The 144179-nt window shown below is 40.3% G+C and overlaps 2 long non-coding RNA genes across 2 annotated transcripts; both read right to left on the bottom strand.

The window, feature by feature from the left end:
- Positions 1-25650: 25650 nt before the first annotated feature.
- LOC138756202 (uncharacterized) lies at positions 25651-45484 on the bottom strand. Its single transcript, XR_011352853.1, has 2 exons — positions 45277-45484; positions 25651-25906 (listed from the first exon to the last, which is right to left on the bottom strand). It is a non-coding gene; the product is annotated as an uncharacterized lncRNA (long non-coding RNA).
- Positions 45485-70191: 24707 nt separating this feature from the next.
- LOC138756201 (uncharacterized) lies at positions 70192-116134 on the bottom strand. Its single transcript, XR_011352852.1, has 3 exons — positions 116000-116134; positions 74114-74228; positions 70192-72417 (listed from the first exon to the last, which is right to left on the bottom strand). It is a non-coding gene; the product is annotated as an uncharacterized lncRNA (long non-coding RNA).
- Positions 116135-144179: the final 28045 nt, after the last annotated feature.

The raw sequence follows: 144179 nt of genomic DNA, 5'->3' as shown, positions 1-144179 counted from the left end.
AATGTTCCAGAATACAAATGTTTTAGATGTGATAGAACAGGAGGTAAAAAAAAAATGGGGAGGAGTTGCTCTGCTTGTTATGGAGGACATTACTGCCGTGAGGTGGCAGGATGGTTTCGAGGGATCGTCCAGTGAGGCTGTTTGGGTGGAAATGAGGGGTGGAGGAGGCATGAGGGCACTAATAGGAGTGTATTATAGACCACCAAATGGGCCAAGAAAATTAGAAGAACAAATTTGTAAGGAGATAGCATATATGTGTAATAAACATAAGGTAGTGATCATGGGAGATTTTAACTTTCCTCACATTGATTGGGATACCCATACAGTAAGAGGGCTGGATGGGCTAGAGTTTGTCAAATGTGTACAAGATAGTTTTCTTAATCAATATGTAGAGGAACCGACTCAGAACGGTGTAATACTGGATCTCCTGTTAGGGAACGAGATAGGTCAGGTGTTTGAGGTTAATGTTGGAGAATAAATTAGGTCTAGTGATCACAACTCTTAGTCTTAGAGTAGTTTTAGGGAAGAGCAAAGAAGGGCCTGAAGTTGAGGTTCTGGATTGGAGAAAAGCAAATTTCGAAGGAATAAGAATGGATTTGGGGAGTATTGAGTGGGACATGACTTTTTCAGGAAAGGAAGTAAATGAAAAATGGAGAATATTCAAAGAAGAAATTTTGAGAGTACAGAGTAGATATGTCACAGAGAGGATCAAAGGAAAGGCTGGAAGTCATAGGGAGGCTTGGTTTTCGAGGAATATTAGAAATTTGGTTAGGAGAAAGAGGGAGGTGTACAAGAGGTATAAAGAGCAGGGAGCTGAGAAATTGAAAGAGGACTACAAGGAGTGTAGAAAAAATCTTAAGAAAGAAATTAGAAAGACCAAAAAGAGGCACGAAGAAGCTTTGGCAGTCAGAGTAAGAATAAATCCAATGGGTTTCTATAGGTACATTAAAATTAAAAGATTAGTGAGGGATAGAATTGGACCCCTTGTAGATAGGGAGGGTAGGCTGAGTGAGAAGTCAGAGGAGATGGGGGAAATTTTAAATGATTTCTTTTCGTCGGTATTCACTAGGGAAAAAAAATATTGTACCAGTTGAAGTAATGAAAAATAGTGAGAGGTCATGAATCATATAAGGATAACTGAGGAGGTAGTGATGGCAGTGTTAAAAAAGATAAAGGTAGACCAATCTCCGGGTCCGGACAAAGTATTCCCAAGGACACTCGGGGAGACTAGTGTACAGATAGTGGGGCCATTAACAGAGATATTTAGGATGTCACTGGTCATGGGGGTAGTGCCAGAGGATTGGAGGGTGGCTCATGTTGTTCCGCTATTTAAGAAAGGGTCCAAATGTAAGCCTGGAAATTATCGACCTGTGAGTCTGATGTCTGTGGTGGGTAGGTTGATGGAAAGTGTTCTGAGGGATGGCATTTACAAATATTTGGAAGAACAGGGATTGATAGGTAGTAGTCAGCATGGTTTTGTCAGGGGTAGATCATGCTTAACCAAACTTATAGAGTTTTTTGAGGGGGTTACAAAAAGAATTGATGAAGGGAAGGCTGTGGATGTTGTCTATTTAGTAAAGCTTTTGACAAAGTTCCCCACAGGAGGTTAGGAAAAAAGGTGGAGGCATTAAGTATAAATAAGGAGGTAGTGAAATGGATTCAGAAATGGTTAGATGGGAGGTGTCAGAGAGTAGTGGTAGAAAATTGTTTGTCAAATTGGAGGCCGGTGACTAGTGGAGTTCCTCAGGGATCGGTCCTGGGTCCACTATTGTTTGTTATATGTATTAACGATCTGGAAGAAGGGGTGGTGAATTGGATAAGTAAGTTTGCAGATGATACAAAGATTGGTGGTATTGTGGACAGTGAAGAAGATTACCATAGCTTAAAAAGAGATATAGGAAACCTCGAGGAGTGGGCTGAGAAATGGCTGATGGAATTTAATATGGATTTGTGAAGTGTTGCATTTTGGAAAGGCAAATCTAAAAAGGTCATATACATTGAATGGTAGACAATTGAGGAGTGCAGAGCAACAAAGGGATTTAGGAGTAATGGTAAATAGTACCCTCAAAGTTGATACTCAGATAGGTAGAGTGGTGAAGAAGGCATTTGGAATGTTGGCCTTCATAAATCGGAGTATTGAATTCAAGTTGGGATGTTATGATGAAATTGTACAAAGCATTGGTGAGGCCAAATTTGGAATTCTGTGTGCAGTTTTGGTCACCAAATTATAGGAAGGATATAAACAAAATAGAGAGAGAGTGCAGAGAAGGTTCACGAGAATGTTGACAGGATGTCGGTGTTTGAGTTACAGAGAAAGGTTGAGCAGCCTGGAGCTTTTTTCTCTGGAGCATAGAAGATTGAGGGGGGATTTGATGGAGGTGTTCAAGATTTTAAAAGGGACCGAGAGAGTCAATGTGGATAGGCTTTTTCAGTTAAGAGTGGGGGATATTCAAACCAGAGACCATGGTTTGAGATTGAAGGGGAAAAATTATAAGGGGAACATGAGGGGAAATTTCTTCAAGCAAAGGGTGATTGGGATGTGGAATAGGCTTCTGGCGGAGGTGGTTGAAGCAGGGACGTTATTTACATTTAAGGAAAGACTGGATAATTACATGAAGGGGAGAGGATTGGAGGGGTATGGACCAGGTGCTGGTCAGTGGGACTAGGAGGGTGGGGATTTGTTCCGGCATGGACTAGTAGGGCCAAATTGGCCTGTTCTGTGCTGTATATGGTTATATGGTTATATGGCTATATTATATGGGAAAAAAACATAAAGATAGCCAGTTAGAAGGATTGAAATGTGTCTATTTCAATGCTAGGTGTATTAGGAATAAAGAGGATGAACTTAGAGCATGGATCAGTATGTGAAACTATGATTTTGTTGCTGTTACTGAAACTTGGGCTGAAGGAAAGGCAGGATTAGCTGATGTGTCTATTGGGGTTTAGGTGTTTTAAAAAGAATAGGATGGGAAGTAGGAAAGGGGACATGGTGGTGAGTAGCATTACTGGTCAGGAATAGTATCACAGCAATAGAAAGGGAATACACTGCAGAGGGAGTGTCCACTGAGTCAGCGTGGGTGGAAGTCAGAGAAAGGGAGGGAGCTATCACTACACTGGGAGTAGTCTATAGGCCCCAAAATAGCCGTGGGTTTCCAAGGAGCAGATAAGCAGGCAGATTTTAGAATGGTGGAGGAAATACAGGATTGTGGTTATGGATGATTTCAACTTCCTTAATATTGACTGGCACTGGTATAGATGGGGCTGAACTTGTCAGGTGTGTTCCTGACACAGTATGTGGATCAGCAAGTGAGAAGAGAGGCCATATTGGTTCTGGGTAATAAACCTGTTCAGGTGTCAAACTTCTCGGTGGGGGAGCATTTTGATGAGAGTGACTACAACTCCCTTTGTTTTAACAGGTATGGAAAAGTATAAAATAGTCAAAATGGGAAATTGCTTAACTGGGGAAAAGGCTAATTATGAAGGGATGAAGCAGGAACTAGCGAAGTTCAAGGGTGAAAGCACAGTAGTAAAGTGGAGGAAGTTTAGGGACCAATTAAGTTGGGTTCAAGATAAATTTTTTTTCCCACTGGGACAAGGAAAAGTTGGTAGGAAAAGGAAACTTGGCTGACAAAACAAGAAAGGCAACTAGTCAAAAGGAAGAAAAAATCATGCAGTAGATATAAGAAGGAGGAAAATGGAAAGGCTTATGAGAAGTATATGGTAGCCAGAAATGAGCTTAAGAAAGAACTTAGGAAAGCTCAAAGAGGGCATGAGAAGGCCTTGGCAATGTGAATTTGGGAGAATTCTATGCGTATGTGAAAAGAACAGAAGGATGATGAGGATGAAAGTGGGGCCATTAAAGGATGTGCCTGGAGGCGGAGGAGGTTGGGAATGAACTGAACAAATACTTTGCAACAATATTCACAAGAGAAAAGGGCCTTGATCTTGGTGAGGTCAAAATTGAACAGACCTGTGTGCTGGCCAGACAAAGTGGAGATTAAGGAAGAGGAAATGTTGAATCTTTTTAAAAACATTAAGATTGATAAGTCTCCAGGGCCAGACATGATGTACCCCAGGTTGCTGTGAGAAGTAAGAGAAGAGATAGATAGGGCAATAGCTATGATATTTGAATCCTCTTTGGCCACAGGGGATATGCCAGATGATTGGAGAATGGCAAATATAGTCCCTTTGTTTTTAAACAATGTAATAAGTAGAATCCTGGGAATTATATACCGGTGAGTCTTACATCAGTGGTGTGCAAAGTAATGGAAAGGATTCTTAGGATAGGATCTATGAGCATTTGGAGAAGTATAGTCTACTCAAGGATAGTCAGCATGGCTTTGAGAAGGGAAGTCTAATTGAGTTTTTTTTTCAGGAGATAAAAAAAATGGATGTGGTAGGATGATAGATGTGGTCTATATGGATTTTAGCTAGGAATTTGACAAGGTCCTCTATGAGAAAGTCATCCAGAAAGTCATTAGGCATGGGATTGGTGGAACCTTGGCTGGGATTTGAAAAAGAATGAATTGACTTCTGGAAGTGGAAGGAAAGTATTCTACCTGGAGCTTGGTAACAAGTGGAGTGCCATAAGGATCTGTTCTGGGACTGTGCTCTATGTGATTTTTATAAATGATCTGGATAAAAAGGCAGAAGGATAGGTCAGTAAGTTTGCAGATGACACGAAGGTTGGAGGAGTTGTGGATGGAGATGAAGGTTGTCGAAAGTTATAAGAGGATATAGACAAGATGCAGAGTTGGGCAGAAAAGTAGCAGATGGAGTTCAATCCGGGTAAGTATGAGGTAATGCATTTTGGAAGGTCAAACCAGAAGGTTGAGTACAGGGTAAATGCTTGGTTACTTAATAGTGTAAATGAACAGGGGGAAATTTGGTTCAAATCCATACATCCCTCAAAGTCACCGCACAGATTGATAGGATAGTTAAGAAGGCCTATGGGATACTGGGATTCATTAATGGGGGAATTGAATTCAGAAGTAGAGAAGTCAACAAATCTCTGGTAAGACCACACTTAGAGTATTGTGTTCAGTCCTGATTACCTCGTTATAGGAAGGATATGGAAGCTATGGAGAGGGTGCAGAGGAGATTCACCAGGATGTTGCCTGAATTAGAAAACATGTCTCATGAGGCAAGGTTAGCAGAGCTAGAACTTTTCTCTTTGGAGAGTAGAAGAATGAGAGGAGCCTTAATAGAGATCAACAAGATTATGAGAGGCATAGATAGGGTGGATAGCCAGTACCTGATTCCCAGAGCAGGATCAGCAAACACCAGAGGACATATGTACAAAATTAAGGGAGGAAGGTTTAGGGGTGACATCAGGAGTATGTTTTTTTTTACCAGAGTTATGTGTGTCTGGAATGCCTTGCCAGGGGTAGTGGTGGAAACTCAAAAACTGGGGATATTTAAGAGACTCTTAGACACATGGATAAAAGAAAAATAGCGGGTTACAGGATAAGGAGTGTTTAGTAATTTTTTAATGAAGGAATATATGGGTTGACACAACAGCAAGGCCTGAAGGGCCTGTACTGTGCTGAATTGTATGATGTTCTATGTTCTACCAAAGTCACCCACTGTATTCTGGAAAATAGACACAACATCACTGGTTTAATACATTGCTTTATTCTTAACATACGGCTTCATTTCAATGTTTGAACCTAACACTTCAGCAACAATTTAGGCACTGCCCTAAAATCAGTATTGATACAGAACATATTTAACTTCAATTTAGAAATACAGCACAGTTACAGATCCTTCCAAACCATGAGCTAGTGTCGCCCAAATACCCATGTGACCAACTAACCTATTAAACCCATATGCTTTTGGAGGGTGGGAGGAAACTGGAGCACCTGCAGGAAACCCATGCAGACTCAAGAAGAACTTACAGACAGTGCTGGATTTGAACCTGGTTTGTGGCACTCCAATAGCATTGTGCTAACCACTATTCTAACCATGCCATCCTGACATAACAGATTGAAAGAAGCAAAACTCCATTGGCAGAGACATTTATCCTGTTTTACACAGGGTATTTTTTTTTTTCCTGAGCAGAATATTTGTTGTAATTGAATGGTAAAACATCATTGAAAACCAAGCCATCAGTAAAGCGACCTAAAGATCTTATGTCCAATATTTGGAGATTGGATTTGTCTGAAGTAGGGAAAATTCTGATGTTAAGTAAACTAGCACATGAAGGATTACCCTTGACAATATGCTAAATATTTGTAACTGACAGATAATGCCATTGATAGGAAAATCATGCAATTAAACATACATCTTCCTGTGAGACCATCTATATCTACTTTGTTAGGAACCAGAGGTTCAATACAAACAGTAATTTTTTTCTGACCTGATTGTCCTCCAAATGTAGTTCCCAGTATTCTGGTTAGATAACCTTTGGCCTTGCTCCAATGGAAGTTGCACAAAAACAGCTTTTCTCTATTAATCTCTTCTGGGTTTCCATATCTTCTTATGAAAAAAAAAACTTTTCTTCTATTCCAGGTTTCATTCTTTATGAATGCACCAATAGTCTTGTTGAGACTAGAAAGTAATTCAGATAGTCTTCACCAAGAAATTACATACTTGGATGCAATTATATTCTTTAATCATTATGCATCTGCTGTGGAATAAATTGGAAATTTTGCCATCTTTTCCTTTTCATGTTCTCAGTGACATGATTATCTGATATATTTCAATGAAATGTACTGTTTTGAAGCAATTTTTAAAAAGTATAAAAATGAAAAGTTGTTGCATTTCATTTCAATGGTGCTTCATTTTCACTGGAGGCAATCAATTGTAACAATTCTAAACAAAATAATTATTGATGTGAAATAATTAATAATCTGATTAAGTTTAATTTGTACCTGATTGTGAAAAATGCAAAATAATACTACAACACACCATAAATACTCTGCAATCTTCTACCTTGTGTGAACCATCACAACTTTCTGAGATGATCTCATTAGTTCACAGAGTGCTGAGATGAATAAATTGTTCAAACCATTTATATTTCAGTAAAGATCATTTCTTTTAGTCTTGGGCTGAAGATTTTCTTCAGCTCATGCTCCTTATTCGAGTAATGGCTCTTTATCTGTTGTGAGGGTTTCAACCTGGGAGTGTGGTTACACACAGTGTAGAGGAAAAATTATGTTTTATGGCAGAAAATGGTGAAGAATTAAAAGTTAAATCAGAAAATTTGCAGATCCCAGGGTCGATTGCAATGCATACAAGTACTGAAGAAACTCAGCAGGTCTCACATGATCCATAGGAAGGAAAAGGTAACCAACGTTTTGGGCCTGAGCCTTTAATCAGGAATCTGGAAAAACAGGTAGAATTAAACCATGAAGGGAGATGGGAGTAGGAGAGGCGAGGAGAGAGGAAGGCGAATGGAGAGGAGTATAGACTAGAGGTAAGAGATAATAGGTGGATGCAGGTGAGAGGGTAGAAGAGAAAGCAGCTGAGTTGCTAGGGGCAGAGGACAGAGGGCTAAGGAGGATAGCTCTCTAATGTGAGAAGGAAGGATATGGGCAGGCAGCTGGAGGAAAAGAGATAGGAGTAGGTAAATAGAAGCATGTGGAGGGGGTTAATGGAAATTGGACATTGATTTTGATGCCATCTGGTTGGAATCTGCCAAGATGAAATATATGGTGTTGTTCCTCCAATTTGCTGGCAGCCTCAATTTGACAGGCCATGGACAGACATGTCAGTATGACAATGGTGTGAGGAATTGAAATGTTTGGCTACTGAAAGGTACTATTTTGCAGATGATAGAGCAAAGGTACTCAAATAAATGATCTTGCCGTCTGTGTCCAATATCCCCATTGTAGATGAGACCACATTGGGAGGACTGGATGCAGTAAATTACCCTGCAGATTCACAAGTTGTGTTGCTTCACTTGGATTGGGGCCCTGAAAAGAGGTGAGGGAGGACGTGCAAGTGCAAATGTAGGTCACAGGAATAAGTACAAAGCAGGCAATTAGTGGAAAGGGATGAGTGAAGGAGGGAGTAGAGGAGGAAGCAGGGAAGGGAGGGGAAGATGTGCCTGCTGGTGGGATCCCATTGTAGGTGATGGAAATTTTAGAGGATAATATGTTTGATGGAGATGCTGGTGGGGTGTTAGGTGAGAACAAGGGGAGTCCTGTCTTTGTTAGGTCTTGGAAGGGAATGAGGTAGGGCAGATGTATGGGAAATAAAGGAGATGCACCTGAGGACTGAATTAAAGGCAATAGAGGGGAAGCCACATTTTTGGAAGGGCAGATGTCCTGGAATGAAAGGCCTCATCTTGAGAGCAGAAGCAGCAAATATAAAGAGTTTGAAAGAAAGGAATAAAATCCTTACAAGAGATAGGATGGGAAGAACAGTGGTCATGTTAACTGTCAAAATTAGCAGGTTTGTAGAAGATGACCATGAGTAGTTTGTCTCCTGAGATGGAGACTGCGAGATCGAGGAAGGGGAGAGTGTTGCTATAAATGGACCAAGTGAATTTGAGGTCAGGGAGAAAGTAGGCAGCAAATTCTTGGTGAGGTGTGTATCTATCAATTGTACTGTAAATCCACACATAAGTGTAGCCTGATTTGTTTTGGCATTCTACAGAAGTGCATAATTTCAGTGCACTATTCTGCAGCTTTCCTGTTCTAGCTCAGAATGGAAAGCAGTATGATTTTGAATGTTATTGTACAGAGAGAAATGACAATTACAGATGGGTGGAATGGAAATAAAATTTGGTGAGATGTAATCTTGGCTGTATTGGTCTAATCCCCTTTAGTTTATATTGGAATAAGGGAGCACAGTGAACGCTGACCAATATTTGGAGCTGAATTGGAAGAATATTCCAATGTTTATTTGTAGGTATATTTGAGATTTATTGTCAGAGTACATACATGACATCACATACAACCCTGAGGTTCTTTTATATGCAGATGAGGCAGAATGCCCACTTATTGGTAGTCCAAAAAACAAATAACTAAATGTAAACAAACTGACTGGAATACAGAGAGAAAAACAAAAGTGCAAAGTCAACATCCTGAAATTAGACCCTTATTGAGTTTGTTCCAGTTCAGTTCATTGTCTTCTGATTGTAAAAGCCGCTGAAACAGAGTTCTCCGGTCCTCAGAGCAAAACATGCAGAGACTCAACCAGGCCTAACACAGATACAAACAATACAAATGCAAGACAAGTATTAAAACCTACAAATAAATAAAAAAACATTGTTTCATGAATATAAAAGTCCCAGATGGTTAGCAAGAGCAGTGCCTTTGGTTGTTCAGTATTCTCACTGCCCAAGGAAAACAACTGTTCCTCAGCATGGTGGTGCTGGCTCTGTTACTTCTTCCTGTATCTGTTCTGTGATGGGAGCATCTGCATGATGGAAGGAGTCGTTAATGATATTGTACTCCCTCTTCAGACAACGATCACGGTAGATCATGTCGATGGGGTTGTCTGATAGTGGAGGGGTAGCAACTGTTCCTGAACCTGGTGGTGTAAGTCTTGTGGCACCTATACTTCTTTCCTGGTGGCAGCAGCGAGAACAGAGAGTGTGCTGGGTGATGTGGATCCTTGATGATTGCTGCTGCTCTCCGATGGCAGCATTCTCTGCAGATGCTCTCAATGGTGGGGAGGGTTTTGCTTGTGATGTCCTGGGCTGTGTTCACTCCCTTTTGGTGGGCTATACTCTCAGGGGCATTGGTGTCCCCTTTTACACTTGCATCCCACTAAATTGGCCATTCAGTGTGCTGGGATAGGAATGGGAATTTGGCTTTTCACACTTGACCACTCCTAACTGGGACTCCAAACTGAATGCTTTCACACTTTCAAGGAGCCATCCCTGGGTTTACGACTGTTCTACCTTCGATTGGTGACATCATGACACATCGAGTGATAATGGAGCTGGCCTACATCCTGATCAATGTATTATGATTTAATATTTGAACAAAATTTTGTCTGTTGTTGTGCCGACCTATATAAATCTTTATAAGGGACTGTGGGAAAGTGCTAGCAATAGATAGAATAGCGGATAATTTTTAAACAGCGTGAGAAAGTTGGTAGCACTATCATGTACAATTTATAAATACCATGGGGAAAAAGTGATGGTGGACCTGCCCTATCAGAATTCCATGAGGGAGAGAAAGGGCTGTATGACTGGCTGTAGCAATGGAACAATTATGGAGGGGTTTCTCTGCCACATGGCATACTGAGAAATGAGGTCCGCCATTGCTTTCCCCCCACAGTGTTTATAAATTGTGCGCTACCAACTACCAACTTTTCCATGCTGTTTAAAAATTGTCCGCCATTGCTATTTATTGCTATTTATTTCCTATCTCTCTCTCCTGCTGCGACTTTCCCAAGGCAACGTTTATACCTTCATTTTAATCTTTTCTTCTTTCACATTCATGCACTCACACAAAAACTTGGGTCATTGCAATCCCACAATGCAATTGCTCATTTCAAGCTTGCCTGATTCCAACACGGGCATCTGCAAACACTGGGGATTATACTAGGGGTTGAGACCATCAATCCCTGGCATGAGATGATGTCATCTGACGCTGGCGTTGAGCTCATTTTGCATTCATACTTGGCACTTTAAAGGCATATTGGTGGTTCATTCCTGGGATCACTTGCAAGTGTGAAAGGGGCTTGTGATGCAGTTGGTCAGCACAATTTCCACCCCACATCTGTAGAAATTTGCTATGGTTTAATTTTGTCCTACCAAACCTGAGAAAGTAGAGCTGCTGACATGCTTTGTTTATGATGCCCTCAGTGTGTTGGGTCCTGGAAGGATCCTCTGAAATAGTGACTGCCATGAACATAAATTTGCTCACCTTCTCTACCTCTGATCCCTCAATGATCATTGGATCATTCACCTCTGGTTTTCCCTTCCTGAAGTCAACATTCAGTTCCTTGCTTATGGTGACATGGAGTGTGAGATTGTTTTCAGTGCACCATTCAGCCAAATTTTCACTCTCTCTACTTTCTTCTCAAACTACTCAGTGTTCAATGGTCATTCCTTTGAAATAGTTTCACCTTCACTCAGAGCAATAACTGAGAGTTGCTGAAGTTTACATTCAAGTGCAACAGCCATCAAAATTTGGATTTGTAGCATGGTTTTTTTTTTGGCAGTGTATGTGCTTTTTCAGTTCTGACATAACAGTAACTTGTGCTGACAGCATTTTGGTGAGAACCTTAGAAGGTCCACAACCAGCTTGATGTTTGTAAATTTGATGCACATTCAATCAATCGATGTGCAACATTAATCTGTGCAAATGCTGCCATGTTACAGCTGAATATTTTCGCTAATGTCCTCTCTTAATCACACATGGCTGTACATATGTTCAGCAGCAGGAAGGACGCCCCCACTAGAGTTATTTAAAGGAAACATCAACTACTTTCGTTTAAGTTGCTAATTGATTCCAAATGGCTCTGATTGTGCTTGTATAAGTTCTTAGTGCTTTATATGGTTGGTTTAAACTTCAAAAGCATAAATGAAAGTAGGTACAGAAGAATATGTTGCAGATTTTAAAGCACAATATTCAGGAACAATATCTGCTCCCAGAAATAAATATGCTTGTAGACTTTCCTGCTAGAAAAGAGAATGATAGGAGATGACTAGAAGACATGCGGAGTGAAACAAATTTCTAGTGAGGAGAGGAAGTAAAAGGGAAGGACACTTGGTGTTAGACTTTATTATTCAGAAAAAAAAATCTACCTAGAACTGGGTAGAGACTGTGACAGAGTATATAGAAATATTTTTGGGAGATAAATCAGGAAAGGTTAGAGTAGGTTACATACAAACACTTTAATACAGATCTTATTTGAAATACTGGAGACTTCAGGTCTACAGTTACTTTTCAGAAACTTTGAAGAATGCCTATGGAGACTTCACAAGTAGGTGTTAATTGAACTGATGTTGTGGAATAAATGGACTATTGTCTTTAAAGCAACAGAGGAGACATAGTGGCTCCTCACACCTTTTTGCAGGAGGTTTGAAGAGTGCTCCAGAGAGGTTACTGATAGGTTCTTGTTTACTGAAAAGCAACAGATGAACAAGAAGGCTGGCTCCTATAGTTTGCTGGAGAAGGTAATGTGGTTTTGAAAGCAGAGAGAGTTAAACAGCTGTCTCAGTCTCAGTGTGTGTGTGTGTGTGTGTGTGTGTGTGTGTGTGTGTGTGTGTGTGTGTGTGTGTGTGTGTGTGTGTGTGTGTGTGTGTGTGTGTGTGTGTGTGTGTGCACGCGCACACACGGGCATGTGAGAGAGAGAAAGAACCGTGTCAGCCAACTGAAATAGGAAAGGCTGGCATGAAGCTCCAGTGTGGAAGATGGCCGAGTCACAGTCTTGTGGTTCATTAAAGAGTAGAGGACTTGCTGTCTAATGTTTCACTTGGAATATAAGAGAAACAGAAAGGAACTCTGTGGTGACTTGATAGAGGTTATCATCTGGAGAACCCTGATGGGGCAAGTATTGTCAGCAAGACACTAAGGTGACTAATGGAAGTACCTCAGTTGAGGATGTCCTGGAACAATATCTCTCTCTAAAAACCAACAAGAACTTTCCTGAGTAGTAACCATTTACCTTTTGAACACTAAAGCCTGGTGAACTTTATACATGTTAAATTGTGTGCACAGTATTAGTATTGCCTGCAACCAGTAAACTTGAAAGAATGAGAAGTGAGATTGAACCGTGAACCAAATAACTTTTCTGAACTTATAAACACATTACACACATTTGCGCTTAGAATTAGAAAGGGGTTAAGTTAGGTTAAGTAAGTTAATTATAGATAAGAAAGTTTGTTTCTATTTTTGTTTAAAGATAATTAAAAGCAAATTTTGTTTAAGTAACCATTTGTCCATTTGTCTATTGCTGCTGGGATTTGGGGTCCTTTAGGCTCATAACAGGACATATTTTGAGCTATCAGGATTCCATAAGTATTTCAGTGCTCAAGTCCCAATACAGCACCATTTTAAAAAGAGCAGGCCTGCTTTAATTTGTGCAGGAATTTTTTAAGTGATGTAAGTAATCCAGAAAACCCATTGTTCTCCCTACTTGGCTGTATGGAATAGACATTTTTCCAAACCTATCCTGTCACCGCTCCTCAACTCTTGCTCTGTTACATTAACAACTGCACTGGTGTTACTTCAAGGTTCAAGATTATTTTATTGTAATGTAATATAATAGAAATTGTGATCCATGAAATTTCCTTTCATCCACCATAAGGGAGACAAAAATTCACTATCAGCAAAAATTGCCCAGCGCCCCTTACTCTCAGTGAAAGAGAAGCAAAAGAGAATCTCCCCAGGGTCACTGATTGTCCATGGATTCACCTTCAGCACTTCTGCACCCTCTACAAACAGATTATAGTCCAAACCATCAGCAACCCGAGCTCCAGATGCACACCTCTGACACTATCTGAAGCCTTTAGCACCCTCTCAGATTCTGGTTCTGATACCTGACACCCTTTCAGCCAGTCTCAGTCTTCAGCAGTCCACAGCGTGGTGTGAGTCCATTGACCGCAGTCACCAGCAGCCCATATCCTACATGGATACCTCCTCTCAAGTCAGCGTCACCTGTGTGTTTTTTAGTTTCAAAACCCCTCACTGGTCTACTGCTGAGATCACAATCCTGTAAGTCATCTCCTCTGCTTTTTTTCTCAAACGGGGTGGTCTCCCCATTTTCTGGTGCCCTGCACCTGTCGTCTGCTTCCCCAGCGTCAGCAACCCTTCATGGCTGCTGCCAATCATACACCGCTATCTTCGGCCAGACTCAGCTTTTAAAATAAATGACTATTGGCTCCTTTTTCAGGTCATTTAAAGCCAGTACAGAGCCAATGGCAGTTGAATGGCACTTGGACCTTGCAGGTGAGTGCTGAGACTTTGATCCCTGCTCTCCGTTACTTCTGCTCTTACAGAACTCATCACTTCCTCCCAGGTTTAAAATTCACCTACATTATTTCTGACATTGCCCCCTCCTTTTCTCAATTGTTCTGGCTCCATCTCAGAATACCTATTAGAAAACTATGAACTCTCACATCTCCCTCAACAACACCTCCTTCTGCCTTGTCTCCTGTATGGACACTGGCCACTTCTCTCATTCTTTGAGTCTGTGGCACTCATTCTCAAGATCAGGCTTTCTTCTGAAAAAATCCTACTTCTTCAGGAACCATTGCTTCTCCTCTATCATGACTGAAGGAACCTTCACTCATTTCCTCCATTACCTACACTTCTATTCTCAACCCCTCACACAGAGGTAGAACAGAGATACAGTTTTGCTGGTCCTCACCTTAAACCCTAACAGCCTCTGAATATTATCCTTTACCAATTTCACCAGATCTAACAGGATCCATCACAATCTATAATCTTCCCTTCTTGTCCATCCCTTCTGCATATCTCTTTGTCAGCTCATCATTTCACACCCAACCCTCCCTTCCCCTGGCACTTTCCACTGCAATGGTAGGAAGAACAGCACTTGACCCTGCAACTCCATCCATTACCATCCAGGAAACTAAACAGTTCCAACAGGTGAGAGAAAATTCACATCTACCTCCTCTAATCTGGTCTATGGCCTTTGGTGCGCACAATGTGACCTTGTCTACATTAGCAAGACCATTTTGCAGATCATCTGCATCTATCTGCAATGGTCATCTAGATCTCCTGGTAGTGTGTCATTTCAACTCCCTTTCTCATTCCCACATTGACCTGTCTCTGCACTGCCAATTTTCAGACAAATGCACTTCAATATTTTTAAATTTAGATTTTTATTAACATTTACACATAGAGTATGGTAATAGGCCACGAGACCATTCCCTCCCCCCCCCCCCTCGATATACCAATTAACATACAAACACTATACATTTTTTGAAGGACAAGAGGAAACCACCTGGAGGAAATGCATGTGAACATGGAGAAAACATACAAACTCCTTTCAGACAGCACCAGATTCAGTCTTAGGTCCTGGCACTCTAATAGCTAACTGCTGCGATAATAGTGTGGGCAATTCTCATGAATAGCCGACAACCCATTGGTATGAACATTGACTTTTCCAATTTCCACTCTTTGTTCCTTTCCTTCTTCCAACTGGATAGGGTTTTGATCCCTTTGTTTTCCTTTCCATACCTCCTTCTCTTGTTTCCCAGATGTCACCATTCCAAATCTGATTCTACCTGCCCATCACCTACATGCCTAGGTACCTGTTTTTATTTCTACCTTAGTTCACCTATTCTCAGACTCATCTGGTTCTATCTGCCCATCCTTCCTTCCTTTTCTGATTCCACCTATTACCTAAATCTCTGACCTTCCTCCTCTTCGCCCCCATCTGGTTTCATCTGTATTTTTTTTCCCTTAGTATTCCTTCTATCACACAACAGTCTCTGTTACAACACAACCCTGTCCTCCACCTGGCTGTATCTGCTATCACTCTACCTTTACTGGTTCCACCCATCACCTCCCTATTTTACCCCTCTATCTGTAGGCTGGTTTCCCCCACACACTCAGTCTTGATGCAAGGCCTCAACCGAAAGTGTAAACCATCTCTTTGCCGCCTGCTTCATTGGTTCTATCCTATTATTTAATTATTTTTGCCTCAGTTTTCTCCTGTATGCTAAGACCATTCAAGAACACAGTTACCACTGACCACATATAACAGTTATAGTTGTTCATAGGCAACATATAAGCCGAGCAACATCTTGCATGGAAATCAGAATGAGATACTCATATAATACATCTGTTTACAATGTTTTTTTTTTAAATTTAGGCCTCTCTTATCCTAGTACTGAACTCTAATGTTTTAATGATCAAGATGAAACTTGAAGTAAAACACAAAATTCTGTCGATACAGTGGTTGAAGTAAAATCCCATAGAAACTCAGCAGGTCAAACAATGTCCTTTATGCAGCAAAAGTAGGGAATACAGAACCAATGTTTTGGGCTTGAAAGCTCCATTAACCTCTTCAAAGTGCGGACTGCAGCCGAGGCAGTAAAATACACAACTTGGTTTGTATGTGTTCTAAGAATGTTTAATATTGATCTAGTGCAAGAATTGTAATTATTGTAATTATTGTAATTGTAGATATAAAGGATGGATACAAGCATTATATTTTCTCATCAAATAATAACAGATGCCAATTTTCTCGGCTGACCATCAGTTTACATAAAAAAAGATCTTCCACTGAGAAATTAATATTATTTTTTAATTTGCCTCAGTTGGAAAGATGTCACACATGAAGCTGCTATTTCAAGCAAGCAACCAAAACAACAAAAACCAAAAAAAAAATTTAAAAAAAAAATGCAGGGCTCAAAATTTGTCCTGGAGTAAATGCAAATGAATGATTCCAGTAATACATGTTGAGCTCTGCAACTAAAAGTCAGTGTCTTTGTCTTCAGTTCTCATTCAAGAAAATATATGTTGTAGCACGAGTCAAAGGCAGATATAATCAAGACTATTGGACAGTCAAAAAGATGCGATGATTGCCCCATCCAAACGCAACAGTAAGGATGTTCTTGGACAGATGAAAAATAAGAAAATAGAAACTGCTACTTTTTTTTTCTGCCCAAGAAAGCAAGTCTCATGGCATATGTCAGGCAGCAGCAGTGAAACACAAAAGTCTGCAGACACTGTGATTGTAGTCAAAACACAGAAATTCTGGAGGAACTCGGCCAGATTTTAGCATCCATTGGAGGTAAAGATATTTAACCAATGTTTCGGGGCTGAGCCCTTCCTGAAGGTGTGAGTCACACCTTCAGGAAAAGCTCAGGACCTAAACGTCGGTAACAAATGTTTACCTCCTGTGGACGCTGTAAGACTGGTTGAGTTTCTCCAGAATTTCTGTGTTTTGACTTTCTCAGGCAGGGGTCAGTGCATTGTTCAAATTATTATAATGAATTACAAAAAAAATCCAAATGAGTGTCAAGTCTCAAGATTTGGATGTGTGCTCAGTCTTTGCTCCACGTGTTCTGTAAATCTGAAGGCAAGAGATAATTGTGGCTTGTACAGTGGAACAGCTAAAAGAGCTGCTGTCTCACAGCTCCAACTATGTGGGTTCAGTGCTGAGCTCTGGTGCTTTCCTTGTGAAGCTTGTGCATTTTTCCCTGTGACTGTGCAGGATTCTTCCCACATACCAAAAAAGATATTGGTTGATTTGTTAAAGGGACAATGTAGATTGTTCCAAATATGTACATCAATAAAGGAGGGCAGATGGGAATATTGGGAGATCAAATGGGAGGAAAGTAAGTTATGTGTTAATGGATGTTTGATGGTCTGTTTAGACTTGCTAAGTTTTCTTTTTAATTTTTTTATTTTTTGCACTATAAACCATACTGACCAAAATACATACAGACATTTTTCTCTTGAATATATACAGTGTCATTTTCTCCCCTTTTCCCCCCTCCCTTCCCTCCCTCCCTCTCCTCCCCTTCCCATTTATTCAAAGTTCAATCTATAAGATACATTAAACCTGTTAAACAATGTCATCACTTAATAAAAATAAACAAGAATTTTTTTGTCTTTTACTTTTATATATTGAGTCAGTTCATTTCGTTGTCTTCTCCTTCTGTCATTTTAGGTGGTGGAGGGCCATGGTAGGATTTCTCTATTGTATTTCATGTATGGTTCCATATTTGTTCGAATATTGTGATGTTATTTCTTAAATTATATGTTACTTTTTCTAATGGAATACATTTATTTATTTCTATGTACCATTGTTGTATTCTCAAGTTGTCTTCTAATTTCCAGGTTGACATAATACATTTTTTTGCTACAGCGAGGGCTATCATAATAAATCTTTTTTGTGCTCCATCCAAATCGAGTCCAAATTCTTTATTTCTTATATTACTTAGAAGGAAGATCTCTGTTTTTTTTTGGTATATAAAGGAGCTTGTTTCCACACTGTATCACTCTCTAGCCTCCATTGCAATTACATCAAATCACAATACTTTTAACTCAAGCCATACCCCATTTGTGATTGCTTTGGTCATTCCTTTTACCAAATAAATAAGGATTTTTTTAAATGATGAAAACATCTTTGTTCTGACAAAGACCACAGTCTTTGAATAGTATTACCCATAAATACAAAAACATAGATTAAAAAAGATTCAAGAAATGTTGTAAGTTTACTCGATGCTAAGAAAGCCAAATGTACTCACAGCTAATAACAAATTTTGCAAGATACAGCTAGAAAGAAGTATATATTTGTAGCCATGTTTTGGATGAACTTGCACTTTTTATTTCATAAATCTTTATCACAAACTTCTGTGTCCCTGAATGTTTCTAACATATTACAATTTGAAATTTGTCTAAAAGCTGCTGTTAAAATTAGCCATGCTTTGGTTTGGTCTGATAAGGCAAATATAAATGTAAATATGTTTTAGAGATTCTTACAGCCTGTCAATTTAACTGTGACATCTGAATTAAAATTGAACAACTTAATTATTTTTGAACATGATGAATTTCCTTATTATTTCTCAATGTTTAATTTCTTGCAGCATTGCCAACAAGGTACATCTTCAAATATTGCTTTTATTTGAAGAAACTATTTTCAACTGCATAATTAATGCATGTAAAGACACATAATTATAATCAGTGTAGCTCAAGAGAGTGTCCTATCAAGCATTAAAGTTGAATTTTATAAAAACAGAATATATTATCAATTTCAAGACACATCATGCAGCCCAATGGACATTTACTGCTAGTTGGGTCTTAATTTAACAGAATTTGCGGAACAGGGATATTTGAAAATTAATCCATTTGTTTCAAAACTTGTTGGCATGTTGCGAGTGCATGAACATGTCATTTAAATGCAATTTATTATTCATAAAGTATAAAGATAGACAGTTACTATGTGAGGTAGCAAGTGGGTTAAATTATTGGAGATCTGGATCAGTATTGCAAGTTCAAATCTTGCCATGACAGCTGGTTAGTTTACATTCAAGAAATTAAATGAAATCTGTTAAGTTTGTCTCAATAACAGGATCCATGTAATTGTCAGTTAGTTGAAAATTCCATTTGGTTCACTTATGCCTGCTTGGGAAGGAAATCTGCCATCGTTATCTGTTCTGGCTTATTAAACAGTAGAGCAGAGGAACAGGTCCTTCAACGCATGATGTCTGCACTGAACGCAATGCCAAATTAAACCCAGTCTCTTCTGCCTGCACATGATCCTTCCCTCCATCCAGGAACATTCATATGCTTATCAAACATTCTCTTAAATGCTACACTCTTATCTACATCGTATGGCTTACATTGGTCCCTGACCCCACTAATATGGTTGTCTCTTATCTGACTTCTCAGACAAAGCAATTAGAGTTTTACAGCTTGCCAGTGATCACCATATCCCTGAAATGAATAAGAAAAGACTACATTTTTGACTAGTACCATTTGCAGTTATGAATAAATAAACTGTGTTTTATGTTTACGATTCTGCTTGATGCAATGAGGAGTTGGAAGTGGAGACTCTGTTGTGTAAAATGTGTGAGTTGTACATGGTAATGAATGGTAGTGTGTAGATGGGTACATGAATGAAGCTCAATTTTATATAGCCTTGGATCTGTGATTGTTTTCTTGCGCTTGTCAAAAGTAAATTTAGCTGCCTAGTGTTCAAGCAGGTGCTTCGAACACCTTATGGCAGGAGCTTGCAATAATCTATAGCACTGACCTTGATTAAAGTGTGGTGGGTCATGCACTTAATTCTCAAACCATTGTTCGGGGGTTTGGACTCTCTTGAGAGGAGGGTCCCATGCGTGATGGAGGTCCAAGCAGCTGACTGGCAGCACAAGGCTTGGCAGTTGCTTTCTTCTCTCTGAATCAGTAGTTGGGCTCCCATTTTTAACTGCCTTTATCAACTTCTATACTGAAATGCTGATTTATTAAATGTAATGTTTGAACCGATTTGTTAAACAATTAAACTCAGTAATGGAAAAACTCACAAACGACTATAATGGTGACGCCGATAATCCAAAATGGCCTAGAAACATAGAAAATAGGTGTAGGATTAGGCCATTTGGCCCTTCAAGCCTACACCGCCATTCATTTTGATCATGGCTGATCATCCACTCAGTACCCTGTTCCAGCTCTCTCTCCATACCCCCTGATCCCCCTAGTCACAAGTACTAAATCTAATTCTCTCTTAAATATAACTATGGAACTGGCCTCAATCACTTCCTGTGGCAGAGAATTCCATAAATTCGCCATCCTCTGTTGGATTTCAAAATGCTGGAAGGAGAAAATTCTGATCTACAGAACACAGTTTCACTCAAACTCCCCACCTTCTGGACATCACAACCAGAAGTACGGTTTGAACAAGCTGAAGCCCAATTTCACATATGGCAGATAACTGCTGACGCTACAAAGTACTACTATAAGGTCAGTGTGCTGGACCAGGAAACCGCTGGGCGCATCATCGATTATCTTCACCAACCATCAACAGACAACAAGTACGAAGGGATCAAAACACTCCTCAGGCAAATATTCGGTCTCTCCCACCACAACAGGGTGGCAAATCTGCTGCACATCAATGGCCTAGGCAACCACAAACTAACCATTGTCATGAATGAAATGCTTGCCCTGATGGATGGACACAGATCCGGCCTCCTCTTTGAACAAGTTTTCGTCAAGCAAATGTCTGAGGATATCCAGTTGCTCCTCTCAGATAATTATTTCACCGACCCTTGATGGCTGGCAGCCCATCCGGATGTACTATAGCAAGTCAAACTGCAGGGGTAAGCAACCATCAATCAGGCAATACAGATGGCCCAAGCCTCCACAGAAAGCATGACAGTGATGTCAGCCTTGAATGGCACCAGTAAGGACAAGTGGTGCTACTACCACAAAAGATGGGGCTTTGTGGCCCACCCATACTGACACCCTGCATGCATCCATGAAATGTCAATGGCAGCTGGCCAAATAAAGATTAACTCCTCTACATCTGGGATCATCATTCAGGGTGGCATTTTTTCATTGATATGGTAGTGAAAGTCAGTGTGTTGCCTCCCCCTTGAGCATCAACACTCATTCCAGAAAGAAGGGGTCTCCCCTTACTGCTGCCAACAGGAGCAGCATCAGGACAAATGGGGTCTGCACAATCCCGTTCAATTTCAACTCCTGCCATTTCAAGTGGATCTTTACCATTGCTGATGTCCCACAACTGCTGCTGGTCACCGACTTCCTCCAGGTGCACTTCCTGCTGGGTGATTTGAAAGGACAACATCTCGTCAATTCCAAGACATTCGACTCAATTGCTGAGTTGACTGCACCCCACCTCAGCTCAGTGACCTTCTCTGACAACGAGTATGCCAAGATCCTAGCCGATTTCTCAGACATCATAATTCTCCAGTTCATAACAGCCAGCCAGAAGCATGGGGTGCAGCACCATATCCCCACCATTGGACCACCACTCCATGCATGCACACACAGGCTGCCCCTGACAAGCTCCATCTGGCTAAAGATGAGTTCTGCAGGATGGAAGAAATGGGCATATTTCACCGCTCAGATAGCCCATGGGTATCCCCACTTCACATGGTCCCCAAAATATCTGGGGGCTGGTGACCCTGGAGGGATTACCACCATCTTAAAGAGGTCACAATAGCTGACCAGTACCCAGTCCTTCACATCCAGGACTTCACAGCAAATCTGGATGGTGCCAAGGTATTTTCCAAGATCAACCTGAAACGCGGCTACTATCAGATTCTGGTCCACCCAGACAACATCCCCAAGATGGCTCTTATCACCCCATTTGGGCCTTGGGCTAGACGTTGTGTTCATCTACCTTGATAGCATCCTCATTGCCAGCTGCTCTCATCAGGAAGACCACGCACACCTCTGACAGCTCTGCCAGTGGCTTGGCGAGCATAGCCTGGCTATCAATCTTGCCATGTGTCAGTTTGGCCTCACTTCCGTTAACTTCCTCAGCCACCACATCAACCAGCACAGAGCAGTCCCACTCCCATCCACAAGAGGCCATTCACAAATTCCCCAATCATTCCATTGTGAAGGTATACCAAGAGTTTGTTGCCATGGCCAACTTCTATTATGGTTCCGTGCCAGCAGCAGGCAGAATTATGCAACTGCTTTTCAACGTCCTGGCCAACAAGCCAAAAGAGCTTGTTTGGGATGACGTGGCCATGACCATGTTCGACAACACCAAGGAAGTACTGGCAAAGGCAACAATACTGGTACATCCACGGGCCATCCACTGACCACTCTCATCTGGCACAGCCGTGGGCTGAGTGCTGGAGCATCTGAGCAATGGTACCTGGCAGCCCTCACCTTTTTTGGTCATCCCCTGAGACTCTCCAGGTAGAAATATAGTGTTTTTGACTGGGAGCTCCTCGCTTCCTACCTTGCTATCCAGCATTTCCACTACTTTCTCAAGGGCAGGGATTTCATGAGTTTCGCGGATCACAAACCACTCATGTTTGCCTTTGTCAAAGTGTCCGATCCTTGGTCAGCCCGAAAACAGCACCACCTGACCTACATCTCAGAATACACAACATCTGTCCAAAACATCGCAGGCAATGGTTGATCTATGATCCCATACGGCCTTCATTGCCAACCACGTTCTGGCCCCAGGTGTCAACCACACAGCTGGGTGGCTGCCCAGTGAGGGGATTATGAGATGATTGACTACCGCACTGCTTTCTCAAACCTAAAGTTAGAGGATGTGAGTTTTGAGCCCACTGACACCACACTCCTCTGTGATGTGTCTATGGGACAGCCAAGACCCATCATCCCCGTTGCATGGTGATGACGGATCTTCAACATGGTTCATTGCCTAGCTCACTCTTCCATTCGAGCAGCAAATGAACTTACTACGGCCAAGTTCACATGGCATGGGTTGCTCAAACAGGTTGGCAACTGGGCCAGAGTGTGCATCCTCTGTCAAAACTTCAAGATTCAGCAACACATCAAGACTGAGTTGGCCAGAGGCTGTCCCACTCTTCGATACCTCCTGTGACTTATGACCAGTGCACATGCCCTCACTGCCCACAGGGTAGTCCTTTTTGGCTTACCAGCAGACGTCTCCTCTGAGAGAGGTGCACAGTTCACCTCTGTGCTGTGGTCAGCAATAGCCTGGCTGCTTGGCACTACGCTGTACCACACAGCAGCGACACCTGCAAGCAAATGGCATGGTGGAATGTTTTCACCGACCCATAAAGGCATCCTTCAAGGCACGGCTCACAAGCTCAGACTGCATGAACAAATTGCCGTGGATCTTGCTAGGCATATGCACTGCTCCAAAGGAGGACCTAGCAACTTCCTCTGCTGAGTTGGTATACGACGCCCTGCTTACAGAGCCAGGGAAATTCATCCCGGCAGTGTGTAGACATCAAGATCTGCCCACGACCACACCTCCGTGGGAAGGTGGGCACACTTTCTCCATTTCCAATATTCTGACATGGTATCACAACCACGTATGTCCCAACTGACCTCCAGGACTGCCAGTACATTTTCTTTTGCTGAGATTCCCACCATACACCTCTGCAAAAGCCATGCGAGGGGCCCTTCAGAGAACTGCAAACAATGCCATGGCTTTCATCATCAACATGGTCGGCAGGCACGAAACCATCTCTGTGGATCGTCTCAAACCAGCACATTTGGACATTGACCAACCAGTGCAGGTGGCACAATTCCGCCGCAGAGGGCGTCCGCCATCATGACCAAACCCACCCTTAACTCGACAACCTAACCACCTCCAATACTCCAGTTCTAAGGGGGCGGGGGGGGAAGGAGAGCTCATGTTTTCGACTGTGGATATCAATATCTGTACTGAACTGTTGATTTATTAATGTTGATATTTGAACTGAATTATTAAACAATTATACTCAGTGTTTGCAAACTCACAAATGACTATGAGAGTAACAAAATACTGGTAGTAATTATTGCTAGAGAGATGGATTTCAACACTAGAAAATAGTACGTAAATAAATATCCAATTCTCCATCAATTAATCTTAAGTGATTCTTTCAGTTTAAAAATAGAAGCACTGAAGATGTAAACTCTCTTTGGAATTGAAGACCAGCATGGAAATATGTCAATAAATGGATAATGAAATTTCTGACAATTCAAACAAATCTTCCTAGGCTTTTCTAAACTGTATTATTCATCTGTTACACTGGACAACATTAATTGAAAAGGTTTGCTTCCTGAAAAAAAAAAATGGGGATTATGATAGACAACATCAAGCTGAACACAAAAATAATTTCAGATTTGTGGTATCATGTAGGAAATAGTAGAAAAATTAAATAAACTTTTATTGGATTTAACATGTTTAATCGCATAATGATACTGACACATTGTGTTAGTTCAATTGCCTAAAATTGTTTTGCTGCTGATTTTCATTTGTACTCAGCATCTGATGCCTCTCATGTCAGTATCCAACAATAGTTGGCTACTGACATTGATGGATTCCAGTTGCCCGGATACCACTTTTCCATGGTCATAATGTCATGATGAAACTTCACAATGTTTGTCGCTAGGACCTTTCCCAATGGCACCCTGTCCCAGGAATTAACTGGGAAATTATTGGGACAGGATCTAGTGGAACAGGAACACTGTCCAAATGCTGGCATTAAATTATGTCATTTCACCCTGGGGATTAACCGCCTCTACCCCTATTCATATCTCTGGCCTTTGCTGACATTGGTGAGTTGATTAAACCAGTGGAAATGGGATAGCAGGAAGTCACCTGTTTCCATTTGAAGGTAGAACACTTGGATCCCCGGAAATGAGTTGTGTTCAGTGGAAAAGCAATTAGTGTCCCAGTTAAGCGTGGCCCAGTGGAAAAGGCACAAAGCACTTTCTAACCTGGGACACTTCACAGCCAATTAACTGGGATACCAGTGGAAAAGGGTTTACTGACTGCATCTAGATGGGCGGGGAAGAAGTCCAAGTGTGAATGCAGACAATGAATTTTCAATGTCATTGCACTTCATGGTTTTGCATGCTTGAAATATAACAGGAAATCACAAAATTAGGTTATATCTATGAAATGGTATGTCATGGGGAAAATTTTAAGATGATTTTCATGATCAGAAACCCAAATTCAATAAAATACACCCAAAGTGTTCAGGAAGCAAAATCTTCATTGTCCAGTGTTATTTTGCACATTATTGCTTTTGGAAGATTTTTTTTTAAATTTGTCAATATCTTTGCAGGAAATATTATTTTTATCAGCTCTGCTCAAATGTTCTAGTTTCTTTTTAGCACAGGCATCATTAAGAAAAAGTTCCAATTGGCACAACTCAGTCTCCTGGCAAAGGGAGTACAAAAGAGATAAGTAGGATCATTAATGCCATTGAAATAGATGCAATAACAGGAACAGCTGCTCAAATTGTCATAGTTGACACTGCATGAGTAAGGATTGGCACAAGTTGTTTTATTTCCAAAGAATATCTACCAAAACATAAAAAGGGTAATTGAACACTATCTTAGAGTTAAATCAAATTAGACCATTGTGAAAAGAAAGAGGCTTGCTTTTATCATTTCTGCTACATAAACAATGCAGTGTGACATGCTGAGTGTCTCCAGTACTTTTGTGTAAACTACAATCGCAGCATCTGCAGATTTTCTTGTTTAACTTGTATTTATTATAAAAATGCTTATATCTCAAAAGTACAAAATTGGTTCTGAATTGCTTAAGGGAATTAAAATTATGACAAGCATAATATGAAATAACCTTCACTTTTATTTGCATTAAGAACCAACATGAAGATTGTACAACATATGCTTACATTTCCAATGTGATTTTTAAGAATATACAACTTGCATATTTTGAATAATGTGATGTCAACCACACTTTTAATTTATGCAAAAGAAGGCAGTTCCATTTGGACAGCAGACAACCTCAGGTGAAAGTTTAACACTCCTTCCTTCTTTCAGTTGTTTCTTTTCACTTTGTGGTGGTGTAAAGATTTAGTTTGAATCTGGAAAGGCAAACAAGCTGTTATAAATTTCACAGTGGCCTGTGGAATGAAATTCTGATAGAATTGCTCATAATATTATAGAGAAGAATGACAGAACTAATTAGTCACCATCTGAGTTTAAGTTATCAACACAGTAAAACCAATTAAAATCTCTGCCATCTCTGAATATGCCAAAGAGTAGCTTATTTTAAAGATAAGAAAAGAAGGAAAGTGTAGGCATGTAAAAAGTAAAGGTTATCATAGTCCTGAGGTAATTGGGATCCAATAATCAGTAGTAGATGACAAGTTCTTCACCAGATATAAATAAATACCTTGTAATGAATGTGAACATTCGTGGAGCACTGGAATAGCAGAATGTCATTCAATCCTTGAGCTATGTTTTAGCATTCCATCAGATATTGGCTGATCGTAAATTCTTTCCAATAATAAATTATCAATCTCTGCCTGAAAAATGTCATTTCATTATATACCCGCCATTTTTCAAATGGAGAGATTCAGAATTCTAGACCATTTCTGCAAAAAGAACTGCTTCCTGATTACACACATAAATGATTATGCTGTGATTGTAACTTTATCGCAAACCATGGGAAAGAGCATTTGATATTTGCACTGTTGACTCCTAATTACTTAATCAAAGCAGACTGTGTCACTCATAAAATGCTAGAGAAGTGATTTCCTTTCATTCTTCACATTTTCTGGATTTTAACCATGGAGAAAATAATAATCTCAAACAAATCCAAAACTGATTATCCCATAGTTTTCTGCTTTGAATTCACCGTAGTTTTTGTTCAGTCTACTTGATGTCCTGTCCTCATTTTTTTGCAGATTCAGTAATGTTGTCAAAGGTAATAATGTGTGAAATTCTCTTTTTTGTATATATCCAAATTACTGAAAACTACAGTGAAAGGATATAGTTCCACTTTACCACTTGTCACATCCCAGCAGAAATTAAAATGTTTATTTTTATGTTTTATTTCTTTGTTTCTTGCCAGATACCCATGTCCATTTTTTGAATGTTCCTCTTTCATAGTTGCATATAGGCTCAAGTAATATGTACTTTGAAGATTGATGGAAATATTTTCACAATAAACCATATTGTTCGGAACAAAATTCAATGTTCACTTTAGACTAGAGATCTTTACAGCACAGTATAGGCCCTATGGTTCACAATGTTGTGTCAAGGTACGTAAACACACTCCATAGCAATCCCTACCTCACACTCATACCCTTTTATATTTTCACATCTCTGTACCTATCTAATGGCCTTTTGTTTGTCCCTATTTTACCAGCCTCCATCACCATCCCAGCAATGTATTCCATGCACCCACTACTCTCTGTGTTACATATTTATCTCTGACATCTCCTCTAAACATTCCTCCTCTCAAATGAAACAGATATCCTATGGTATTTGTGATTGTTGCCCAGGAAAAAAAAGGCACTGGCTCTCCATCCTATTTAAGCTGACATAATCTATTAGACCTCTATTAAGTCACCTCTCGTTCTTCATCACTCCAAACAAAAAATCCCGAGCTCTGTCAATTTTGCTCCATAGGAAATGTTTTCTAATCCAGGCAACATCCTGGTAAATCTCTCTTCAGAGCATGTACATCCTCCCTGTAATGTCATGACCAGAACTGAATGCAATACTCCAAGCTGAGTCCAAATTGAGTTCAAATATTGGGTTAGCAATTTGATAGTCATGTCTGGGGGCACACACACATTACACATAATAATTTATCAAATTCCCAACCTGGGAAGTATAAAAATAAGATGTCTATTAATTAGACAGAAATAAATGTGAGTCCTTTCTAATAAACATGCAATACCATTATATAAACTGAGGTGTCCTGAACATAACAGGTACGTGACCAGATATAGTCAGTTAATGTGATACATACATAGCCTAATCAATACTTTATGAAAGAAATATTGAAATTACTGGCACAAAGAAATGTTTATTTAAATAAAAAATGATTTAGTTGCATATTTCACTCCAAAATATTTTTTTTTCCACCCAATAAGTTCCTTCCAATCCTTAATCATAAATATTTATCTTCCCCATTTGCTTTCTTCTCCCTCACCAGCTCTTCAGTTAACCCTGGACATCAGTTGTTGTATTATGTCTCTTCATCACAGTACCTCTTCTCCCTGATTCACACTTCCCTCCTAATTGTTCTGATAATAAATTTACCCAACAATGTATTAGGAATCAACAAGCAGATTACCTTGGTACAAAAATTATCCTTATGGAAAATTAGCGATGCCATAATTGAACTGAGTTTGTTAAGGTAAGTAACATTTAGTGGTGTTTAAATATGGCCTCTTCTTTTAGTTGTGGTGATACGACCACCAGCCTACTGCAAGGGCGATCTCTGTACCTGCAGGAAGACCAGCTGGCCAGCTATCAATCAGCTGACCTGAATATAAACGTGAGCTTTCCCCTCCTGAGCCAGTCACACGGGGAGCCACCAAGGCTTGAACTGGTCTTTAGACTTTTACTGGAATAAAGCCTGTTGTACAGTCTTTTCTGAGTTTGTGTTTGCTTGCTGCTACCTCAGTGCACCAGAGTTTATTCCAATAAAAATTTAAAGTGAGACCATGGAGAAGTTTCTGAAAATCAGGAGCCTGGAGACTGACCCCCAAAACCTGGATGCCCAGGCATGCTTTGAGATCTGGAAGCATGTGATTGAGGCAATCATCCAAACACAGGCTGAGATGATCGACACCAACCATGAATGGTTCATGCTGCTCCCCACCAACCTGGGCCCATGCACTTTCCAGCCATCAAGGACTGCAAGGTCTACAAAGCCATGATGGCCACAATGGAGAGCATGAACAAGTCCCCGACAAACATAGTCTGCACCCGGTACCTGCTCAGCATCAGCGTGCAGCAGCCAGATAAGTCGGTAGATGCCTATCTGGGGGCCCTGCATGAGCTAGCCTGCCCGTGCCTGGCTGAGTCTGGGGTGATAGCTGGGGAAGTGGGGCAGCTGATCCGGAATGTCTGCTTGCAAGGGTTGCGCTCAAGGAGTGCCTGAAAGAAGCTGCTGGAGGAAAACTTTGTCTCATTTGCCAGGACAATGGAGGCTGCAGCTCATCATGCAGAGGTCTTCGATGCCCGACTCCCCCAATCTCCAGCCTGGCAGATGCAAACGACTGTCGTTGCCGAGGAGGAGACGATCTCAGCCACTGGCGCAGCTCACCCCTGTAAGTACTTCAGGTCCCAGTGTGGATCTTGCAAAATCTGCCCAGAAGGGAACTCATATTGCTTTCAATGCAGGAAGAAAGGCCATTTTGTCAAGGTGTGCATTTCCAGGCCCGTTGGGAGCACTGCGGCCCTCTACGACCAGCTGATAGACCTCCCGAATGCGGCCACCTGTGAGGACCAGGCGACGCCATTACTTTCCCCACCACTTCTGCTCCCCATCATCAACGTCACTTCTGGCCCAGCCACCGACCTGCACCGCAGCAGTGGTCTCACCCTGGGTGTTGCCATCTTCCTCCGGATGACTTCTGCCTGCACCAAAGACATCACTTCTGCCTGCACGGGAACCATCTCTGGCTTCACTTCCAGTCATGTTGCCAAACTGCACCGACACCACATGGGTCCACTGGGTGCCACCATCTTGAGCCAGCTGGCCCTTGACTGCTGCTACATATCAACGGGGTGACGTGGTCAACATGGGTGTATACTCAATGGCCCATCTGACATACTCCATGCCCCAGAAAGAAATTACTGGCCGCTACTCGCCACTTCCATTGGGGAGGAGAGACTTGGACCCTAAGATGGTCCTAGCATCCACCATCTTAAGCAGGATCATTCCCCATGGATTCAGATGCTCAATGATGGACATTGCTCTCAATGAGAAGGTAACAAAATGCCTGTTCGATAGCAATAGTGCTGAGATTTTCATGCATCTGAACGTGACCTGGACACTAAAGCTCAAAATCTATCCCATAAACTTTTCCATCACCTTCACTGCCCAGGACCACTCCACCATGGCCCATGGACACTGCTCAGTGGAACTGACAGTGGGTGGGAGGAAACATACCAAGGGTTCAGGCTCTTAGTTGTTCCCCAGCTCGGTGCTCCAGTCTTCTTAGGGATGGACTCCCAGTACCACCTCCAAAGCCTCATGCTTGCCTCAGGCGGCCCCCTTCACCTACTCTCATTCCACAGCACACAGCCAAGCGACTGCCCCCAGTCCACGTGTGGCCTCTACACACTATGGGTAACCCCTCCATCCCTCTTCAACTAACTTATGCCAGACTGCAAGCTCATATCTGCCAAGAGCAGGCGCTATTGAGCAGCCGACAGGGCCTTTGTTAAGACAGAAGTGAGGTGGCTTCTGGCAGAAGGTATCATAGAGCCCAGCATCAGTCTCTGGTGAGCCCAAGTCCTAGTGGTAAAAGGGGGCTAGCAAACCAAGGATGGTCATCGATTATAGCCACACCATAAACCAACACACACACTGGATGCCTACCACCTTCGCTGAATAGCCAATACAGTCAATGAGATAACCCGCTATAAGGTCTTTTGAATGATTGACCTAAAGTCGTCCGATGACCAGCCCCTTCTCCATGCCCAGGATAAACCATATATCATCTTCAAGGTAGATGGGCACTTCTGCCAGTTCTGCCCAGTCCTATTTGGGGTCACTAATGGGAACTAATGGGATCTCTCTCTTTCAGTGGGAGATGGACCACATGGTAGACCAGCACAACCCAAAAGCTACTTTCTCGTACCTGGACAATGACACCATCTGTGGCCATGGCCAGCAGGACCACAAGGACAACCTGGAGAGATTTCTTCTCACTTACAACAAAGAGAAGTGCGTGTTCAGCACCACCTGCCTCGCCATCCTGGAGTACATCGTGGAACATGGTGTCATTGGTCCCAACCCTGAATGCTTGCATCCACTAATGGAACTGCCCCTCACCCACACACTCAAGGTCCTCTGCAGATACCTTGGGCTTTTCTCCTATTACTCCCAGTGGATCCCCTGTTTTTTGGACAAGGTCTGCCCACTGACCCAAGCCACCACATTTCCTCTCCCTCCCTCCCACCCCACGAGGCTCAAGCAGCTTTCGCTCACATCAAGCAGGACATCACCAATGCCACAATGCATGCCGTGGATGAGGACACTCCATTCCAGATGGAATGTGATGTCTCAGATCTTGCCCTCCTGGCCACCCTCAACCAAGGGGGGGATAGGGTGGGGGGGCGATCCATGGCCTTCTTCTCCCGGACCCTCCACGATTCCAAGCTCAGGCACTGCACCATTGAAAAGGAAGCCCAGGTAATCGTGGAAGCGGTCCACCACTGGCACCATTACCTGGCAGGCAGGATGTTTACCCTCCTCACCGACCAACATGCAGCTTTCATGTTCAGCACTACATATAAGGGCAAGATCAAGAATGATAAGACCTTACACTGGACAGTCAAGGTGGCCACGTTCAGCTATGACATATAGTAGAGACCTGGGAAGTTCAACAATTCCCCTGATGCTCTATCCCGGAACTGTGCCAGTGGGCAGTCTGACCAAATGCAGGCACTGCAAGACACCCTTTACCACCCGGGCATCACACGCCTGGACTGTTTCATCAAGTCCTGAAACCTCCTTTTCACCGTCCATGAAGTCCGGACCATGACTGAGTCATGTACGGTCTGTGTGGAGTGAAAACTGCGCTTCTTCCATCCGCCACAGGCCCACATCATCAAGGTCACTTGGCCCTTCGAGCGGCTTAGCATCGACTTCAAGTACTCCTTGCCTTCCATGAACAAGAACATCTACTTCCTTGCGGCCATAGACGAATACTTCTGTTTTCCCTTCATCATCCCTTGTCTTGACACCTCCACAGCCACTGTTATAAGGGCACTGACACAGATCTTAACCATGTTTGGATACCCAGCATTCATCCACAGTGATCAGGGGTCTGGCTTCATGAGTGAGGAGATGCGCCAGTACCTGGTAGTGCAAGGCATTGTGGCTAGTCGTATGACTAACTGAAACCCGAGGGCAATGGGCAGGTGGAGCATGAAAATGGGGTGACCTGGAAGGTCCTGAGGTCAAAAGGCTGGTCCATTGACTACTGGCAAGAGGCCCTCCCCGAGGCACTCCATGCCATTAAGTCACTCTTGTGCATGGCTACTAATCAGACCCCTCACGAGTGCCTTTTCTTGTTCCCAAAGAAATCGGCGACTGGGGTCTCCCTCTCAGCTTGGTTCACATTACCGAGATCAGTGCTTCTCCACAAACACGTGTTGGCCCACAAGTCTGACTCGCTGGTCGAGCAGGTGCTCCTCCTCCACGCCAACCAGAAGTACGCCTTTGTCAGGTACCTCAGTGGCCGTGAGGACACTATCTCAAACAGGGATCAGGCACCAGCAGGGGCTCCACCCCCCAAACATCATGACTACCTGGCCAAACCGTCTCACCATTGGTACCCTTGGCCCACCCAGGATTCGAGGGCTGACCTCCTCCCTCTGCCCCTGCAGAGGGCCCCACTCCTGGCAAACCACCCCCACCCGCCCACCCCCTCATAGACAGACATACAGACACTACTCTGCCCACACTGATGCCTGCTGCGGCTATGCCAGACCCAGCCAACCCTCAGTCAACCACGCCCTTGCTGACATTTGACCAGGAGCCAATGGCCGCTGGACCACCTGAATTTGTAAATACCACCCAGAACCATTTTACACACCACCACAGAATTTAATTTTAAGAAGTGGGTGATTGTAGTGATATAATCACCAGCCTGCTGCAGGGGGGCGACCTCTGTGCCTGTAGGAAGATCACCTAAGGGGCTGACTCCACCTAGCCGGTTGTCAATCAGCCAACCTGAACATAAACCTGAGCCGACCCCTCCTGAGCCAGTCACACGAGGAACCATTGAGGCATGAACTGGTGTTCAGACTTTTACTGGAATAAAGCCTGTTGTACCATCTTTTCTGAGTTTTTGCTTGCTTGCTTCTACCTCAGCGCACCACAATAGCTAAAGATCAGAAATGGTACAATGCAAAGCAACATAAACTGTTTGATTATTGGTTTAAAACCAAGACCTGATATCTACCTGGGATGCTGAGCAGTGGTCAAATTTAGCTTTACATTTCTTTACTTAGAAAATAAAGAAAATAATTATCTTCATAGTTACCATCTCTTCTTTTTGTCTAGTGACCCCTACAAGAACTAGGTTCATTGCTTCAAGATTAGGGGAATAGGTTTAAGACCAGAAGACCATAATCTCGTGGAGCAAAAGTAGGCCATTTGGCCCATTGAGTCTATTCTGCCATTCTATCATGAGGTCTCATTCTCCCACTCAGCCCCACTCCTCTGCCTTCTCTCCATAACCTTTGATACTCTGACTATTTAGATATCTATGAATCTTTGTGTTAAATTAATCCAGCTACTTGGCCTCCACAGCTCGCAAATTCCTGATGTTCACCACTTTTTGGCTAAAGAAATTCCTCTGCATCTCTGTTCTAAATGAGCACCCTTCAATCCTGAAGTTATGCTCCCTTGACCTGTTTAAAACAGAGAGGAAATGATTCTTCTCGTGAGCAGTGAATTTGTGGAATTTTCCGCCCAATGTAGTACTGAAGGCTGTCTCATTAAATGTAGTTAAGGCAGATTTTTCAAATATTAGGGAATTCAGATTTGTCGGGAACAGGTAGGTTAATGGATTTGAGTCCACTGCCAGATCAGCCATTATCATTTTGAAAGACAGAGCAGGTTTAATGGGCCAGAAGACCAACTCTTGGTCCTTGTCCAAATGTTTCATTGTACATATCTGATACGATTGCCTCAGTACGAACTCTTGGTCATTTTCTCAGACCATGAATTTAGAGATGCCAATGAAGACTGACCAAGGAACCAAATTATGAATCAGAAGTCATAGGAAGATTTTAATAATAAAGACAATAACATCAGGAAAGCTCGAATGAAAAGTTATCAGAGTAGCTTTTCCTGGTCTGCTGTTGATTAATTTAAATGAATGATTTTCAGTTCTCTGGCTTTTCTACACTCATGCACATTGCTTTAATTGCCATTTTATGCCCAGACAAGAAATCCTCATCTGCAGAATGCTTATTTATGCAAATATGTGTGTTAGGGGCTTGCAAGATTTGGCACTTTAGGATCTAGGAGGAAAGGAAATTCACCCTGGACACCATAAGAAAAGCCAGGGAGAAAGTGGCCTCTGTGTTGTGCTCCAGGAATGTCACACACACATACACACACAGAGAGTAGCTGTGCACACACACACACACACACACACACACACACACACACACACACACACACACACACACACACACACACACACACACACACACACACACACACACACACACACACACACACACACACACACACACACACACACACAGAGTAGCTGCATGGTAGCCACAGAAAGGATGTTACAACATATTGTCAGGATATCGAATCCCATCTAAAGACCTGTAATTTTAAAGACAAAAGTAACTATTTTGAATCCATGCATTAATTTCATGCTACTTGCTTTTGTTTGTTTTTTTGCTAGACATTAGCTCTATCTAAATTTTCCTTCAAGGTGACTATCATCCTTTATCAAGCAAAGGTAATTTGTGGTAGTGTGTGATTATACAGCATTGCTGCAAACTGTCATTCCTTCTCTGGAAAGGATGGTAATCTGCAAACCAGATCAACACACTCCAGCAAAACTTTCATTGCAGCTGCAAACTGCATACTTTCCCTTTAAAGGTTACAATGTCAATTAATCTGATTTCACAATTGCAAAATAATTTTATCATACCATTGTCATCAAATTATTCTACCACTGGGCAAACTTTGTAATTTTACCTCTCTGCTTTTTGTAGGATCCCTCCTACAGAGGTGGTCAACACGTGCATGTTGTACATGCAGAACAAGCTGGAGGATAAGAATCATGACATGAAAATAAACATTGCTCTGAGGGTCAAGTTTGCCCAGTGGTAGAATAATTTGATGACGATGGTATGATAAAATTATTTTGCAATTGTGAAATCAGATTGAATAATGAGACGAAGCCCCTGCCCCTTCTCCTTTTGTAGAAGGTTGGAAGTAACAAAAGTAGGTGGGAGAATATCGCCGAAAAAAATGATTCCACCTGCAACACTAAAGATCACAAGGTACAGGAACAGAAGTAGGTAATTTGGCCCATCAAGTCTGCTCTGCCACATACATCTAATTCCAATTTCCAGTCTTTTCCCCATAAGGCCTTGATACCCTGACTAATATCTATCAATCTGCTCCTTTAAACACCCCCAATGATCTGGCCTCAACAGTTGTATGTAGCAATGAATTTCTCAAATCCACGAGCCTCTGGCTAAAGAAATTTGTCCTCGTTTTTATTTTAAACAGGTACCTTCCAATACTAAGACTGTTCCCTCTTGTCCTAGATTCATCCACCAAGGGTAAATCAATGGAGAGATTCAAATTTTTCAAGTTGGCAAGCATGCAAGCCTCGAACACAGCTAGTTTTTCAGTTGAACACTACCGTGTGCCTTTCAATGGTCAATTGTTTAAAATGAACCCTGGGAGAAGTTTCATGGAAGATTTCTCCTTGCCGAATGACTATAGACTTTATTGACATAATTTGCTTGCTCCTTAGTGATGATCGTTGCCCACTGAATACCAATTTGCTCAATATATTTTTACAGGCATTGCTATCAAACTACAATGCTGAATATTTCCCAGTGATATTGAACAGCAGTTAAAATATTTCATATAAGGTTTAGATCTACAAAGAATAGTTGATCTGAGGAAAACGTTCTTTGTTTGTATAGTTTTTCTTAGGCTGGAAGGTGATATCTGGAGTTGTTATGGAGTCCAGAGGACCCCAAAACCACCAGCAATAGATATGCACCACAGAGTTAATTAAACAAAAGTTTTTTTTAAATTATATTTGCACAAGAAAACAGAATTAAACTTTAACTAATTACATAACCTACCTAACTACTTAATCCCACCCCCCCCCCCTCTAATACTAAGTGCAGGTGTGTGTAATGTACATTTAAGATTAGAAAAGTTTTTTCGATCACAGTCCAATCTCACTGGTTGCAGGCAATTCTTGTACTGTGCACAGAAGTTAGCATTAACAAAGTTCACCAATCTTCGGTGCTTAACAGGAAAATGGTTACCACTCAGGAGGGTTCTTGCTGGTTTTGAGAAACAGATTCCTTTTTCAGGACATCCACAACTGATTCCTTCTCAATCAGTCTTTCTGACAAAACTTTCCCCCTTTAAGTTTTTCCAGATGATCCTCTTTCTTTCAGGTCACATTTCAGACTGTCAATCTCCTCCTTTGATCAGACAGCCTTCCAAAGTTTGCCAGCTTGTCCTCCTGGAACTGATTTCTGTCTCTCTCTCTCTCTCTCTCTCTCTCTCTGTTTCACCCCCTCCCTCTCTGTGAGGAAAATTCTTCTCCTCTGTCTGCAAATATCACATTCTCTCCCAGGCAAACTGTTGTCGATACTTTGTTGCCACCTGCAAAAAGCATTCTGCAAAAGTCCTGCAAATATTCTGTGTTGTAAAATGTGTGTGTGCAAGTTGCTCTAACAATTTCTCCCGAACCACCTCTAAATACTAGGTCACAGGAGCTAAATCAGGGAATAATGATAGGCAGATGGAATCAGATGAGTGATGATATAGAGAGGCTTAGCCACGCGCATAAATGTGCAGCTAAAAGGCAGAAGGAAATGGGAAAGGAGAACAAAGGGAGACAGAACCTGGATGAAGCAATAGGAGTCAGAAAGGAGTACCAGGTGAGTGGGATCGGCTAAATACTAATTCTTCTAGTTTACATTTGACAGTGAAAACTAAAGGTAATTCACAATAACCAATTACCCTGCTAATCAGCACATCCTTGGAATGGGGCAGGAAATGGAGGTTTCCTGGAGAAATTTGTACATTTACAGAGAGAATGTGCAAATTCTTCACAGACAACACCAAAGATGAAGACTGAATCTGGATGACTAGATCTGTGAGACATCAGCACTCCCTGGAGACAAATTAGTCATTGTATGAACACTATCTAGATCTTACCATGACAGTTTCACGGAGGCAGAAATTTGTTGATTTCAATGGGAACATTCTGTCTCTCACAGGATTTTTGAATTATCTGAATGGAGAATCTTCCTCATCCTCCTGCCACTTACGAGGATGTAAGTGAGTAAATGTTATTGATTATTCTCAGATCTGCCTTAGATTTCATCCTATTAAACCACACAGACATGAAGGCTTCACCAACAGTACTACACAAAGGGCAAATTAACAGCTTATAGATTGACTGCTAATCATTTTTGCTTGTAGCTAACCACACCATTTGATGCTTTTCATTGTTGCTTCAAGTTTCAGATGTCCATCTGAAAGTCTGTTTGATGCTGCTGGGTGTTGTGAATAAATAGTTCTCAGACACAGATGAATTGACATTCTTTGGAGTTGTTGGTGAATCTTTCACACAGTTTATGTCTGCATGGATCTGAGAGTAAGGAGGCTGGAGAATAAGAGTTCCATGGCAACAGCGCTTGTAACAAATCAGAGCTCAAGCAACAATGACTAAAGCTGCAGATCCTTCAGCGGAGAAGACAGGAATCATCAGATCACCTCTCTTCAGTCTGCAAGAATGACCCTCATCTTCCAATCGTCTGTGGCTTTAATCCTTCTCCCCACTCCTACTTTGGTTCTTTGTCGTTGACCTTCCATGCTGCTCCAATAATGTCCAAAACAATTTCAAGATTCAACACCTCACCTTCTGACTCAGTACATAGGGCTTATTATTTAGTTGAATAATTTCAGATCAACCATCTTGTGTCAATGTCCTTAATTAAATGTAAGGTTTCGGTTGGGTTTCTGCATCATTTTGTACCAACTGTGGGTTTTATAGTGTCACTGGCAACTTTGATCTGAGCCATTCCCTCTGTTCTCTCCGCCGTCCCTTCTTTTCAATTTTAAACACCTCTGTGTTCTCCATTTTCCAGTTTTGATGAAGGTACTTAACCCAAAATATCTTTCCATTATCCCAAGCTTACCTGGGCACTCTTCTCCACTTTTGTAATCTAGAAGCAATTTGGCGCCAATCATCCATGCTGACCAAAGTAATTGGATTTGCTAAATGTTCATTGCTTAGGTAACATAGAATCATTGATGGGCATTTTGTGCCCTGACTCAATGTAGTGAGATGTCCTTTGATCTGTGGCCTAAGATCTATGAGTCTTGATAAAAGATAGTAAATCTAATGTAGGCAATTTGTTTTGTTAAATTAGAGAAATGAATGCTACAGAATAAATACACTGCAAATGGTTGTGATTGAGCTTGCTGTGGCAGCTCACTTTGCGTAGACTAGAGCTGTTATTTTATCACAAGCAGCATGTCATTGAAAAAGAATCAGCCACTTTTATAAAGAATCTTAATTGTTTTATACTCTGTGACCCAGTTAAATCACAAGGTATTGCTTTTAATTTCATGTCATTAGTTAACTCTTGCAATTTATAAATTCACAATACATTTAACATTAAAAAAAAATTATTCAGAAAATACCACTGTTGCTGCCAGCTCTTTATAGGTGATCTCCTTTAATCATAGCCTCAGTATTTTCTTTTTTTTTCTGTAGAACATATACATTTGCATCTTTAACTCATTAAGAGTTGATATTGCAATGACATTCTTGTTAAATTATTCTCAAATTTTAGCTCTTGGCTGAAAACTTTTGCTTGATTTCCTTTCTTGTTCATAAATGTATATTTCATCATTTCATACACTATTTGAAACCTTTACCTCTGTCAACAGTTTGCCAGGGTCATTTTTCTTAGTTTCGATCATGATCATTAATACTCCCTTTAATCCATCACATTCTGTTGGTTCTTTTAAAGAAAATAAGGCTAGTTTCACCTTAACTCTCTACTAAAGTCATCAAGAATGAAAACAGTCCCAGTGGATCAGCCATTCTCAACATTCTTATGGCCCCCTCAGGACTCTGCTTAAAGTTTATGGGCTCCCTTCCCCATGAAGCGTTCGAATTTTGGTTTTTTCTGAACTTCTCTCCAACCAACCATTTCAAAAACTTGAAAAGTTATTTTTGTTGTGAGAGGTGAAACAACCCAAGGGTTTTATTTAAATATGTTGTGTGTTTCCCCCCCCCCCCACCCACCCTGAGGTAGGGGTAGAGGGATTTGGAGGATGCATATGGCCCCCAATGAGAATGGCTCCAATAGATCATTGTTTATGCTGACATAAATACCCATTTACAATAACTGCACACTAATTCTGTTTTACATCCTTTACAATCCTATCAAGCTTTACCAGAGTTTGAAACTCACCAGGCATATTGGGGACAATTAACAGCATCCAATTAATCCATCAACCTATAAGACTTTTGGATCTGCAAGGAAACTGGTAGATCAAGTGTGAAATCCATGCAGTTATGAGAAGATAAGATAAAATCATGTACAGAAAGTAAATAGTGAGAAAAAAAATATTGATTGAACATATAAGTGAAAAAGAAAGATAAAATGTTCAACAGTGATTAAAAGCAAAAGGAATGACATCTGTAAAAAAAAATCATCCAACAATTGGAAAACCTACTCCCGCAGATACTACTCTGCTCAACCACACCCTGCATCTCTAACCATTAAAATCTTTACCCTCTTGCATTTTGCTTCCTCTGATGGTACACTACTTGCCTCAGTATTTTTAAATCCAAAGGACATAGACGCTGGTTTGAGTAGATAAGGTAGAAAACTGGTGATCGCAGAATTGATCTGACTACAAGAAACATGATGTGTTGTGGATTTCAGCTGGAAAAGTAAAGATAATGCTCAGCTTTTTTCTTCTTCTTCAGACAGTCTTCTGGACCCTCTTCATGTCTCATTCACCTTCACATCTCACAAGTGCAAAGAGCTTGTGTGCTTTTATGCTACTAAAGTAGAAGCTACACGGCTATCCATTATGTCAACTTTCTACTGGAGCTCTATTGAGTGTGCCATATCACAGTGTGATACGGTTGCTGCAGAGAAATGGATTGGTCGTCAATCCACAGGTCCATAAGCATTGCAGAGATGATCACTAGAGTCTCCCTCCCACCTCCATCAACATGATCTACCAGGATCGTTGTCTGAAGAGGCCATGCAAAATCATTGAGGACCCCTTCCACCCTGCACACAGCATCTCTCAGCTGTTCCTGTAAGGGAAGAGATACAGGAGTATCAGAAGCCAACACCACCAGTCTGAGGAACAGCTTCTTCCCATGGGCAGGGGAAATGCTGAACAACCAAATAAACTCCATCTGAGACTCTCATTTGTACAAAACAATATTTATTTTTATACATAAAACACTTTCCTTGCATATGTATTATTTGTCTGTACGTGCATTATGTCTGGTTGCATGTCTGCATGTTTTTGCACCAAAGACTGGAGAACACTGGTTCATCGCATTGTACATGCACAATCAAATGACAATAAACTTGCCTTCCGGCTGCTATCCTCTTTTCCCCATCCAAACTTCAAAGATAAACCATTCCTTCTCTCAGAACTTGAATCCTTCTCTCATCCCCTTGCTGTCTGTCCTCCTACTTTTCAGAGCTCATTTTGTCTGTGGATAGGCTGGGTCGATTCTCTCTCAAGTATAAAAGGCTGAAGCTGAGGCACAGAGGATTACAAAATCATGAGGGGCAAGGATAGCATAGAGAGTTAGAGACCATTTTACATGCCAGTCAGATCGAAAGGCAAGGCCAAAAGTTCAAGGGAACCATGGTTTTCTGGAAAAAATTAGGAAGTTGGTTTGGGATAAGAGGGATAAGATATACTAAATTTAAGAAGCAAAAAATGGATAAGATATATGATTATTACATAGATTGCAGAAAAAAAACCTGAAGAAGGAAATTAGAAAGGCAAAAAGGTATGAGGTGTCAATAACTGATAAGGTAAATGTGAATCCTAAGGGTTATTACAGATATGTGAATAGTAAAAGGAGGGTTAAGGATAGAATAGGACCACTGGAAAATGAGAGCGGTGAATTGTGCGAGGAATCATATCAGATGGGAGAGATATTGAACAATTTTTTCTCATCTGTGTTCATGAAGGAAGACATTGGATGATGTGAGATAAGTGAGGCAATGGCTTAGTGATGGAAAAGATAGGAATTAGTAAAGAGAGGATTTTGGATTTTCTAGGGTCAATAAAAGTGGACAAGTCTCCTGGTCCTGATGGGATTTTCCCCAAGATGTTAAGGGAGGTTGGGGAGCAAATAGTGGAGACACTGTCAGTGATTTTTCAATGATCACTGGAGGAGGGTTTGGTGCCATGGGATTGGTGGGTTGCTAATGTAGTTCCATTGTTTAAAAAAGGCACGAGGTGTCAGCCAAGTAATTATAGGCCTGTAAGTTTGACTTAGGTGGTAGGGAAAGTTATGGAGGGTATTCTTAGAGATGGTGTGTATAATTATCGGCTCCATCTAGACGGGCTAGGGGACATGAACGAGATGCTGGCACTCCTTGGCAAACACAAGCCCTGCATTATGGTTGAGCAGGCTTTCCTTGAACAGCTATTTGAGGACATCCAGCTGCTATTAGCTGACGCTGATTTCAGCGACCCCCGGAAAGTACCTGCATGAGCGGATGTCCTATGGAAGCAGAAGGGAGAATGCTCAATGTCCATGGTCTCGTCGCAAGACGCCACAACCAGACCAGGGTAGACTCACCTAAAGTGCAGCAGCCCCCCAAAGGTAGTGACTCTAATGCTTCTATCACTAAAGATGGGGTTTTGGAAGCAACCGCTGCAGGCCTCCCTGCACAGTTCAGGGAAATGCCGGTGCGAGCCGTCACTAATGGCCATAGCTGCTGGGCAACTTGATAGCCTCCTGTACATTTGGGGCTGCCAGTCCAGATGCCGTTTCCTCATGGACAGAGGAGCAGAGGTCAGCGTCCTACCCCCATCAGGACAGAATACCAGGAACAGACAAGCAGGCCCCACATTGAAGGCTGCCAACAACAGCACCAGCTGGACCTACGCTACCCAATTGCAGTTGGGTGGCAGCATCTTTTTGTGGGTGTTCACACTGGCAGCAGACTTCCACATGCAAACAGCCTCCTCGCGGACCTAAAAGGCTGGTGACTGGTCCATGCCAAGATCTTCCAGTCTGACCCCTCCGCAACGCCAAGCTGCTGGCCTTCCACCTGGACTCTGTACAGTGATCCAGAGATGAATACGCCAAGGTCTTGGCCAAATTCCAGGCAGTGCTCACTCCCCAGTTCTCCACGGTGATGCCATAGCACAGGGTGCAGCTTTACATCCTCACCCAGGCCCGTCACTCCACGCTCGAATGAGATGTCTGCCACCGGAGAAGATCCAACTAGCCAAGGATAAGTTTAAAAACCTGGAAGAGCTGGGCATCGTATGGCAGTCAGACAGCTTGTGGGCTTCTCCCCTACACATGGTGCCCAAGGCCACTGGGGGTTTGAGCCCATGTGGTAACTAATACCTCCTCAATGAGGCCACCACACCAGATCGATACTTCGTGCCGCCTATCCAAGACTTTGCAGCCAACCTGCACAGGCAAAGATCTCAAAAGTGGACCTTTTACTGGGATATCATCAGACCCTGGTGTACCACAATGATAACCCAAGGCCACCACCATTGCCTGTTTGTCCTGTTCGAGTTTCTGTTAATGCCGTTCAAATTTAAAAAATGCCACACAGACTTGACAGTGGTTGATGGACACTGTGGACTGAGACCTGGATGACACTTTTGTCTGCTTTGACGACATCCTCATGGGAAGTAAGGACTAAAAGGAACATCTGATGCACCTCCGCAAGCTCTACATCTGGCTGAGCGAATTCGGACTGATCATCAACTGGCCAGATGCCAATTCAGGCTAGAGACCATCGATTTCCTGGGCCACAGGATGACCAAGGAGGGCGCCACACTGATACCCAGAAAAGTGGAGGCCATCTAGAAGTTTCCCAGGCTCTGGATGACCAGGGGACTGCAGCTGTTCATGGGGATGGTCAACTTCTGCCACAGATTCATCCCCTCGGCAGCCCAGATCATGCAGCCATTGTTCACCCAGATGCCGGACAAAGCAATGGATGTTACATCAGTCGAGGAGACAGCGGAGGCCTTCATGACATTTGCCCTGGCCAAGATTTTGGACCTCTGGTCAGCCCGCCAACAATGTCACCTCTTGTACATTTATGAGAACACCACAGATGTGAGGCATGTCTTGATGAAAGTCAATGTGCTGGCCGACGCAATGTCCCGGCAGAGTATCCACGCGCTGTCGAAAGGAGTGGACTTGGTGGATTTGGCGGAGGACAAGGAGATGTCCCAGTACAGAACAGCCATATCAGGACTATAAATTCGGGACATCCCAGTGGGCGCAGGTGACCTCTGCCTCCTGTGTGACATGGCCACTGGACAGGTCAGACCCATTGTCCCAGCAGTTTGGAGATCACCAGCTTTCAACTCCATCCACGAGCTAGCACACCCATCAATCAGGACCACGGTCCAGCTGGTGGCCAGCAGGTACGTGTGACATGGTTTATGGAAGCAGGTCAGTGCATGCAGCGCCAAATGGCCAAGGTGAGGAATCATACTAAAACCCCATCGCAGCACTTTGAGCCCACTGAGCAAAGGCTTGACCATGGACATGTGGACATAATGGGACCCTTTATAGTATCTCAGGGTTTCTGATACTTGTTTACGATGGTCGATCATTTCACCAGGTGGCCGGAGGCAGACCCCCAGTAGACACTTCCACGACCTCGTATGCCAGAGCTTTCATCTCATCCTGAATGGCACAGTTTAGACTGCTTTCACACATCATGTCTGACAGGGGAGCCCAGTTCACCTCCACCCTGTGGTCTGATCTCACCAGCCTGTGGGGTGCCCAGCTACACCATACAATGGTTTATCACCTGCAGTCAAATGGGCTGGTAGACTGCTTCCACAAGCACCTCAAGGCTGCACTCATGGCCAGACTCCATGGAGCAAACTAGGTAGAAGAGCTACCGTGGGTAAACTGGGAATATGCACCGTACCCAAAGAGGACCTCAACACCTCGTCAGCCAAACCCATTTACAGAGCTCCACTGGTTGTCCCAGGAGAATTTGCACCATTCCCCTGCGGACAACAAGACTTTGGATCAGCCCTTCTCCACAAACTGAGGGACAGAGTCAGCAACCTGGCTCGCTTCCACCGTCCAGGCACGGCACCGTGAGGACCAATGCACCCAAAGCTCTGCGGGTCTGTGAGTATGACTTTATTCACAGAGGCTCACATCGCTCTCGGCTACAAAGACTGTACGAAGGTCCTTTCCGGATTGTATGCAACAACGAGGCCACATTCGAGATGGAGGTCAGAGGCAAAACCAAGGTCTACACCACGGACAGGTTGAAACTGGCACACCTGGACCTGGCAGACCTGATGGAAACACCAATGCCATGCAAAAGACGCAGGCCACTAAAACCTACAAAGACTCTGCCTCCGGGCACCATGGACAATTCAGTCGGACCTGGGGGGTTGGGAGGGGGGTTGCCATTTGGCTTTATTCTAGGTTCCATTTTTTAGCTCTCAACCCTCTGATCAGTCAGATGACAGTTATCCCTTCACAGGCACTCCCCTTTCTTCTGTTCAAATAGGCCTTTAAATATTACCCTTGACAACACCTCCCATTGCAGATCACAGTGTTTTCAACATGTATTTTTTTCTCTGTCATAACGATATCCCATGTGTTTGTAACAAAAATACTCCAAGCCTTTTCATCCATCTTGACCTACTTGTAGATTTTAAATGAAAATTAAAGAACTGCAGACACTGGAAAAACAAGATTAAAAAAAACAGCTAGAAATACTCAGTGAGTCAATAAGACAAGAGTGAGTACAAAACAATCGGAACAGGAATAGGGCATCAGAATATTCAAGCCTGCCCTAACATTTAATAGGATGATGACTGATCAATGGTGGCCTCAACTCTGTTAGTTTATTCTTTACTTAGAGATACAACCCAGTAACAAGTCCTCCCAGCCCACATTGTCCAAATACACACATGTGTGACCAATTAATCCTGTAACCCTGTGCGTCTTTGGAATGTGAGGGGAAACTGGAGCACTCAGACGAAACACATGCAGACATGGGAGGATTGCTCAAACACCTTACCGACAGCTTCAGATTGAAACTCAGGTCACTGACATAGTACTGGGTAATTGCATTATGCTATCTATGCCCTCCTTTCTTCGCCAATTCCCCATTAACCTCGATTCCTCTATCCATAACATATTCACCAATCTCCTTCTTAAATACAGAGCAGAGATATCCAGAGATTTACTACTCTCTAAAAGAAGACATTTCTACGCACCTAAGTTTTAAATGACCACCTGTGGTAACCCTCTGCGACGGTAATCAAGCCCAAGGAGGACCTCAGCATCTCTTTGGCCGAACTTGTCTACAGAGCTCCACTGGTGGTCCTAGAAGAATTCATACCATCCCCAGGCAGACAACAGGACAACGCGACAGCTCTCCTCCGCAAGCTGAGGGAAAGAGTCAGCATCCTGGCTCCGACTCCACCTTCCAGTCACGGACACGCGAGGACCAACATACCCAAAGACTTACAGTGCTGAGAGTATGTTTCCATTTGCAGGGGTCCACATCATCCACTGCTACAGTGGCTGTACAAGGTCCATTCCAGGTCATCTATAACAATAGAGCCATGTTTGAGTTGGAGGTCAGATGCAAGATGGAGGTTTTCACCACAGACAGATTAAAGCTGGCACACCTGCACCCGACACGCCCAGTTGAGACGCCAGCACCAAGCAAAAGAAGAATGCCACCAAAGCCTGCAGAGACTCTGCCTTTGGGCACCATGGACAAACCGCCAGTTCTGGATGGGGGTTCATGTGACGGACCATCGCTGCCACAATCAAGCCAGCACTCCAGGCAGCGAGTGCACCTAAAAGCCAGCAGACCGTGCAATGTCATTGGCCCTAGCAAGCGAACTGGCAGATGAACAGACCTAGCATCCCCAAAATGGTGCTGGCCCCACTGCACAGCCAACAGACAGGGACATGGCACAAGGAAGAAAGTATCGTCTTTGAAGAAGTTACCCGCATGAGAGAAACCTGATTTTGTTATGCGGCTGGTCACGTCAGCAACCTGGGGACACGAGAGGTATACAAGTTGAGCTTGAGCCCTAATAAAACCCAGAGCTTAACCTGACTACACTCGTGAATGTGTCTTTCTTTCAAGTAGCTCGCAGCTACACACACCTCTTTATTTTGCAGCTATGTCCCCTTGTTCTGCACTCTTCCACATTTCTGGGAAGAGAAACTCAGTAAACATTTCAAGACAGATAAATACATAATATGTAGATGTTGTAGAAATCCTGAGCAAACAAGGAGAAGTCAGAAGGACTCACAGGTCAGGCATTAAACACAGAGAAAAATGGGGTCAGTCAAATGTTTCGGGCTGGAATCATTTATCAACGTATTTCATGATGTTCCTTTTACTTGATTGCATTCTTATTTATCCAGTTATAGTCAGATACTAGCTTCTCTTTACTGGTCCATTTAATTGCCTCTTGCATCTACATGCATAAATCCTTGTTGCCCTCCTAATTCTCATCAGAATGCAATCCCTTGGCAATATCAATGGAAAGCACAGCATATTTTAAAATATTTTTTGCAATGAACTTCTAGTTCCAACTTAGCAATGGCTTTTGAACCATATAACTTAGCAGATCCCTTAACAAATATATAGCACTATATGTGCAGAGATATTTTCCAACAAGACCTTTCGGAATACCAAAGTAAAAGGGTCAATTTGCCCAGCATCCCAACTGTTGCTTTATTTTCAGCTCAGCATCCCTGTGTGGTCATTACTTTAGATGTGAAGAGCTGGAGAGGTTAATCCTCTACACACATAGCATGTCCCATAGGGCAGAGTGGGCTTTCTGGCTGTCAAATACTTTTTCACAAGTTTTAAATGTCTCTGATGGTGTGACATATTGATCTAAATCTTTAAAATTAGAAATAAACATACAATACAAAACTAAATTTGATTAATTTAATGAAAAGCACTAAAGAATAATTTAAATTATCAAAATAAATTAGAAGTGAAATATTTGTAGAACTTAACCCCTCTCACAGGTTTATTTTCTTTTTGCATAGACATACATCACAGTGAAAGGCCATTTCAGTCCAAGTGCCTGAGCCACCTAAATACACCAATTAACATACAAACACCATTCATCTTTGAAGGGTGGGAGGAAACTGAAGCACCCAGAGGAAACCCAAGAGAAAATACAAACTCCTTACACCACATTGGATTTGAACCCGGGTTGCTGGCTCTGTGATAGAGTTGTGCGAACATGTGTAGCAGACTGTCAATGGCAGAGAATACAGCCGGATGCACTGGCATTCAACCTTCAGAACATTTAGGGCTCCCATGTTAGGTTGTGAAATGCAGAAGTCTTGGATGTCTTGAGGTACAATGAGCCTATAAGAGGATTCAGTACATTGTCATCACCTCTAACTAACATTTCCTGCCTGAAATCGAATGAGACTATGAACCACCTTGCCAATATTTTTTTCATACTTCCACAATATTTTTAGCTGCCCAGGCCTTAAACTCTGGAACATTCTCAGATATAAAGTATCTATCTCTACCATTCTTTCAGAGGGAAAAATGATCTATTTCACCCATGATTTTGATAATCTCCTCATATTTCTTAGTGCTGGAGTTTTTAAAACAAAATTAGACATACAGCATGGTAAAAGGCCCTTCTGGCCCATGAGCCGGTGCTGCCCAACAACATCCAACTGATCTCCAACTCTACAACTCCCGTATGTTTTTTGAAGGGTGAGAGAAAGCCAAAGCATACAGAGCAAACCCACATCAACAAATAAACACACTTCAGCTCATCAGTCTTGCTGTGACCACTCACCTATTGGTTTATATCCTTTCTTGCCCGAAGGTCACATCACAAAATCCTTGCAGATAGTGCCGGAGTTGTTGGTGCTATAACAGTGTTGTGCTAAAATCTACACTAGCTCTGCCACCATTTGTTTATTAATGCCTTTGTGGTAGGCCTTGGGATATTTTATCCACTTAAATTCATTATATAAATGCAAGATGCCACTATTACTGATGCTGTCAACATAAATATTTACCATAGGGAGATCCCTTTGGAATTTTTTTCATTTCTTCACATGGGAGCATTGACAGCTATCACTGCTCACAACCAGCAGTCCAGTGGAAGTCAAATAACTCAGCAGAAACCATGAAAGGGAAGCTGAGATTTCTGATTTGTATGATTTATTACCATGCTGCTTGGTGCAGTTATGGAGTAAATCATTGGGGAAGCTCAGCTGTTTTGAGCACTAAATCAAAATAGAAAGGACAACTGCACATTTTTTGACATGACTTGTCAGACTATATTGGGCCAGAATGCCCCACTGCTGGTGAGTCCGCATGCTCACTATCCAGTGTGCAATGCATAGACCTAAATGGTAAGGTGACAATTAAGCCTTGCCACACACTCAAAAAAATTCAAAGAAACATTTGTATACTTTACAAATATTACAAAGGGTAGCAGAAGCAACAGATAGATGTGTCTGTGTGTGCATGCAAGACACCAGGATAAGCGTGTTAACTCCCTGGTGTCAGAGTCCAGAATGTCTCTGAATGGTCCAGGGGAGGGAGAGGAGCCAGATGTCATGGTCCATATTGGTACCAATGATATCAGCAGGAAGAGTTTTCTGCAGCATGAGTTTGGAAGGATATTAAGAAGAGATCTAATCTCAGGATTGGTAGCCATGCTAGTGAGGCACAAAACAGGAAGATAGTGCAGTTTAACATATTGATAAGGAGCTGGTGCAGGAGGGAAGGATCAATGGGCTCTCTTCCAGGGGAGGTAGGCTGTGCACGAAAAGGGTGGCTTCCATGTGAACTGGAGGGGGAACAATATGCTTGTGTGGAGGTTTACTAGTACATCTGTTGATGGTTTAAACTGGATTGGCAAGGAGGGTAGCAGATAGAACTGAGCAGTAGGGTAGCAGGTGGAGGAGTTGAAGGGATGGCAGACCTTCGGGCAAAAAAGGATATAAACCAATAGGTGAGTGGTCACAGCAAGACTGATGAGCTGAAGTGTGTTTATTTTAATGCCAATAGTATGTCTTAGATGAACTAAGACACTGGATCTATTCTTGGAATTCTGATGTGGCAATTATGGAGACATGGATGCAAGGGGTGGGGGGGGGGGGGGGGTCAGCACTGACAGCTCAAATTTCCTAGATTTCATTGTTTTATACTAGATAGAGAAGGTAAATGGAGGAGAGGCATAGTATTTTTAAGGGAAAGCGTCACAGCTTCATTCAGTAAAGACCTAATGGTGGGCTCAACTTCTGTGGAGTGTGGGTAGAGATCAGAAGTAAGGAAGGTGCAATCACTTTGAAAGAACTGTTATAAACCACCAGTAGATACCAGGAAGTGGAGGAATAGATATGTAAACAGATTATGGAAATTTTTAAAAGAAACAGGGTTGTCGTCGTGGAAGATTTTGATTTTCCCAAATATTGACTGAGACATCCTTAGTGCCAGAGGGCTAGATGGGGCAATATTTTTCAAGACTGTCTAAGAGAGTTGCTTGCAGCAGTATGTAGATAGCCCAAACTGGAAGGGATCCAAACTAGATCTTACATTAACAAGTGAGGCCTGTCATGTGATCAGAGTTTTAATGGGGCATCATTATGGGGGAAAAGTGATTGCTCTTTCTTGTTCCTTGTAAATAAATCATTACTTTGTGGAAAGGCAAATGGCTGGCAATGGTTAATGTAGTGATTAACACAATGCTATTTATAGTCCCAGCAAACCGGGTACAAATGTATATGTTGACCGTGAGTCTCTGGGGTTTCCTCCAGGTACTCCAGTTTCCTCCCACTCTTCAAAAGCATACAGGGAAAGCAGGTTAATTAGTATATTTGGATGCCTATGGTCCAGAAGGGCCTGACACCATGCTGTATGTCTAAATAAGATATGATTAGACAGCAGTTAAAGGGAGTAAACAGGGAGCAGATTTTATCAGGCAAGCTCATGACTGACATGAGGGAGTTTTTTAAAGATCAACAAATTCAAGCCCAGGACCAACATATTCCAGTGTGAAGGAAAGATAGGGCCAGAGCAATGTGGTAGAAGGGTATAATTTCGATTGGAGGCCTGCAACCATTAGTGTTCTGAAGGGATCGATGCTGGGAGCCATATTGCTTGTGGTACAGGTTTATAAATGACATGAATGAAAGAAATAGGTGGGTGGGTGAATAAATTTGTAGATGACTCAATGAATGGTGGAGTTGTGGACAGTTTAGATGGCAATCAAAGAATACAACAGGATATAGATCTTTTGCAAATTTTGGCAGAGAAATGTCATATGCAGTTTAATCTAGATAAATGTTGCACTTTTAGAGGTTAAATATAAGGGGAATGTATAAAATTAAGCATTAAAACTTTTATATGTTGAGGGAATCTGAGGGTCCAGTCCATAACTAATTGAAAGTGGCCATGCAAGGAGATAGAAACATAGAGTTAAAGAACATTGTAGCACAAATACAATGTGTCACCTTGACACTTCTAATAGGTGCTAGTCTTCTTTTAGCCTTCCTGATTTTTTCTTTGAGTTGTTTTTTGTTGCATTTTATTTATACTCCTCAAGTACCTCATTTGCTCCATGTTGCTTATACCTGCAATACATCTCTCATTTCTTTTGAACCAAATCCCCAGTGTCCTTCATAAACCAAGGTTCCCTATACATGTTAACTGCCTTTAATCCTAACAGGAATATATAAACTCTATACTCTCAAATTTTCATATTTGAAGGTCTTCCACTTTCCTTGCACATTCTTGCCAGAAAAATCACAATTCATGAATTCTAGATACTTATTCATTTCATCAAAATGGCCTTTTCTTTAATTGAGAACCAAGGGCCAGACCTATCCTTCTCCATGATTAACTTGAAACTAATGGCATTATGATCACTGGACTCAAAATATTATCCTACACATGCTTCTGTCACTTGTCCTGTCTTGTTTCCAAATAGAAGATCCAATATGACTCTCTCTCTAGTCGGTTCATCTAAATATTGATTTATGCAACTTTCCTGAACACATTTGATAAACTGTAAGACATCCAGCCCTTTTACGGTATAGGAGTCCCAGTCAATATGTGGAAAATTAAAATCCCTTATGATCACAACCTTATGCTTCCTGCAGCTGTTTGCTATTTCTCTACAGATTTGCTCGTCCAATGCTCATTTAGTATTGGGTGGTCTATGATACAACTCCATGAGTGTGGTTATACCTTTGCCATTCCTTAGCAACACCTATAACGACTCAGAACATGACCCTGCTGGCCTATCCTGCCTGAGAACAGCTGTAATATTTTCCTTGACAAGCAATTCCACTTCACCCCTCCCTTCATCCCCAGGCACCACCATCCCCCCAGCCCTCATTCTATTGCATCCAAAATAACTGAAACCCAGAACTTAGAGCTATCAGCCCTTCCCCTCCTGCAACCAAGTCTCACTAATGGCCACAATGTCAGAATTTCATGTCCTAATTCATCCTCTAATCTTATCTGCCTGTCCTACAATATTTCTTGCATTGAAATCGATGCACCTGGGACAATTTCCACCATGTACAACCCTTTGACTTTAAACATTACATGCAATTTTCACATAATCTTTTCTCTCCTCCACTCCCCTATCTATTTTGGCTCTGTGATTCCCATCCCTCTGCAAATCTAATTTATACCATCCAGAACAGCAGTAACAAACCTTCTCTTGAGGATATTCGTCCCCCTCCAATTCAGATGCAAACCATCCTGTCGATAAAGATGTAAAAATAAAACATCTGGCCTGCCTGCCTTTATAAAAGTAAGGAAGTAAGCTTTATAAAACTTTAGTTAAGCTGCAGTGTATACTCTATTTAGTTCTGGTTGTCTTGTTGCAGAAAGGATGTGGAGAATTTGGAAAGGGTACAGGTGGTCTACCAGGAAATGCCCTGGTTTAGAAGATATAAGTTATGGGGAGAGACTAGACAAAATTTTGTTGCTTTTGCTGCAGTGTAGGAGACTGAGGGGAAATCTGACAGAGGTTTATAACATTATAAGAGGCATTGATAGGAAGGGAAGTCATAATTTTTCACTGCGGTAAAAGTGTTAAACACCAGAGGACGTGGGTTTAAGGTGAGGGGGGAAGAGGTTTAAGGGAGATGTGGGTGGGGAAATATTTTGCACAGAGAATGTTGGGTGCCTGGAACGGATACAATAACAGCATTTAGACACATGGAAAGCGGATGGAGGGATATCTAGCATGTGCAAGCAGCAGAGTATTAGAATGAATTTTATGTTATATTTGGCACAGACACATGGAGTGTAAGGCCTGTTCCTATGTTGTGTATGTTCCATCCAAGAACAATGAAAAGCACTGAAGAAAACTCAATTAGTTCAAAACTTTTTGAATTATTCAAAACTTGTTTCCAAGGCACAGTTCTTTATCATTGTTATTAATTGTCATGTCACTCCAGTGTCAGACCAACCCTGAGCCAGGTTCAGAGGCAGATTTCTCATTTTAAATACTGGGGAGCTGCCACCAGCTCCAACTCTACTTCTGGAATACATGAGCAATCTAACATTCCAATGTGGTCAGGAATTTCAGGCAGAAAGTTCAGGACTTTTTATTTGTGTAAGAGTCCAGAGTTTGGAGGTATTTACATTGTGAAGTACTACACAAGTTTGGCATGAAATTATGAGTGTTCACTGGAGCAAAGGAGGCTGAGATGGGACCTTAATGAGGGTTATATAATTATGAGGGCACATAGAAGGTCATTGTCTGTTTCCAAGGGTAGGAGATTCTAAAACTAGATGTATTCATTGAGTAAATAATTAATTCATGAGATATTTAAAATGCTGTGGATTGAAAAATACCTGTTCTCAAATGTGCAAACCTCTGGGCTACAACTTAAGAGTTATAGTGTCACGGCATTTAAGATTCATGGCTATAGGTGCCAAGGCAAGACGAGGTCCATTGGAGGTATAGGGGGAAAGAAGATATTTTTTAAAATCCTGATATAAGTGAAGTGATGCTGAAATGCAGGCATGAGTTTGGCCTGTTAAAAAGGATCTTAAGACAAAAAGGGCACAATTTTCTTTTGCTCTATCCAACAACTTTCAAGGTTATTTTGCAAGGTGGAGAAAGAAAATTGATCTTGGAGATCAATAAAGCATCAGAGTATGATAATAGTGTACCAGACATTAGAGAGAAAAGTAAATACTTATAAGTTTTCTTCTTCTGAGAATGTATTCACTTATGTTGCAATCATTTTTTTTTTCTCTCTTTTTTTTTCTTGTGCACATGTATTAATAGTATATTGGGAAATACTCTGGGAGATTTTGAGATAATGGGGATGTAGAATATCACTGTATCATGTGTGGATAGTTCAATAAGAACACCCTGGTGGTGCTATTTTCCACTATATTTAAACCAGGATTTACTACACTTTGTATCTTAATTTTTTTAAATTTTCTTTTCTTTCTATGCTTGAATGGAGCTAGCCACCCTCATCCTATGGCCAGGCATTGATGGATCTTCAAGAGGGTGGGTGTGGGGTAATAAATTTGATAATGACCTTTAGGGTAATGAGTAATACTGTAAAATGTTCACTTTAATGTTAACAGTTTAAATGGAATGGTGAAAAGAAAAAGAGAATGGGAACACATAAAGAAATTGGGGGTTAACCTGGCCTTCCTTCAGGAAACCCATTTAACAGAAAAAGAACATCAGAAATTAAAGAGCGGATGGGTTGTCCAGGTTATAGCTTCTTCGTTTGATTCTAAAGCAAGAGGAGTAGAAATTCTGATAGGAGCGAATGTTCCAGTTAGCGTTCAGAATGTAGTTGTGGATACTTCAGTAAGATATATAATTGTAAACTGTCCAATATATTTGGAATCCTGAACCCTGATGAATATATTTGCACCAGATACAGATGATAAAAATAATATATATACAATGCATTTTTGAAATTGGGAGATACACAGGATAATATTTTAATTGGTAGCAATTTTAATTTCTGTCTCGATCCAGTTCTAGATAAGTCAATAAGGACAGTAACAAAGACAAAGGCAGACAAGGCTACTTTAGTATTAATGAGGGAGTTGAATTTAATGGATGCTTGGATAAGACAGAATCCAGGGGAAAGAGATTATTCTTTTTGTTCAAGGCAACAGAATTGGTTTGTTTTTGATATCAGCCCAATTGTAAGGTAGGATCATGGAAGTTGAGTATACTGCTAGAGGAATAAAATGATTTTGTTTTAACAACATTTTTGCTAATTGATATATTTAATTCCTCTCTCAAAATGAATTGTGTTCCATATTTTTAATATAGGTTTTAAACTTGGTACCTCCATATTTCTTTTAAACAATTCACTATTCTATTTATACAAAATTTGTCTGGGATAGTTTCTCCAATTTCATTCATTTCAATCTAAACCCAAGAATCAGTTAAATATTAATATATCAAATGCCATTATTACTTAATGAAATCTGAAAAAAAGGATATTATCCAGGATAATCATAATTAAACCACGTAAATCAATTTATTAAAAAAACCCTAAAACTAATACTAATCTAACCCCCCATCAAAGTTACAAGAAAAATATAAAGATGGATCAAGTCGCAACTTCCAAAAGACAGACAGATCAGCACGAGAGCACCCAAATCATCTAAAATTGCCCATTATGATAATATTCTATAAATAGGCCTCATAATATTTCAAACTCTAACTTTTTATCTTTAATTTCCTCTATGCTTATATATGACATCACATCACTGTGCATGAGTCGTTGAGAGTTTATCTTTCTACTTCATTAAAACTGCTCATCTGGCTATCAACCTGCTAAAAGCTAAAACTTTCTTGGAGTGATGATAAAGGTTTATCCAGTACATGTGTAAAAAAATAGCAGGGAAGTCAAAGGGTATGGATCTAATAGAATCTAAATTTTTTGACAAAGAATTAAAAATATTCTCCCAATATCTTCCAAATTAAGGACACTCTCAAAACATATGAATCAGTGAGGTTTCAAAAATTTTACACTTTTCACAAATTGGGTCAACATCCGCATTGAAATGGGATAATTTAAATTTAAACATGTATCACCTTAAATTATAATAAACAAAATCCATCAAAGATAAAATTTACAGCACGCCTTTTAAAGGTACTGCTAATATGAATCATATGCTTTTTTCAACATCCTCATTCCATCTAAAATGTCAGAAAACCTAGAAAGATTAGGTTAATACAGAAGCTTGGTGAAAAAAAAAACTACTGACATATTTCCTGCATACATTACTATGCTCCTGTCATGTGTAAATTTCAATATTCAACCCTTAGGATTTAGAGCTTGTTTCACTGGAAATTAAACTACCTGCTCTTTCATCAGGATTTGAGAGAATGGAAAAACAAAAATAAAAATGCACTAAATCAAATAAGTGAGAGTCCAAAAGATATAGTGACCTGGGTGTATTCATCCTGTCTGGATAGTTTGTCATCTGATGGAATGGACAATATCTGAAAGGAAACCTGCCAATATCTTAGCCCAGTTATTTCAAGAGAATGGAAAATGGACAGGGTAATTTACCTGGTGGCTGAGCTGTTCTGATTGTTTTATCAGGAATAACTTTTTACTTTTCTTTATTTGATTCAATCTTACCAGCCACGCATTGAACAAAAAAAAACAAAAGTGAGTTAGTAAGGTAAGGTTGGAGAAGACAGAATGTCATGCTAAAGGTCATCTGGCAAATAGAATGTGCACAAAATGTATTCTATGTTCTTCATTGTTTCTTGTATCACCACGAGCAACTGGGAAAAGGAAAAGAAAGTGGCTGGCAAATTTTTCAATTCCCTCAAATTACTAACTTGATTTCATTCTTTGTATCCTGTCTGTTGGATTTGTTGCAGACTATTAAATAATTCTGGTTCAAATGATAGCAGCTGGTTTTACATTTTGTGTAGTATTATATTTTATTGCAGATGATAGCGTAAAGAAGGTGGATAAGCTGTTCATAGGCCCCCAGTGATCTGTTGTCAAGAAGTTGCCAGTATCGTTCCATAATTAACTGATATGAAATTTAGTATATCTTTATATAATTATAACTATCAATCTTTCAATTAATCCTATTATATTTCGGAAGAAAACTGTCATAATTTCTTATGCATTATTAATTACAATTATTTTGTTTTAAATTCAATACGTTTCCGATTATCCGAAAGCCACTTTATCGAAATTGGGAGTTATCAGCGAAATCTTTTGGTGGCGACAGGATGCCAAAAATTGAAAAGAAGTTGATTTTTTTATACTTGCCATGCTCAAGTGGGACTCTGATGTGCTGTTAGCGCCAGTTTGAATCCAACTAGCTCTCATGTACTCAATTGTACTCAAGGTAAGAATTAAACTGTATTTCATGCTTGGAAAACATTCCCTTGATGTTGGTGTTGTTTAATACTGATGCTACTGGGTTGGAATCGAATCACAGACCTCAAGTGCTTGTGCAGGTTCCGTAACAGTGGTGGGAAGTGTTGGGGATCCACTTAGGGGCCTCGGATGCCTGGGCAGGTTCCGTGACCGAGGTGGGGTGGTGTTGGGATCCAAATGGGGACCTCGGGCGCATGGGCAGGATTGGCAATGGTGGTGGGGAGGTGTTGGGGATCTGAGGTGGGATGGTGTTGGGGATCCAAATGGGGACCTCAGGTGCCTGGGTAGATTCTGCAATGGTGGTGGGGAGGTGTTGTGGATCCAAGCAAGGACCTCGGGTGCCTGGGCAGGTTCTGATGGAGGTGGGGAGGTGTTGGGGATCCAAATGGGGACCTCGGGTGTATGGGCAGGATCGACAATGGCAGTGGAGAGGAGTTGGCATCGGCAATGGCTGATACAAGTATTCTGCTGCTTAAACTAGGCTGCTTAAAGCTATTTTTCAGAGATCCGGAAAATGCAGTTAACCAATACACATCCTGTCCTGATAATCAGAAACATTCAGATTTTAATTTTAAAAAATGTCTAAATGCCTCTATTTTTTCCAGGGAACATAACCCTTCAGACAATTCCATTTATATGAATATTGTTTTGATATCCTGTATATATTTGGTAAATGATTTGAATTAAAATGCACGCCTTATTTAACCTGAGAATTTTATAATAATTTCTGAGACAACATTAAAATCGGTAAATCATTCAATTGTTCTCATTTTTAAAAAAGTGAAATCTATTGTTCATTAACAAAATATACAGAGAAACATTATTAATTATAATTATCAAATTAAATTCCAAGCAAAATCTTACTTGAGCATAGCTGTGACATAATTTTCAGTCCCTTCTATCCAGTTCTCTTGAAATGAAGACAAATCAACCATTAATCTCCTTAATTAATTTTATATCTATTTGCTGCTTTGGAGTGATTTCTATGGACTGGTCATTAGATCTCTCTTTCACAGATCCTAGCTCTCTTTATGAAACACGCCGATTTTTTATTTTAGGTTTACATAAATCAATGAATGATAAAGTACTGGATCTGACCCTTAGCCTTGTTTCCAAACTGCCTGCATTCAGTTAATCTGCATACAGGAAACTGATCAAGTTGATTCTCTCTGCCTGAATGTTCTGTGTCCACTACTCCACTGTCAAAGCTCTAGAACAAATTTTTAAATTTTTAAAATTTATATATTTTCTTATTTACAAACATGCTAGAAGCTGATTCCAGCCATTGACACCCATATCATCCAATTCCACCTGCAGCCTGCAGCACTTACATTTTGAGGCTGGATGGAAACTGGAACACCTGAGGAAAACCCATGCAGATACAGGGAAAATGTGAAAACTCCTTACAAAGAGACCGGATTCAAGCCTCTGGTTGTCAGTGCTCTAATAGCATTGCGCTAATCACTACGCTAACTGTGCCAGCCATTTTGCATGTCTCTGATCACAACAAGTAGGCTTAAATAATTAAAATAAATCAAAACAAAAAAAAATATTATAAATACTTTAAAGTCTTAAAAAACACTTTAAGCAGTTAAGATTGAATCAAATATATAAAAGTAAAAAAGTTATTCGCAATAAAACATCCATTGACTTATATTAGATGTTCACATCATAGTCAGCTCTTAATTTCAAAACACTTCTGCTCAGTCTGCAGCGAGGACACTGAGCTTCACATGCACAAAGAGAAGCTGGAGTGACTCAGCCAGTCATGGATATAAATGGTCAGTCAATGTTTCGGGACAGTCAGTCAGTCAGTCAGCATTTTATTGTCATTTTTAAATTTGTAACACCCATAAAAATAAAATTGCATTTCTCCAGGTCTAGGTGTGACTTAATAATATACTGCACATAAGACCAAGCAAAGAAGCGGGCAAAATGGCACCGTAACAAGGGGCTGCTACGAGCAACTGTCACGCAGCCATCTTGAACCATGGCCACCATCTTATCCTAGCCTCCCTGTTACAATTTTATCCCTTACAAGTTGATAATATAACATTACACTGAACTTTAAAACAAACTACTCAACAGAATATTACAAAATAACAGCGAAGGGAACATGTTTATAGACCGAGACCAGTCCGTGGGCTCAGTAAGACAGGATAGCAATGTCTATATCAGCATAAAGTGACTCCTGGCTCAGCAGCTTCATTTCCCCCTGTCCAGAGGATGCTGTTGTCTTCCACCGCACTGTTGTCTGAGGATTCCAACCACTACCGGGCCACAGAATTTCAGGGAAACTCCCCTCAGTCTACAGTTCCTTGGAGCCTTGGCCCCAGCACTGGCCACTCCTGAACCCTGCACTACCAACTGACACAGTCACCGTGGGTGCCAAAGACAGCATGTGGCACACTGCTCCAAACCCTTGGACTACCTCCTCAACTCATCGCCGTCTTCCAGCCCGACACGGCGCTGCTGCCAGTGACCCAGAAGAAGGATGTCACAGCCACACCCCACCTTGAGATTGCCAGCTACTGCCCTGCTGACCCTAGCTTTGAGATACCACCTACCCCAGGCTTCACCACTAACTCAGCTCACTACACCACCATCCCCGACATGGAGGCCACAACAAGCTCTCCGCCGCCAACACCAGCCATTTGAGGCAGACATTGGCGACTTCTCAAGAGGTCTGCTTCCTTCATAATGTCTCCAGCATTGCCTTTCCCAATCTCTGTCATTCCAGAGACCATCCTCAATCCATTTCAGTGTTCATTCACAACACCTACTTAGATATGTGTCCAGAGAGGCTGCTGCGAGCTGCAGTCATGCCATCGTCTTCCTCGTCAAAAGGGTCAGGACCATTTGCCTTAATTCTCCATCACATTCAAACCTTAACCTTTCTTGTCTTTGTACATTATTGCAAATAAAATCAATGCATGCTTAAGGTATCCTTCAAATGTCAGCTTCTGGATTCAACACTGAATTCACCAATTTCATATTGCACCACAAATTTCTATCATTCACTGTTTTTTTTTTCTCTCTCCTCTCTTGATAGTTTACTTCTCCCAGTCATACTTTTCATCATTCATTATTCTCTGCCAACAGCACTTCTGAATTTTATGGTCTTTTCCTTTCATTCCCCACTTCCCTTTTTCCTCTGAAACATGACATTTGATTTATTCCTACTTCTTTCCTGTTCTGATGAAAGTTATCAGCCTGAAAGGTTAACTCAGTGCCTTGCTCCACAGTTGCTGCCTGCCCAAATGGTTACATCCAGCATATAAAAATAAACAATCCACATTTACAGTGAATCTGAAAACATATCAGGAGCTCATATGGATGTCTGACTTCCACCTTATCTCTGACTTTGCATTTCAATGCAGGGGAACACAATTCTGAAATGTTGGACTGTGAGGAGGAGGTAGAGGGTAGTTCCAATGGATAACTGCTGGCCAAGCCTAAGCACAATCCAACTGCTTAGGTTGGGCCAAGGAAGGAATTAGATTTCCAGTGTCAGATGGAAGTCTCTACCACTTCAGAGTGGATAGAGGATTATTGACCAGGAGGACTAGGAAAAAGTCAAACCTACTCAAGGATTGGATCTGATTTTATTTTTAAGTTTAGGGATAGAGCACAATAAAAGGATCTTCCAGCACATGAGCCCATGCCACCAAATTACATCCATGTGACCAATTAGCGTACAAAACCTGTGGGTCCTTGGAGTGTGGAACACTCGGATGAAACCCACATGGAGAAACCAAATAAAATCCTTACAGACAGGGTCAGATTCAAACCTGAGTTGCTGGCACTGTAATAACATTGCACTGACCACAATAACTTGATAAAGGCAAAAGAAGGGGGCACTTTAGTTTGATCGAAGATTGTTATACCATACTTCAGATTGGCTGCCAAAGTTATTTGTAGGAGCTCATATTGTTTTCTTGAAGCACACTGGAAACAAATGCATCAATATAGAATTCCCAAGTTGGAATTAACAGGAGGTCTTGACTTGCCTCCATGCGTTCTGTGATAAACCGTGGGGATTCAGTATGAGCATTTCACAGTGTGCCTTACCTCTGGTAATTTCCATGAAGAAGGAAGAACTGCCTTTGCTTCTTTTGTTCGCACAGAAAACAGCGAGTGTGGTCTTACAGCTTTAACCAGCCTTGTAGCATCAGATTTATGATAGTATTGGCAAGACAAAAGTCGTTTTTGTCCCAATACGATGCCTGATAAACACCATTATAAAAATCAGTGTTATCAGCCTTCCCTTTGTACAATTTTCTGTCAACTCAAACAATAAAAATAGAAAAATGCTGATCACATTTTGCTTTTCTCCATTCTTCTCTGATATCTGGTGCACAGATAGGTTTCTGTTTTCTTTGCCCTCATAAAACAGTAACATTCTGTCACTGTAGCGGTTATATAAATGGGGCATATGGGAGTCAATCAGTACCCTGAGGATTCTCCATAATCTTAAATTTTTCTTGATTTCACATCTTTTTTCAAATTAATTATTTCAGTTGACAATAGCTCAAAATTTCCAGAAGCAATCAGCTTTCAGTACCATAATAATTCAAAACAAAATCCATTCAGTGCAAATATTCTCCCACTTTTAATGTTTTTCTTTTGTGTAACAGATGATTCATGTTTGTTCTACTACAGTCAGTTGGTGCTGAGATTTTACTTCAATTAAGGGCCATTTTAATAAGCCTTTTGCATAATTACTAAGAGTGCCCCGTAAATTACTTTACTTCTGCATTGCATTTGCTATGTTAACCAGAATCATCAAAAGGAAACCATATTTGACATGAATCAGAAGGTACAATTGCAGAAATCAAAAGGATTCATGATTCTAGCAACTGGTCCCAAACTGTGCCCCCGCAACACAAAGATATGATAAGTCCTCTGGTCAAAATACCTAACACTGTCAAAGATTTTACATAAAATATATACAGAGATAACAGAATTTGGCAGTGCAAAGGGATCTGGGCATCCCAGCACACGAAGCATAAATGTTAATGTGTAAGTACCACAAACAGTTAGGAAGGCTAATTGAAGCTTGGCCTTTATTTAAAGGGGTGGAATTATAAAATTAAGTGAGTTTAAAGCATCTTTACAGGGAACAAGCAAGAATGCTTCTAGAAGTATGTACAGTGCTTGCTTTGGAGGCAGTGCAGAAAAAGTTCAGTAATTTGATAACTTGTAGATGGAGTTGAAAAATGAAGAATATTTGAGCAGGCTGAGTCATACATTTATGTGCAGAAAAACGAGAGATGATTTGATTGAAACATGCAAGATTTTTAGGGTCATTGCAGGGAGTATTCTTGGAAGTTTTCAAACTCTCATTGCTGCAGTCGAAGGTTCCTACTTGTTTCAAAAGGGCATCAATCATCCTGGAATCTAAGAAGAGTAGTGTGAGCTGCCTCAACAACTATCACCCAGTAGCACAGACATCTACAGTGATTAAATCCTTTGAGAGGTTATTCATGGCCAGAATTAACATGTACCTAAGCAAAGGTCTAGACCCACTGCAATTTGCCTATCTCCACAATTGCTTCACAGCAGACACAATATCATTGATCTCCACGCAGCTCTGGATCACCTTGAAAACAGCAACTCATACATACAGCTGCTCTTCATAAACTACAGCTCAGCCTTCAACACTATTATTTCCTCAGTGCTGGTCAAGAAGCTTTAAACCCTGAGACCAGACAACATACCTGGTTGGGTACTGAAGGAGTACCCAGACCAATTGACAGAGGTTTTCATGGACATCTTAAACACCTCACTGCTGAAGTCCATCATTCCTGCAGGGTTTAAGACAGCCACCATCATCCTGGTACCCAAGACGCCAACAGTTACAGGCCTCAATGTCTACTGCCCTGCGGTACTGACCTCCACCATTATGAAATGCTTCGAGCATTTGGTGATGGAACGCATCAAAGAGCATGTCCCAAAGAGGCTGGACCCATTTCTATTTGCCTTTAGCAGAGAGGATGCTACAGCCTTGTCACTTCACTCCATCCTTGTCCACCTGGAAACCAACACATCATATGCCAGGCTACTGTCCATTGACTTCAGCTTAGTGTTTAATATGATCATTCCTCAGAGGCTGGAGAGAAGCTGACCTAACTGGGACTCACAACCCCTCTCTGTAATTAGATCCTATCTCTCAGAAATCCTTCAAATAATTTACATTCTACTGGTGTCAGGTTCACTGGCCTATAATTGGCTGGTTTACTCCTGGAGCCCTTCTTGAAGAGCAAGACAACATGAGATATTCCTGATCCTCCGGCACACCCCCCCCTCCCACGACTATGGACATTTTGCATATATCCACCAGGGGCCATGCATTTTCAGCACTTGTCTCCCTCAAGATGCAATCATATCCGGTCCAGGGGATTTGTCTACCTTTATTCGTTGCATGGCAGCAAGCACCTCCTTCTCTTTAAGCTCCATATGTTCCAGGGCACTTCTATTTGCTTCCCTTACATCCTTATTCACTATGCTAGTTTCCTGAATAAATACTGATGCAAAATAAATTGTTTAAGATCTCCCCCATTTCACGAGGGTCCACATATAGTTCACCATATGATTTTCTAGGGGTCCAATTTTGTCCCTTACTATCCTTTTATTTTTAATATACGTAGAAACCCTTGGGATTTTCCTTCACATTATCTGCCAAAACACCTACATGTCTTCTTTTTGCCTTCCTAATTTCCTTGTTAAGCATTCTCTTACATTTTCTATACCGTGCAAGTTATTCATTTCCTCCTTGTTGTCTATAGCATATATATAGCCTCCTCCTTTTCTTAACCAGATCTCCAGCATCCCTTGAAAACCAAGGTTCCCCATGTCTGTTAACTTTGCCCTTATTCCTGGCAGGAACATATAATCTCTGCACTCAAAATTTCATCCTTGAAGGTCTTCCACCTGCTGGATGCATCCTTGCCAGAAAGTAACTTATTCCAATTAACTCTTTTGAGATTCTTTTGCAATTCCTTAAAATTTGCCTTTCTCCAATTCAGAACCTCAAATTCAAGACCAGATCTATCCTTCATCATAATTAACTTGTAACAAATTAAATTATGGCCACTGGGCCCCAAATGCTCACCTACATATAGTTCTGTGACCTGACCTGGTTCCCGAAAAGAAGATCAAGTACTGCATCTTCTCTTGTTGGTAGAAAACGTTGTGTACACATTTAACAAACTCCAACCCATACAGTCCTTTATGATATGAGAGTCCCAGTTTATGTGCAGAAAGTTAAAATCTCCTACTATCACAACTTTCTGTGTCTCACACCAGTCTGCTAATTCCCTACAGACTTGCTGCTCCAATTCTTTCAGACTATTGGATGGTCTGTAATGCAGCCCTATTAGTGTGCTCATGCCCTTCCCAATCCTCAGCTCCACCTATATGGCCTTTGTAGATGAGTTCTCATTACTGTCCTGTCTATGCACAGCTGTGATATTTTCCCTGGCTTGCAATGCCACACCTCCTCCTTTCCTCCCTTTCTTGCTACCCTGTCTGAAACAACAGAACCACGGTACATTGAGATGCCAATCCTGCCCCTCCTGCAATCAAGTCTAACTAATAGCAATAATGTCATAATTTCATCTGGCAATCCTTGTTTTAAGCTTATCCGCAATTGAATTGGTGGGATATAGCATTTCATGATATATTCACGGACTTATATCATGCCTTTAAAAGCTCATTAAGTCATAGAAGAACATTGGAAGAGGCCCTTTGGCTCAACTCGTCATCTTGACCAAGTTGGCATTCTGATTTTATCTCATTTGTCTGGATCTGGGTTTATATCTTTGTAAAACTTTTCAAACCTTTAAACCTTTGTGATACTTCATGGAAGACTTCAGATCAGGACTCGCATGACTGAGAACCACAGCTCAGCTATCTGTTCTGAGATGATCCCTCTAGAGTGCTAGAATCAAAAAGGGCTGGCTACTGGTATCCTTCTAAAATAAGACATGTATTCTACTCTGAATATTCGGCATTAAAGCCTCCAGTGTGGATTTAGTAAACTGGGGAGCTGATGAATTCTTTCATAATCAGTTACTGCCCCAATGTCATGGTGGACCTTCTCATCTAAACAATGCTACCTTTAACTGATGTTTGCCCTTCGCTAAGACAACAGATCAAAGGGCAGTGTGAGTTGTACAGGTTGCATGCCAAGATTATTTGGCTGAAACATCCACACTGCAATTTGTTGGTTTTGTCACTTATAGTAATGGCTTCAAAGCAGACTCTTGGATACAACCTTTGCAACCCTACTGTACTCCTGACAGAGTTCACCTATCATTCCCTCCACTGCCTTCTGTGCCTTATCGTGAGAACCTACACTCCTTGTGCACCTTGATGGGGTTAACATTAAAGACATATTTTTTTCCACTACAATATTCCGTGTTACAAATTTCAACTTAGTTAAAAATATATATCACTTACTGCAGAACAGATCTATCACTTTTGTTTAGCACCAACATTCCTAAAGGAAAATAACTATTTTGTTAATTAATCCTACAATATAGTGAAATTGTCATGCTGTCAATAAGTAATGCATTTTGCTTAATCTTTGGAATTTTCCTTCCTTTTCCTCCAGTTGACAACTTTAAGCTTTCCATTTTTTTTGCTTCATAATTAAATGAAGAAATTAAGCATAGAGATGGAATGATTGTCAGAGGAGAGATAATATTCTACATGTGTTTTGAATGATAGGCCTACAACTTATTCAACACTAGAACTCTCGCTATGGGAATATATTTTCTTGTTCTAACTCAAAATCTGAATGACCATTGACCAGTCAATGTAATACCAAATTTAATCTGTAGACTTAATTGTGCATTAGCTGATAATTATTTGATAAAATGTTTATTATGTGTTGGAAAATTTCAATTGGTTGATTATTCCACATAATGCTGCAAAATTTATTCTTCTTTGCCATTATTAATTCCAATGTCTTGCAATTTTAAGTCCCGGAGTAGTCATTTGTTTTAGAATGAAAATTATAAACAAGGTTACCATATTATTGACTTCCATTTTCTGCCAAGATGTTACTTATTATCCATGAAGAATATTGTACAATACTCATACAATATATTGTGAAAATAGTTGTCCTTTGTGTAGTAGTTTATGTCCACTTTGTGGAGAGCATTACAAATATTTTTTTAATAGCTTCTGACATGAAACAATTGATCTGACAAATTTCTTGATGCTGCACCAATTGTTAGTCAAATGTTCCCAAGTTGATAATGTGGTAGTTTTGGGATGCCAAGATTTGTTTGTTATATCCCCATATCATCAGAAGGTATTGCTTGGAAACTCGAAGTGATAGATTAGGGTAGGCATTTATATACATTAATCCTTGGAATTGCTGCCAAGGAGTAAAGTGAGGTGATCTTTGTCAGCCTTGTAAGTTGTGCAATTCATCTCTTTAAATGAACAATGTTTGAGGGAATCTTCAAAGGCAGCACGGTTAGAGTAGCTGTTGGTGCAATGCTATTATAGCGCCAGCGGGTTCAAATCCAGTGCTGTCTGTAAGGAGTTTGCATGTTCTCCCTGTGTCTGTGTGAGTTTCCTTCAGGTGCTTCAATTTCTTCTCACCATCCAAAGAATATGGGGATTGTAGGATAATTGGTATATGTGAAGGATGCAGGGTCTTAGGCAGGAAGGGCATATTACTGGGCCTGATGTATAAGTTCATCTAAAGAGTCCCAGCTCATCCAGATCCAGCACTCGTTAAGGCCCTTTGGAAAACTTTCTGCTATCTCAGTCAGAATTTGTACTTGCTGCCTTTCCCACAACACAAAGGTTTTGCTTTTTAATCTTTCTTGGCTGCCTTGAATGTTTCAGCAATTTTGGAAGATTTATCAACCCTTCATCTTATTTCAAGTCTCATCATAATGATTTTTTTTTCTGAATTTCTGTCTAAATCAGGAGTACATCAGGTTTTTTAAAAAAATATATGACCAACATAAAGCATGGTACATAGAACAGTACTACACATGAACAGGGTATATGGCCCACCAGGACATCCTAAATCTTTTAATTTTTTAAAATAAATTTAGACATATAGCACAGTAACAGGCCTTTTCAGTCCATGCCACCGAATTTACACCCCATTAACCTATAATGTCCAATTCAAAGAAAAATGCTCCTGCTTGCAGCAGATAGATAACTCTCCATCCCATTGATGTCCATGTGTCAATCAAGAAGCCTTTTAAATGCTGCTATTTTATCTGCTTCCACCATGACTCCTGGTATCTAACACACTCTGTATGTTTTCTAAAAAAAAATGAGCACTCATCTCTTTTAAACTTTTAAACCCTCACCTTAAATGCATGTCACACTACCATAGAACACTACAGAACAGAAACATGCCTTTTGGCCCTTCTAACCCATGAGAACTATTTCACCTGGGATGACAGCTGGTGTCAGTCATTTTGTGGGCTGGTCTGTGTCTCCATGCATGGGCCACTACAATGTAACATTATAACATATTGAACAATATTATCTCTTTATCCTTAATTTGGAATTTTCAAAAAAAGAGAAAAAAAAATATTGTTAAAACCCCATCTAACCTACCAAAATAAACAAAAAAGAATCAACAATAACAAAAAAATAAATAAAAATAAAGTCTGGGCAGCCAAAGCTGAGAGTTCACTACAACAGATCAGTACAAACGAGTTTCCTTGTCCTTAGCAATAAAAAGAACAGAAATCCAAAACAAGTACATAAGTCAAAAACTGATGAACTCGTATGAAAATTGTTTATAAAAGGACACCAAGTCTCTTCAAACTGAAAAGAGGTATCAAAAGTGTAACTTCTAATCTTTTTCTAAACTTAAACATGACAAAACGTGAGAGATCCATTGCATCAAATAGGTGAATTAGGATCTTTCCATTCAAATAAAATGGCTCTTCTGGCCAACAGTGTCATAAGGGGTTCAACCTGATGTGCACAAGTTGGAACGTGACCCATCTATGGAACTATGATTGCAAAAATAGCAGCAATTGATTAGGTTACAATCTAATGCCCAGTATAATTAACAAAGGCTTGAAAATACCCGTCCAATATAAAGCAAGACAAAAGCATATGTGTTTGTGTGACCACTTGTGATTTACATCTATCACACAAAGGACTAACATTAAGAAAAATACTGGCCAATTTATCTTTTGACATATGACCCAGTGTATCACTTTAAACTGAATAAATGTGTGTAAACCCATAATGAAGAGGAATTAACCATTCCAAAAATCTTCTCCAAAAGTTCCTCAGGGAGAAGTGACTGAAATTCCAATTCCAAAACTCCTTTAATTTTATCATTGGAGATGGATTGCAATTTTAATAAATTATAATAAATATCATCAATTAAACACTTATGGGAAGGATACAAGTTAAAATGAGTATTCAAAAATTTCTAAATCGTAAATATCTAAAAAATATGTGACTTAAGTATATTATATTTGTTTGATATTATACCAAAAGATATTAAAAATCCATCTATAAATAGATATGAGAAATAAACAATTCCTTTGCTTTTCTAAGATTAGGTAAAGGCATACCACCATCTTTCTTTAATTTCTGCAAATGAAATGTACTCAACTTAGCTTTTTTTTATTATTCCATATACAAGAAGAAATTTAGAATCAATATTGTCAAGAAATGCTTGAAATATATACAAATAATTGGCTAAATTTATCATTTTGATAGCATTTATACAACCTATTAAAGTTATGGCGAATGGAGACCATCTAGAAACTGTTTCATGTCAAAGGGAGAAAATAAATTTGTATATATCTTTAATTTTTTTTACATGTAAAATGTTCTTTGACCACTCTAAAAGGTATATGCTCATAGATAGCTACATGGATATTCATTGGAAATATTTGACTCTTGTGGAGATTCAATTTATATCCTGAAAAAAAATACTGAATCGAGAAAGCAAAGACAGCATTGAAGGAATAGATTTCTCAGGATCTGAAATATAAATTGAAAGATAATCTACTTATAAAGATACCTTATTATTTACATCTCCCCTGTTAATACCCTGAATATCACTGGAGTCATAAAGGTTCCAAGACTAGGTTAAATAATAAAAGACTTAGTGGACAACTCTGTCTCATTCCTCAAAACATTAAAAAAGAGAATTTTTCATTATTAGTAATTACTGCAGCAACATAAGCATGATAGACCAAATTAATCCATGGAATAAAACCATGTCCAAAATTAAAACTTTCCAAAATTTCAAACAGATATTTCCATTCCATTCTATGGAAAAAAAAATTCTGCATCTAATACATTCCAGAATGTTAGTCAATGGAGAGTAAATAATATTAATTCGCCTATGGATATTAAAATGTGAATAACAATCCTTTATAATCCTGTTTGATCTGAGGAAGAATATTCTCCAATCTAAAAGCTAAAATTTTAGAAAGAATTTTGGATTCAACATTCCACAACAATATTTGTCTACTGGAAGCACAACCTAAAGGGTCCTTATCTTACTTAGGAATTAACAAAATTGATGCTTCATAAAATGATGGTGGCAAAGTTCCAAGAGATAGAGAATTGTTAAACATCCTACACAACTGAGGTGTTAGTACTTTAGTAAAGTATTTCGAAAAAGTTAACAGTATAACCCTCCAGGCCTGGAGCTTTGCCAGATTGTAGAGAGGAAATAGTTCTAAAAATTTCCATACCTGTTATTGAAGCTTTCAATAAAAGTTGATCATTAAATAACTGATAGGAACATTTCATCGTTGCAGGAATCTATCCAGACTTATGGCATTATCAGGAAATTGAGATTTATATAAATCAGAATAGAAATACTGATCATCATGATCATAAACAATATTGCCATCTCGTTTATGAATTTAAAGAATTTGTCCTTTAGCCACAGCTGCCTTTAATTGTCCAGCTAATAATTTACCTAATTTATCTCCATGTACATAAAACTGGATTTTTGATTTAAGTAATTGTCTCTCAGTAGGATATGATAATAATAAATCATATTGTATTTGGAGTTCTACTCTTTCCTCTTAGATATCTCAATTAGGTTTCCTTGAGTATTTGCTGTCAATTTATTTATTTGTTTTTATACCTTAATAACAACTGTTCTTTTTTAAAAATTTTTCCTTAACCCTGTGAATAAGAAATTACTTGTTCTCACAGGTATGCCTTAAATGTATCCCAACCAGTTAGGCTCAACATTCCCTCAGTTAAATTTGTTTTTAAAAAATGAAAAGTTTGTTCCTTAATAAAGTCATTCATAATCTCTCTTGCCATCCCATGGTCTCTTTGCTTGCCAACCTTGTTATTCCTTCATATGTATAACCCTTTTTTTCCATTCCCTTCATTATTGCACCTCTGCTCTTCATCATGCACAGTGCACTTCCAGGGCTAACATTTTGCTGTCTCCAGTAACCAACTGTATAAGTAGATATTTTGGAACTTGGCTATGGTTTGCTTTGATTGTAAAGGTTTAAACCTTGTCTCCTTGATTCTTAGTGCTTGTATCTTTAAGAAAGATTATTGTTTGTAGTGTTACCATAGTGACTATGACATAATATGTCATAATATCCATGCAGACTAAGATCTTGCACCTCATTCGTCGATGAACTATGAAGGAGACGTGAGCATGAGATAATTTTACTTGAATTCATTTTATTTCATCATATTTCTTCTTGTACATTTCTTTAAAGTTGAATGTTGTTATATCTTTAAATATAGTATATGCTTTGTTTATTTATTGTTATGAAAGTCTTAATGCAAAATTTTACAAAATGTTTAACTGTTTTATCAATGAATTAAAGCTACATAAAGCTGCATCTACAATGTTTGGTTGATTGGATTAATAATATAATAATTCAGAATATCATTCCCATGTTTCCTTGAAGATGACACAGTTTGAAATTAGGAAATACTAGAACCTGGAACATGTCTATATTGATAACTTAGCATCACACAGCACAGATACTTGGGTTCACTGAGACCATCAAATACCTGCAAACATTAATCTAATTCAATTCCCATTTTACTTTCCCCATTGACCCATTAACTCTCTTGACTTTAACCACTCATGTATACTGTAGGGGGAAATCCATGCACCCAGTAAGAATACATACAGACAGCACCAACATGGTCTGTATTATTAGCTTTATCTTTCGGTGAAGCTACGAGTCTCATGGATTGAACTCTTGTATGGAACAGCTGCAAATGCAATATCAAATGCTGCTTTTTGTTATTATCAATATAATTTCTTCCTCTACTCCATAATATTCTTCATTATATCAAATAAACTTTAGATTCAAGCTCAACAGAATAAAAAAGTTTGTGAATCATTATGTAAGGCAATATACGTTAAAGCCTTGGCTTGTCACCCAATTCGAGCACAGATGAACCTTAACAGTTATGCCAAGAAGTCTGTTCAAAACAGTTAATCTAACATTGACCTTATTGTGGAATAAGGGAGCTTAAAGAATCATCCAATGTTTCTTCTCCTCATATTTCAGTAACTCAGTCTGCTGTCAAAAAGAGTGGAGAAATTCACTTGCAAAAGGCACAGATATTCAGTTCAAGTCATGAGGGAGATCCATTGTTATACCCACAGTTTTATACAAATGCATTTAGGTCAGCATGAGTCAACTCCCACAGTGAATCAAACTGCTTCCTGTTGATATTGACGCTACTGAGCTGAAGTATTTATCTGTAGCGCACTGAAATTCATACAATAACCATTGGTATTAAAATCAATAGGAGAGAATTTAACATTCTGTGATAATATTTCATGAGTAAAAGCGAATAAGCAGGAAAGTCAATCAAATACATCAGGAAAAAAGGTAAATGGGTTGCAATGTTCACTGATTATCCATTTAAAAAAGATCACACTCCGATACTTTTATTTTATCTTACTAAAGTCGCATTATTTGAAACAAAATTTCAGAGGGTAAGAATCTTGCTCTTGAATATACCTTCAAATTTTATAAAGAAATGTTTAAACATTCCATTGAATACATTTTAAGTTGATCAAAAATAAAAAAAAAATAAAGAGCTCCTAAAGCAGCTCTTTTGATCCCAGTGAAATTTAATTCTCATTAAGTCACAAAGCTGCTGGTGGAGGACAAGGGTCAAGGTAAAGATAGGTGAACTTTGTTGTATTTCTCAATCAACGCAAGAAACCTGATGGGGAAAGCGGAAGAACGTAAGACAAGATGAGCCACAAATGGCAGCTCGATGTTCCGAGGTGTTTATTGGAGTGATAAAAACTGCGAAAGAGTTTTTCCCCTTCCCGAGTAGGTGGGGATAAGGGGTTGGGGGAGCGGTGCTTATGAGTCAAAGACGATGTAACTATAATCTTAGGAGAGGATATTGCCGGATAGTAAGCAAGATAGAATGGGTGGAAATCAGGAACCAAAGCAAGTGAGAGGTCACATTGATTGGTGTATACTATGGGCCACCAAACATTCACTAGAAGTGAGACGATCAAATATAGAGAATTTGCCAATGTCAGTAAAAATAGCAGGGCTCTTATTGTAGGTGATTTTTGACTCTCTGACATTGACTGAGAATACCAAAGTCTCAGCAGATGGATGGAGTGAATGTATCCAGCAGACTCTTCTCCAGCAACATGTGAAAATACCTACTAGGGAAGGAGAAAAATGTTTGTGACTATGTGAGTAAGTTTGCCGATGACATGAAAATATATGTAATAAAATATTTGGTGTACTTCTCTTAGCATGAATGTCTTTCACATCTTTTCTCATATTAATAAATTTATTAATGAAGGGTGAAGTTGTTCAGAGTTTTCCAATTGCACAAGACTTTTTGTTGCTAGTAAGTATAATTATTTTAATGGTTTCCATCTTTGGCTGCATTGCTGAAATGCCCTTCTCTTGAAAGTAGCTTTTCTTTTCATGCATTCTAGGTGGAAAATATTATCCTGCTCGAATCTGTCTTTATTATCTCTTGATAGAAAACAAAACATATTTGCTCCATTAGGTACAAATATATTCACACATAGCTTGCAGATCTTTCACTGGAATTCCAAGTAAAACAATCACTTTAATTAAGATTTTTTAAACACTATTTACAGAATCTGAAACATATATCATTTGTGTAATTAAAAGAGTAAGACTAAAATCTGTGATATATTATCAATTGACTGAACAGATCAAGGTCTGTGCTTTGAAAAAAACTGAAATGTAGATCAGAGGTGGCCAAACATGGGTAAGAGCCACATATGATAAACTTCACATGTTTGAGAGACATGAAAAAAATATTACATACACATTTTTGCTCTTACATGCATTTTTATAACAAGCCTTTTAAATAAATATTAATAAATACCTGTATATTATAATATTTATTCATGTTTGTAATTTAGGGGATTGACTATTGCACACATAATACTCTTGACCACATTAAGTGCCTGATTAACCAGGTAGACCCATTGTTTCCACATGCTCCCTCCTGTCTGAAATTGTATTAACTTACCTTGACACCATTTTGTCTCCCCAGTCCAATCCCTCCCATCTACATTCATGATGTGACACATACCCTCCTACTCTTCAATGACTTCCAATTCCCAGAACTTGACTGCCTCATTTTCACTGCAGATGTCCAATCTCTTTACACCTCCACCCCCATATAGAAGTTCTCAAAGCCCTTTGTTTCTTTCTTGACAAGAGACCTATCCAGTCACCCTCCATGAGGACCCTCCTCTGCCTGGAAGAACTTGTTTTCACTCTTCATTACTTCTCCTTTGACTGTAAGGTAAAAACATCATGAGTTGGGACCAGAGAAGGAGTCACCCAGTACTAAGGAGTAACAGGATGCAGGTGTGACCTTGTACGCTCAAGATAAGTTTGGCAATAACAAGCTGATGAGCAGCAGACTAACAGAGAAGGGTAGCAACAGCTTATTCATTGGACAATGTAATGGTATGATAATTTACTAAGTACGTGTCCTGAGGTATAAAAAAAACACCACTTGCTGATATCGGGAGAATGCGCCTTCTCCTACTAACACTGTTAATTGCAAGTGTTACAATCCGGTAATAAAGAACCTTGATTTCGACTCAGTCCGGTGTCTGACTCACTCATTCTCGAACAAAGCAGACCTAACATGACTCAACTCAATTTGTCCAAATCAAAGGAGTAGCCATAGGTACTTGCATGGGTCCCAGCTATGCCTGCCTGTTTGTGGGCTTTGTGGAGAAATCCATGCTGCAAATCTGCAAAGGCAAGGCCTATCAACTCTTCCTCTGTTACATTAATGACTACATTCGTGCTACCTCATGCATTTGTGATGAGTTTGTCTACTTCATTCACTTTGCTGCCATCATTCACCCCCGATCTCAAATTCACTTGGACCATCTCTCGTGACAGTCACCCTTCCATGATCTCTCTGTCTCCATCTCTGGAGACAATCTTTCTACAAACATTTATTTACATACCCTCTAACTTCCCCAATCACCTCGACTACACTTTTTCACACCAAGATCCCTGCAAGGATTTGAAATATGGACAGCTTCATTGTGTTAATCACATTGGCAGTGGCCAGGAAGTGAATTGCGGTGACCTGGAAGTCCGTCTATATTCTTAGTGTCGAGTGATGGAACAAGGAAATGCAAAGTGCGTTCCCCTGGCAAAAATAACTTACAATCTGAGAAACGAGTGCAGCACCTTTTGGACGATTTGGTAGCCATACATGTAGTACATAGGTGCATGGAGGTGATTGTTCTACCGTTCCCTGCTGCCGCTCCCTCTCTCCTGCACTGATCTCAAAAAAGGAAAATCAAGAATGAGCATCGACCCAGAAGCCATCTGTTGAGCCATGATAGTCCCTGTCTCTTTTCTCGTTTCTTTTTACCATTTGTATTCTTATTTATTTCCTTAATGGTAATGCTTGTTATTGTTATTGACATTTTAGTGTGAACAAATTGTTTAGTTTTATAGGTGGGGAGGGGGTGGGCTTGTATATATAGTCATAGAGAAAAGGAATACATATCCATGTATATGAGATTGTAAACTGCCATTGTTGGCAGGACATGGTATATGACTGTACAGGCCTGTGTGAAAAATTATAAATAAAATATTCAAAAAATAAAGTATTCAAAAAATATTATAAATAAAATATTCATGATATAGTTCTTATCCGTATGCACAGACCAGATCATTGCTGGACATTTGTATTTCTTTGACATAAACCCTAAATATTAATGTTTTACAAGAATTAAGTGATATTTATACTGGTGTATTGTCAAAGTCATTGTGATCATATTGTTGCTAAAAATCAATATATGGTTTGTAATTAAATAATAGCATTTTGGTTTACAAATACAAATAATTAAGAAATTATTTTGAATTTTGGTGGCACAGTTGGCATGGCAGTTAGCACAACGCCATTACAGCGCCAACAATTGGGACATGGGTTTGAATTCCGAGCTGCCTGTGAAGAGTTGTTATGTTCTCCCTGTGTCTGCATTGGTTTACTCCGAGGGCTCCGTTTTCCACCCACTGTTCAGAATGCACAGACGTGTAGGTTAATGGGTGTAAATTGGGCAGCACGGACTCATGGGCTGAAATTCCCTGTTACCATGCGGTATGTCTAAATTTAACTTAACAAAAAATAACTTTGCACACACTCACACACACTCACACACACACACTCACACACACTCACATACACACATACACACACACACTCACACACACACTCACACCCATATACGCACACACTCACACACACAATCACATACACACACACTCACACACACACACACACACACATTCACACACACACATACGCACACACTCACACAGACACTCACACACACATATACACACACACATGTGCGCACGCACGCACACACGCACACACACATACACTCACACACACACTCACACACACATACGCACACACACACACTCACACACACACATACACACACACATGCGCGCACGCACACACACACACTCACACACACACACTCACACACACACATATGCACACACTCACACACACACTCACACACACATATATACACACACACATGTGCGCACGCACGCATGCACGCACACACACACACTCACACACACACTCGCACACACACATACGCACACACTCACACACACATGTGCGCACTCACGCACGCACACACACACACACTCACACACACACTCACACACACACTCACACACACACATACGCACACACTCACACACACACACACATATACACACACACACACACACACACACACACACACACACACACACACACACACACACACACACACACACTCCTACTCTCTGGTGTTTATTTTAGTGGAATCCCTGTGTTATGCTGACAAAAGATGCCTCATCTGCATAATATTGATCATATTTTACAATGTAAATAATTTGGTAAAGTAATCAAGTACAAAATGAACATTTTTTTTGTGTGTTTAATCACATTGTTAGCTAAACAAAATAATGTAAGTTGGAATCTTTCCCATGACATGAAAGTTTGTATTTCATCAACACCTTTCACAGTAAAATTAAAATAAAAACAATCAGTTCTACTTGATATCCCATAGATTTCTCGGTTTTATACAAACAATCCAAAAATTAGTCTCCTATTTATAATTCAAAAATTGCCATGTACTTTATAAAAATTGTAGTTAAATTCTGTAAACCAAGCACTTCTATAACTATTGACCAGAACTGACAATTTATATCATCCTGACAACCATCTTCGTGAGTGGATCCATCAGGCTGAGCGTGGTACCAAGTGGCATTATGTGCTGAGGTTCTACTGTCCCAAGTGTTATGAAGGATGGACCTAGCCCCATTGCTACACAATGTTCCAGTCAACTGGAATTTACCATGCACATATCCTTTGTAAAAAATAATTTTTTTCCAGGCCAACACCATTGAGCACTGGTTGATATTGAGCTTCTCAACATCAGGCATTGGTTTTTCTGATATTGATCCATATTGTGATAAATGTAAAATTGTTGAGGTGTCATTGATACATATGCATTCGGCTTTCCCCAGTTTAGAAAACTTTAGAGTCAAATTAGAACCATGCCCCTTAATTACTCTATTTGTTTTTTTTTTTCTCTCAAGAAGAGGGAATAGTATTAACTTAACTCAGAAGCAAATTGTAGCTTTTAACTCATTAATAGCTAGATGGGTAATTTTGATTAAATGGAAAGATAGCCCTCCACCTATTCATACCTAATGGTTACAGGAGGTTATGTCCTTCCTAAGTTTAGAAAACAAAAATCAGACATAATGTTAAAGATGTAAAGGTGAACTTTTACATGACGCAGAGTCCTTCATGGAGTATTACCATAATTAGGTTGTCTGGTTTCTGAATGATATCCTTCACTTCCTATGTATATTGGATATTCAAGTTGGCCTTGTGTAGAGGGAGGGGTTTGATTACTGGGGGGGGGGATTTTCTTTTTATCTTTTTTCTTCTTTTTTAATATTTTGATTGGGAAGGGTGCACACAATTTGAATTAAGTATAATCAAGGTTTTATTTGAAATGTACAAATTATTTGTCTTTTACTTATATTTCAGCATACGTTTTAGATTTATATGTGTGTGTTTTTTTACTAAACTTAATAAAAATATTTTAAAACAGGAAGGGAGCAGTTGATACCCCTCCACCATCAGATTTATGGTTGTGTATGAAATCATGTATGTGCTCTGATAATAAATATGAACTTTGAAATGAATATCTTATTGCACAGTGATGGAAGTGCATGGCTAGGAAACTAAGGGTTTGAAGAAACTTTGAACAGTTTTCCTTTTTTAAATAATTTACTGTGAATAAAGTTTATCTTTGGTAAAAAGTTTACATCTTCATTTTAAATCTGAAAATGAGTTTTGCTTCACAAATCATGCAAATCTCTTATCCTTGCTTGCTAGTAAAATTGCTTATTGGCTTTTATGCTGAAAGATTGAGTAATGCAGAATACAGGAAGAGTTATTGCTTCGGCTCTGGCATTTTCTGAAGAAGATGCCTTCAGCTGAAGTGTGAGCATAACTCAGTTTTCAGAAGACTCCAAGCCACAGTCCAAGAAATGAGCATATGATTTAGAAGAAATTTCTACCTACATCTGGCCTCAAAGGAATTTTCCCACAAATTATTAATCAAGTTCTGGAGTTCACTTTCTTTTCCCTGCTGTGATTTACACTCATCAGGATTTGGAATCACCATCAGAAGGAAATCCTGTGGTGACTAGCAACAGTGATATGGTTAACATTGTTTAGCAAGCAAATGGATAATGAGTTTTTGCAAATAAGGAAAGTACCAATTTTACATATAATTTTTGAACATTTTACAAGAAATAAAATAAAGATATGGTATTAATGTAGATGTTTCCTTAGATTATTGAGGAAATTTAACATCACCCACATCCCTCAACATTTTTGGCAGATACATCATTGAAATTACCCTCTCAGTATGAATCACTCTGTGGTATGGGAACTGCTCTGCCCAAGACCACAAGAAAATGCAGTGTTTTAATGCAGCTCAGATCACCATACAAACCTCACTCCCTTTTATGGACTCCATCTATACTTCCCACTTTCTTGGAAAAGCAGCCCACATAGTGAAAGATTCCTCCTTCTCCAGCCATACTTTCTTTATTCCATTGCCCAATCTTTATTGATGACTTATCTGCAGGGTCCAAGTACATTGCAATTAAGTTTATTTACAGTACAAACATTGATAGGGAAATAATCTATAATTAAATGAAAAGAAGACTGCAAACTGACATTGAATGGTTAAATGAGTGAGAAAGAATTATCAGATGAAGCATAACACGGGACATGTTAGATTGTCCATTTTGAGAGGAAAAGAAAAAAATATTGAATATTTGTTGAAAACAGCTGCCACCCCTCCACCATCAGACTCCTCAATGACAAACTCAATCAGAGATTCATTTAAGGTCAATCACTTGTGCACTTTATTGATTTTTTTTGTTCTATCTGTATTGCAGTCAGGTGTTCATTTACACATTTTACACTGTGTACAGTTTATTCTGTCGTGCCTGCAAGAGAAAGGAATCTCAGGTTTATATATATATATATATATATATATATATATATTCTGACAATAAAGCTGTAATAAATCCAAATCTGAAATCTGAAATCAAGGTGTCTACAAATCTTGTCTAGAAAGGTATCTTTGTACATGAAATGAGAAATGCTATCCTGCAGAAATAGCAAATAATCATGAAGGATATTAGAATATTTGCTATTGATCAAAGGTTTAAAAGTAAGGGAAATGCATGCAACTATACAGGACAAGAACAAGACCATTTGAGTTTCTGCATTTTGTTTTTGCCTCCTTTTTGCAAAAGATATATAGTTATTTTAGAAACAGTTCAAAGCAAGTTCATTGCATTGATTAATAGACTGACAGAATTGCTTTATGAGAAAAGGTTGTGCCAGTACACATCAAAGTATACAAAAATAAAAGATGATTTTATTGAAGGCTTGTCGGGTGCTGGGAAGAATGTTTTCTCGAAGAAAAAATCAGAACTCAGATGCATAATTTCAAAATCATCAGTCTTCCAATGAAAAATAAATGAAAAAGAGTTTATTTTTGTAAGTGTGAATGGAAAAAAATAGCAGCACTGTCGGAGCTGCTGTAAAAGCAGTGCTGCCATGGGTGTGGACCCAGCAGAGCAGTGACCGGATGCACAGCATTGCTCTGTAGCATCCTACCACCTAGTCCTAATGCCAACAACACAGGTCAGGCTTAAAATGGAGCCAACAGTGTTTCTTTATAATAGATCCTACATCTGAGCTCAAGATGGTGCCACCTACGCTGGGCAGCATACCATGAGGGTTGCAGATTTGGGGAGAGCAGCTGACCAGTGGAGGTCACCAGACACTGGGAGAACACCTCTCTACCCCTCCCACCCCATAGAGAAAGAGATGCATAGCAGACAACCCTACAGGATGGTGACCATGGTAGCAGACCAGCAAGCTGCCCAGTAGTTTAAGAACCCACACAGGGCTGTCAGTGATATGATCGAAGGACTCTCACAACTGTGGGTGGCTTAAGGTCAGGGACCCACACGGGCTGCAGGCTATTGGTGACTGGATCATGCAAATCAGTAATCAGAACAAGAATTCAAGAGGGTTATGAGTGCAAGGGTTCCTTAAGGACTTTGGATCTAAAGGTTAAGTTTGCCAATGGTTTGATCTGGGGTCTTTGCAGCTGCAGAGTCTGTGGGAGCGCTCAAAGTGAATCCACAGACTTTCAGTATCTCTGAAGTGACTCTCTCTTGCTTCTCTTTCTCTTATTGTTAGGGGCGGGGGGAAATGCTCATGGCGATTCTTTGTTTGCCTCACAAAAGTGAAATGTTGAAGTATATCATGTATATTACATTTTAATGTATTACTTTGAACCTTTATTCTCCATTCTCTCTTCCAGAGAAATTTGAAGGTTGAATTGGTGAATATATTCAAGGCCAAGATTGGAATTATTGCCCTATAAGGGAGTGGGGAGGGGAAGGTAAACAGGTATAAAACAGGGATCAAGCCAAGATTGTACTTATTGAATGAAAGAGCATGCTTGAGGGGCAAATCTGATCCCTTCTACTCCTATTTCCTGAGTTATTTTATAAAAACCATCAGTCATTTTTGCAGTAAATACTAGCTGAGGAAAGTTCATGTTAAATTATTGACCCTGTGTTTTTTGACATGGATACATAATCAAAATGAGAATTTTCTCTACCTGTATTTCTTAATGTCCCAAGAAAACATTCCAGCACCATACCCTTCCGTGGGACAATGCTGAAAATATCTAATCTTATCTAATAAAATGCATATTTACAAACTACAATTTCTAAGGTGCAATTTTCATTTCAGTTATTGTAGTATAAAAGATTACATCTGCCTTCAACCAAGACCTGGCTAGAATTCTTTCCTCAGGTAAAAACAAGTTGATTTGCACTCATCAATAAGAACTTACTCATATATTATAGCACTTAAAAAGAAGAAAAAAAAGCTTAATGGAGGAATCAATAACCAGGCTCTTGAATCCTTTGGGTTCATTTAAGTCTAAATCTCATAGCATTGCACATGATTTCCTACCCAAAAGAATCAGCAAGATGCTTGAAAGATGCATCTCTTGAACATTCCTAAAAGTAGTTGGCCAGTCCTGCAATTTTTAATTTAATTTACCCAGAAACCATTATCAATCTGCCAATGACTGCATAGAGCACATATTCAATAGGATTTAAGCTATCACATCCATAGGCATGGAGAAGAAAAGTTTCTTTCAGGAATGAGGCCAAGAAATTCAGCTCCCTTATGGCATGTTATTTCTAGGGCCCAATAAATGCGGTTAACTCTCCTGTGCATAAGTGCTCAGCGAGGCACCTGATGCAGAACCATTTATTAAAAGATGAAGTTTTGCAACAAAATGGCTTTGTTTTGTATGCTTACTTAAACAAGAAGATTTGCAGATGATGGGGTCGAGTGCAATGCACAAAAGTGATGGAGAAACTTTGTCAGGAATCTGGAAAAAACAGTTAAATGTCTGAATAAAAAAGTTGGGGGGGGGGGCAAGGCGAAGAGAGGAGGTTGGTTGGAAGGGGAAGAGGAGGAGAGCCAGCTAACAGGTAAGAGGTGGTAAGAGGTAGTAGGTGGAGACAGGTGGGAGGGTAGAAGCTGAGGTAATGGGGAGAGAGAAGAGTGCTAAAAACAGTAGTAGAGAGCTTTAGGAAGGGAGACGGGGAAGGGAAAAAGAGAATCACAGGGGAGGTGGTTCATGGAAAATTTAAGTTGATATTTATGCCATCTAGTTAGAAGCTGCCAAGACAGAATATAAATTGTTGCTCCTCCAATTTGCAGGTGGCCTCGATTTGGCAGCACACAAGGGTATGGACAAACATGTCAGTATGGCAATGGTATATGGAATTAAAATGTTTAGCCATTGGGGGATCCTTACTGATGCAGTGGATAAGGTGCTCAACAGAACAATTCACATATGTTTGTATCTATATGATTAACATGTGTTGGCTGCAACTTGTTAATACTGGGATTAGAAATTGATATAAACTAATTTCTATCCAATTACTTGACTTCTTGGTGTGGTATTTGGAGATATCATCTATAAAGCTGCAATCCAGAAAGGACACATCAGCACCTTGCTGGTTGAATGTGAATGGTTTCTCTCTGAAGACAGGTTGCTCATATTCTTCTCCAGCTGAATTTAAAGATTACCTGTAAACCTCAAGAAATTAATGATTCACTTAAAAATTTCTATAGATCTCAGTCTACTTGTGAGGAGACTAAAATTGAGTATTTTTAACTCAAATAAATTTATCTAGTTTGAATGATTGGATCAAAGATATTTAGATGTTCCTTTTATGGCAAGAGAAGTTAGTGAGGCATTGAGTTCATTACAGAGTGGTAATTCACTGGGGAGGATGGTTTTCTGCATGAATTTTTAAAGAAATTTAAGACCCTTTTATGGAGGTATTAAAACAAGTAGTGGAATCCCATTCTCTACCAGAACCTTTTTCAAATGCAATTGTTACAGTAATACCAAAGAAAGATAGAGATCCATTAAAGCCTGCATCTTGTAGACCAATATCATTACTGAATACAGATTGTAAAATTATTGCTAAATTTTATCAAATTGACTAACTAAATATTTACCAAATTTAATTCATATAGATAAAACAGGGTTTATTAAAAAGTGAGAGTCTGCTGACAATGTTGCTAAATTGATTAGTTTAATTCATTTAGCTCACAAAAGGGGGGACTTAACAGTGGCAGAAGCTTCAGATGCAGAGAAGGTTTTTGATAGGTTAGAATGGAATGTTTTGTTCAAGGCATTGTAAAGGTTTGGATTTGGACAGACATTTATAAATTGGTTTAAAACTTTATATAAAAATCCATCTGCAAAAGTGGTGAATAATGAATAAATTTCTACATCTTTTCAATTAACTAGATCAAGTAGACAGGGATGTCCTTTATCACCAGCTCTTTTTATTTTTGCAGTAGAGCCTTTAACAGAGTTAATAAGACAAGAAGAAAAGTAAGGGAACATAAAATAAATTTGTTTACTGATGATTTTTTGTTTATTTGATAGATTCTATGAAATTGTTATGTCAATTACATTTAAAATTGGAATAATATAATGAAGCAAATAGGTACAAGATTCATTGGGACAAAAGTGAAATTTTGTCTTTAGTGAAGGGTGATTATACTCAATGTAGAAAAGCCACTCAATTTAGGTGGCCAGATGGTGGAATTAAATATATAAGTATTAAGGTTTATAATAATTTAAGTAATTTATATAAATTGAACTATTTACCATTACTTAATGAAATTAAGGAGGATTTTAATAGGTGAAATAACTTAACTATAAATATATAAGGTAGTATTAATTGTATTAAGATTAATTTTTCCCTAGAGTTTGTTTTTTTTTCAGTTGAACCCATCTCAATTCTTCAGTTTTTTAAGGACTTAAGTACGTGTAAGAAAGTTCTTATAGAAAGGGAAAATGGCAAGGGTTTCTTTGGAAAAATTGACTTGGAAGTTTAAATTGGGAGCTTTACAATTTCCTCACTTTAATAATTATTATAAGGCAGCTCAATTGAGATTTATTAATGTATTTTTCAGTGTAAATAAAATTCCTGCTTAGGTTAATATAGAATGTAGTAAAATAGGAGAAATTAATGTACAGGATTTTATTTACAAGTGGGATTCAAAATTGTCGGTGGGAAGCAGAGACGCTCCTGTTTTGAAACATTTGAATGAATTATGCAATATAATAGGTGCAAAAAGTTTAATTTCACTAAAAAATGCCCTGATTTCAGAATAGACATTCCATTTCCTTTGGATAATCAATTTCTGAACACTTAGATGTAGATAGGTATTGAAAGAATAGAGGATTGTTTTGAAGCTAGAAGATTTATTACTTTTGAATGAATGAAGAATAAATTTAATGTGCCAAATAATACTTTTTTTCTGTTAGATATAGGTTGGTTCAACATAAGGTGCTATGTGAGTGGGAAGGTAAAGTTGAGAATCACTGCTCTAGACCCAATTTATACTAAAATATTTTGCTTGAGAAAAATTGTCATTAGCCCATTTCCTTTGGTGTTATGAATCTGCACATAACGAGACAATTATGTACAATTAAAACACTAGTTTTCAAACTTTTTCTTTCTGCCAACATACCACCTAAAGCAATTCCTTACTAATCACAGAGCACCTATGGCATAGGGAATAGTTAAAGTGATATGTGAATGAAAAGAAAAAGGTTGAGAACCATTGCTCTAAGCTTTTAACATTTTCTACTCTTACTGACCCAGATTTTATCAATGAAATCTTTGAGTTATCATTTCCTCATAAAGGCACGATATCTGCTTTATATTATAAACTATTGGGTGAAGGGCCGTACACAGCCTTTAGAGCCTCGTAAAAACCCCTGAAGTCGCCAATGTCCATGCTGAGCTGGGTTCATTTGGTGAGGCTAGTCCACCACTCATTATGGATCTCCCGGAGTTTGCGCTGAAGATGGCTGCATGCGCGACGGAAGGCTCGTTTCTTCTCTGGCCACAGCTCAGACGGCAAAGTCCTCCTCAGCGACAAGATCTCCATCCTCAACCAATGGTCAGAAAACTTCCAATCTCTTTTCAGTGCCAACCGCTCAGTCCAAGAATCCGCCCTGCTCCAGCTCCCTCAACAGCCCTTAAGGCTAGAGCTGGATGAGGTCCTCACCCGGGAAGAGACATATAAGGCAATTGAACAACTGAAAAGTGGCAAAGCAGCAGGTATGGATGGAATCCCCGCAGAGGTCTGGAAGGCTGGCGGCAAAACTCTGCATGCCAAACTGCATGAGTTTTTCAAGCTCTGCTGGGACCAAGGAAAGCTGCCTCAGGACCTTCGTGATGCCATCATCATCACCCTGTACAAAAACAAAGGCGAGAAATCAGACTGCTCAAACTACAAGGGAATCTCCATTGCAGGCAAAATCTTCGCTAGGATTCTCCTAAATAGAATAATTCCTAGTGTCGCCGAAAATGTTCTCCCAGAATCACAGTGCAGCTTTTGCGCAAACAGAGGAACTATTGACATGGTCTTTGCCCTCAGACAGCTCCAAGAAAAGTGCAGAGAACAAAACAAAGGACTCTACATCACCTTTGTTGACCTCACCAAAGCCTTCGACACCATGAGCAGGAAAGGGCTTTTGCAAATACTAGAGTGCCTCGGATGCCCCCCAAAGTTCCTGAACATGGTTATCCAACTGCATGAAAACCAACAAGGTCGGGTCAGATACAGCAATGAGCTCTCTGAACCCTTCTCTCCAAACTATTGAACATGAAAGCAATTTCTTTAAGTGGAATGAAAAGTGAATGGGAGAATAATCTGAATATCTCTTTCTCAATTTGGGGCCTGATTTACACTTCATCAAAGTGCGCTAGGCACAGTCTTATTGTGCTACATTGTGTAGATTTCTCCAACATCAAATTTGTTTGAATTTATTCTGATATTAGTTCACTTTGTGACAAATGTAAAATATTCAATACCTCTGTAACATATGTTTTGGACTTTCTTTAATTTGCAAAAATATTGGACCGACATTTATAGAAATTTTTCAACTATATTTAGGATCACGTTAGATCGATGTCCAGGAATTGCACTATTTTTTTTTCTAAAGATGTAATTATTATTTTATCTTTTAAACTAAAACAGGTTATAACATTATCCACTTTATTAGCAAGAAGAGCAATTCTGTTAAAATGGAAAGATGAGTTCCCACCTACACATAATCAATGGCTATTATATATTATGTCCTTTTTAAATCTGGAGAAAATTAGGCAAAATATCACAAAAATCAAGATTTCTTTTGATAAGACCTGGGGTCCATTATAGCTCATTTCCATAATGTGACTAATTAGGGGCGATGATGAATGGCACTGGACGTGCTTGTTTGGATCCCTTGAGGCCACTTGTTTAGATTTAACACAAGTACAAATTGAATTTAAATCTTGATTGCTGTGGGTTTTTTTTCTTACTTATTGCCTATAATGTTGTATTGTGACAGATTCTGTTGTGTTTATATGTTTTTTGGGAGATAAATCGGGGCTGGTTTTTTAGTGTAGGTCACATACAAATACTTTCAAACAGATCTTATTTAAAATACTGGAGCTCTGCTCATGATAGACAAGCCAGTGCCAAGAGCCTTTGCAAAAACTTTGGAGAGTGCCCAGGAGATGTCACTATTTAATTGTTGTTTACAAAAAGACAACCGATGAAAGACAGATGCAAGCTGTCTGGAGTGGAACTTTCTGTTTTAAGGGTCATGTGGTTTTGCAAGCAGAGAGAATCAAACAGGCTTTTTTAATCTGATAGAGAGAGAAAGAGACAGACAGACAGAGATCAGTTCTGCAGTTTGACAGTCAGCAATAGCAGCTGGGACTAGAACAGGACAAGCCGGCAAGCTTGTGGAAAACCCCATTTGGAAGATTGGTTGTGACTGCTTAGTTCAGCCTGGTCAAAGCCCTTGTGGTTCATGCAAGAGGAGTGGACTAGCTGCCTAATCATTCTCTTGAAATAAGGGAAACAAAAATAAACTCTGTGGTGACCTGAAAGAAGGTGGTTATCATCTGGAAAACCCTGATGGGGTAAGTTTCTTTGGCAAGAGACTCAAGTGTCTGATTAAAAAAGAATCAGTTGTGGGGTCCAGTAAACAACAAATCTCTCTCTGAAAACTGACAAGAACCTTCCTGAGTAGTAAACATTTATCTTTCAAGCCTGGTGAACTTTATAAATGTTAAATTTTGTGCACAGTATAATAATTGCATGCAACCAGTAAACTTGGAGGAATGAGAAGTGAGATTGGACTGTTAATCAAATATCTTTTTTGAACTTACATATTACATACATGTGTGTATAGAATTAGAAGGGGGCTAAGTTAGGTTAGTTCAGTTAATAGTGATAAGTTACAATTTGATCCTTTTTTCATGTTTAAAGATAATTCAAAGCAATATTTGTTTACATAACCATTTGTCTTGGTGAATATCTATTACTGCTGGGTTTTGGGCTCCTCTGGGCTCGTAACAGTATGTATTACCATTTATTGGATTTATAATTAGGTAGTATTGCTACTGTACCATATGCTATAATTCCCACGGTATCCAATGTTATTTTTGTTGGGTAATATAAGGCTATAAGACCTACATTGCAATTAACTATGTATCAAATTGAATTTATACAAATTGCTTTAGCAATTCCTAGAAAATGTATAGCTATTAGTTGGAAATTGGATACTGATTTAGAGATGGAGATATGGCATGCTGAACTTCATAGCTGTATTCCACTTGAGAAGATTACTTATAATTTACAAAACAAATATAAGGATTTTTTTTAAAAATATGTCACCCATATTTGTAAAATGTGGGCATGAATGTACAACAGACTCTTTGAAGACTCCATCTCTTGGTAACCTCCAGTTTCATTATATTATTAAAAACTTTATGATATTTATTTTATCCTCTTGACATTTTCTGGTTATTCCTCTTCTATTTGCTTATATTTTCCTTTTTATTTTTTTGGGGGTTTGGGGGAAAGGGGGAGAGGGGAAGGGGGAGAGAGGAAGGGGGAGATTTTGTATACCACATATAACTTTTGAAAATCCTTTATTGAACGAAATGTCTTTACTATTGTGGTTTAAAATTGCTGAGTAAAATATTCCAGATTTAAAAAAATCTTCTCCAGCTGTCAAATTTCTTTGGACAATATTATTGAGATTTTAAATGCCTTAAATCAAAGGAAATTTTGTCAATTACAATAATTCATTCAAATTCAAGTTCCAGAGAATAAGTGCTTTAAAATGCTGCACAACATTATTTTACATATATTTTTAATTATCAGAAATGTGTCCAGTAATACTAACTGTTTATTACTAGTGAGCTATTAAGGTGATAACAACCATTATTCAAATTGCCTGTACAGTTCCTACCAATTTTAACATTTGTTACAAGATGCTACTGTCTGGCTAAATTATGCATTAATACACAATAATCATGAATCTTAAAATATGTGTATGTCAACAGCGGATCTATGTCCTTGTGTGAATTGACAGCCCTCTTTGCAGTAGGTTTCAATGTCATGTAGCAGACTGGTGAAATGGCAGTCTATCTCAAGTGGTGAAATGAGATTGCAAGAAATAGGGCCTATCTGTAAATACAGTAAAACCTCATTAGAATGCAATAGTTGGGGTCCAAGATTTCATAATGCATTACAGCCGAGTCGCAGAATAGGTGCATATACGTCATGATTCAGGAAGCAGGAAAACAGAATACTGTGACTCAAACCCTATAATAAGACCTTTAAACTCCACATATTAACATGTAAATGAGTCATAAGTGACCATTTTTGAGTTTGTAGCTGTTAGCCACTGTTATGTTTGGGGTCAACAGACACCTGAACTATAAGCCATTCTGCAGATTAACGAATCTGATTCTAAGAAGGTTTCACTATACATCCTCCACATGTTATCATGTCCACAGATTGACTGCACCGCCAGATTTTCACCAAGAAATGTAACAGTGAACACTTAACTGATAGGTAGGATACCGCATATTAAACATTGATTTTCTCATTGGAGTTTAAAAAAATTATATGCTGCATGAAGCAAAAAAAAACTATGCGGTGTTGGGATAGTCTGCGGTCACTCTACACAGGTGATAAAGGTTCCTAACAATTATTACATAAGATATAAAATATTACATATGGTATAAAATAAACTGTCTCTAACAACAATTAATTATCTTCTTTCTGGGAAGCCAGCTGATCACCTGTAGTCCCCAGCAGTTCAGTTATTACAAATGACATCCCCTCCACGTAGACCAACCCCCTTCCTGAGATTCATTGACATACACCACCAGACGTGTAAAATTCATGAGGCAGATTGTCCCAAAGAATTAGTTAAGATTCATGGGTCAATTAAGTCTGGTCTTGGGTCATATGAAAGCACTCCACTCACGTAACACTATCTAGACCTGGATTAATATCTGTTGAGTTTTATTCCTGAACTGGCCAGCTGTTGTGATCCTCTGTGACCTTTCCCTTGTGAACATTGCAGCAAAGTCTTCCCATGTGTCATTATGGTTACAATCTGTGGTTCAGGCACAGCGAAACTCAGTTTGGTCACCTGTGGTCACAGTGAACAGGAACATTTTGATGCAAATTCTCTGATCCCTCAGCAGCAGGAGGAACAATATTTCCTCCAAATTCCATTTTTTTTTTCTGTCAAAGTTGACAAGATTGAATTCTCCTCTTAGGATAGGTCAGCAGCAGAGTGGAACTGACAGTGTGTATAAATGAATGGGCTGTTTCTTTATTTTTATTGTTGTTGCAGGGTTAATCCAATAGAATCATGTAAAAACTTGTATTGCTTCTTTACAGTTAGGACTCATATCTGTAATATTGTTTTTTTGGCTTGGATTAAATTTGAACGTGACTCTGAGATAAGGGAATTATAATGTTCCAATAATTATTATAGGACCCTGCTCCATTACCAAATGACTGAGGCAGGCTCCATGTCTCAGGACTCTTCAACTGTTTTTTTTTCCATTATCAACTTTTATGAGGTCCATGTGTTTGTCAAACTGCCAGATCTTGCTTAAGTTCTTAGCTCAAAGTTAGTGTTTGATCTAATATAAAGATATTTAAGAAAATATTGAAAGAAAACCTGAACTTTACAGGCTTGTGGTCAACAGCACCAAAGGTGAATTTGGTGCTTACCAAAAATTAAGTTGTAGGTGGGGAATCATGGGGTCACAGGATCCAGAGTTTTCCAAGAACTAAATTACTTTTTAAAGGCCTCAATTAATTTTTTTTCAAATATACTTAGGAATTGAAGCAACTTTGTCATTCCATATATTGGCACAAATTATTGCCCTAATCACTTGAAGTTGTTGTGGATATGTCAGGAGTTTCTACATCAACAGTGACATGAAATAAATAATTGTTTGTAATTTTCTGGAGGTCCTCTTCTTCAATTGACCTTTAAAGTTGCCCTATTATGTGTGGGGCATTACCAGTTGCCCCAGTAAGCACAAGGATAAAGACTGAGGGGAACGATAGGCTTTACTGTACATAAAACGTGAGCTGGCCCAGATCCAAGCTAGGGAAGTGCAGTGAATGGAGAAGTGGCCCAACCTTTATGGCCTGGGTCCCAGGGGAGGAGTCCAGGGGAGTGTGTCATCAAGGGGTGGGTCAGCCTGAGCCTTTACCGGCTAATGAGTACATACAATCCATACCATTACATTCACCCCCTCTTTTCAACATAAGAGAGAGAATTAAAAAAAAATCTAACTAGAGGTTTACCCGCACTGGTGACTTCCTCCTTCTGTGGGACTGCTGGGGGGCAGGCATGTCCATGTTCTATTGTTGGGAGGGGAAGTGGTCCCGGGGGGGGGGGCAGGCGAGGGAACAGTCTGGGTTGGAGTGATGATTGTGGGCTCCCAGGAAAAGGGGAGGTGGGGTTTGATGTCTCCCGGAGGACTGACTCCTGCAGAGGAGAGGCGGGTGGCTTGGCCTCCAGTATTGTGCTCATGTGTGGGGTGGTTTGCTCCATAGGATGTACGGTGGCAGGTAGGGCAGTTTCGGGATCCTTGGCCCTCACCAGGTCTCGGATAGGCAGAGTGTCCTCGTGGCCATCGAGGTACCTCACAAGCACATACTGTGGGTTGGCGTATATAAGGTGTACCGCTTCCACTAGTGGGTCCATCTTATGGCCCCTCATGTGTCTCCGTAGCAGGACCAGCCCTGGGGTTGCCAGCCAAGGAGGAATGGAGACACCATTCATCGATCCCCTCGGGAAAGCAAACAAGCATTCATGCGGAGTGGTGTTAGTCATGGTGCACAGGAGCAATCAGAAGGCATGGAGCGCTTCACGCAAAACATCCTGCCAGCAGGATACCGGCATATTTTTGGACCTAAGGGTCAGGAGCACCGTTTTACAGATGTTGGCATTCTCCCTTTCCTCCTGACCATTACCCCTGGGGTTATAGCTGGTGGCTATACCTCTGGCTAGGAAGTACTGTTGCAGTTCCTCACTTATGAATGAGGTCCCCCGATCACATGTAATCGGGATACCCGAACAGGGTGAAGATACTGTGCAGCGCCCTGATTACCATTGCCGAGATCATATCCGGGCAGGGAATAGAAAAGGTGAACCTGGAAAACTCATCCACCACCATCAGGATGTAGGCATTCCTTTTGTAGTGGGTAGGGAGCCCTTAAAATCGACACTGAGCTGTTCAAAATGGCTTGTGGCCTTAATGAGATGTGCCTTTTTGGGTTGGTAGAACTGTGACTTAAATTCAGCAGGTAAAATGGCGCTCGCCTTAACACGCACGAGGCCAGAACCAGAAGCTCCTCCGTCATACACACCATGCTGCTCTGGACCTGCAGACATGTTGATAGTGGCCCCTTTTCCTGCAGCCCGAGCAGGTAGCTCCTTTCGTGGGGCAGAGATGTCGTGGATGTCTTGTCTGCCCACAGAAGTTGCAACTCGAGGATCCCGGTGCCACTGCAGCCGCAGTCTGGTCAGCCGTCCCCGACGCCAACTCCCAGGATGGCGGTCCTCATGGCGGCACCTACTGGATAGGCCTGCTTCTGCCTGCAATCAACTCTGCGTGGCGCTGGGCCGAGTCTAATGTCCTGGCCAATTGGATCGCCCATTTCAATGGGAGCTGATCCTCCTTGAGGAGACGTTGTTGGATATAGTCCTACCTCATCTCTGACATGCACTGGCCCCCGGCACAGGGACTGTGGGGTTCCCCAAACAGTCTTTTCCCAGTGTGATCAGGGCTCAGACGAACACTTCTACCGACTCACCAGCTGCTGTTTTCTCGATGCCAGGAGGTAACAGGAGTAGACCTCATTGATCTTGAGCTTGTACAGTGCCTGTAGCTCAGCCATCACCTTGACATAGGTAGTGCAGCTTCTGATGGCCTGGAAAGCCCCCTGGCCGACTCTTGCCTGCTGAAGCAATTGATCCACTGCTCAAAGAGTTCTGATGCAGCTGGGACTTGGGGATCCACCTCTAGCTGATCAGGATGCAGCAGCTTCTCCATTACCAGAGACATTAAAATTTTATGTACAATAAATTTTTGGGCACTACCAGTTACCTCAATAATCACAAGGACAAAGACTGAGGGAAACAATAGGCTTTATTGTACATAAGACTTGAGCTGAAGCAGATCCAAGCTAGGGAAGTGCAGGGAAGGGAGAAGTGACCCGACCTTTATGGCCTGGGTCCCAGGGGAGGAGTCCAGGGGAGAGTGTCATCGGGGGATGGGCCAGCTGAGCCTTTACTGGCCAATGAGTACATAAAATCCATACCATTTCATTGTGCCCTACTCAATCTTTCCATTCTGCTCCCAAGTTCGAAGAGATTTTTGGAAACATCTCTTTAAAGAAGCTTAAGCCTATTTTACCCTTTTTTTGCAGCTCTGTTTGAAATTCAAAACATTTACCATATTCAAACAAATAATAATATTAAAAAATAATCAAGATGAGAATGAGAAATATATATCTTGCCTTTTTTGCACTCATGGATATTACAAATATTTACATTTTTAGAAGCTATTTTTCCGAGAGAAATAGAGACCATGACTCTTTCACTCTTCAGGAATCAGGTCCTTTGGCCAAACTTGTCCATGTTGACCATGCTATCTATCCAAGCAACTCCCATTTATTTGCATTCGACCGATATCTCTTGAAGTCCTTCCTATCCATGTACCTGCCTAACTGTGTTTTAAAATAGCATTTGCCTCTATCAGTGCTTCTTGTGGCTCATTCCATTTACCTATCAGTTTCGACATGAAACTGGTTCTCCTTTAGTCTCTTTCAAATATGTCCCTTCTCACAAATCTATGCCTTCAAGACTTTGTTGTCGCTCAGTCGAGGTCAAGTGAGTACAAAAATATTTAATTTTTATTCACCATCTGAAGCTTAGTTCCACTGATTTTGTGACATGAATTAAATAATCTTTATCCAATCTGGCTTAATGGAATTTATTGCATTAACATTCTGCACAAACATTCCTAATTTCAGCTTTGGTTTTTTTTGCAATTATTCTGATTATCCAAACAACTAATCTGTCACTGTAAGAACAAATATAAATTCTTTACTATTATGACACATCCTAACAAAAATCAGATTTAAAGGGAAGACTTTGGTGAAATTGTTCAAAATATGAGAAAATATACAGTAACTCATTAATCGCTGCTTGCAATTACTTTTACAGCTTTGCATTCAAGAATTTTTGCTACATATTTTTCAATAGATCCGGGTGGTTTAGCAATCTTTGCCATCTACACACAATGCTGCCATTAAAAGGAAAATGTTTTTGTAAGGAGAAGGCAATAAATAATAACTTAAAATATAAATAATAACTTTATACAACACACAGCAGCAGTTGATGCAGCTGTCAGCGCAACACCTTTAAAGCACCAGTGACTGGGACTTGGGTTCAAATCCCATGCTGTCTGTAAGGAATTGGTACGTTCTCCCCGTGTCTGTTTGGGTTTTCCCTGTGGGGTCTGGTTTCCTTCCACCCTTTGAAATGCACCAGAGGTGTAGGTTAATTGGGTATAAATTGGGTGGCACAGACTCGTGGGCTGAAATGACCAGTTACCGTGCTGTACGTCTAAAATTTTTTTTTAAATAAGTTTTTAATCATTAGGTTAGTTTTAAGGCTAAAGGTGAATACTTTGCCCACTTGATATCTATGATTTGCTTGTGATTTGCAATGAGAGTATTGTGAATGCCAATGTAATTAATATTTTTTTTCATGATGAATAATAATGAATTTTTTGCCTTCACTTCTTTAATCTCATTATTTATCAAATTTGTTCATCATTTCTTTGTTTGAATTTGTATTTGCAGTAGATACAGGATCACTTTCAGTTAGGTATTCTAACAGTAACTCATGTGTGGGCCATCAATAACAAATCCATATCTACAAGTAACTATGGATGCACACACAAAGATACAAACACAGAAACACACAGATGTACTCAGGTGCTACGTTCTATTAGTCCAACTAACAAAAGGAACTCAAGTACAAGTGAGCCATAATAGTTTTAAAAGGATGAACATCTTAGATTTGATCAAATCGGAGTGTAGAGGTCAACATTCTTTTTAACTATTTTAACTAAATTTTACTTGTGGATCTGCAGGGGTCATCTACTGTATCTTATGATCTTGTTATGGTTCTTCTACATCAGAGAGACTGGGCACAGAGCACAGATGGGGAAATTGCTTCGATTAGCACCTCAGTTCTGTCTGCCGCAATAGTGGGGATCTCCCAGTGGCCACCCATATCAACTCCCCATCCCAATCTAGACCTAACATGTCTGTCCATCATCTCATGCACTGGAAGACTGAGACCACCCTGTGGTGATTGGGAGTTGGTGATTCTCCTGACCACTAGATGGCAACAGAATGAATGCCCCACCATAGGTTAGATGCAAAATGGATGTCCCATGAGTTGTAAGTTGTTAATAAAATAGAATTAATACAAAATAAATAATTTATTTGTTACAATAAAATAAATATTACAGGATACCAGGAGTTGGTATCAGCAGAAGATATGGAGAGTGTGAAGCCTCCTGACACTGTTAATTGGACTGAGAATATCAACCATGAGTGGCAAATGATTCAAACTGTATCTGCAAGCCACTGGACTCTATAGCAATTTGGATAGATGGAAGATTGCTCTGCTCCTTTCTGTGGCAAGACCTCAAGCACTCGAGGTTAACAAAATGGTTGTTTTTGCTGAGACAGATTAGTAGGGCAAATTTGATAAGCTTGTGGTCAACACTGCTCACCAAAGAAAAATGAAACTTTCGAGAGGTACATGTTCACTCACGCATGCAGTTACAGGCAGGGAGCTTTGATACCTTTTTAACGGACTTCAAATTGAAACCTAGAACATGCAATTTTGGATTGCTGTAATATTCAATGATCCGTGATCAAAGTGTGTTCAGAATAATTGACAAGAAAGTGAGAGAGAGGTTGCTATGAAAGATGGAGCGTACATTAGTTGGAGCTGTGAAGAAATGCCATGCCACTGAATTAGCTCTGCAGCACACATAGAGGTTCAATGAGAGCACAAGGGCTGGTGAAAACAAAGGCACAGATGTAGTCATAATGTCTGGGTACACAGATAAACAGAGAATGAGACATAGGAAATAACAAAAAGGCAGAGAGGCATTTAATTGTAAATGATTTGGCACTCAACATGGAAAAAAACAATGCCAAGCCTATGGAAATGTCTGTAATAAGTGCAAAGATCAGAATCACTCTTCAAAGCAATGTTTTTCCAAAAGAGAAGCAAAACAAAAATGAAAGTGTGCACACTATAGGAGAAACTGCTTCAGTGATACATTCTTCATGAGCATGGTAGTGCAGGAAGGTTTCAAATCAATGGACACTGAACAGCCAAGCATGAAAAGAGTTGAGCAGGACAAGTGGACAGTGCCATTGCATGCAAATGGAGCAGATATTTCTTTCAAGCTAGACCAAGGAGCCAAGGTCAATTTAATCCGTGAGTATGACATCAGGGTAATGAAGATAAAGCTACACATCCATCCATCAAGGCCTACCTGTTGATAGTATGTGGTGGTAGCCGGGACCAATCTGTTGATGAGGGGACGGTGATAATTGGGACGCATTGATGGGGGGGGGGATGCTAGTCAGGACTTACCTGTCGACGGTGGGGGGAGACATACCTGTTGTTAACACCATCCACCTCTCTTACATAGGAGATGAAAGCTCTCCTTTTATTGCATCAATCATAACTAGACACTACTGATGCTTAACGCATTCTAGTGATGCAACCTGGTGCGGGCAAAGAGTGACTAGTGTGTGTCAACCTAGATGATATTGATGCAGGAGGGGGTGGGGGTGGGTCTCATGACCAGCGTTGGGTGCAACCATATGGGGGGTGGGGTTGCAGCAAGACCCAAACAAGAACAGAAATGTCAAACTGAAACAAAAGCATCTGCGAAAGAGACAAAAAGCAAACTATGACAAGTCCAAAAGAAGCTTAGGGCAACTGCCGCAACACAAGACAGTGAGACTCAGAGATTCCAACACCTGGGACAAGAAGGCCACTATTCTGGAAGATGTACATCCAAGGTCCTACACTGTCAGAACAGGGAATGGTCAAATACTGAGGACAAATCAAAAGAGCCTGCTGAAAACACAAGTGAGACTGCAAGAACAGACAAATGCAGAAGTCCCAGCCTGCTCAGCAACAGAGGAAACACCACTAATCCTGATTAGTCATGGGCCAGCAGAGCTGACACAAGCGTCTGCATTGAGAAGATCCACATGTGTTATCAAAGCACCAGACAGGCTGAAACTCTAAAAGAAAAAGAACTGCACAGTAAAATTTTTGTGCTGTTGATGTTTGTGTTTATATTTGTGTTTTACTTTAAACTGAAATAAATACTGTATTATCATGTAATGTTGCTAGATTTAACATCTTAAGAAAAATGAATATGGTGATTGGGATTTGGCGATCCTCCTAACAACTAGAGCGCATTAGAGACCAAAGTCCCACTTTGGGTTAGATGCAAAATGGATGTCCGAAGAGGTGGTGAGTTGTTAATAAAATATAATTAATGCAAAATAATCTAAGTTTCTTTATTACAATAAAAGAAACATCACACACCACAAATTGGATAAACAAAGCCTCCTCTTCTGTTTAGGACTATCTAACCAGATGACATTTACATGGCCCACCAGTTTCTGTTAAAATCTGTCCTCTTCTTCTTCCATCCTGTCTCCTTTACTCTGGTTCTCTCTCTCTCTCTCTCTCTCTCTCTCCCTCTCTCTCTCTCTCTCTCTCTCTCTCTCTCTCTCTCTCTCCCTTTGCATGTCTCTCTCTGTTTCTGTTTTGGTCTATTTGTCTCTCCTCCTCCCTCTACTTCCCTCTCTCTTCCGTTTTCCCTCTGTCTCCTTTCACAAAGCCAAGATCAATTTTTTCCTTTCCACTGTCCCATTGGCCTGGTCTCCTCCTCTTCCCCAGTCTTCCCCTTTCTCTCCTTATGCATTAATTCTGATATCTGCCTCCTTTTTAGCTTTTAGCTTGAAGAAGGGCTCAGGCCTCAAATGTCTGTAATATATCTTTAACTGTGAGACAGGCTGAGTTCCTCCAGCATTCCCTGTGTCAGGAAACATTGAGAAGGCTGTTCAAAAGGAAATATAAAAACAGTTCCTTTATAAATAAGGGCATAGAGCATAAGAAAAACCCAAGTAATTCTTTACAAAACACCAGTTAACAAATACACTTTGTCATGTTCTGAGCACCAAACTAGAAAGAATCAGAATCAGAAGTTATTGTCATGAAGATGTCACAAAATATGCTGTTTTTACATTTGCATTGCAATGAAAATATTGCTGTAAATAACATCTAAAAATAAATAAATCAGTGCAAAATAAGTGAAGGTGAGGTAGTTTCTGTGGTTCATTGTCCATTCATAAATCTGATGGCCAAGGAGAAGAAGCTGTTTTTATGCCACTAGATGTTCCTCTTCCTGCTGCTGCATCTCTTTCTTGATGGTTGTCATGTGAAGATGTCATAACTTGGGTGGCCTTTGAGGATTGAGGCTGCTTTCTTAAGACACCACCTCTTGTAGTGAATGGAGTGAAGACTAATCCCCATGATGTTGCTGAGTTCACAACTCTCTGTAGTCTTTTTCTGTCCTGTATGTTGCATCTCCATAGCAGATAACCAGGCAGAATGGTCTCCACAGTACATGTATAGAAATTTGCTGATTTTTTGGTGACATACTAAAGCTCCATTAAGGCCCCAGGATCATTTTTCAGAGAGTTGACACTCAGGAATGTGAAGTTGTTCATCTTTTCCACTGCTGACCCCTCTCCTGATTTCCCCCTCCTGAAGGCCACAATCAGCTCCTTTTTTTGCTAATGTTGAGTACAAGCTTGTTGTTGTTTTCTCTCCTATACACTTAATTATTGCTTTCTGATTATCCAAGGAGGGGATGTCCTTGAAGAGTGTACAGCTGAAATTTACATCTTTGGTGCTAAGAGAGCAATGTTATATTTAAGAGAAGAAACTGACAAAACTAGAGGCAGGGTGTTTTGTTCCAGGGTTGGGACTGTGCTTTGGGCTAGCATCATACAAAGTCTACTATTTCCTTTTACTTAAATGTTGTGCTGCTATCTCACAAGTTGAAAGGTAGTCTTAATTTTCACTCCTAAATCAAACTTTGAAATATTATTTCTTTTTTTAAATTCATCCTAGGGAGGTAAGTTAGAAAAGTTTTTCACCCTTTCCTTTACTTTTATTAAGTGCGAAAGAATTGCTGCCCAGCCAAGTAAATAATTGAATGAGGAGCTTGAACTTATAGTCACATTGCATTGAATGCACAAACAAAACCTTCATTGAAGTCTCTGGACATATGTAAGACAACATTATTATCTCATATATGTTTTATTGAATGATGGTGTGCCAGGTAATTCCAATATTTATTGACTATTCCTCGTTGTCCTTTAAAACATGATGGTCCATCACTTTTTTTCAACTTAGGGTGACAAATCCAAGATTTGGGAAAGGGTGTTGAAATTACCTGGACAAATATTTGTAGTATATTTTATAGATGATACTACTGCTCAGGTGCACGAGCAATGAACCACATGAATCTTTAGAGTGAAGGAGGACGTGACAAATGGGTTACTTCATCAAGTATCCTTAACATGCAAAAAAAAATAAATGCGGGTAACAGAGATTTCATTTAATTTGGCAACATGTAGACATCAATTAATGACTGAAAGACTTTTTCTTGAACTGTACTATGTATTATGTTCCGCCTTCAACTGTCTGACTGTAATATCTCCAAGAGTTTCCTTCCATCTGTTCTGATTTGTATTCTGCTATTAAACTATTTGAAACTCTGATTAATTATCAGCCATCTCTCTCTTAGATTGCAATTATTGCACCTGAATACATCAGATCTTCAGCCTATTATAGACATTGCCTTTGTTTACTCCACACTTCCTCTCTCTGACTTAAACCATTCATTTTTCTCTCTTCCAGTTATGATTATCATTATCCTAAAACATTAATTATACTGGACAACATTTTTTTCCTGGAAAAAAAAGGGATTATGGTAAACAACTTCAAGCAAAACACATTCAATAATTTACTCTCTTCTGTTTTGTAATGTGGTAAATGTTCTGGACTACGGCCTCAAGCGTGAAGGGGAAACATGCCCCAGTGCTTTCATCTAGTTGGACATATCTTAAGATACATTGTTAAAGATGACACCCATCAAAATGATCTCATGGAACGTGAAAGGGCTTAATAGCATAGAAGGATTTTAGTGTACGATAAAGGCAGATATTACTTATTTCTAAGAAATACATATCAAAAAGACAGATAAAGACAGACCAATGCTTAAATGGAAGGCTCGATGTCATCACTCAACTTCTGAAGCCAAAATTAGAGGTGTCTCCATGTTAATACAACCAAATGTACCATGCTGCATAATAGTATAATAGATAAAATGGGGCACTCTATTATTCTTACTGGGACCGTTCAGAATAAACCGATGGTCTTAGCCAATATTGATATTTCAAATGTGGATGAACTGACATTATTTGAAAAGGTTTTTGATTTTTTACTGTACCTTTCCCAATACTCATTAATTTTAGGTGGAGATTTTAATTATTGTTTGTACATAAATTTAGATGTTTCTTCAAAAAACTGGACTAATCTCTCAACATTGGTTTTGACAATACACTCCTTTTTTTATCTAATAGGGGAGTGAATGAGGTATGAAGATTTTTGAATCCTACATCTCGGGATTACTCTGTTTTTTTGCTCAACCATTCATAAAGCCTATACCAGGAATGATTATTTTCTAATTGAAACCAACTAATTAAGTTGTTTAAAGCTTGTGAGTATCAAAGTATAGTATTTTCAGATCTGGGACTGGTTGGTTATCTAGCTGAGTTTTATAAAACATTTTCTAAACAACTAGTCCCACATTTAAACATGGTATTAAATGACTCCTTCTGGGAAAGAAAATTACCTCTTCTTTTAAGGAAGCTGCCATTTCAGTGACCATTAAAAGAGACAAAGACTCAGAGGAATGTGCTTCTTATAGACTGATCTCTTTACTAAATGTGGATGTTAAAATTTTATCTAAAGTTTTAACATATTGATTGGAAAATGTCTTGCCAGATATAATAAAAACTATAATCAAACTGGTTTAATAAAAAATAGACTTTCTTTTAATATCCATCGATTCTGAATATCATGTATACACCTCCTACTCATAATAATGAATGTATTTTATCCTTAGAAGCTGAAAAAGCATTCTATAGAGTATAATGGAAATATTTATTTGCCACCTTAGTTAGATTTAATTTTAGCCCAGCTTTTATACGTTGGATAAAACTTTTATATAGATCTCCAATGTCGTCAATTTGTACCAATTCCCAACAATCCAAGATTTTTATATTACACAAGGCACAAGACAAGACTGTCCTCTGAGTTCTTTGATATTTGACATAGTACTAGAACTATTTGCTATTGCTCTGTGGGCAAATCCTGATTTTACGGATTTGTTTTGTTTCAAGCCCAAAAGACCTCGAAACCCAGCAGCAATAGATAATCATCAAGACAAGTAGTTACTTAAACAAAAGTTGTATTTAATTATCTTTAAACATGAAAACAGAATCAATCTTTAATGTCTCTATTAACTTAACTAATCCAAATTAACCCCCTTCTAATTCTAAGCGCAGAGAGAGATTTGTTGTTCCAGGATTTCCACAACTGAGGTACCTCAATGTCTTGCTGATGAAACTTGCCCCATCAGGGTTCTCCAGATGATAATCTCTTTCTTTCAGACTATAACAGAGTTCATTTCTGCTCCACTTATTCCAAGAGAAACATCTGACAGAGAGCACTTCTAGCTATCCACCACTCTGAAGGTTTCTGTTTCAATTCCAACAACTTCCTGCTAGCTTCAGGTGTGACTCAGTGTCACCCACACACTGGCTGAGAGAACTTGTTCCAACCTTCTCTCTCTCTTCCAACTGCTAGAAAGCCCATGTGACTCTCTCACTTGCCCCAAAACCCTCACCTTCTCCAGCATACAATAGGAGTTAGTCTTTTGCTCCCATCTGTTGTCTTAGGTAAACAAACTTCTCGGGAGTGACCCTTCTGTGCTCTTTGCAGAAAGGTCAGAAGCCCTGCAAAAAGGTCCAACACAGACGACTTGTCTCCAGTCGATTCATTTGATGACATCATTAGAAATTACAGCTACTTGTGAAATGTGCATAGCATTCTCCATAGCCTCTGTAATGTTACTGAATATGAATTCTTCAGTATTTAAAATAAGATCTGTTTTAAAATATGTGTGTATATATGTAACCTACTCTAATTTTACCAAATTCTCCCAATATTTATCTACATTACAGTTTAGAAGAAATACTGAACATAGGCTATCTCTTTATGCAGATAACCTTTTATTGTTCATTCCCAACCCCTAGTTATCCATACTGAAGATACTGTCAAATTTTAGCAGATTTGCTAGTTATAACATCAATTTTTATAAGATTGAATTACTGCCATTGAAGGATGCACTGGAACTTTATTCTAAATACCCATTCAAAATAACAAATGAATAATTTAAATACTTAGGCCCTCTCATAACTAAGAATTTTTAAAATCTTTTTGAGGAAAACATTTAGTCTATTATGAGCCCAGAGGACCCCAAAACCCAGCAGCAATGGATATTCATCAAGACAAATGGTTACTTAAACAAAAGTTGCTTTTAATTATCTTTAAACGAAAACAGAATCACACTTTAACTTATCACTATTGACTTAACTAATCTAACTTAAGCCCCTTCTAATTCTAAGCACATGTGTATGTAATGTGTGTGTAAGTTCAGAAAAGTTCTTTGGTTCACAGTCCAATCTCACTTCTCTTTCCTCCAAGTTCACTGGTTGCAGGCAATTCTTATACTGTGCAGAGAATTTAACATTTATAAAGTTCACCAGACTTTGGAGCTTGAAGGTAAATGGTTACGACTCAGAAAGGTTCTTGTTGGTTTTCAGCGAGATTTGTTGTTCCAGGACACCAACAACTGATTTACTTCTATTAGCCACTTCTATGTCTTGTTGATAAAACCTTAGTGTTCTCCAAATGATAACCTCTTTCTTTCAGATCACCACAGAGATCCTTTTAGTTTATTTTATTCCAAGATAAATATTAGACAGTCAGTCCTCTCCGCTTGCATGAACCACAAGGGCTTTGACCAGATTGAATTAAGCACTTACAACCCATCTTCCAAATGGGGTTTTCCACAAGCTTGCCAGATTGTCGTGTTCTAGTCCCAGATGCTGCTGCTGCTGACTGTCAAGCTGTAGAACTGATCTCTGTCTCTGTCTCTTTCTGTCTCTGTCTGTCTCTCTATCTCTCAGACAGAAAGCCTGTTTGACTCTTTCTGCTGGCAAAACCACATGACCCTCTTAGAACAGCAAGTTCCACTGCAGACAATCTTGCTCCAACAAGTTCTTTCATCTGTTGTCTTTTTGTAAACAACAATCCATTAGTGAAGTCTTTTGGGTACTCTTCAAAGTTTCTGCAAGACTGTTGGCCCTGATATGTCGAGTGTGGGACAGAGCTCCAGTATTTTAAATAAGATCTGTCTTAAAATGTTTGTATGTGACCTACACTAAAAAAAACCTGCTCCAATTTATCTCCTAAAAACATATCTATATTCTGTCACAAGTCAACCAAACCAAATCAATTCTAACAGATGATCCCTATTCTCATTGATTATGATTGGTCATATTAATTCTGTTAAAATGAATATTCTACCAATTTTTTATACCTCTTTCATTCGCTGGCAATGTTTATTCCTAAGACCTTTTTTGACAATTTTGAATCAATCATTAAATAAGGCAAAACAAGAAACCTAGATTGAATAAAAGGTATCTTTAGAACAAAAGAATTAATGGGGGATTATCCCAACCTAATTGATGTTTTTACTACTGGTCTATAAACATAAGAAATATATTACTATTCTTACAATGTGAAAAGAATTCCTAAATTGATTGAGATGGAGTTGAAATTCCTCAGAAACACTTCCCTATGGGTGATATTGGGGTCATTGTTACCCATCTCCATACAAAAATTGATAAAGATCTGGAATCAATTCCAAAATATTTCGGAGTTTTCAAGAATTAAAGTTGTAGGTATTAATTGTTTCAAAGATCTTTTTATGCAACAACAATTTATATCTCTTCAACAATTGGGGAGGATATTTAACCTATCAAATAGACATTATTTCAGATACTATCAAATTTGAAATATTGTTTGCTCTAAACTTTTAACATTTCCTACTCTTCCTGTCCCAAATTTTATTGATGAACTCTTCGAGTTACCACTTCCACATAAAGAGCTTAAACTATTGAATATGAAAGAAAATAAAACTGAATGGGAAGAATGATCTGAATATCTCTTTTTCAGAAGAAGAATTGATTTCAATTTTAGGCCTGATTGAGGAGGAGTCACGTGATGGAGTAGTGGCCAGTAGGGGAATACCAGCCCTCTCCAGAAAAGAAGGAAAAAAGTGAAGACAAAACAAAGCCCCAGACACACAAATCACAACAGATAAAAAATAAAGGTGTGGAGAAAATGGCACCTATGAAAAAGAAGCCAAAAAAAATGGGAAGTAAAGAAGAAAGAGAGATGCTGGAAGGCATTACTTGAACGAAAAAGCAAGGACCCACCATAGAAAGAGGAGCCCACTCCCCGAGGTCAGTAGAGATCCCGCAGGGTCGTGACCAATCGAACGCAGGACAGCAAAGATGGCTCATGGAGCCAAAGAGAGGTGCGCAACTGTGTATGTGCAACGGGAGGGGTTGAAGAAACTGCTTGTCTTGACAACAACGATGGGAGGGAGGACCAGCTGTGGAGCACGAACAGCTGAGAGAGACCCGACAGCAGGGCTCCCAGCTGGAAGATAAAAAAAACAATGGGAACAGGAGAGGTGAGAATTAAAAAAGGAAATTAGAGACTCAATAGATAACCAACCCAGAAGAAGAAGACTAACAACAAAACACCATGGAAAAAAAAAATACCCGACAAACTGAGACAAGCAGCTCATCAAGAAAGTCAGAAGAGACACAGATACAAGGAAGAGAAATAGAAAACACAAACCCAAGAGCAGATACAGAAGAAGAAGAAGGAGAACACTAAGCTCTGCACAGAGGAATAGGAGGTAAAATGAATGGACAGTAACATAACATAACATAACATAACATAACAATTACAGCACGGAAACAGGCCATTAGGCCCTTCTAGTCTGCACCGAACCAAACACTCCTCTCTAGTCCCACCTACCTGACCAATGACCATAACCCTCCACCTTCTTCTCATCCATATACCTGTCCAGCTTTTTCTTAAATAATAAAATTGACTCTGCCACCACTATTTCTCCCGGAAGCTCATTCCACACCGCTACCACTCTCTGAGTAAAGAAGTTCCCCTTCATGTTACCTCTAAACCTCTGCCCCTCAACTCTTAACTCATGTCCTCTTGTTTCAATCTCTCCTACTCTTAACGGAAATAGTCTATCCACATCCACTCTGTCTATCCCTTTCATAATCTTAAATACCTCTATCAAATCCCCTCTCAACCTTCTACGCTCCAAAGAATAAAGACCTAATCTGCCCAATCTCTCCCTGTACTCTAGATGCTTAAACCCAGGTAACATTCTGGTAAACCTTCTCTGCACTCTCTCCACTCTCTTTATATCCTTCCTATAATTAGGTGACCAGAACTGCACACAGAACTCTAAATTAGGCCGCACCAACGCCTTATACAATCTCAACATCACTTCCCAACTCCTATATTCCATGCAATGATTGATAAAGGCCAGCATACTAAAAGCCTTCTTCACCACCCTATTCACATGAGTTTCTACCTTCAGGGAAAGAAGTACCGTTACTCCTAAATCCTTCTGCTCTTCTGTATTCATCAATGCTCTCCCATTTACTACGTATGTCCTGTTCTGAATCTTCTTACCCAAATGAAGCACCTCACACTTATCAGCATTAAATTCCATCTGCCATTTTTCAGCCCACTTTTCTAAGCAGCCCAAATCCCTCTGCAATCCTTGAAAACCTTCTTCATTATCCACTATTCCACCTATCTTAGTATCGTCTGCATATTTACTAATCCAATTCACCACCCCATCATCTAGATCATTAATGTATATAACGAACAACAATGGGCCCAACACAGATCCCTGAGGCACACCACTGGTCACCGGCCTCCAACCTGACAGACAATTTTCCACTACCACTCTCTGGCCTCTCCCTTTCAGCCAATGTTCAATCCATTTGACTATCTCAAAGACTGCACCTTCCTAACTAACCTTCCATGTGGTACCTTATCGAAGGCCTTACTGAAGTACATATAGACAACATCCACCGCGTTACCCTCATCCACATTCCTAGTCACCTCTTCAAAAAATTCAATCAGATTGGTCAAACAGGACCTTCCGCTCACAAATCCGTGTTGAGTGCTCCTGATCAGACCCTGTCTATCCAGATATTTATAAGTACTATCTCTAAGAACTTTCTCCATTAATTTACCTACACAGATGTCAAACTTACAGGCCAATAATTGCCAGGCTTCCTCCTTGAACCCTTTTTAAATAACGGAACCACATGCGCAATATGCCAATCCTCCGGCACTATCCCCATCTCTAATGACATTTGGAAAATTACCATCAGAGCCTCTGCTATTTCCTCCTTCACTTCTCTCAATGTCCTGGGGAAGATCCCGTCTGGTCCCAGAGACTTATCGACCTTTATATTCCTCAAAAGCCCTAACACTACATCTTTTGTAATCACTATATTCTCCATATTTACCCAATTTGCTTTTTTTATCTCACATATCCCAATATCCTTCTCCTTGGTGAATACCAAAGAAAAGAAACTGTTCAATATCTCCCCCATTTCTCACACAGTTTTCCGCTCTGATTCTCTAAGGGACCAATTTTGTCTCTCGCTTTCCTTTTACCATTAACATATTTGTAGAACCCTTTTGGATTAATTTTCACCCTGCTTGCTATAGTCTCCTCGTACCTTCTTTTAGCTTTCCTAATTCCTCTCTTGATTCCTCTTTCATTCAATGTATTTTTCAAACATCTCCTTAATTCCATGCTTCTTATACCTAATGTATAATTCAAGAACATATGAAAGCATTAAGAGAATTTAGCGACATAAAAAGAAAAATGAAAATACAGATGAAAATGTGTGTAGAATAGAGCTGGTCATAACAGATATAGGGAAAATATTAGAAAATGTGCAAGAACGTAAAATGGCGGTATATATGGAAGTGAACAACTTAAAAAGAAAATTGGAAGAAAGTGATAAAAAAGTTAAAGAAGCACAAGAGTTGTTAGCTCAGAAGATGGATATAATGGAAAACTATATTAGGAGAAACAATATAGAGATATTGGACATAAGGAAGATGAAGAAGGCAAAGATATGAAGGAATTTATAAAAGAATGGATCCCAAAGGTCCTGGGGATGCCAGAAATGTAGGAAGGAATGGAAATAGAAAGGGCACACTGAACATTAGGCCTGAAACCACAGTTAAAACAAAAACCAAGATCCATTTTAGTAAAATTTCTGAGATACACGACAAGAGAAAATATATTGGAGAAAGCAATGAATAAAATGAGAGAAAAGAAAAAACCACTGGAATACAAAGGTGAATTTTTTTTTCTACCCAGACATAAGTTTTGAGCTCCTGAAGAAGAGGAAGGAGTTTAATGCAGCAAAATCAATCCTATGGAAAAAAGGCTATAAATTTATGTTAAGATATCCAGCGATGTTTAAAATAGTTATCCAGGGGCAGGAAAACAGACTGTTCTCGGATCTGGAGAAAGCACGAGAATTTGCAGAATGCCTGCAAGACAGAAAGAGAGATGAAGAGAAATAACAAGAACAAAGAACGATGACAAACTACATATAAAGAAGTAAAAATAATGTATAAGTAAGAACTAAAGGAGGGAAGAAAAGGCAAGAAAGGAAGTAAGGGGGGAAAAAGAGGGTGAGCTTTGTTATATGTGAAGATAAAAGTCTTTCCTGGAGGGGGTTGGGAGGGAGAGAATAAAAGTCACTGCGAAATCAGTTGACGCATGCGAGCGGGTTCACAATCCAAATGGAGAGGGGAGTTGTGGTTGCCCAGCAAGGGACAAGGGGCAACTCAGAGAGGGGGGGGGGGAACATTTGGGGTTAAGGGAATTTTAGATGTGGGAATTGTGGAAATATTTTATGTTTTAGAAGTGTTGTCATATAGTGTGTTCAAAAAAAGAAAACTGAGAAATGGAAATGGGGAAAAGGGGAAAGGTGGTGGTGAGGAAGCTGAAATGAGATGTAAACATAGTATGAAATGGTCATGTTGAACTATATGACTATAAATATTAATGGAATGCATAACGAAATCAAAAGGAAGAGGCTAATAAATTTACTGATAAAATAAAAAAAATTGATATAGCATTCATGCAGGAAACACATCTAACTGAAGTGGAACACAAGAAATTAAGGAGAGACTGGGTAGGGCACGTAACGGCAGCATCATATAACTCAAAAGCCAGAGGAGTAGCTATATTAATTAATAAAAGTGTACCAATCAAAATAGAGGAGGAAATAATAGATCCAGCAGGGAGGTATGTAATGATAAAATGTCAGATATATTCAGAATTTTGGAATTTGCTCTATGTATATGCACCTAATGAAGAAGATGAAAAGTTTATACAAGATATCTTTTTGAAGATTGCAGATACGCAGGGGAATATACTGATAGGAGGGGGCTTTAACCTTAATTTGGACTCAAAGATGAATAAAACTGGACAAAGGACTAGCAGAAAGAACAAAGTAGCCAAATTTATGGTTAAATCAATGCAGAAAATGCAACTTATGGATGTCTTCTTTGGCTTGGCTTCGCGGACGAAGATTTATGGAGGGGATAAAAGTCCATGTCAGCTGCAGGCTCGATTGTGGCTGACAAGTCCGATGCGGGACAGGCAGACACGGTTGCAGCGGTTGCAGGGGAAAATTGGTTGGTTGGGGTTGGGTGTTGTGTTTTTCCTCCTTTGTCTTTTGTCAGTGAGGTGGGCTCTGCGGTCTTCTTCAAAGGAGGTTGCTGCCCGCCGAACTGTGAGGCGCCAAGATGCACGGTTTGAGGCGATATCAGCCCACTGGCGGTGGTCAATGTGGCAGGCACCAAGAGATTTCTTTAGGCAGTCCTTGTACCTCTTCTTTGGTGCACCTCTGTCATGGTGGCCAGTGGAGAGCTCGCCATATAACACGATCTTGGGAAGGCGATGGTCCTCCATTCTGGAGACGTGACCCACCCAGAGCAGCTGGATCTTCAGCAGCTTGGACTCGATGCTGTCGGCCTCTGCCATCTTGAGTACTTCGATGTTAGGGATGAAGTCGCTCCAATGAATGTTGAGGATGGAGCGGAGAGAACGCTGCTGGAAGCGTTCTAGGAGCCGTAGGTTATGCTGGTAGAGGACCCATGATTCGGAGCTGAACAGGAGTGTGGGTATGACAACGGCTCTGTATACGCTTATCTTTGTGAGGTTTTTCAGTTGGTTGTTTTTCCAGACTCTTTTGTGTAGTCTTGCAAAGGCGCTATTTGCCTTGGCGAGTCTGTTGTCTATTGCGTTGTCGATCCTTGCATCTGATGAAATGGTGCAGCCGAGATAGGTAAACTGGTTGACCGTTTTGAGTTCTGTGTGCCCGATGGAGATGTGGGAGGGCTGGTAGTCATGGTGGGGAGCTGGCTGATGGAGGACCTCCGTTTTCTTCAGGCTGACTTCCAGGCCAAACATTTTGGCAGTTTCCGCAAAACAGGACGTCAAGCACTGAAGAGCTGGCTCTGAATGGGCAACTAAAGCGGCATAGTCTGCAAAGAGTAGTTCACGGACAAGTTTGTCTTGTGTCTTGTTGTGAGCTTGCAGGCGCCTCAGATTGAAGAGACTGCCATCCGTGCGGTACCGGATGTAAACAGCGTCTTCATTGTTGAGGTCTTTCATGGCTTGTTTCAGCATCATGCTGAAGAACATTGAAAAGAGGGTTGGTGCGAGAACACAGCCTTGCTTCACGCCATTGTTAATGGAGAAGGGTTCAGAGAGCTCATTGCTGTATCTGACCCGACCTTGTTGGTTTTCATGCAGTTGGATAACCATGTTGAGGAACTTTGGGGGGCATCCGATGCTCTCTAGTATTTACCAAAGCCCTTTCCTGCTCACGGTGTCGAAGGCTTTGGTGAGGTCAACAAAAGTGATGTAGAGTCCTTTGTTTTGTTCTCTGCACTTTTCTTGGAGCTGTCTGAGGGCAAAGACCATGTCAGTAGTTCCTCTGTTTGCGTGAAAGCCGCACTGTGATTCTGGGAGAATATTCTCAGTGACACTAGGTATTATTCTATTTAGGAGAATCCTAGCGAAGATTTTGCCTGCAATGGAGAGCAGCGAGATTCCCCTGTAGTTTGAGCAGTCTGAGTTCTCATCTTTGTTTTTGTACAGGGTGATGATGATGGCATCACGAAGGTCCTGAGGCAGTTTTCCTTGGTCCTAACAAAGCTTGAAAAACTCATGCAGTTTGACATGCAGAGTTTTGCCGCCAGCCTTCCAGACCTCTGGGGGGATTCCATCCATACCTGCTGCTTTGCCACTTTTCAGTTGTTCGATTGCCTTATATGTCTCATCCTGGGTGAGGAACTCATCCAGCTCTAGCCTTAGGGGCTGTTGAGGGAGCTGGAGAAGGGGAGAACTTATGGATATATGGAGGAGACAACACCCAAAGGAGAAGGAATACTCATATTATTGGAGTAGACATAGAACATGCTCAAGGCTTGACCAATTCCTGAAAAAAAAGCACAAAATACTATCTTGGCAGCTTAAAACAGAACAAACTAAAAGATCGGTATTGGCATCAAGGAAAAGGGACAAACAAATTACATATAACCCAACAGAGATCAATGAAAGCTTCAAAGAATTCTACAAGCAATTATATCGAACTGAGAACTAAGGGAAAGAAGACAAAATAGATAAGTTTCTAGCTAAAATTGAACTACCAAAATTGCAAGAAGAGCAAAACAAATTGATAAAACCATTTGAAATAGAGGAAATACAGGATATATTAAAAAAGCTACCGAACAATAAAATGCTGGGAGAAGATGAACTCCCAACAGAATTCTATAAAACATTTAAAGAATTATTAATTCCTCCTCTCCTGGAAGTAATGAACCAGATTGAAGAAACACAAAACATGCCAGATTCATGCAAAACAGCAATAATCACAGTGATACCAAAGATGGGGAAAGATCCACTAACATCAGCATCGTATTGACCAATATCTCTACTTAACTCAGATTATAAGATAATAGGAAAACTATTATCAAACAGATTGGCTGACTGTGTACCAAATATAGTAAAACTAGATCAAACTGGATTTAATAAGAAAAGACAAACAACGGACAGTATCTGTAAGTTCATTAACTTAATCCATACAGTATAAGGAAATAAAATGCCAACAGTGGTGGTTGCTTAAGATGCAGAGAAAGCCTTTGACAGGGTAGAATGGAATTATTTATTCAAAGTACTACAGGGTTTCCACCTGCCAGAGAAATATATTAATTAGATTAAAGCATTATATAAGGGACTATTGGCGAAGGTGACAGTAAATGGATGTATATCGAACCAATTTAAATTAAGCAGGTCAACTCGGCAGGAATATCCACTATCTCCCTCACTGTTCACTTTAGCTATAGAACCACTAGCAGAACTGATAAGATCAAAAATAAAATAAAAGGGATAAAAATAAAAGAGAAGGAAAATAAAATCAGTCTATTTGCAGATGATGGCATAGTATACTTAACAGAAACAGAATTATCAATAAAAGAATTACATAAGAAATTGAAGGAATATGGAGAAGTATTGGGGTACAAGATCAATGTAAATAAAAGTGAAGCGATGCCAATGAATAATGCGGATTTCACAAAGTTGAAGAAAGAATCACCATTTAAATGGCAAACACAAGCAATCTGATACCCAGGTATTCAACTAGATAATAATCTAGGCCATCTATACAAATTAAATTATCAGCCATTAATGAAGAAATTACAAGATTGCTTAGAGCATTGGAAAGATTTACCACTAACACTGATAGGAAGGGTAAATTGCATTAAAATGAATATCTTCACAAGGATACAATACCTATTTTAATCATTATTAATTCCATTAAGAGAGAAATTCTTCAATGAGCTGAAGAAAATAATGAGGAATTTCTTATGGAATGGGGGGAAACTGAGGATAGCACTAGATAAATTAACAGAATGGAACAACAAGAGGGCTTACAGCTACCAAACTTTAAGAAATATTATAGAGCAGCACAATTAAGATATCTATCAGATTTTTATCAAACAAGGGAAAAACCAGATTGGACCAGATTAGAGCTAGATAAAATAGGGGAGAAGGTACCAGAACATATACTTTATAAGTGGGATGAAAAGCTGGTGCAACATAGAAGTTCACCAGTACTGCACCATTGCTCAACATTTGGAAGAAGATTCACGTAGAAAGGAAAAAAAACAAATTATCAACTACCAAAATTATTATTGACGCAAAATCAACTAATCCCTTTTACAATAGATAACCTTTCCTTTAGAGAATGAGAGAGAAAAGGGATCAAAAGAATAGAAAATTGTTTTTTGGGAAATAATTTATTATCTTTTGAACAAATGAAGTACAAATATGGTATAACTCACAGTACAATGTTTGCATGCCACCAACTGAAAACCTACTTGAAGGACAAATGGGGAAGCAGGCTGAGGTTACTAGAAGGAAGCAGCTTTGAATATGTGATTACAGACACAATGATAATTAAAAGATTTATAACAAACATGTACATCAAGCTTCAAGAGAAAGAAAATAAGGAAACAAGCTGTAAACCCAAACAAAAGTGGGAACAAGATCTAAACATAAGATAAAAAATGAAAAATGGGAAAAGCTATGCTCCAGAACTACGAGAAATACAATAAACACGAGGTTACGCACGATACAATATCATTGATTACACTGGCTATACACCATGCCCCAAAAGTCAAATAAATAGGACCCAACAGTATCAGATAGATGTTTTCGCTGTAAGAAGGATACGGGAACAACAGTACATGGGCATGTGAGAAAGTGGAAACGTTTTGGGAAGATCTAAATCAGGTATTAAATAAAATCACAAAAAGCAACATACCAAAAAATCCAGAGATCTTTCTTCTATGTAATATAAGAAGTAAATAACTAGGCCTCAATTTGGATGAAGCACAAAAAAGATTTATTATGATAGCCTTAGCTGTAGCAAAAAAATGTATAATGTCAACTTGGAAATCAAAAGAGAGCCTGAGAGTACAGCAATGGTACATAGAAATGAATAAATGTATTCCAAAGGAAAAAAAAACATATAATTTAAGAAATAACGTCACACTATTCAAACAAATTTGGGAATCGTACATAGAACACAACAGAGAAGTCCTACTGTGGACCTCCACCCACTAAAATGACAGAATGAGAAGAAGACGAAATGAACTGACCCAATGTGTAAAAGTAGATGACACAATTTTCTTGTTTATTTTCATTGTGTGATGACATTCTCTAATGGGTTTATTGTATTGTATATATTGATCGTTTAGTGGGTAGGGAGGGGGGTGGGAAGGGGGGAGGGAAGGGAGGTGGGAAAGGGGAGAAACTGACACTGTGTATATTCAAGAGGGAAATGTTTGTGTGTATTTTGGTTAATATGGTTCATAGTGTGAAAAATTTAAAAAAAATTTGGGCCTGGTTTACGCTTCATCATTGTGCGCTAGGCACAGTCTTATTCAATTCAAAGTGCTACATTGTGTACATTTCTCCAAACTCAAACCTGCTTGAATTTATCCTAATATTAGTTCACTTTGTGACAAATGTAAAATATTCAATGCCTCTTCATTATATATATTTTGGACTTGCTCTAATTTGCAAAAATATTGGACTGACATTTTTAGAACTTTTTCAACCATATTTAGGATCATTTTAAATCCAGGTCTGGTAATTGCACTATTTGTTTTTTTTTCTGAAGATGTAAATATTATTTTATCTTCTAATCAAAGACAGGTTATAACATTCTCCACTTTATTAGCAAGAAGAGCAATTCTGTTAAAATGGTAAGATGAGTTCCCTCCTACACATAATCAATGGTTGTTATATGTTATGCCTTTTTTAAATCTGGAGAAAATTAGGCATAATGTCACAAAAATCAAGATTGCTTTTGATAAGACCTGGGTCCATTTATAGCTTACTTCCATCATTTGACTAATTAGGTGATGTTGAATATCACTTGATATGCTTGTTTGGATTCCCTGAGGCTGCTTGTTCAGATTTAACACTACATACAAAACGAATTTTAACCTTGATTGCTGTGGGTTTGATTTTTTTTCATATTTACCTCTTACAATATTATACATATTATTATTTATGGGATTTAGAATTAAATAATATTGCTACTGTACCATATGTTATTTCATTGCAATTTGTTTTGGTGCATTTTTGTTTGCTTTTCTAATAAAGCTCAATAAAAATAATTTTTAAAGAAAAGATCTCTCCCATATCTTATGCCTCCATACAAAACCGACCACTCTGATTTTCAAGGGGTCCAATTTTGTCCCTTACTATCCTTTTGCTCTTAATATACCTGTAGAAACCCTTAGGATTGTCCTTCACATTGTCTGCCAAAGCAATCTTTTAGACTTCCTGATTGCTTCCTTGAGATTTTTCTTGACTTTTTTTATACTCCTCAAGTACCTAATTTGTTCCATGTAGCCCATACCTGTTATACACTTCTATTCTTCTGAACTAGCTCCCCAATATCCCTTGAAAATCAAGCTTCCTTTGCCTTTGATCCTGACAGGAACATACAAACTCTGTTCTTTCAAAATTTTACCTTTGAAGGTCCTCCACTTACTTCACACATCCTCTCTGGAAAACTACTTATCACAATCCACACATTCCAAATCCTTTCTCATTTCCTCAAATTTAGAATCTCAACCCAAGGCCCAGACCTTCCCTTCTCTATAATTAACTTGAAACTAATGGTATTATGAGCAATTAGCTTGAAACTAATGGCATTATGAACCAAAATGTTCTCCTACACATTCCTCTGTCACCTGTCCTGTCTCGTTCCCTAATTGGAGATCCAGTATTGCATCATTACTAGTTGGGACCTCTACATATTGGTTTAGAAAACTTTCCTGAGCACATTTGACAAACTCCACACCATCCTGCTCCTTTACAGTATGCAAGTCACAGTAAATAAGCAGAAAGTTAAAATCTCCTGATATAACAACTTTATGTTTTCTTCAGCTGTTTGCTATCTTTCTACAAATTTGCTCCTCCAATTCTCACTGTCTATTGGGTGGTCTATAATACAACCTTAATAGTGTTGTAAAAACACAACATGGTGGAAAAGCAAAGATAAAAATACTTAACCAATGTTTTGGGCTTGAGCCCTTCATCAAAGTCTGAGAAAACAGTGGTAGGCATCTAAACAAACAACTTTCTTTTGAGGGGGTGGTGACAAAGCCAGGAGATGATAGGTGGAGAAAGGAGGGAAGGATGGATGGCCTGGTGAATGGATGAACTGGAAAGACAGGAAAGGGGGAGGGGAAAGAAAAGGCAAGCAGGTCTAGTGGAAAGCAGAAAAAGTCAATGTTAATGCTATCTGGCTGGAGAGTGCCCAGGCAGTAATAAGATGATGTTCCTCCAATCTGTGAGTGGTCTGGGTGGGATAGTGCATAAGATGATGGACAGACATGTGAGTGTGGGAATATGACTCGGAATAAAAATGGTTGGCTACTGGTAGATCACAATTGTTGCAGATGGAGAGGAGGTACTCAGCGAAGTGATCTCCCAATCTGTGACTGGTCTCTCCGATGTAGAGAACGCCACAAGGTGAGGATGCAGTAAATAAATTTTGTACATATACAAGTGAAGTGTTGCTTCACTTTGAAGACCTGTTCGGGGCCCTGGAGTTCCTGCTGGCATGGGGAAGGTGCCGAGGGATGATGGGTTGGGAGGGATGAGTGCACAAGGGAATCACAGATGGAGCAGAACCTGCAGAAGGCTGAGAAGGGAGGAGAAGAAACATATGTTTGTTGGTGGGACGCTATAGTAAGTGCAGGAAATTCCAGCAGATAATGTGCTGGATGCGGAGGCTGGTTGAGTGGTAGGTAAGGATGAGGAGGATTCTATGTTTGTTGCATCAGGTGGCAGAGGGGCCAGGGCAGATGAATGGGATGTGGGTGAGGGCTGAGTTAATAGTGTGGAATGGCAGCCACATTTGTGAAAGGCAGAAGACATTTCGTAAGATCTGGACTGGAAGACATAATCTTTGAAACAGATGTGGCAGAGAAGGAAAAATTGAGAGAAGGGGATGGAATCCTTGCAGTGGATGGGGTATGATGAGGTGTAGTCCAGCTAGTTGTAAGTTTGTGGTATATGTCCGTCTAAACTTGTCTCCTGAGATGGAGTCAGAGAGATCCAGGATGGGAAGAGTGTTGTCGGGGATGAACCCAGTGAGTTTGAGGTCAAGGAGGAAGTTGGCTGTGAAGTGGACAAGCTCATTGCAGGTACATGAGGCAGCTCTGATGTAGTTATCAGTACACCAGAGGAAGAGTTGAGGGGTCTTGCCTGTGTAGGCTGATAGCATGGATTGTTCCGCAAAGCCCCCAATCAGGCAGGCGTAGCTGGGAGCTGGGACCCATGAAGGTACCCATGGCTGCTCCTTTCATTTGGAGGACTCTACCCTCAACACCCCCTCCCACCCTACTTGTTTGTTTGGATGCCTGCTGGCATTTTCTCAAACACTGATGAAGGGATGAAGCCCAAAATGTTGATTATGTATTTTTACCTTTGCTAAATAAAGGACACTGCTTGACCTGCTGAGTTTCACCAGCATTTTGTGCTTTTCTTCAACCTCGGTGTCTACAGATTTTTGTCATTTACCCATGAGTATTGTCATACCTTTCCCATTCTCAGATCCACCAATATAGCCTCAGTAGGTGATCCCTCGAGTCTGTCCTGCCTGTGATGTTTTCCTGACAAGCAATGCTACTCCTCCCCCTTTCATCCCCCTCATTCCATCACATCTCAAGCAATGGAAGCCCAGAACATTGAGCTGCCAGTCATCCCCTTGCTGCAACCAAGTTTCAGTAATGGCCACAATATCATCATTCCTTGTGCCAATCCATACTCTATGTTCTTTCCTTTTACTGGGACTCTCAGGCAGAAGGTCTCACTTTTGTGAAAGTTCAAGCAAATGGGGAAAAAAAAAGAGAAGTAACATTTATAAGTTGATATGTTCCTCCCAAGATAACCTGATCCCAATTATCCTTACCTGGTAAAAGTTAATAAAAGTTACTGTTTAAGATTCTTGGTCCTCAAAGTCTCACAAAGACAAATTTAGCTTTTCTTTTTTTTCTTCAGGGGCATGTCTGAGTGTCTTGTTTTACTGAGCAAGGCTTACATTATGCTTTGCTCAGTCAGATGTTCCTGTTCCATGAATTATTGAATCACAATGAGATTCCATGATGATTAGGGCATAGTTAAGTCCTGTGGTTGGTGAAGCAGCCCAGGAAGACAACAGCATAGCTGTTATAGGTAAAATATTACCTTCTCTGAATTAACACCAAATATAGGAGACTGGAAATTAGTTTGCAGCAGCTGGGGAATTCGGAACAATGTCAGATGTAAAGATTATTAATCATATATTTTTGTGGGTGTTTATTTCTTTTGTGCGAAAAACAAACACCTGATATGACTGAATTTCTTAATTCTTCAGTACCTATGCCTGTTTTCCACAGAATATTCTGCTGACAAGATCAAAGTAATAAATGAGTTAGGCACAACTTATTCTTTACAAGAGCTATGGGACAAAGTCACGTCTCTTGCTAAGATTAAATAGATACTGAATTATTGTGTAGGATACAACAGAAACTTTTCTGTGGTTCTTCATTCAGTAGCTGTGATAGTACAGGATACTATCACCAATGGATATATAGCAGTAGTGATTGGCTGAGAGCCGTAGCCACGCCTACTGGCAGGTCATAAAGGGCTGCTCCTAACCAGACCCAGGTCAGTCTGGACTGCTCGACCTCGATGTACTACGCTCCAGTCTTTTGCTAATAAAAGCCTTGGTTTGAGTCAACAAGTCTTTGAGTTATTTGATGCGCTATAGTAGCCTATCACATCTTGGCCTAACTGCAAGATGATTTTTGACAAGTCTTATAGATTGGCCCATTTTCTTGCAATTTTTGATGTTTTCTAATCAAAAGGATATTGCAACTGAAGGAGATGTAACTTCTGTTCTTTTTTCCTCTTATATTTTCAACTGTCAAAGGCCAAAACTACCCTTTTGACTTAGGCAATGGAGCTCTAGTTTTCAGATGTTGTTATACCCCTCTCTGACCCATGACACTGAAGAGCAGATTGACAATGATTGCAATTCTGAAAATCAGCATCTACCAACTGGCCGGAGTGTTCACAGACATTTTCTTTGCTGCAGTCAGAGGTTCCCAACTGCTTCAAAAGGGCATAAATCATCCCAGTACCCAAGAAGAGAAGTGGAAGCTGTCTCAACGATTTCTGCCCAGTCATAGGGAATAGCAGGTGAGGAACCGAACTGGGGCATGCAAATTGCAGGAATGCCACTGTCCTCAACTTATCCGCACAATATCTGAGTCCCTAGCCCAATAATGTATATCCATCCCAGGGGTGCAGTGCTTCCAGGCTCACTTGAGTGCACCAGAGCACTGTTCTGGGCCGGAATTTCATCGGGCCGCCTCAGGACTGCTCTGGCACCTCGCTCAATGTGGGATGAATGGGCAAAATGCCAGTCATCATCTTCCTTACGCATAATCCCCCTCGCAGCTGGAACCGCTCTGCATTTCCCTGTCACTGACAGAACTGTTCCAGCTGTGAGGGGGATTATGAGGTAATGAAGATGAAGATGGCCATTTTGCCCATTCATCCCGCATTAAGTGGAGTTGCGGTGAGTGGCAGCAATGCCAGCGCATGGACGCCAGATGGTAGAGACATGGAACTCTCCGCGGTGGCTGGTTCCCCATGGCAGCATCGACAGACAAGGTTTGCTTTCCCCTCTGAACCGTTGGCTTCTATAAGAATTGTCTGTGCAGGTCAGTAGATGAGGAAGAGGGCGGGGGGTGGGGGTGGAGCTCAAAGTAGCAGGTTGTTGATGGGATTGTTTGGGGAGACCACTAAAGGGAATTAGACAGAATAGTTGTGAAGGCTATCCTCCTGCCCTATTCCAATCCTCAATCAAGCTTCAGACAGTAATTCACCAGCTGCAGAGTGATAGGGGCCGCCATTCTTTTCCCCTCTATCAGTCTGAAAGCCAGACAGAGCGGAGCGTTGCACTCTAATGTAAGACACGGAGGAGGTGATGAGCGCCTGGGCACAATTCCCCCTCTCTGCACCGGCAGCCTTTGCCCTCCCTCCTTAATGATGATGCACCGTCAGTGCCGAGCTCTATTTAATTTCTATTTACAAAACTCAGGCACCCAATGGTGTGAAGCAAGGCTGTGTTCTCGCACCAACCCTCTTTTCAATCTTCTTCAGCATGATGCTGAAACAAGCCATGAAAGACCTCAACAATGAAGACGCTGTTTACATCCGGTACCGCACGGATGGCAGTCTCTTCAATCTGAGGCGCCTGCAAGCTCACACCAAGACACAAGAGAAACTTGTCCGTGAACTATTCTTTGCAGACGATGCCGCTTTAGTTGCCCATTCAGAGCCAGCTCTTCAGCGCTTGACGTCCTGCTTTGCGGAAACTGCCAAAATGTTTGGCCTGGAAGTCAGCCTGAAGAAAACGGAGGTCCTCCATCAGCCAGCTCCCCACCATGACTACCAGCCCCCCCACATCTCCATTGGGCACACAAAACTCAAAACGGTCAAGCAGTTTACCTATCTCAGCTGCACCATTTCATCAGATGCAAGGATCGACAATGAGATAGACAACAGACTCGCCAAGGCAAATAGCGCCTTTGGAAGACTACACAAAAGAGTCTGGAAAAACAACCAACTGAAAAACCTCACAAAGATAAGCGTATACAGAGCCGTTGTCATACCCACACTCCTGTTTGGCTCCGCATCATGGGTCCTCTACCGGCATCACCTACGGCTCCTAGAACGCTTCCACCAGCGTTGTCTCCGCTCCATCCTTAACATCCATTGGAGCGCTTTCATCCCTAACGTCGAAGTACTCGAGATAGCAGAGGTCAACAGCATCGAGTCCACGCTGCTGAAGATCCAGCTGCGCTGGGTTGGTCACGTCTCCAGAATGGAGGACCATCGCCTTCCCAAGATCGTGTTATATGGCGAGCTCTCCACTGGCCACCGTGACAGAGGTGCACCAAAGAAAAGGTACAAGGACTGCCTAAAGAAATCTCTTGGTGCCTGCCACATTGACCACCGCCAGTGGGCTGATATCGCCTCAAACCGTGCATCTTGACGCCTCACAGTTTGGCGGGCAGCAACCTCCTTTGAAGAAGACCGCAGAGCCCACCTCACTGACAAAAGGCAAAGGAGGAAAAACCCAACACCCAACCCCAACCAACCAATTTTCCCCTGCAGCCGCTGCAACCGTGTCTGCCTGTCCCGCATCGGACTTGTCAGCCACAAACGAGCCTGCAGCTGACGTGGACTTTTTACCCCCTCCATAAATCTTCGTCCGCGAAGCCAAGCCAAAGAAGAATAGAGGAGGTGAGTTAAATTACATCAAATAGACACTTTATACAAAGACTTATTGCAACAACACATGAAATACAAGAACAGGCTATTCACTGCAATACCACAGACACACACAGGTTGGAGCTGACTGGGTGATGATAGCACGTAATGTGCAATCATCCCACAGAGGGAAGGCAGCGACTCACCCGCTGGCAAGCGGTTCTGACTGGCACCGAGTCGAGTGCTGGGACCAACATGCATGTCCCGGGCATGCATTCAAACTTTGCCGACCGACTCAAGCGAGAGGGGGGCTCTGGAGTGAGTCACTGGGCTGAAGAGCCGTACTTCCTGTACATGTGCACACAGATAAAGACACAAATGGTGACAACTTTACAAAAACAACTGCAACTAATGAAAAGCCAAGGCAGCAGTTTTCAGCCATGCCTTATCAGGTTTTGAATTTCGATCAAGTAATGAGTGAATGGCCAGCATTTGTGCTGCACGGCTGAATGGAGAAAGTTTCATCCTTTTTTCACCATTTGGCTAAGTGGTTTTTGAGAAGAGCTTGAAGTTAATGGTTTGAGCCACGCTGGGTGGATATGTTGCAGTGCTGTTGAATTGCCACGTGACCCGCAGCAGACACCCTGATTTCACTTTGTTCAAATGGTTGGTGTGTTGCGATTTTTTGGGTGTTTCTTTTTAACAGTGGGAGGTGCCCAATGTCAGTGGCAGCCCTATAGGGCACCATTTTACCTAGATACACCACTGTGCCCAGTAGCACTAACTTCTACTGTGATGGAGAGCTTTGAGAGGCTGGTCATGGCCAGAATTACCACATACGTAAGCAAAAATCTGGACCTTCTGCAATTTAACTATTGTCACAATTACTCCACAGCAGATGCAATATTGCTGGCTCGCCACTCAACTCTGGATCACCTTGAAAGCAGAAATTCATACATACGGCTGCTCTTTATTGACTACATCTTGGCCTTCAACACCATTATTCCCTCAGTGCTGGCTAATAAGCTATAAACTCTAGGCTTCTGTACCACCCAGCAAATGGATCCTTGACTTTCTCATTGGAAGACAACAGTCAGTACAAATTGGAAACAATGTCTCCTCCTCACTGATATTTCAACACAGGCGCACCCCAAGGATGTGTGCTTAGCCCACTGCTCTACTTATTATATACCCATGACTGTGTGGCCTTCTACAAGTTTGCTGATGACATCACAGTTGTCGGCAGAATCACAAATGGCAGTGAGGAAGCGTACAGGAGGGAGATAGATCAGCTCATTGAATGGTGTAATGACAATAACCTTGCGCTCAATATCAGCAAAACCAAAGAAATGATTGTGGGCTTCAGGAGGAAGTCAGTAGTCAAGAGGGTCAAGTACTTCAAATGCCTGGGTGTTAACATCTCCGAGGATCTGTTCTGGAGCCTCCATTTGATGCAATCACCAAGAAGGCATCCAGAAGAAATCACATCAACAGCTCTTCTTCCTTCAGAGTTTGTTGAGGTTTAGTATGATATCAGAAACCCTGGCAAATTCTACAGATGTGTGGCAGCAAATGTGCTGACCGGCTGTATCACAATCTAGTTTGGAGACACCCCGAGTGTAAAGCCCAGCAAAAGGTAGCAGACACAGCACAGGATATCACCATCAGTAAGATTTATAAGAAACAATGTTGTCAGAGAGCATTAGCAATTATCAATGATCTACATCTCCCAGCACATGCTCTGTTCTTGCTGCTATCATCAGGAAAGAGGTAAAGGTGCCTCGACTCGCTAACAGCAAACTCATTAATAGAGTCATTTAAGGATTCTTGCTTTTGCTTTTGTTCATTTTTAAAATTCGCTCTGCATTGCAGTTTGTTTACATTTCTTTATTTGGTTACATGTGCATGTTGAGTACAGGACTTTTTTTCACTACTAATAAGTAGTAATTCTGCCCCACCCATTGGAAAAAGAATCTCAGGCCTGTATGTGATGTCCTGTATTAATTTTTTTTAAAATTTAAACCTATAGCACGGTAACAGGCCCCAGTCCTAGTATGTTTCTAACAAATGTGCTCTTAAATCAATTTGAAATATGATCCAGGCTTCTTTGTTGAATGGATACTATCCAGCTCCTCTCAACTCAACTCCATCTGGCTAAACTTAAGTGACATCATTCAGTTTTTCCAAATCAAATGTATATTTATGAGTCTAAGTTAAGCCTCCTTTTTTGAGGGGTAATGTGGAATAAACTTTGTTTGGGGCTTCTCAGCCTCCCTCTCTCATTTCTTTTCTCTAATGTTTAATTGATTGACTTGTTTTCTCTTCCTGCTATCATCTAATTTCCTTGTAACTTCTGCAAATTTGCACTTTCACAAGCACATAGTCCAACTCTGCTTCTTCCATTTCCTTCTTTTCTATACATCCATCTCAGGGAATAGGTTGATGATCATTACAAGCTCCTGGAATGCCAAAATGTTTTGGTTACATATCCTATCTACAAATCATTGTTGGTGACTTTAACCAGGCCTGTCTCAAGAAAACCCTGTCCAATTTTCACCAGCACATAACCTGCTGTACCAGAGGTCCCAGCTCACTTGATCAGTGCTACACAAAAAAATAAGGATCACCTATCTCTCTTTAGAAGAACTGCATTTTGGTAAGTCACCTGGTGATCCTCTTTCTGTCTCCATACAGACAGAGCCTAAAAGATAGGCTGCAGAGATAAAGACAGCCAGAACGTAGTCGAAGAAGGTTGAAACATGGTTACAAGACTGCACTGAGTCTGTGGACTGGTCAGTGTACAACAACTTAGCTGAGCATCTGAATGAATTCACCAAGACTTCATCAAAATAGGTGTAACAAGTGCATCCCCACCAAATCATACAGGAATTTCTCCAACCAAAAGCCCTGGATGAATAATGAAATCCAGAAACTGCTGAACTCCAAATCACAGGCATTTAATTCCAGAGAACTATAACATTACACAAGGACAAGATACAATTTATGGAAAGCCATCTCCTGGGAAAAGTGGAGATACTGGATGTGAATGGAAGCCATGAAGGACAGACGACAGTTTGGCAGGGCCTAAATAACATAACCTGCTACAAAACCAAATCCAGTGCAATAGGGGACAGCAAAGTTTCAGTCCCAGATAAGCTCATTGCCTTCCACACCTAATTTGACCACCAGAACAAGGAACAACCATTGCACACACCCATAACCCTTAGTGATTGCCTCCTGTCAGTATAGTAAGATGATATATGGCCTGTCTTCAGGAGAGTGAATCTAACTAAACCATCCACTCTGGACGAAGTATTCTAAGAATACTGAAAACCTGCCTGACCAAATGGCCAATGTATTCACGGATATCATTAAAATCTCAGTCTGACAGGCCATATTACCCACATGCTTCAAACAGACCTCAATGATACTGGGACCAAGGTGAGTGCGGTAATCTGCTTAAATGAATACTGACCAGTAGCACTCACATCCACAGTGATGAGATATTTTGAGAGGCTGTTGTTGAAGTATACCAGCTCCTGTCTGAGCTGTGGCATGGTTCTGTTCCAATTTGCCCACTGCAGCAACAACTCAACAGCAGATGTCATCTCACTGGCTCTGCACCAAGATCTGGAACACCTGGACATCAGGATGTACTTTATACTACAGTTTGCATTCAATATCATTATCCTTTCAAAATTGATCAGCAAACTCCAAGACTGGTCCCAAATTCTCCAGTGTGTAATTGGATTCCTGATTTCCACATTTCAAGACCCCCAATTAATGCCGATTGGCAAGAACATCTCCTCCACAATTACCATCAGCACCCATGCAACATGGAGCTACATATATACTCCCTGCTCTACTCACTTTATACCTATGACTGTGTGGCTCAGTATGACAACAACACCGTTTACAAGTCTGTTGATGATGTTATAATTGTGAGCTGCATAAAAAGAGACAATGAGTCAGCATTCAGGAGGGAGATGGAAAACTTGGCTGAATGGTATACTATCAACAACCTCACACTCAATGTCACCAAAACCAAAAAGCTGATTGTAGACTTTAGAAAGGGAAAATCAGAGATGAATGATCCAGTTTTAATTGTGGGATCAGAGGTGCAGAGGGTGAGCAAATTTAAATTCCTGGAAGTTGCCATCTCAGAGTACCTTTCCTAACACACTAATGTCATCAGAAAGAAAGCACATTAGCACTGCAGCTTCCTCAGGAGTTTGCAGAAGTTTGGTATTACATTGGAAACATTGACAAACTTCTACAGATGTGTAGTAGAAAGTGTGCTGACTGGCTGCATCACTCCCTGGTATGGAGACACCAATGCTTCTGAATGGAAAGCCTTGAAAAAGGTACTGGACACAGCCCAGTACATCACAGGCAAAACTCTACTCATCATCTGGAAAATATTCATGGAATGCTGCCATTGGATAGCAGCAACAGTCATCAATCATCCACAGACCCAGGACATTCTCTGTTCTCACTACTGCCATCAGGAAAAAGGTATTGGTCAGGAACAGTTCCTAGGCCTACAACACCAGACTACTAAACAGTCTCTTTTAAAGACTCTTACTTTGCGCATTATTAATTAATTAATATTTATTTTCTGTATTACACAGTCAGTTTGTTTGCACTTCCTTCTTGTTTATATTTTTCTTTTTTGTATACGTATATTTTTTTTAGTACACTTTTTTGCATCACCAATAAGTAGAAATTCTGCCTGAACCTCAGCAAAAAGAATCTCAGGTTGTATGTGACTCTTACATTTACTTTGACAATAAATCTGAATGTTGAACTTAGAATTCTAAACCTACATTTGGCCATGGAAAGAGCACAATTTATAGAGTGAAGGATTACAGTGAAAAGTAAGGGCAGAATAAGTGCACAAGGAAGTTCATCCAGGAGCCTGATGGCTGCATGGATACAACCTTCTTTCAGCCTGTAGGTGCATGTTTTCACATTTTGCCATCTCTCCTCAATGGGAGAATTGACAAGAGAATATGTCCTGGTGTGCTGGCTTATTCAGTATATTGGCTTCCTTTCTTAAGCAGTGAGAGATGTGGATGGAGCCCAATGAGGAAAATAAAATTTCTGGTATGTTCTGAACTGCATTCATTATTTTCTGTGCTTTCTTCCAAAAACATGTTGCCATTTTTCTTGTTTAAGGAAGCATGTTAAGGTGCTAAAAACAGTTTTGAGGGTTTTCTATCTGATGTCCGAGAGCCAATATTTGATTCTTTACAATTTATTTGCTGGTGACCATGTTTAGTGGGAGGGCTTAGATTAGTATAGGGTGCTTCTCTTCCTTTTTTTCCTCTTTCTTTTTTCTTATTTTATTTCCACAGCTACAAGAGATTGGTCTATTTAGATAATCACAAAGTATATCACAGTATTATAATATGAGGTGAAATTCTCATAAGGAATTTTCACATTTTTGGGAATTATATAAGTCAATATATAATTTATATGTGACTTGTATTCTGTATTGTATTATATAAAATATATCTTCTTTCTTTGGCTTGGCTTCGCGGATGAAGATTTATGGAGGGGGTAAATGTCCACGTCAGCTGCAGGCTCGTTTGTGGCTGACAAGTCCGATGCGGGACAGGCAGACATGGTTGCAGCGGTTGCAGGGGAAAATTGGTTGGTTGGGGTTGGGTGTTGGGTTTTTCCTCCTTTGCCTTTTGTCAGTAGACAATATATAACATAATACTTCTCTCTTTCAAATTTTAAAAACTTTTTTTAAAAAGAAAAACATCTTCTAGGAGCTTTACTTAACTAAAACCTAATGTGGTCACTGTATTGGATGTGGAAAGGTTGGACAGGCTAGATATATCTGCTGTAGTTCAGAAGGATGAGATGGAAATTGATTGAAATGCATAGAACATAGAACACAGAACACAACAGCACAACACAGGCTTTTCAACCTTTGATGACGTGCCAACTCATATATTCCTTAAAAAAAAGTACTAAACCCTCTTTACCCCATAACCTTCTATATTTAGATCTCAAGGGATGGAAATGGAGAGGATACCATGTTTTCTCTTGAGAACATAGAACTAGGGATGTCTGTTTAAAAATAAAGGGTTAGCTGCTTCAAATCGATGAATTTTTTTTCTTTCTGAGAAAAACATGAGTCTTTGGAACTCTTTCGCAAAGTGTGGTGAAAACGGAGTCTTTGATATATTTCTGCTAAAGGCAAATATGATAAACAAGGGTGTGAGGGGTCAGAAGGGAAAAGAAGGCAAGCTTGAGGATAAAAGCAGATCAACCATGATATTAATAAATACACAACTGACTTGAGAGATTGAATTTCTATTTCTGCTCCTAATTCATAAAGTATTTTCATATACAGTATAAAAATATCAATTGTACAATTGTCTTCAAGCTTACTCAGGTAATTGGGACTCAGAGCAAGATAAAATAAGAAGAGTGATGCTCCTGTACAATGAGATGGAGGCGGTTAAGTAGAAGCAAAATTTGAGCTATTTTATGCTAATGCCAGCACTGAGACAAAATGTGACCATAGAAGGTGATAGACAAATTTGCATCCTGCTAATATGGGGATCTTAATTGCCCCTAGAAAGAATTCAAAATGGTCAACCAGTTTACCTACATCGGCTGCACCATTTAATCTGATGCAAGGATCGCCAAGCCAAATAGTGCCTTTGGAAGACTACACAAAAGAGTCTAGAAAAACAACGACCTGAAGAAACACACAAAGTTCAGCATGTACAGAGCCGTTGTCATACCCACACTCCTGTTCGGCTCCGAATCATGGGTCCTCTACCAGCATAACCTACGGCTCCTAGAACGCTTCCATCAGCGCTGTCTCCGCTCTATCCTCAACATTCATTGGAGTGACTTCATCACCAACATCGAAGTACTCGAGCTGGCAGAGTCCACAAGCATCGAATCCACGCTGCTGAAGACCTAACTGCGCTAGGTGGGTCACATCTCCAGAATGGAGGACCATTGCCTTTCCAAGATCATGTTATATGGCGAGCTCTCCACTGGTCACCGAGACAGAGGTGCACCAATGAAGAGGAACAAGGACTGCTTAAAGAAATCTCTTGGTGCCTGCCACATTGACCACTGCCAGTGGGCTGATATCGCCTCCAACCGTGCACCTTGACGCCTCACAGTTCGGCGGGCAGTAACGTCCTTTGAAGAAGACTGCAGAGCCCACCTCACTGACAAAAGACAAAGGAGGAAAAACCCAACACCCAACCCCAACCAACCAATTTTCCCTTGCAACTGCTGCAACCGTGTCTGCCTGTCCCACATCGGACTTGTCAGTCACCAACGAGCCTGCAGCAGACGTGGACATACCCATCCGCGAAGCCAAGCCAAAGAAAGAAGAAACGCATTGCCCCTAGAAATAATATTTAATCTTACTTATTTGAGATAGATTATTTCGTTTTTAGAAATGCACTGGGTATCTTTATCTTATTTTAGTGGTTTCAGTAATTATGAGGATCACAGGCAACAAGCCCCATTTTTCATACCTCAAGTCTTATCATTGAGTGCAGTGGACTAGGACTATCCAACCAATCCATAGTCATGTATATTTAAAATCAATAGGGCTTGAACATTTTAGTTAACCATTGAGCCACTGGAACCACACAAAAAAAATTCCCAGTAGTCAACTTATAAACATTGTTTGCCATCTTGGTGCTGACTGGAGAATATACATATTGTATGTAACTTTCAAAATACAATGTAGACCAATGATTAACTCCATTTATTGGTCAGAGGTGCTGGTTTGCAGTGATATAATAATGATTTGATAGAAAATGGTTAGTTTTAATACAAAGCAAAAATATGTGATTTGCTAATGTGCACTTGGCAGTGTCATTGCAAATTTCAATTCATTTACAATATTTAAAGACTAAATAGTAATGAATCACATATTTCTTTTAATTTCTATAATTAATCAATTTTATCAAATACCAATAGAATTGAGCATGAAATAACCTGAAATGAACAAAAATTAAATAAAAAATGCAGTTGATGAGCTTTTCTGGCTTTGAAAACTAAATTCACTAAAAATGAGCCTAATGAAACAAAATAAGAGTGACCAATCTTCTAAAAAAAACATTCAAATTAAGAAGTCCCCGGAACTGTATGAGATATACCTTAGTATATAGAAGTATGATATATACCTACAATAAGTGATGGAAGAGATAATTTTTGCATCCATGAAGGACACCTTTTTTTGGGTGGGGATTACTGGAGCATTGGAGAATGGCAAGTTACCTTGTGTAAAAAATGTAATAGGGAGTATTCTGAGAATTATAGGCTAGTGTGTGGTATCAATGGTGAGCAAAATATTGGAGGGGATTCTTAGGGACAAGATTTACGAGCATTGCTTTGAGAGAGGGAGGTCATACCTCACAAGCTTAATGGAGATTTTTGTGGAAGTGACAAAATTAATTGCTGAAGTTAGGGTGGCAGATATAGTAACATATGGTTATTAGTAAAGCATTTGACAAGGTCCCCCATGGCAGACCCATTCAGATGCCATGAGGTGTGGGCTGTGTGGATTTAGAATTGGCTTATCAGCAGAAAGCTGAAGGTAGTTATGAATGGAATCTATTCTCCCTGGAGGTCAGTGCCTAGTGGAATTCTGCAGGGATTTGTTCTGGGAACCCTGCTCTTCTTGATTTTGAGAAAAGACCTGGATGAAGAAGTGGAAAGATGGGCAGTAAGTTTGAAGATGGCACAAAGGTTTGTGGTGTTGTGTAGATTACAGCAAAATACAGGAACGATGCAGATTTGGGGAAGTGGCAGATGGAATTCAATCTGGTTAATGAGGTGATGCATTTTGAAAGGTCATCCTTGAGGGCGGAGTATACAGTTAATGGCAATGTGGAAGAACAAAGGGACCTTGGGGTTCAAATTTATAGGTCTCTCAAGGTTTCCATAGTTGGATCCAATAATTAAGAAGGCTTATGATATGCGGACCTTAATTAGAGGATTGAATAAAAAGATTCATGAGGTAATGTAATTCTATTAAACTCTGAATATATAACACTTGGAGTATTGTGTTCAGTTCTCATTGCATCAATAAAGGAAGGATATGGAGTCTTTTAAGAGGGTGTGGAGTAGATTTACCAGGATTTTCCTTAGATTCAAGAATGCGCATTATGAAGCAGGGTTAACAGAGCTACGGCTTTTCTCTTTTAAGTGAAAAAAAGGATATGAGATGTGATTTAATAGAGATTGATTATCTCTACAAGATTATAAGAGGCATCAATACTGTGGACAACCAATTCTATTTTCCTCAGATGGCAGTAGTAAATACCAGAGGACATTTGTTTAAAGTCATGAGAGAAAAGTTTAGAGGAGAAGTCAGGTGTAAATGTTTTTACACAGAGAGTAGTGAGTTCCTGAAATGAATTGCCAAGAATGCTGGTTGAGGTTGGTGCAGTAAGGACATCTAAAAAAAACTCAGAAAGGCACATAAATGCAAAAAAAAGGAGGTTTATGGGTGTGAGGGAGGATACATTTAGAATGATGAGTAAGTTTTTGTAGGTCGACACAATATCATGGGCTCAAAGATCTGTACTTTGCTGCAATGTTCTACGTTCTATTAATGCTATGATAAGTTGTTTTACACAAAATATCTAATTAAACATTTCAATTTAATTATGTTCCCATCTTAACATTTATATCAATTATTTTTTACATAAAATTTATTTCTTTCTTAGGTTTGGCTTAGCGGACAAAGATTTATGGAGGGGTATGTCCACATCTGTTGCAGGCTCTTTGGTGACTGACAAGTCCAATGCAGGACAGGCAGGCACGGTTGCAGCGGTTGCAAGGGAAAATTGGTTGGTTGGGGTTGGGTGTTGGGTTTTTCCTCCTTTGTCTTTTGTCAGTGAGATGGGCTCTGCGGTCTTCTTCAAAGGAGGTTGCTTCCCACCGAACTGTGAGGCGCCAAGATGCACGGTTGGAGGTGAGATCAGCCCACTGGCGGGGGTCAATGTGGCAGGCACCAAGAGATTTCTTTAAGCAGTCCTTGTACCTCTTCTTTGTTGCACCACTGTCTCAGTGACCAGTGGAGAGCTCGCCATATAACACGATCTTAGGAAGGCGATGGTCCTCCATTCTGGAGACATGACCCACCCAGCGCAGTTGGGTTTTCAACAGCATGGACTCGATGCTTGCAGACTCTGCCAGCTCGAGTACTTCGATGTTGGTGATGAAGCCATCCCAATGAATGTTGAGGATGGAGCATAGACAGCGCTGATGGAAGCGTTCTAGGAGCCATAGGTGATGCCGGTAGAGGACCCATGATTCGGAGCAGAACAGGAGTGTGGGTATGACAATGGCTCTGTACTTGCTGATCTTTGTGTGGTTCTTCAGTTGGTTGTTTTTCCAGACTCTTTTGTGTAGTCTTCCAAAGGCGCTATTTGCCTTGGTGAGTCTGTTGTCTATCTCGTTGTCGATCCTTGCATCAGATGAAATGGTGCAGCCAAGGTAGGTAAACTGGTTGACCGTTTTGAGTTCTGTGTGCCCGATGGAGATGTGGGGGGGCTGGTACTCATGGTGGGGAGCTGGCTGATGGAGGACCTCAGTTTACTTCAGGCTGACTTCCAGGCCAAACATTTTGGCCGTTTCTGCAAAACAGGACGTCATGCGCTGGAGAGCTGGCTCTGAATGGGCAATTAAAGTGCCATTATCTGCAAAGAGTAGTTCACGGACAAGTTGCTCTTGTGTCTTGGTGTGAGCTTGCAGGCGCCTCAGATTGAAGAGACTGCCATCCGTGCGGTACCGGATATAAACAGCGTCTTCATTGTTGAGGTCTTTCATGGCTTGTTTCAGCATCATGCTGAAGAAGATAGTAAAGAAGGTTGGTGTGAGGACACAGCCTTGCTTCCCATTAAATACATACCTGGAAAATCACTTTGAAAATCAGTTGGTGAAAGCAATTAGTGTTTATACAAATAAAATACTTTTTTGTTTAGATGTCTTTGTAAATCAATCATGTTTCAGGTGAACTCTCCACCTTGAGGCCGGTCACAGGAGCGGATTGAAAAGTAAGAACTCACCTTTCAGACAGCAGCCCTAAAAGGCTGCTCCAGCATCCCATTCATATCCAGAAGTGCCTTGCAGCACCCTCTGGATCTGATGGAGGCAGCCCGACTGGTGCCGCAGCGCCACACGTCATAAATATGCAGCATAGCAATGGCCGCCTTCCCTACCCATCATCCCCCACGCAGATAGAACCACTCCGTTTTTCCCACAAAAGTTCCAGCTGCATGGGAGATGATGGGTAGGGAAGACTGCCATTGTTATGCCGCGTTTTGATTCACAGAGAGCTGAAGTACCCGATGAGGTGTCGGAGCAGCCAACAGGCTGTAACACCCCGTACTGGCTGCCCCCGACGTTCCCCACTGGCTGCCCCTGCCCCAATGGCCCCCGCAGACCTCCCCTGCCCTGGTGGCCCATGCCAACAATCATTTCCCAGTGGGATGGGGAGCTGTCAGGTACCAGGGCGGAGTGCTGTCAGGCAGTGGGGAGTTGGGTCGCGGGCTGATGGAGTCTGATCCTAAACAGCTGCTTAGTGGGGCTTCACATTCAGTTGCATCAGAGGAATGCTAGCTCTGCTGATTACTCCTCCCCAAGGAGGGCTGGCATCAATGCCTCGGAGGTGCTCTCGACGCAATCAGGTAGGTAATTATTTAGCTGCAGGGGGCATAATCTTAGTCTTTACACAAGGGCATTAGTTCCACCTGAAAGGGCCTATGAACAAGTGACTCAAACTTATACAAGTGTCGAGGGATATTTATAGTCTATTGTGAATGTACCAATTGACATGCTGCATCAGTAATCAACTTTCCTGGATTTATATGATCATTCAAGCAATAGGATAAGCCTTTCAGGATATTTTTTTAATCTACTATTTCCTCATTCTCTCTATAATTGTTCATTTATCATCATTTGTTTATTGCAATATCATTCTGGCTGACACGAAGAATGTTCACAAAATGTGGTAGTATGGCACAGTAATGGATTGGATGTCTGAAATAAAGCAAAAAAAAAGCATTCACAATTCACGTGGCTTCTCTGGAAACAGAAACAATGTTAAGATCTTAGACTTGGAATGTTGCTTTGTTTCTTTTTCCACAGAGTATTTCGTCCATTTTTTGATTTTTTTTCCCCAAATTTCCAGGAACTGCAGATTTTCAAATTTCATGGATTGCACAGTTTCAAAATCCACATAGTGGGGACTTTTAAAATTAACTTAAAAGTGACCACGTTCAAAAAAAATCCTGCTACATCCAATTAGTTTGTTAATGTTGTTTTGATGAACTTCATTAAAGCATTGTCGCTACCAATTATATGATAATTTTCTTGGAACATGTTTACAAATAGATTTCTTGATGTGAATTAAATCACGGTGCTAAACTGTATAACTAAGGCTAAGTTATGTTTAGTAAAAACACAGATACTGTATGCTGAAGGAACTCAGCAGGACTTGCAGCGTCCAGAGGAGGTAAAGATATGTAACTGACATTTTGGGCCTGAGGCCTTCTTCAAGATATGAGTAACAAAAAGAGAGAAGGGAAGAAAGGACAAGGGGAGGAGCACAGACCAACAGGCAAAGGGTGGTCATTGGACATAAATAGCAGGGCAGGAAAGGAGAGGTGAACGTTGATCGAGGCAGGGGGTGGCTCTGTGAATGTGTAGCTGGAGGCAGAAGGAAAAGGTAAGATATAGAGATAGAGCTAGAGGAATGAAGAAATAAAGATATAAAGGGGAGGGACTAATGAAAACTTGTGAGGTCAATGCTACTGCCATGAGTTTGGAGGGTGTCCAAACAGAATATGTTGTTTTTTCTCTGATTTGTGGGTGGTCTCATTCTGGCAGTGCATGAGACCGTGGGCAGATGTGTCAGCATGGGAATTAGGCAGGAAATTGAAATGGGTTGTCCCTGGAAGATCCCAATGATTGCAGTGGAATGAGCCGAGTTGCTCAGTGAGGCATCTCCCAGACTGTGTCCAATCTCTCGGATGCAGAGGAGAACACGACTGGAGCACCAGATGCAGTAGATGACCCCTGCAGATTCACAAGTGAAATGCTCCTTCACTTTCAGGGACTCTTTGGGGTCCTGAATGGTGGTGAGGAAAGGGGTGTTGGCACAAATATAACATTTCCTGTGGTCACAGGGTTACGTACCAATGGGGCAATTGTTGAGAAGGGAGGAGAGGAGTGGAACAGGAAGACATCAAGGAAGCAAACCCTGCAGAAGTGGAGAGGGGAGGAGAGGGGAAAATATGTCTGGTGATGGGATTACATTATAAGTAGTGGAAATGGTGGCAGATGATATGTTGAATGTGGATGCTGATGGGGTGGTAGATGAGGACAAGTGACTCCTGTCTTTGTTGTGCATACACCTAGGATAGGTTTGTCACCTTTATCCACATTTCTGCCAACTTCCACCCTGATATCATATTCACTTGGTCCATCTCTAGCAACACTCTCCCATTTTTTTTAGATATACAGCACAGTAACAGGCCATTTCAACCCACAAGTCTCTGCCTCCCAATTACATCCAATTAACCTACAACTCCCGGTGGGAGGAAACTGGTGTATCCAAAGGACAACCATGCAGATAAGAGGAGAAGGTACAAACTCCTTATAGACAGTGCAGGATTCAAAACCCAATCCCGATCGCTTATTCTGTAATAACCTTGTGCTAACTGCTGCACTAACTCTGCTGTCCTAAATCTCAATCTCTCAGTCTCGAGAATCTCTCTCTCTCTTCTCTTTCTCTCTCAAGAGATGAACACTTGACAGATATTTTCTACAAAATGACCAACTCCCACAGCTACATCACTTCACATCCTGTCACCTGGAAGGATTCCTTTCCTTTCTCACATTTCTTCTATCTCCATCGCATCTGCTCACAGGATGAGGTCTTCCATGTCAGATCATCTGTAATATCCTCCTTCTTCAAAAACATGACTTCCCCTCTACTATCACCAACTCAGACCTCACCTGCATATCCTGAATGGGTATGTTGGTGATATAATTGCCTCGCAGTACCATAGCTTTAACCTGATTAGTAAAGTGAATATCAATAGAAGTAACACTGCATGATACTGGTTACTAAATTTTCTGAACTTTAACTTCTAGCCATTGTCCCAACAACAAACACATTTTCCTTCACACACACACACACACACACACACACACACACACACACACACACACACACACACACACTCACTCACACACACATTCACACACACACTCACACACACACACACACTCACACACACACACTCGCACACACACACACACTCACACACACACTCACACACACACACTCGCACACACACACACACACTCACTCACACACACACACACACACACACACACACACACACACACACACACACACACACACACACACACACACACACACACACACACACACAGTGCCGAGCTTTCATCTTTACTGCACCAGCAAGATATGGTATGGTTATAGATAACCACTTTAGAATTTAAGGCCATCAGCATATGTCATCATGTACTTTTTTTTGGCTCTTACAGGAATCCAAATTTTACAATTGCAAAGATATTTGGACTGCTTTTAGCATGCCATCTCCATTAAGACAAATAAATTTGAGACTAATCTTGGCAAATTTTCAAGGTCAACAATGATTTTTCATTCAACCATAGAGATACTGTAAGAAATAAATTATATCAAATATATTGATTAGAAACAATGCCTTAATTCAATAATTTCATATAATTTTAGTTTTCTTCCTATTTGTAAATGTATAAACAGCCTGATTGCGAAACTCCTTTTTACACTTCGCATAAATTATTATTCTTATTCTAATTATTTCAAGTGTACCAGCAAGATGTTTGAGGAGTTTTGGTATAATGGAAAGCATTCTGGCTGGTGGCATCACTGCTTGGTATGGAGGTGCCAAGGGTCAAGACAAGAATAAGCTCCAAAGGGTGGGTAACTCAGCCTGGAACATCACAGGCACCAGACTTCATCGAGGACATCTACATGAGGTGGTGCCTTATGAAAGCAGCCTCCATCCTCAAAGACCCCCACCACTCAGGCCATGCCCACTTCACTCTGCTACCATTGGGAAAAGGTACAGGAGTCTAAAAATGAGCACAAGGAGAGTTTCTTTCCCGCTGCCATCAGATTCCTGAATGATCAATTAACCAAAAACTCTGCCTTAATTTGATCTCCCATACACTATTTTGTTTATTTCTGTAAGGTGGTTTATATGAATGTTTGCACTGTGATGCTGGTACAAACAGTGGGGGTGACATGGTTGGCGTAGCAGTTAGCGCAACGCCTTTGCAACACCAGTGATCGGGTCTGGGGTTGGGATCCCACGCTTTCTGTAAGGAGTTTGTACATTCTCCCCATATCTGGGTGGGTTTTTTTCCCAGCTCCGGTTTTCTCCCACCATTCGAAACGTACCGATAGTGTAGGTTAATTGGTTGTAAATTGGGCAGCACGGATTGTTACCGGTGCTATATGCATGTCTAAATTTAAATTTAAAACAACAAATGTCATGACTTGGTCATAACAATATATTCTGGTTCTTATTCTAAAAGTATTAGCTTCGTGCATTAAATCGTTCAATAAATAATAAACAACACAATACAAAGAGGATCATTGAGCATGTCAATTACTTTTAAAAAATGTAATAGCAAAGAAGCACCATTAAAATATAGATTAATTACAGTTGCTTGTTAAATTAATATAACATTCCCCTTTATTTCAGACAAAGAATATTAACAATTCCTTAAGGGTGCAATAACTGGGCTCAGTAACTCTGAATGTTGTCTTTAGTTGCTACTAAGCCCTTAGGGTTCCAATATTAGCATCTGTGGCACAGGCGAACACATCTGATGTGTTGCTGATCAGATACAATCTTGGCAAAAAAATATTGCATATGTGATGAATGTGCCAGACCTAATTCTGTTAACAGGCCTGTGCCAAGCTGGGGCTGAAATCCCCCACACTCCTTGACATTGAGTACAGAACTTCTGATATATTTTCAATGTTTCGGTCATTTTGATTAGTGAATACTTCAGCATTCAAGTGGCTCGTCAAATTGCTCATCTGAGTACTTCAGAAATGTATGTGTGCAAACTGAATCGTCCATCCAGTCCTTGCCCTGGCTATGTAGTGTTTGGATATAATGTTGCACCATCTTCACATCCTTGCTCTGAATTTTTGATTCCTGAAGTGTTGGCATCTGAGTTATTGATGGCAAACATGAAATCAGGCTGCTGCTTCTCTTTGTCCCTTGGTCCACTTAAGTCTGTTGCAATGTTTATTCATCCTAAAAAAGAAATATAAAATATGGTGTGGTTTGTATAATGCACTTAGATGAGTGATTTGAAGAGGAACCCATGCCTGGAACAACACATTCATTATCTCAGAACAATGCGGCGCCAGCCCAGAAATGTTCAATTTCAAGAGGACCTGCATGCAAATAACATAGAGTGTTCAACGGGCAGAATTAATTGATCACACAAGCAATCAATCAGATCGAAACTCTGCAATCTTATCGCCCGCAACCATGAATGGTAGTGGACAAAGAAACATCCAGGGGAAGGATGAGGCCGATAGGACCCTATATCTGATGAAACCAATGCTTCCACAGGCATGTTCGGCCAGAATAAAGAGTTGCTGGTCTGTCTCAGGCTCTTTCTGAGATTGCCACCATCACAAAAACCAGTCAATTCCATGTTAAATCAAGAAATAAATGAGAGTTTTCATACAGGAAAGGCTATGGACTATACATATCTCTGATGTTGTTCTGAGTATCTATGTTCGAGAACTCACAGTATCCCGAAACAAGTAATTCCAATGTGTTTCCTGCAAAGGTATCCATTTATCAAGGTGGAAATATACTCTGTTCCCAAAGAATAGGATAAATCCAATCCAGCTAATTAATGCCCCATCAGTCAACTTTCAATCACCAGAAAAATGATGGAAGCCATTTGTTAACAGTACTACCAAGCAGCCATTATTCCTGCTCACCAATCCCCCATGTGCATTTTTCCATACCCATTTGACTCTAGTTTTTATCACAATTTTGATCCAAGCAATACTGGAAGTGAAGTAAATGTGATTGCCCTCAACATCAAGGAAGAAAACATGGCATAAGACAACTTAGTAAATCGAAGTCAACAGACGTCAAAGGGGAAGAAAAGTCAAAATAATTAGAGTCATATGAGTGTGGTGAATGTCCGCCAAGCTGCCTGTCTCCCCTCTGGCGAGCCTTGCTGTACTAACATTGGCTGTGCATTATCTCTACTGTTAAGGACACTCCCCTTGGATATAACTGTAAATGCATCTATTGTCTTTCGTTATTGTACCATGAGTTTCTGCTAATAAAAGCCATGATTATTGTTTGACCACATCGTCTTTGTCTACTTCACCAACTGGCACTTCAATTTTATTAGCAGGAATGGATGCAGCACTCAAGCCAGAGCGGCTGATAATCGACCAGTCTGCCCCAAGGGCCAGAGAAATTTTCAACCACTGGATTGCTTGTTTCGATTACTACATGGTTCAAAACAATGTGGTCGATGAGGTGATACAGTGGGGCCACCTGAACTCTCCCTTTCGCCGTAACGCAAGGAGCTACCACTCTGGCTATAGCCCGGGATCATCTGACTGCTTACTATGCAGTGCCACGGAATGTGGTGCTTGCTCGACACCAGTTGCTGTCTAGACGCCAGAAACCCAGGGAATGGCTCTGGCGCTCGACTCGCTGGCAAATGAATGTGTCGTCAGGGCAGTCCATATATAACAACACTGCAATGCCTTGAAGCTGGATGCTTTAGTCAACGGGATAGACTCCAGTTACATCCGACAGAGGCTGCTGGAGACGGAACCCTTAACCTACGACCGGGCAGCCACTCAAGCCAAGTGCCATGCGGTCCAGTGAAATGCTAGAAATCTAAAAGGAAACATCCAGAAATGCTGGAACCCTGAAGGAAAGGAAAAGGCGAACTCCTGAAAAATGCTACTTTTGTGATAAGAGCTGGCACCCCAGACAGAAGTGCCTGGCTCGATTTGCTACCTGCAGCTATGGTGGGAAACTTGGCCACTTTGCTAAAGCAGGCAAGGCGAAAAGTACTCCCACTGATAAGAAGAGAAGCACCAAGAAAATGCGTCCTGGAGCTGCAGGAATGGAAGACAACTGTGAAAAGGGGGAATCTTCAGACGAGCAGGCTGAATCGACTTCAAGTGACGGCGAGGTGAGATCCCCTGTGATAGCTCAATTGACTCCAAAATTTGGGGGATGTTGCGGACTGGAACAATCAACTATGAAGGGGTAGGTGAATGGTGAGACTCTTGATTGTCTAATAGACTCGGGGAGTGCTGACAGCTACATCCACGAGAGAGTTGCCAGAGTCTTAAATTTGCGGAGATATCCAGCGAACCAAAAGATATCGATGGCTTGTAGTGAACTTACAAAAACTGTACGGGACAAATGTAAAGTTACTTTAAATTTGCAGGGACATTGTCTGGTTGATGTGTGGCTCTTTATTATGGCGGAGCTCTGCGCCCCTGTGGTAATGGGGTTAGATATTCAATCTCAGATGAACAATGTAGTGTTAAATTTTGGCGGGCCACTACCCACATATACCATCCCCCGCGCTAATTACTGCGGTCTGTCCACATTAAAGATCGATGCTCCGTCCCTTTTCAGTGATTTATCTGCCGAGTGTCGGCCGATTGCCATTAAGAGCAATTCTTACAGCAAAGAGGATCATGAGTTTATCAAAGCTGAAACCCAGAGATTACTGAAAGAAGGAGTAATTGAACCCAGTGAGAGTCCATGGCGAGCCAGGTGGTAGTTGTGAAAAATCAGACTAAGAAATGACTGGCTATTGACTACAGCCAGACAATCAACTGTTACACTAACCTGGACGCCCACCCCCACCACATATCAATGAAATGATTAATCAGATAGCGCAATACAAAGTCTACTCCACTATCGACCACAAAGCAGCTTACCACCAAATCCCCATTAAAAAAAAGGAATGACTCTATACAGCCTTTGAAGCTGATGGGGGGCTTATACCAGTTTAAAAGGGTACCTTTTGGAGTCACTAATGGTGTGTCAGTGTTTCAGAGGGAAATGGATAAGATTGTTAGGACATCTGAGTTACAGGATAAATTTCCCTATCTGGATAATGTAACTAACTGTGGGAAAACACAGGCTGAGCACAACAACAACTTAAATAAATTTTTAGCAACAGCTAAAGAATTCAACCTTACATTTAACGAGGGCAAATGTGTGTTCAACGTGACAGAGCTACCCATTCTGGGCTACATTGTCCGCAAGGGCGAAATCCGCCCCGACACAGAAAGAATGGGCCCGCTTAAGAAGTTACCATACCCAAACTCAGCAAAAGCCCTTAAAAGGTTCTTTTCCAACTACTGCAAATGGGTTCAGGACTACGTCACAAAGGCACGCCCTCTGTTTATCACTGAATCTTTTACCCTCTCTCCAATGGCCTTGAAGGCTTTCGAGAGAATTGAAGTTGATATTGCCAAAGCTGCACTATCGTCCATTGACGAGGATGTCCCATTCCAAGTGAAAACTGATGCCTCAGATTGTGCCTTGGCAGGAACCCTTAATGGAAAGGGCAGACTTGTGGCATTCTTCTCCCGCATGTTACGTGGACCTAAACTTAAACATCCTGCCATTGAAAAAGAAGCCCAGGCTATTATTTAAGCTGTTCGCTACCTAAGACACTTTCTAGCCGACAGAAAATTTACTCTTGTCACTGATCAGAAATCTGTAGCCTACATGTTCAGTACTAAACACAAAAGTAAAATCAAGAATGATAACATGGCACGCTGGTGAATAGAACTCTCAACTTATAATTATGAGATCCAGTACAGACTGGGCAGATTAAATTATCCCTCTGACACATTGTCACGATCTGCTTCTGGTGCTCAGCTGGAGGGGCTAAAAGAGACCCATAGCAGACGGTGCCACCCAGGAGTCACGAGATTCTTCCACTACATATGGTCTAACAACCTTCTTTATTCTCTGGAAGAAGTCAGGAAACTGACTAAAAGCTGTCCTGTTTGCGCAGAATGCAAACCACAATACGTCAAAGCTCCAGAGGTCACTCTTATCAAGGCAACCCATCCTTTTGAAAGGATTAGCTTAGATTTTAAAGGGCCGTTACCTTCCAACAACAAAAATGTATATTTCCTTACTGTAATTGACAAATATTCCAGGTTTCCCTTTGTGATATCCTGCCCTGACGTCTCGTCAGCATCTGTCATTGTCACTTGACAGAATTTTCAGCATTTTTGGTTTCCCAATTACATTCACACCGATAGAGGCTCAGGATTCATGAGCACTGAACTGTGGCAAGCCCTGCTACGAAAGGGGATTGCCACCAACCATACCACGAGTTACAACCCGCAGGGCATTGGGCAGGTTGAAAGGGCTAAATGCTACAGTCTGGAAGAATGTTAATCTTGCTTTAAAAACACATGGTTACCCTGTTACCCTGTGGCAGGAGGTCATTATTGTGCACTGCAACAAATCAAACACCTCATGAACATATGTTTGCCTTTCCTAGGAAATCAGAAACTGTGATGGACTGGCAAGCCTGTTAATCTGAGCCTCGAACCGTGCTGCTGAAGAGCCATGCTCGGGCATGCAAAACAGACCCCCTAGTCCAACCATTTCAGCTACTGCATACTAACCCCAACTATGCTCAAGTTAAATTCCCAGATGGGAGTACTGACACTGTACCCCTAAGAGATCTGAACTTGCCTGGTTTGCCCCTTCCTCGTACCCCTATTCAGAGTGAGCCTGAGAGGTTGGACTCATCCCCATCCCCTAGCCTGTGACCCTTAGTAAGCTTTCAGATGGCCATGCTGAGGCTCCACTGCCTCACGCTGGCGATTCTAGAGTGAGTCCCACACTACAGACCCAGGAGCTGTACCAGTTCCCAAGGTTGCAAAGGAGCCACCTGTTTTGAAACGAAGCACCAGAATTCGTAAACAACCTGATAGGCTGACATATTCATAAAACATCTCATTATACTTCAATTGCTTGCTAGATATTGGCATATTTTGGCTGTTAGAGTATCTCAAGGCCATAGTATCCATGTATCGCTTGCTTCAGTCTTTCCTAGCAGCTTTCTTTTTGATTTTCATCCTTCTTCTGCTGGGGTGGTGGGGGGGGGAGACTGTGGTGAATGTCTGCCAAGCTGCCTGTCTCCCCTCTGGTGAGCCTTGCTGTACTAACATTGGCTGTGCATTATCTCTACTGTTAAGGACACTCCTCTTGGATATAACTGTATATGCACCTATTGTCTTTCATTATTGTACCATGAGTTTCTGCTAATAAAAGCCATGATTATTGTTTGACCACATTGTCTTTGTCTACTTCATCAACTGGCACTTCAACTTCATATGAAGGAAGATGGTTGATATGAAGACCTACTATCCCAACCCCAGCTACAAAAGTTACTCATGGCAGTGTACCATCAGCTTTCAAAGTCCTTTTTTTTCTCCATCATCTCTGATGATTGCTCAGTATTCACTGCTCCTCAGTAAATAAAGCCAGCCCATTAGCAGCTAGTACATTTGTACCACAAAGAGCAAGGAAATGGCCATCTTGAACAAATGGGAGTCTAACAATCTACATCTGACATTCATTTGCATATTGCTATCATTGAATCCACCACTAATATCCTAAAAATCACCATTGATCAAAACCTCAATGGGACCAGCCATATAACTACCTCAACTACAAAGGGATATCAAGAGGCTGAAAGATTCACGTCCTGTCACCCCAAAGCTTATTCAGATCTACAATGCACAAATCAGGAACCTGATGGAATACTCTCCACTGACCCGAATAAATGCAGTGTGAACAACTCTCAAAAGGCTAGGCATGAAGACAAAGCCTACCACTTGACTGGACCCCATCCAACTCTTAAACATTAATTCTTTCCATCAATAGTCCACAGCAGCTACAGTTTGTACCATCTGCAAAACACACTGCATTTCCTCTGACGGAACCTCCAAAATATGATACCTCTGTCTACAAGAAGGGCAAAGGCAACAGAGTTATGATAACATATGATAATGCCTGGCAGGTTCTCTCCAAGTTTTACATCATCCTGACTTGGAAGTAAGCCTCTGACCCTTCAGTGTCAATGGCCTAATTCCTGTAATTCCTTATCCAACAGCACGCTTCATTAGAAGGACTGCAGTAGCTGAAAAAGTGGCTGGTAAACATTTTCTTATGGGGACTTAATGATGGGTAATAAATTCCAGTTTTGCCAATGACGCCAGAGCCCAAAGCAAAAGTATGAAACGACAATGCTGCCTCCGTTTCATTGTGCATTGCAGGAAAATCATGCCACATGATCACTCTCCTGTCTTCATGGATAATCAAATATGTCCTACATTCCTTAAAGTGTGACCTATCTCATTTAATTTGAAATGGCTAAAGTGAGTCTGATTTCCTTGAAATAAATAATATTACTGATATAATCTTTTTCAAGGAATTACCTTTATATTTTCTTAATGACCTAATTATTAATTGCTTAATGGTCAGATCATGATTACCGATATTGATTTGGAGCCACAATGACATGTACAGCCATAGGGCAAGCAAGTGCTTTGTAATTACTAGCAGATATAATTAACTGTAACTGATTACTACATGAATAGCCATTTGTTTGTAACTCCAATACAAATGTGATTATCATATAATTGCAATGCAGAGAATTCAGCCATTTTACTTTGCAAAGTTTGTTTCGCTGCTATGTTATTTATTGTGAGTCACAGTGGATGAAATTGAAACGCACAGCAAATCTGATTTTACAAGTGATTTCATCTTTTCACCTAAGGTATTGCCTTTACGTTCTGGTTGATTTCTTGAACTAATATTCCTAGTGACTGCTTAACCTTGGTTTCCACTCATCCGTTAATGTGATGTTATATCACATTTTCAATATGATTCAACAAGAAAATCAACAAGTATGACTTGTTGCTGTATGATTATTTATTTTTTAGTCAAGAATGGACGATTCATAAGTTAGCCAGCCAAAAATATGAGATTTCTAAATATTAAGTGGATAGGATGTTAACAAGTAATATCGGTGTTTTCATAAAATAAATTAAACTGCAATAGCATACAAGAGTGTAAAAATAAAATGGCAGGAATGGTGTGAAGTAATATTCAATGTGAGTTTATTGTCAAATAAATAAGTTCCGCTACAGATGCACCAAAATTCTTACTTGCTGCAGCCAAAAAGATATCTGAGATGCACCAAATGTAATAGTGAAGTTGTTAATTACCAGAAGATCAAGACAAAAAAAAAAGAGGTAATAAACATCAAAGGATACACAAATAAATGTTCCCAGTTACAGTCAGTATAAGAAAAAACAATTGAAGTTTTTCTGGGTATCTGGGAGCAATTTGTGGCCAGTGTTAAGAGTAGAGCAGGCAGATTCAAGAGCCTAATAGTTGTCAGATTAAAACTGTTCATGAACCTTGAGCCTTCTGGCTGAAGGGGGCAGAGAGAAGAGATTGTGACCAGGGTGATGGCTGTTCCTTAAGTAATGCTCAGCTCTCGAGACAATGCCTCACATGGATAATTTAATTGTTGGTCAGATACTTTAATCAGAGTGGACATCAACAAACTCTGCTTGTTGAAAGCTATCATTAGTGGTACAAAATTTGCAGTCAGTATTGAGATGTCCATGCTCATTGCTGACCACTGATCAAAGGCTGAACATATCTCATGCAGTTATTACTGTTAGGAATGCGAGCTGGCTTAACACAATGAAGTGTTTCCTGTAATTGTAATGGGATCTCATGTAGGAAAGACTCAGAGGAAGGCTAACTATAAAAATGAAAATTTTATAGCAGAAATTCCCAACCATTCAGAAACAATAAAAAATACCCCAAGTCCTTGACTATTCATCTAGGAAGTCATGGACTCTTTGAGCATCAAACCAAAGCCACAGGCCCAGCTTCTTTGTGCTGAAAAGTGTGTCCTTCTGTTTTGGTCTCATTTGGCTCCATTTAGGCCTATACCCCTCCAATCCTCTCTGATCCACAAGCTTATCCACTTGTTTCTTAAAGGAAACTAACACACCTGCATCAATCATTTTGTTAATAGTTAGGCCCCCTTGTCTAAGATTCTCCTACTCTAGAAAACAGACTGTCATTATTCACCATACCCATGCCCTTCATGATTTTGTTAGTGTCAATAAGACCCCCTCTCAACCTCCTACTCTCTAAGAATAACAGGCCAATCTTTTTTTCCATTTTCTCTTAATAAGTCAACTTTTGCAATCCTGTCAACAACATAGCTAACTTCATCATGTTCTTCCTATGGATAGGCAACCAAATCTGCATGCAATATTTAAAGTGTAGCCTCACCAATAGCTTTAAGATGATATCCCAACACCTATATTCATGCACCAACTGAGTCACAGAGAGAACATGACATCATCACATAGATAGCAGAGGAAGCTAAGATTGAAACCAAGTAGTTGAAGCAGGGAGACAGCAGTATTCTCAGCTGCAACATTGTGCCTCCTGAGGAGAATGAAGTTGGATGTATATTGAGTGAGTGGACTTCAGTTTTAACTTTAAAATATGTATTTAAAGGAATGCTTCCAAAATTTGCTGTGTTTTCACTTGGGAATAAGATATATATCTAATTAGCAGGTATATTGGAAGATCTTGATGCATATTTCTGCAAATAGAAATAAGAAATAAATTATTTTGATGAGCTCAAGGATA

This window comes from Narcine bancroftii, chromosome 3 (genome assembly GCF_036971445.1).
Source record: "Narcine bancroftii isolate sNarBan1 chromosome 3, sNarBan1.hap1, whole genome shotgun sequence".
Taxonomy (NCBI): Eukaryota; Metazoa; Chordata; class Chondrichthyes; order Torpediniformes; family Narcinidae; genus Narcine; species Narcine bancroftii.
This window is presented reverse-complemented; position numbering and strand designations above follow the sequence as displayed.